This window comes from Giraffa tippelskirchi, chromosome 2, assembly GCF_054371585.1.
Source record: "Giraffa tippelskirchi isolate mGirTip1 chromosome 2, T2T-mGirTip1v1.2.pri, whole genome shotgun sequence".
Taxonomy (NCBI): Eukaryota; Metazoa; Chordata; class Mammalia; order Artiodactyla; family Giraffidae; genus Giraffa; species Giraffa tippelskirchi.
Genome location: NC_137276.1, coordinates 108669207 through 108813385, shown reverse-complemented (window position 1 = coordinate 108813385; position 144179 = coordinate 108669207). Strand labels below are relative to the sequence as shown.

The 144179-nt window shown below is 49.9% G+C and overlaps 1 protein-coding gene and 1 long non-coding RNA gene across 10 annotated transcripts; one reads left to right on the top strand and one right to left on the bottom strand.

The window, feature by feature from the left end:
* Positions 1-23138: 23138 nt before the first annotated feature.
* AGPAT3 (1-acylglycerol-3-phosphate O-acyltransferase 3) lies at positions 23139-109000 on the bottom strand. 9 transcript variants are annotated; one of them, XM_081570037.1, is made up of 12 exons: positions 108856-109000; positions 85249-85319; positions 70978-71178; positions 51355-51706; positions 43168-43394; positions 39061-39230; positions 38292-38453; positions 37364-37517; positions 36782-36884; positions 34143-34218; positions 28978-29176; positions 23139-28384 (listed from the first exon to the last, which is right to left on the bottom strand). In XM_081570037.1, the coding sequence occupies exons 5-12, from the start codon at positions 43343-43345 to the stop codon at positions 28296-28298; spliced, it is 1131 nt and encodes a 376-aa protein (XP_081426163.1). In that variant the 5' UTR covers positions 43346-43394; positions 51355-51706; positions 70978-71178; positions 85249-85319; positions 108856-109000; the 3' UTR covers positions 23139-28295. The 9 variants fall into 9 exon arrangements, with proteins under 9 accessions (XP_081426163.1, XP_081426167.1, XP_081426165.1 ...); XM_081570041.1 differs by lacking the exons at positions 51355-51706; positions 70978-71178; positions 85249-85319; positions 108856-109000 and adding exons at positions 44375-44572; positions 46080-46195; positions 54417-54494; positions 55061-55138; XM_081570039.1 differs by lacking the exons at positions 51355-51706; positions 70978-71178; positions 85249-85319; positions 108856-109000 and adding exons at positions 44375-44572; positions 46111-46195; positions 54417-54494; positions 55061-55138.
* Positions 51691-53897, top strand: LOC145538278 (uncharacterized). The gene is made up of 2 exons (XR_014076753.1): positions 51691-52022; positions 52169-53897. It is a non-coding gene; the product is annotated as an uncharacterized LOC145538278 (long non-coding RNA).
* Positions 109001-144179: the final 35179 nt, after the last annotated feature.

Genomic DNA, 144179 nt, shown 5'->3' with positions numbered 1-144179 from the left:
ACCAGGCAACACTCTAGCTCACGGGCAGTAAGTGAGCTATTTTTCCCCTAAGCAGACCTATCAGAGGTTTTATTTTTCACGTGGGTATTTAAAAAATGCTTGAATTTAGCACACATTCTGGTTTAGTGATCCCTTTTAATACTGGTGAAAATGATGCTATTCCTATTAATTGATGTCCACTGAATGTTTTTGTTTTTTCCCTGGATCCTTTTCTCCTGAGATAGCATTTGCTTTTTCAAAGGTTGCTGGAACTGGAGCCCAAACAGTCTTTCCTGGTAGCCCATTATGCCACCTCCAGGCTGCAGAGAGCCTGTTCAATTATGTATTGGGATATTGCAGATGCTTCGTCTAAAGGGAGGCCTCACAGAATTTGCTCTGCCCCACCACTCAGGCCCTCATCACAGAGGGCTGCACCAAAACTGAAGGCCAGGCAGCAGGTGCTCACAGCAGGTTTATTCCTAGTAGCTGAAAACTGGAAACCACCCAGGTGTCCTTTGATGGGACTAGTGTAACAATGTGTGGTCCATTGGCACCATTGAATAATATGCAGCAAAAAGACTAAAATGTTGATATACACAACCACTTGGATGGATCTTGACAGAATTATGCTGAATGAAAGAACTCCAGTCCCCAAAGGTTATATATCATATAATTCCATTTCTGGAACACTTTTGAAATGACAAAATTATAGACATGGAGAACAGTTTAGTGACTGCTGAGGGTTAAGGAGGGGGGTGGGATAAGGAGGGAGTGGATGTGGCTACAGAAGAGCAGCAGGAGGGACCCTGTGGGCATGCAGTGTCCTGAGTCTGGACAGCACTGGTGTCAGCACCCTGCTGTGATGTTGTGCTAGAGTTTTACAAGACACTGCCACTGGCGGAAACTTGGTAAATTTTACCCAGTCCAAGCTTGCACTACATACCGCATGACAAGCCAATACATCGAGAGGCCAGAAGAAAGCCAGCAGACTGAGGACAAGGTGGACTAGTGTCCCAAAGAACCATCTTGCTCAGCTTTGTCTTTTTTTTTTTTTTTTTTAATATTATATATTTGACTGTGCCAGGTCTTAGTTGGGGCACTCAGGATCTTTGATTGTAGTTTCTGCATGTAGGATCTAGTTTGCTGACCAGGGATTGAACCCGGGGCCCCCTGCATTGGGAGCATGGAGTCCTAGCCACTGGACCACCAGGGAAGTCCCATTGCCCAGGTTTAGATGCTAGTTTCTTCCACAGAGCAAAATGGGGAGGTGGGAAGAAAAGATTTAAAAAGAAAAAAAAAAAAAGCCCTAACGTGTTGCGACTATTTCCTCCTTCCAGCCAGACTCCCAGAGGGGATGTGTTCATTTCTTCTTTCCTGCAGCCTTTTACAGGTGGTCCTGGTCAGGGTGTTTCCTGTGAGCTGAAAAAAAGGTGTTTCGGTTTAATCTCGGGCATGGGATGCAGGGCTCCTGGAGTTGGGCTGTTATGTGTTCTTTAAGCTATAGGCAGCATCCCTTTAGTGACTAACTTGTAGCAAAAGCGATAGAACACACAGGTTAAAGTAAAAGAAAGAGATCCAGAACAGAGTCAGATTGGGTTTTCCCTATTTTCCCTATTATATAAAGGGTGTGTGGGACTTCTCTACAACAGCGTATGAATCTACATGATCTCAAAGTGGAATTTTAATAAACTCGCCTGACTCTGAAGCCACAACACACAAAGAACCCAGCCAGTGAACAGTGCCATTTCGTGGCACTCTGGCTCTTCTCACTGCACTTCCTTCCCTCACCTGGTGCGCAGGAGCATTGTTGCATGTAGCGCTCCACAGAGCGAGGCAGGGTGGTCCTGACCTCAGGGCAAGTGTTCCCTTATACTTAATCCAGCCTTCTGTAAAAGGTAGCCTCAGGGAGCACATGGTCCACAGAGGGAAATAGAAGTAGAAAAGCTATGACAAACCTAGACAGCATAATAAAATGCAGAGACATCACTCTGTCAACAAAGGTCCATATAGTCAAAGCTATGGTTTTCCCAGTAGTCATGTACAGATGTGAGAGTTGGACCATAAAGAAGGCTGAGTGTCAAAGAATTGATGCTTTTGAATTGTGGTGTTGGAGAAGACTCTTGAGAGTCCCTTGGACTGCAAGGAGATCAAACCAGTCCATCCTAAAGGAAATCAACCCTGAATATTCATTGGAAGGACTGATGCTGAAGCTGAAGCTCCAAAAGCTTTGACCACCTGATGGGAAGAGCCAACTCATTGGAAAAAACCCCTGATGCTGGGAAAGATTGAAGGCAGAAGGAGGGGATGACGGAGGATGAGATGGTTGGATGGCATCATCAATTCAATGGACATGAGTTTGAGCAAGCTCCGGGAGATGGTGAAGGACAGGGGAGCCTGGTGTGCTGCAATCCATGGATTGCAAAGAGTCGGACACAACTTAGCCACTGAACTGAATAGTTTTGTGGAGAAATAATCTCCCTCGTGAGTTATAGAGGAAATGCCATATAAACTTTTTTTTTACTAAATTAATAATAATAAAAAAACCCTGGGCAGTGGGAAATGAGAGAGGTGAGGATGTGGGGAAGCACGCAGCTCAGCACACCTGCATGGCGGTTTCTCTGCTTCAGTGGATTCTCTGAGATGCCAACTGTTTAAAAAGCAGTTACACCCTTTCATCCTCTGATGCAACAATTCCACTTCTAGATCTCTTTAAGGAAACAGACGCTCCCAGAACTTTATAGATAAAATGCATGTTGCAGCATCGATGGCCAAAAATTGAAAACAGCAAAAACATCAATGGCTGTTACATAATTTATATAACAATTATGCTATGTTTATTGATGAACTATTACGTCACCATCAAAATAGTGTTTAGAAAGGGTTTGTGATAGTCTGGAAAGTCTTAAAATGTTCATTGTTAAAGTGGATTCCCAGATCATAAAACTTTCCCCCTTGCCATAACGGCGATTGCTACTTGTACTGTTTTTCTCCTCCTTGTTGGAGTGGTACCTTTGATGAAGTATGCTGAAGTCAGAAGAATTCGTCACCCCCTAACTGGAAGAATCGTGGAGGTACAGAACTGAGCTAGTTGAGATGAGGCTTGAGCAACAGGAAAACCAACAGTCAGACCTGCCTGTCATCTAACCTGAAACCTGGCTATCTTTAGGCCTTTGAATCTTTTCAAAGTCTCTTGAGCATTTTATTTTATTTATTATTATTGTTTTTGGCCATATCACATGGTATGCAGGATATTACTTCCCTGACCAGGGATTGAATCCAATCCCCGTGAAGTGGAAGCACAGAGTCTTAACCACTGGACCACCAGGGAAGTCTCCCCTGAGTGTTTAAAAATGAATCAATGTGAAGGAGTGATATGATCACAACTATGTAAAAGTTAAAAAAAAAAAAAAAAACTATTTTAAAAGAGAGTGACTCTGGAGAAGGAAATGGCAACCCACTCCAGTATTCTTGCCCATGGACAGAGGAGCCTGGCAGGCTACAGTCCAGGGGGTCACAGAGTCAGACACGACTTAGTGACTAAACAACAGGGCCTTCAAAGCATGAAGGAATCTTCATCTTTTATTTCTCAGAACCAAAATCACAGGATATAGAGACCATTTTTTATGGTAAAGGTACAAGGAAGGTACCTGCTGCTTGGGTTGAAAAGTGTGAAAGAGAAGGTGATGGGGCCTCTCATTTCTCTTGAGGTGAGTCCTCATGCTGGGCCTGGGTTGTCTCCACCCTCACAGCCTCCCCAGCACCACCATTCAGTGATGTAAGGGACCCCACAGTACTGCACTCTGTAACTGTCAGTTAGTGCCACACCTAAAAGAGCCACTATCCTACATGCCACAACTAAGACCAGGTGCAGCCAAGTAAAAGAAATAAAGAAGTATTTTAAAAATTGTCAGTTATGGCAATGAAAATACTTCACTCCCAAACAAGCATTCATCAATAATAAGAAGAACTGATAATATAATACAATGGAGGAATAACCTGTTTGAACCAATATTTATCATATATGTTATTTGGCTTTTATGAGACAATAAACTATTGGAAGAAAAAAAAAGAGATTGGAAGGAAATGCATCAGAATGCCAGGGGTGACTGTCTTGGACTAGCGGTGACTGCCTCCCCCTTGGTCTCAATAATGTTCACTGTTACTGTCTCAGTGCAGTACTTTCTGCATTTGTTTGTACAGAAACAGTATCCTCTCCCCGGGCTTTATTCTGCATACTGTGACTTAAATAATTGGCAATAATGAAATCAAACCTGGCGCTGTGGTTGGCATTTCCGGACATTCTGTTCAGCGCTCCTATTTTTAGCTCTGCTGCCTTTTTCCTTGGCTTTCTGACAGCCTGGATTCTCACTCTCCCCTTTCAAGCTGAAGTTATCCCCCGAGAGGCCTTTCCATGCCCAGACCGCCTGTCCCTCACCTGGGGTCCTGCCAGATGAGTTGGGGGTGGGGCAGGGCAGAAGCGACCACCCTGCAGGTGGCCCTCATAAGTCCTCCATCCACCTGCTCGGGCTAACCCAGGAGACCGCCTTCTCTGGGGGCAGAAGCTAGGGCAGGCCTAGGGCCTCTGGTGTCAGCACCTGGCACATCTAATATCCGGTTGAGGGACAGAAGAGAGTGATGGGAGGGAAGGGCGTGTTATGGGCTGAGGCGCCCAGAATGCCGACCTCCAAAGGCCCCAGAGCTCCGTGGGCACAAATGGGAAGGCGGAGTGGTCAGCTAACCCCGATCTTATGTGTCTCTTCCCCCCAGCTGTCCGGTCACAGTGGCCTGTGTGGTGACCCAGACTCCAGCAGACACACAGGGTACCCCAGACCCCATGCCGGCAGCTCGCTCTGACCAGCTGCTGCTGAGCGGCCGGGCACTGGCAGGGTCCCACTTCCAGGACCCGCTGGGGGCTCCGGAGCAGACAAGTAGGATGTGGTGGGGAATGGATACCACTGGGCCTTCCCTCAGTGAGTGGTGGGTTCACACCCCAGAGTGTGGGATGCACAGAGGGCCCGCAGAGACAACCAGTTCAGTGACAGTCACTGTCGCACTCCTCGTCCTCCCCCACCTCACCCTCCCTCACATCCTTCCTCCTCTTTTTGGGACCGACAAAAAATCCCATGTGCACTCAAGTCTTGGACACACCTGTCCTAAGACGCAGCCTGATCATTATCACAAAGGAGGTGTGTTGCCCTCAAGTCTAAAATAGACACACCCATGGCCTGGCCTCTGATAGTCAGTGACTCGCTGATTACATAAATGCTATATGTTTAGTATGCTGACCAGGAACTTGGCTAGCTCAGAAAATCACATATAATAAATGCTTTCTTTTTGAACTTTACTTTCTGGGGGAAAGGGGGGGGGGTCACACCAAACGGCAAGTCGGATCTTAGCTCCTCTACCAGACCCCCTGCAGTGGAAGCGAGAATTCCTAACCACTGGACTGTCAGGGAAGTCCTCGAATGCTTGGTTTTGAACAGCAAGAGTACTTACTAAATAGGAAACCCATTTTCTCCCTGAATCTTTTAATGAATGTTTGAGGACCACGACCCTGAAGGAGGCCTGGTTGCCCCGAGGCCTCAGCCGCTGGCCAGGCCAGGAGCCCCAGACCAAAACTGACAGAGGGCAACAGCTGGGCCCACCTAGCGCGGGTGGTGCGCTCGCCAGTGTCTGTCTGCCCTGCTTTGGCCACAGCTGGCACAGAGGTCCCAGGTGAGTAAGGGGCTCACCACTGTCTCTGGTCTGGCCCCCAGGGCTGCTTCTCCAGGCCCAGCGGCCCCCTCTGGCCCCAGGCTCCTCCTCGCCCCTACCCTTCCTTTGCAGAGAGTTCTGTAGACTCGGGCAGCCTGACAAGATGGCAAGGAGGGGGTAAAGATATGCCATCCTCCCAGAAAGCTCAGACAGAGCATGTTTTCTTTGAGGCCACTGTGTGGAGGAAAGGAATGGACGTTGTTTAAGACACATCCTCGCGCCAGGAGACACAGAGAGAAAGCTGGCCCTTCGGTAAGAGGGGCCTTTACTCTCCTCTGCGTCCACAGCAGAACCAGCACTAAAGAAACTGCACTCACAGCCCAACAAGATGACCAGAAAGTGGAGCTGAGGGAGACGTTGCCAGTGCCGTCTCAGGGACGGCACCACCTCTCCACGTGGCCCTGGAACATTCTTAGACATTGACAACACGTTGAGCCACAGAGAGTTTCAATAATTTCCAAACTATAGGAAAAGATGAGATTTTCTGATCACAATGCAATAATACCAGAAATTGATTGGCCTCCCAGGTGGCACTAGTGGTAAAGAACCTGCCCACCAATGCAGGAGACATTAAGAGACATGAGTCTGATCCCTGGGTTGGGAAGATCCCCTGGAGGAGGAAACAGCTACCCACTCCAGTATTCTTGCCTGGGAAATCCCACGGACAGAGGAGCCTGGCGGGCTACAGTCCATGGGGTCACAAAGAGTCGGATACACCTGAAGCAACTTAGCACACACGAACCAGAAATTGATAACCAAATAAGGAAACAGAAACCAAATAAGGAAACAGCAACTGCTGCACACCAGCCTTTCTCCAGCAGCTGTCACTAACTGCTGTAACTTCCTGGAGGGTCCTGGGCCGACGGGCCCCTCTCTCTCCAAATTCCTCGTCAGCCAGTTTGCTCAGGACTCACTTCCACAAGTGGAGGTTCAGCCTTGGGCCACCGGGCTCTTAAAGCTCCCTCGGGACAGCCGTCCTGAGAACACAGGTGCTGGGAGGCCATGCACGTTGGGAAGACGGCCAACTGACACCCCAGGGCCTGTCATGGCCTCTGCCATGGGTGCTGCCAGGCCAGGTGTGCTCAAGCCGAGCCACCCTGCATTCTGGGCTGGCTGCACAGACAACATACTGGCACTGACCTCGTCAAGCTGCAGAGCAGGTCAGCACGGACCTGGCTCTATTTCGGCATGGGTAGACAACTGATTCTGGTTTAGGGCACTGTTAGCAGGGTCCTGATCACTTGCAGCTAATGCCATGAGTCGCCGACCCTGGAGTGGGATGACTAAGTACTCAGACAAAGTGCCACCCACTGGGCTTGAGTGCAAAACCTGGCTCACTGGTGCCCCGAGGTGACATAAGGGCACTCCGGGCCATGCTGGTCACTGCAAAGCCCTGCAAGAGAGGCTGGACTCAGATCAGAGGGGCCGCTCTGAAGGCAGAGACAGCATTTCCTGGGAGGAGCCTCCTTCCTGGCCAGGGAGCTGCGGCCCAAATCCATAATCTGGTGCCTTGCTGGGTTGCCAGAACCAGATCCTGCAGCCTGAGCAAGGCTGGGACACGCTGGGAGCCGTGGGGGACGGGGGACGGGAAACCCACCCATGGGGGTTATTGATGCTCTGGTGGCTTTGCGTGGGAAATGGGCCACACAACAGCCTCGGCCCTCACAGCCTGAGGTCCATCCTGGTGCCGTGAACACGCGCAGTCTCCGAACCCGCTGGGCAGACAACCATGAGACAAGAGAAGCTGGTGACAAAGCTCAGGGCAGCAGTATTTGCCCCAGGAGGAGTGAGTGGGGGACAAAGGGAAGGTGGGCAGGAGGTGAAGCTGATGCTGGTTCCAGGGCCCCTGGAACCCTGCTGAAGAGACTCAGGATCAATCTTCCCAATGCTACCCAGGACTTAGCCGGAGCTGAGGTCATGTATTTTTAAGTAGTCATTAGTCTAGGCCACTCTCTAAGTGGGTTGTGTGGCCACAGAGGCTCCAGCTGGGTGGCAGAAAGGCCCTGGGGTGGCTGCAGGAGGTGGTGACCCCTCCACCCACGAACGCCTACAGGCAGGGTCCCGGCATGCCCACCAAGATCTGGCCACTGTGCTCATCCTTGCTCTGGCTGTGCCCCAGATGACCCCTCAATCTTCGCTGGAAAGTCTGAGAGGAGCACTGGGGCGGTTGAGTCCCCTAGATGAATTCAACCTCTGTCCCTGAACTAACGAGTTTCGCTTCCTGTACATTTGTTAATTCTTTTTTTTCTCTTTCTTTTTTATGTTTTAAATTATGAAAGTATGATAACACATTTACAGGAGACTTGGAAAATACAGAACAAAGTTACATATAGCTCCACTATATGTTACTCAGTTCAGTTCAGTCGCTCAGTCGTGTCTGACTCTTTGCGACCCCATGAATCGCAGCACGCCAGGCCTCTCTGTCCATCACCAACTCCTGGAGTCTACTCAAGCCCATGTCCATCGAGTCGGTGATGCCATCCAACCATCTCATCCTCTGTTGTCCACTTCTCCTCCTGCCCCCAATCCTACCCAGCATTAGGGTCTTCTCCAATGAGTCAACCCTTCGCATGAGGTGCCCAAAGTATTGGAGTTTCAGCTTCAACATCAGACCTTCCAATGAACACCCAGGATTGATCTCTTTTAGGATGGATTGATTGGATCTCCTTGCAGTCCAAGGGACTCTCAAGAGTCTTCTCCAACACCACAGTACAAAAGCATCAATTCTTCGGCGCTCAGCTTTCTTCACCGTCCAACTCTCACATCTATACATGACCACTGGAAAAACCATAGCCTTGACTAGACGGACTTTTGTTGGCAAAGTAATGTCTCTGCTTCTAAATATGCTATCTAGGTTGGCCATAACCTTCCTTCCAAGGAGTAAGCGTCTTTTAATTTCATGGCTGCAATCACCATCAGCAGTGATTTTGGAGCCCAAAAAAATAACGTCTGACACTGTTTCCACTGTTTCCCCATCTATTTCCCATGAACTGATGGGACCAGATGCCATGATCTTAGTTTTCTGAACGTTGAGCTTTAAGCCGACTTTTTCACCCTCCTCTTTCACCTTCATCAAGAGGCTCTTTAGTTCTTCTTCACTTTCTGCCATAAGGGTGGTGTCATCCGCATATCTGAGGTTATTGATATTTCTACCGGCAATCTTGATTCCAGCTTGTGTTTCTTCCAGCCCAGCGTTTCTCATGATGTACTCTGCATATAAGTTAAATGAGCAGGGTGACAATATACAGCGTTGACGTACTCCTTTTCCTATTTGGAACCAGTCTGTTGTTCCATGTCCAGTTCTAACTGTTGCTTCCTGACCTGCATACAGGTTTCTCAAGAGACAGGTCAGATGGTCTGGTATTCCCATCTCTTTCAGAATTTTCCACACTTTATTGTGATCCACACAGGCAAAGGCTTTGGCATAGTCAATAAAGCAGAAATAGATGTTTTCCTGGAACTCTCTTGCTTTTTCAATGATCCACTGGATGTTGGCAATTTGATCTCTGGTTCCTCTGCCTTTTCTAAAACCAGCTTGAACATCTGGAAGGTCACGGTTCACGTATTGCTGAAGCCTGGCTTGGAGAATTTTGAGCATTACTTTACTAGCATGTGAGATGAGTGCAATTGTGCGGTAGTTTGAGCATTCTTTGGCATTGCCTTTCTTTGGGATTGGAACGAAGACTGACCTCTTCCAGTCCTGTGGCCACTGCTGAGTTTTCCAAATTTGCTGGCATATCGAGTGCAGCACTTTCACAGCATCACCTTTGAGGATTTGAAATAGCTCAACTGGAATTCCATCACCTCCACTAGCTTTGTTCGTAGTGATGCTTTCTAAGGCCCACTTGACTTCACATTCCAGGATGTCTGGCTCTAGGTGAGGGATCACACCATCGTGATTATCTGGGTCGTGAAGATCTTTTTTGTACAGTTCTTCTGTGTATTCTTGCCACCTCTTCTTAATATCTTCTGCTTCTGTTAGGTCCATACCATTTCTGTCCTTTATCGAGCCCATCTTTGCATGAAATGTTCCTTTGGTATCTCTAATTTTCTTGAAGAGATCTCTAGTCTTTCCCAATCTGTTGTTTTCCTCTATTTCTTTGCACTGATCGCTGAGGAAGGCTTTCTTATCTCTCCTTGCTATTCTTTGGAACTCTGCATTCAGATGGGAATATCTTTCCTTTTCTCCTTTGCTTTTCGCTTCTCTTCTCTTCCAAGCTATCTGTAAGGCCTCCTCAGACAGCCATTTTGCTTTTTTGCATTTCTTTTCCATGGGGATTTTCTTGATCCCTGTCTCCTGTACAATGTCACGAACCTCTGTCCATAGTTCATCAGGCACTCTGTCTATCAGGTCTAGACCCTTAAATCTATTTGTCACTTCCACGGTATACTCACTTGTTACTACACTTGTTCATTCTTAATTCTGCATCTTTGAAGTAAATGAAACCACCTATTGCTTACTCTTGGGGTCCTCAATTCCCCTTGACTGAACCTAGTATTTATTAGTTATGAGATAGGTCCCTGGTTTAAATGACCGCAGTTCCAGTGCCCTGACCTGTGCCCTGAGCAAGGGTCTCAGTTTCTGTCCCTGGACCCACAGTCACCGGTAATCGGCCTGTCCTAAATTGGACCCAGGATCTGACCATAAGCAGGTGACTAACTCTGGGAAACAAAAGGGCTTGTGTCCGAGGCCGTGAGACTTTCAGGACAGTCTCAGGATCACTGGGATGGTCAGCCACACAAAGGAGGCAGAGCCACAGGCATTCTGGCCATGGACCTGGCCACGTGACAAGTTTGGGGCGGGGATGGGACCCTGAGACCCAGGAGGGAAAATCTTACTAGACCAGCCTGCAAACCTTGAACTAACTCCCCCCAGCTCTGGGCCAGTAGAGCAGCCTCCCTCTCGCTTACAAGGGGAGCATCCCCCTTTCCCTGGAGACCTACAGGGGCCCCACCTGAGTCAGGTGTCACAGGTGACACCAGTCCGTCATTCCAGAAGAGTCAGGAGAGCCAGGCCTGAGCCTAACCTGAGCAAAGGAACGTGGGCTCTGTTCACTTTAGTGCAGGGTCTGGCTCCTAAGAGGGCTTCCCAGGTGGTGCTAGTGGTAAAGAACCTGCCTGCCAATGCAGGAGATGTAAGAGATGCAGGTCGGTTCCCTGGGTGGGGAAGATCCCCTGGAGGAGTGCATAATAACCCACTCCAGTATTCTTGCCTGGAGAATCCCATAGACAGAGGAGCCTGGGGACTAAGTTCATGGGGTAGGGTTGCATAGAATCAGACATGACTGAAGCGACTTAGCATGACAGGCTCCTAGGAAGCACAGTCTTTGGGGGGCTGGATGGTGGGGGGCGGATGGTGGGGGGCAGATGCTGGTGCAGAGTGTAAGGCCGGGCAAGGAAGAGGGTGTGAGCCTGGGTGCTGAGCCCTAGAACTTGGGATCCCTAATGTGCTGGGCGGGTGTCTGGGTCACCCTGACCAGCTGTGAAGGGGCCGGCCGGGGGACGTGGCCACGGTGACTCCCTGTAGCCCATGGCACTGCCTGGCCAGGGTGTGGAGGAAGGGTGGGAGGTTCAGGGGATGGAGACTTGGAGCAGATGCACCTGTGTGGTCGGAGAGTCCTCCATCTGACCAGTGTCCTAGGAAGGCCAGAAGACCCCGCTCTCCACTGAGCGGAGGGTGGGCACCAGCGTGGGCACCGCCACTGCACAGGTGCTCCGGCGGCCACACTCCGCGGCCAGTGTCGTGGTCCAGAATGCAGATGCCAAACTAGGCTCCCCGGGGGTAGCAGGAAGGGCCCCCCTGGGGTATAGTGTGATGCCAGTCCTTCTGCCTCAGGGAACTAGACACTGTTCCAGTTTCTGGGTCCTGGCAGGTCCTTAGGCGTCAGCACTGACGTTGGGTGTGACTGGAACTGCCCCTCCCAAGCTAGGGGCTCTCAAACCACTGTCATAAGGTTGGGCAGGTGCAACAGCCTCTGTCCTGGGATGGAAATGGGACGTTTGGATTCAAGCCCAGGCACGAGGAAGTTATCCAGACTGCGGTCCAGACCTTCCTGTCACCTCTGTCACCCTGACACCTCCCCCTCAGTCTCACCTTGGCCACTTGGGGGTGTCCCCTAAGTCCTAAGACGCTACTAGGGGGCAGCCTAGATCCAATTCGTGAGTGGCTCAGGCTGATATGATAGTGCAAAGGAACATACACACGGCTGCACCCCAGCCCACACAGGTGGCCCCGAGGACCAGTGAGCAGAGATTACAGAGGTCATGGTGCCCTGCCTTTGGATGGAGGGAGAGGTGGCTTGAGGGCATGCCACGAGAGGACTTCCAGCAGCAAATGGCATGGGAGCACCAGATTGGAACCAGAACTGGAAGATCTGGGGGAAAGGCCTTGGTACGCTGCCTTAGGGAACATGGATGGGTCAAGGGGGGTGGCCCAAAGTTTGTGCATCTTTGTGTCCCACCTACATCCACAGAGAACATCCACGCAGAGGACGACATGTGGCCAGATGGCCCATGGGCAGGTGTCAGCATCTCAGTCACTGGCCACTTGCAAGGCGACTCCCATGCCAGCTCTCCAAGGGTGGTGTGGCCGAATGTCCAAGCTGCCCGCAGAAGGGTATACTGCTGAATCCGTGACAAAGGTTCCTTTCTCAAGGAGCTCAACCAGCCAGCTGGGGGCAGACTGGTGAGAGGAGACCCACATCCTCACTGGAGGGGGCAGCGAGTCATCACCACCAGAGGTGATGTCAGCTCCAGCCAGGAGCTTGCTCCCTGGACCTCAGGACCTGAGTCCACACTGCTCTCCAAGGGTCATTGCAGTGCCCGTCCATGCTCAGGAGATCTCACACATCACAGCCACAGATCGGGGACTCACGCCGTAGCAGAAGAGCTGTGGCCACAGAGACCACCACTCTGTGTTCCCCACGCTGCTGGGAGCCTAGCCTCAGAAAACCCCTGTGTGGGGCCTAGGCTCAGTGTCCTTGGGGGTGGGGTGTTAGCTCCAGGACACTGTCTGTGTATTTAGCCAACAGCAGAACGTACAGTAATGTCCCCTCATAATCAGACTCCCCATGGGAGGGGTGGAGTTGGCTCCTCTCCCCATTAATTCCAGAAAACACCTGGAAAATATGTGCTTCTCATGCCTGCAAACTTAGATCCTGTTGGACTAGTGGCTCTGGTTTGGGGGAGATGTAGGGGATGCTCCACGGGGGATACACTAAGTTCTGCACAGAAATAAAGCTATGGACACCTCCGGTCACTTCACGCCTCTTGTGCCAATGGCCTGTAATCCAAGAAAGGAGGTACCTCTCTGGAGAGCTGCTTGGCCCTGACTATGCTGGGTGAGGAGGAGTATTTCCAGGACTGAAGACTCTTTGGGGCTTAGCCAGGTTTTGTGCATCCAGAATGTTTCAAGTATTGAAAGAGGATCAAAAGCATGGGGCAGGAACATGATACTATGTGAAAAAGAGGAGGGATGTGCTTTTTTAAAAACATAGTGATAAAATGTAAAATTTAAGATTAAGACTCAGTGGACGGGGACACTTTCCTGGTGGTCCAGTGGTTAAGAATTGGTCTGCCAATGCAGGGGGCACCAGTTCAATCCCTGGTCCAGGAAGATCCCACATGCCATGGAGCAAAAAGCTCATGTGCCATAGCTACTGAAGCCCACGCACTCTAGAGCTTGTGCTCAGCAACAAGAGAAGCCACTGCAATGAGAAGCCTTTGCTCACCACAACCAGAGAAAACCTGCATGCAGCAACGAAGACCCAGTGCAACCAAAAATGAATAAATAAATAATTTTTTAAAAAGACTTAATGGACAATTTAGAGGGCAGATTAGATGTGGCTGCTCAAAGAATGTGCCAACTGGCAGATGGACAGAATTGCCCATAATGCTGTGCAGAGAGACATAGAGGTGGGGCATAGGAAAGAGGGTCTGAGACCTGGGGATGGAAAGGCAGGTACAGCACACACCTGGCTGGAGTTATGGAGGGAACACAAGAAGGAAAGGACAAAGACAAAATGTGAAGCACAATGATGGCTGAGAAATTTCTAGAACTGATGAAAGACTGTATTCTCAGAGGCAGGGGGCAAATCAGACCTCAAGCCAGATAAAAATAAATTCATGCTCTGACATTCTAGTGCGGCTGCAGACAGTGAAGACAAAGAGGAGGAAGGATTTCTGAACAGGCAGAGAGAAAGGATGAATTTGCAACCAGGGATGAGATCCTGTCCACAGACCTCTGAGTTAGAGGAGTGAAAATTGTATGAAAATACTGAGAGAAAGCAATGATGGCTTGTAACTAGTCTCACAGCCAAACTTCATTTCAAAACCAGGACAAGACAAAGACATTTGCAGAAAAGCTAAAGTTGTTTACCACCAACAGACCCACTCAAGGAAGTTCCCAAAGGTTTGTTCTGAGAACAATGAGCCTAGCATGGGGGTTCTAAGATGGAAGAGGGCATCAAGCCCAGAAGTTCAGACATGGGGAATCCAAGTGAATGGGAACTTTCTGTGAAAATAGCAATAGTGACATTGGGGGTAAAAATGAGAAAGAATTGCAGGTGCTGGGAAATATTTCGGGGTGATCAGGACTGGGGGGCACAGATGTGAACACTGCCCTAGGCACATGCACTGTAGGAAGGAAAGTGAAAAATGTCCATGATCTCAGGGGTCATTACTTTAAGAAAGGATGTTAATGGAAGCAACTTAAATGTCCATTGACAGATGAATAGATAAAGAAGATGTGGTACATATAAACAATGGAATATTATTCAGCCGTTAAAAAGAATGAAACAGTGTCATTTGTAGCAACATGAGTGAACCTAGAGATTATCATACCAAGTAAGTCAGAAGGAGAAAGACAAATATCATATGACATCACTAATGTGCATGCTAAGTCGCTTCAGCCATGCCCAGCTCTTTGTGACCTCATGGAGTGTAGCCCATAGGCTGCTCTGTCCACGGGATTCTCCAGGCAAAAATACTGGAGCAGGTTGCTGCTTCTTCCTCCAGGGGATCTTCCTGATTCAGGGATCAAACCTATGTCTCCTATGTCTTCTGCACTGGCAGGTGGATTCTTTACCACTAGTACCACCTGGGAATATAGGTGAAATCTAAAATACGACACAAGTGAGGGACTTCCCTGATGGTCAAGTGGTTAAGAATCTGCCTTGCAATGCAGGGGACAGGGATTCAATTCCTGGTTGGGGAACCCCACATGCTGAAGAGCAGCTAAATCTGTGTGACAGAACCAAGGAGCCCCCTACAAAATGTCTGGCATGATGCAACCCAGATTCCTCGTGCCACATTTAAGACCCGAAGCAGCCAAATCAATACAGTCAATAAATATTTAAAATAAAATAAAACACAGCACAAATGGACTTATCTTCTAAACAGAAACAGACTCACACATACTGAAAAGAGACCTGTGGTGGCCAAGGGGTGGGAAGTAGGGGAGGGATGGACTGGAGTTTGAGGTTAGTAGATGATACTGTTATACAGAGAACAGATAAACAACAAGGTCCTACAGTTATAGCACAGGGAACTATTAGGTTGGTACAAAAGTAACTGCAGCTTCAAATTGTGAATTTTAAATCATTGTAACTCGGCTCAAACACATCTTTACTAATTAAAATAGGAACTATTCTCAGTTCGTGTACGGCTGACGCCTAGCTTGAAGGATTTTGAGCATCACCTTGCTAGCATGTGAAATGAGTGCAATTCTATGATAGTTTGAGCAGATAGAAGTAAGTAAGGATATAGATGTTTGGAAAAATCAAAGTAGGGTTAGGGTTAGGATTAGCATGATTTAACATACACACAGAAGGATATAAGCCCAGAATGGGTGGCTGATACTTACGAGCAGATGTGTATAATTTATAAGGAAAAAAATCATAAAACTTTATTGCAAGACATGAAAAAGAATTCTATGAGAGGAGGAATGGGACGTTCACACACAGGAAGAATCAATATTGGAAATGGCCAGTTCAGTTCAGTTGCTCAGTCATGTCTGACTCTTTGAAACCCCAAGAACTGCAGCACACCAGGCTTCCTGTCCCTCACCAACTCCTGGAGCTTGCTCAAACTCATATCCATCTAGTTGGTGATGCCATCCAACCACCTCACCCTCTGTTGTCCCCTTCTCCTCTGGCCTTCAATCTTTCCCAGCTTCAGGGTCTTTTCTGATGAGTCAGCTCTCCGCATCAGGTGGCCAAAGTATTGGAGCTTCAGCATCAGTCCTTATCTGTTTAGGTTATTGATATTTCTCCCTGCAATCTTGATTCCAGCTTGTGCTTCATCCAGCCTGGCATTTTGCATGATGTACTCTGCATATAAGTTAAATAAGCAGGTGACAATATACAGCCTTGGTGTACTCCTTTCCCAATTTGGAATCCATCCATTGTTGCATGTCTGGTTCTAAATGTTGCTTCTTGACCTACATGCACGTTTCTCAGGAGGCAGGTAAGGTGGTCTGGTATTCCCATGTCTTGAAGAATTTTCCAGTTTGTGGTGATCTACACAGTCAAAGGCTTTAGCGTAGTCAATGAAGCAGTAGTAGATGTTTTCCTGGAACTCTCTTGCTTTTTCAATGATCCACTGGATGTTGGCAATTTGATCTCTGGTTCCTCTGCCTTTTCTAAATCCAGCTTGAACATCTGGAAGTTCACGGTTCACGTATTACTGGAGTCTGGCTTGGAGAATTTTGAGCATTACTTTGCTAGCATGTGAGATGAGTGCAATTGTGCGGTAGTTTGAACCTTCTTTGGCATTGCCTTTCTTAGGGATTGAAATGAAAACTGACCTTTTCCAGTCCTGTGGCCACTGCTGAGTTTTACAAATTTGCTGGCATATTGATGCAGCACTTTCACAGCATCATCTTTTAGGATTTTAAATAGCTCAGCTGGAATTACATCACCTCCACTAGCTTTGTTCATAGTGATGCTTCCTAAGGGCCACTTAACTTCGCATTCCTGGATGTCTGGCTGTAGGTGAGTGGTCATACCATGATGGTTATTTGGGTCATGAAGATCTTTTTTGTATAGTTCTTCTGTGTATTCTTGCCACCTCTTCTTAATATCTTCTGCTTCTGTTAGGTCCATTCCATTTCTGTCCTTTATTGTGCCTATCTTTGCATGAAATGTTCCCTTGGTATCTCTAATTTTATTGGAGAGATCTCTAGTCTTTCCCATTCTATTGTTTTCCTCTGTTTCTTTCCATTCATCACTTATTTAGGAAGGCTTTCTTATCTCTCCTTGCTATTTTCTGGAACTCTTCATTCAGATGGGTATATCTTTCCTTTTCTCCTTTGCCTTTAGCTTCTCTTCTTTTCTCAGCTATTTGTAAGGCCTTCTCAGACAGCCATTTTGCCTTTTGCATTTCTTTTTCTTGGGGATGGTTTTGATCATCACCTCCTATACAATGTTATGAACTTCCATCTAATGGAGACAGGAATGGCAAATCACTTCAGTGTTCTTGCCTTGAGAACCCCATGAACAGAATGAAAAGGCAAAAAGATATGACTCTTCTGGTTAGTGGTAGCTTATTAGTTCCATGTTCCTTACTAGCACTTCCTGTCATAAAATAACTCACACAAGTGGTTACTATGGTGCCTGGCCAGGTTGGGCAGTTTCAGACAATTTGTTTCCCCTAACAATCCCAATCCTTCCATCTCTTCATATCTAGAAAAGCACTAAATCCCTTCTTGGTGACATTGGCTCCTTGTGACTAGCAGAGAACCTTTCGTAAAGTAAGTGCTTGATTGCACTGAACTCTCCCTTCCCCAAAATCTTATATACTGACCTTCCCCTCTACCTCTTTATATCGACCTTCTCCGCTACATCTTTGGAGCAGTCTCAGAGCTCTCTGAGGTACTGTCTCCCAGGCTGCAGTCCTCATTTTGCCCCAAGTAAAACTCCACTCTCAACTCTCACATTGTACATTTTCTGGTTGACAGTTGGCTTTGTTGGTGGTGCTCTGCTTTCACTTCAGCTCTTTTTCCTTCAGACAGTTCATCTTGGGGCTTCCTTTCCAAACACCCCCATCCCTCCCTCACCACCCACCCACCCGCTTTGCCTCCAGGCCTCAGAGAGAAGGGCCAAGGGGGGACTGACAATTCTGATCTAGTACTGCCTGAAGACTTCCAGTGTCACCATGGGACTCCCCTTGGAAATTCCCCGCCCCCACCATTTGGCCTTGACCTTCCCAAGTGCCTTCCAGCAGCTTCTGTGCAGGTTGGCTTTCCTTTGCTCTCTAGGTCTCATGACCCCTGCTGCAGGAAGTCCAGGCCCCTCCAGGCCACACTAGGGAAGAGCCAGCATAATGGCCAGGGGATGGGGATGGGGAGGTTGGCCCTTGTCCCTCAGCTCCTTCTGCAGGATGCTGAGAACCGTCCAGACCTTTCACTGAGACTGATCTGATTCTGGCAGCTGCTGACAGCTCGGGGCCCTGCCCTGAGATAAAGTTGAAAGTTGAAAGTGTTGGGCGCTCAGTCATGTCTGACTCTTGGTGACCCCATTGACTGTAGCCTGCCAGGCTCCACCGTCCATGGGATTTTCCAGGCAGGAATACTGGAGTGGGTTGCCAGTTCCTCCTCCACGGGATCTTCCTGGACCAAGGGTGGAAGCTGGATCTCCTGCATTACAGGCAGACTCTTAAGTCTGAGCCTCCAGGGAAGCATGAACAAGGAGCTAAGGAAGTAATAAAATCAAGAAACAGGATGCTGGTCCCAGATAGGCGAAGTATAAATGAAACACATGATTTCAATAAGCCCAGATGCTTGCAAAGATGGTCTCAATAAAGGACAGAAATGGTATGGAACTAACAGAAGCAGAAGATATTAAGAAGAGGTGGCAAGAATACACAGAAAAACTGTACAAAAAAAGATCTTCATGACCCAGATAATCACGATGGTATGACCACTCACCTAGAGTCAGACATCCTGGAATGCGAAGTCAAGTGGCCCTTAGGAAGCATCACTACAAACAAAGCTAGTAGAGGTGATGGAATTCCAGTTGAGCTATTTCAAGTCCTAAAAGATGATGCTGTGAGAGTGCTGCAGCAAATCAATATGCCAGCAAATTTGTAAAACTCAGCAGTGGCCACAGGACTGAAAAAGGTCAGTTTTCATTCCAATCGCAAAGAAAGGCAATGCCAAAGAATGCTCAAACTACCACACAATTGCACTCATCTCACACGCTAGTAAAGTAATGTTCAAAATTCTCCAAGCCAGGCTTTAACAGTATGTGAACTGTGAACTTCCAGATGTTCAAGCTGGATTGAGAAAAGGCAGAACCAGAGATCAAATTGCCAACATCCGTTGGATTATTGAAAAAGCAAGAGAGCTCCAGAAAAACATCTATTTCTGCTTTATTGGCTATGCCAAAACCTTTGACTGTGTGGATCACCATGAACTATGGAAAATTCTTCAAGACATGGGAATACCAGACCACCTGACCTGCCTCTTGAGAAATCTGTATGCAGGTCAGGAAGCAACAGTTAGAACTGGACATGGAACAACAGACTGGTTCCAAACCAGGAAAGGAGTTCATCAAGGCTGTATATTGTCACTTGCTTATTTAACTTATATACAAGCATGAGAAATGCCAGGCTGGATGAAACACAAGCTGGAATTAAGACTGCATGGAGAAATATCGATAACCTCAGATATGCAGATGATACCACCCTTATGGCAGAAAGTGAAGAAGAACTAAAGAGCCTCTTGATGAATGTGAAAGAGGAGAGTGAAAAAGTTGGCATAAAGCTCAACATTCAGAAAACTAAGATCATGGCATCCGGTCCCATCACTTCATGGCAAATAGATGGGGAAACAGTGGAAACAGTGACAGACTTTATTTTTGGGGGCTCCAAAATCACTGCAGATATTGACTGTGCCATGAAATTAAAAGACACTTGCTCCTTGTAAGAAAAGTTATGACCAATCCAGGCAACATATTAAAAAGCAGAGACATTACTTTGCCAACAAAGGTCCATCTAGTCAAAGCTATGATTTTTCCAGTATTCATGTATGGATGTCAGAGTTGGGTTATAAAGAAAGCTGAGCGCCAAAGAATTGATGCTTTTGAACTGTGGTGTTGGAAAAGACTCTTGAGAGTCCCTTGGAGTGCAAGAAGATCCAACCAGTCTATCCTAAAGGAAATCAGTCATGGATATTCATTGGAAGGACTGTTGTTGAAGCTGAAACTGCAATACTTTGGCCACCCGATGCGAAGAACTGACTCATTGGAAAAGACCCTGATGCTGGGAAAGATTGAAGGCAGGAGGAGAAGGGGAAGACAGAGGATGAAATGGTTGGATGGCATCACCAATTCAATGCACGAGTTTGAGCAAGCTCTGGGAGTTGGTGATGGACAGGGAGGCCTGGCATGCTGCAGTCCATGGGGTCGCAAAGAGTCAGACACGACTGAGCTACTGAACTGAACTGAGCTGAGATGCTTGCATTTTCCAATACATAGAAAAGCACTACTAAATTCCTTAACTTGACATATCTGGTTTTCCTTAATTAAAATAGTCTCTTATGTTTAGATTGCCTGCCTCCCTTTGTTGTAAGCTTCTGTATAATCTGACTCTTTCCTCCTCCTCCTTGGAGCAGTTTCTTGGGACTACTTGAGACCTGTCTCTCAGGCTTGAAGCCCTAAACATTCCTCATAAATAAAACATAACTCTAAAAGTTTTTAGGCTGTGACTTTTTTAGTCGATACCTCTGGGCCCCTTGTTCCAATGTACACACCACCTTCTGTCCTCAGGGGGCCTTGGCACATCCAGTTAGCTTACCCTGGTGGCCTGGCCCACGGCCTGCACTCCTGCTCTGTGCCCTTTCTTCAGGGCACCCAGCCTTCCAGAGCCCCTGCCTTGGTAGGGGGATTAGGGCTCAAGCCTCCCTGGCTCTCCTCCCTCCTACAGCAGGAAAATCTGCCTTTGACTGGTGCTGCTTGTGCTGCTGCTAAGTTGCTTCAGTCATGTCCAACTCTGTGTGACCCCATAGATGGCAGCCCACCAGGCTCCGCCGTCCCCGAGATTCTCCAGGCAAGAACACTGGAGTGGGTTGCCATTACCTTCTCCAATGCATGAAAGGGAAAAGTGAAAGTGAAGTGGCTCAGTCATGCCTGACCCTTAGTGACCCTGTGGACTGCAGCCTACCAGGCTCCTCCGTCCATGGGATTTTCCAGGCAAGAGTACTGGAGTGGGGTGCCATTGCCTTCTCCGTTCGACTGGTGACCAGCCCTTATTTACCCTTCCTAACTGGGTGAGCCAGCCTCTGTCTCTCCCTCTGGGAGGGAGCTGACAACACGGGCCTCAGCAGGTGTGCCCAGTGCAAGGTCAGCTCTCTTGCTTCCTGGGGCACTGGTGGGCATGGGGAGGGGTGGCCAGCTGAGCTCAGCAGGACTGGGGGACCTGGAAACCATTTGTTGGCTGAGACCCCAGGTCCACCTTCCAGTTCCCCACCTCCCCTAACTCTGGAGACCTGGCTGTCCTAGCCGAGAGGCATCCGCTCTTCTGGCTGCTGTCATGTGTTGAGGGACAGCATCCTTCGATTTTCAGACTGCTCTCCAGTGCCCGCCTGGGTATTCTGGGTGCTCATTCTGGGATGTGGGACAAGCAGGAGGAAGGCCCAGTGATGCCTTGTGGGTCACGTACATCTAACAGTGGGAGGAGTCTTCTGGGCAGTCTCCTGAGGAGATTCCACACACTGACCTGTTAAAACATGGTTGTGACAACAGACCCAGTGGTCAGGACTCTGAGCTCTCAGAGCTGAGGGCCTAGGTTCAATCCAAGCTCGGGGAACTAAGATCCCACAAGCCGCCAAGCAGTGCAGAAAAAAAAAAATCAAAGTGGGAACAATGTTCAGAATAGTAAAATGAGTTTCCCTCACTGGGGACAGGACATGGGAATAACACAAGGGGCAGCTCAGCTCCCATGGCCACGCTAGGCTCTGCAGCCCGTCTGCCACGTGGCCTGGCAGGAAGGTGCACATGTGTGCCTGCACCTCCCACCCACAGCAACCCTGCGGTCATCAGATCCTGGGGTATGTGCAGGAAACTGAGCTGCCAGGAAGAAACAGTTCTCACCAGTGCATCGCTCACAGCTGTCCTGACTCAGCACGGTGAGCACTCACCCTGGTGCCAAGGACACCACAGATGTGCTGGGCTGTCCCCAGGACACAGGCCAGCGAGGCTGAGGAGGGGTGTCTGGACTACTGGAGGGTGGTTGCCTCTCCAACCCCGACCCCAGGAACAGCTCCACGCAGGGAACACTCCCCCAAACCTTGAGCCTCACCAAGGCGCACAGCACCCACCTCCCTCTGCACCAAGTCTCTCACTGGAGAGGGACGAAGGCAGGTTGGTCTCCACCCTCTGTTCTGGTTGGAAGCCACAGAAAAGGGGTTGAGCAGGAGGAGGGGCCAACAGCTCCTACCTGCCTGGTTGGCTTTGGGCACTGAAGGGTCACCCTGAGACAGTTGCACAGCTCTGCGTGGCATCCAGAAGGCAGGGGCCTGAGGTGGCAGCTCCTGTCCTGCCTTTCATAGGGTTGACGGCACATCCATGGCCGTGGGTTGGCGCAGTGGGTCAGGTTTTCTTACACAGTCCTAGGGAGGAGGGACTGACCGTTTAATCACAGATGTCACTGAAGTCCTTTACCAGTAAGTGGTAACATTTTAGCACAGTCTGAGGGGGCTATGATCCAGAGCCTTCCTAGTCCTCAGTGGTGACCCAGAGCCCGGGGGAGGAAGAGAGCCCTCAGGTCTGGTGTGCTTCACCTTCCCAGACAGCGTTCCCCTGCCCAGGGCTCTCAGACCCACAGCACCCAGAGTCCCTCTAAGTCTCCAAGCCCTGGCAGGAGGTCTGGCTCCTATGAATGGAACACCCTGCCAGTCAGTGAAACTGGAGCCCAGAGACCGCCTGCCCTTGCTCTCTTCCTCCGAGCTACCACAGGACACTTCCAACTCCCCACTGAGATTTCAGCCTCTAGGGAGCACTTTCAAACCCACTCCTGTGCAACTGCCTGGACCAGGCTGTACTCAGGCTCCATGCAGGGAGGAGCCACAGGGCAGGGGAGCCCCCAGGGCAGGCTTGGGGTTTCATCCCATTTCCTAACGGGGCTGCTCTCCCCTTGCTGTCTGGGGTATGTGTGTACCTGTGTGTGTGTGAGCTCACCAGTACACATGTGTATGGGGGGCCTGTAGGCATGCGCTGGTCCATACATGCTCTGAGTTCAGGATATGCTTGCAAAGCCAAGTCATGGGTAGACGTGTGGGGGTCAGGAGAGCCTATCAGAGCCTGGCTTTCCCAGGTCTCGGGATGGATGCCCCACTGCTAGCACCAGCCCCAGAGCAGAGAGGCATGTCTTCAGGGGCCTTGCCCAGAGCATAAGTGACACCATGAGTCTTTTAGCTCGATTTATTTTCACAAGACAGACAAATCAGACCCTGGAATAGCTCTTGGTTCTGACAAGAGTTTTTTTCTTTATAAAGAAGGGTTCCTGGGTTATCTCCACAGAGTGAATTCGCTTTTACAAAAAATAGTTTTTGATATATACATGCCTACTTTGGAAACCCTTTTGTTTTTCAGATGGCTTTTCAGACTGGATTTTAGGCAGAGGGGTCAGTGAGCATGCTTTAGGCACCAGCTGATCTTTCTGCCTTGCTTTCACCTGACCATCACTCTGCTTGAGTTCCCTTCCGAAAGCAACTTTCACGAGATGAGGAGGCTCAGAGAGTGTCATCACAGGACGACTCGAGAAACAGTCCAAGCCTCAGGGTGCCTGCAGGCGGGGAATCCAAGGGCCAGGAAGTGCCCAGGGAAAACCCTCCGCAGGCCAGCGGCACAGGGACAGGAGGAGGCAGGCAGTCACTGTCGCATAGTGCAGATATTTTATCCCTTTCTTTCACAGCAGCAATTGTAATAAACAAGCATGACACCCATAGCATTCTATCTAGAAAATACCGCCACTCAGGCAGGCTCAAGCACACCCGAGTACAAAGCGACCTTTGCAGAACACAGCACGTGCAGCCAGCTCTCACGGGATACAGGCGTTTAGACTCGAAGTTAGCTCCCCGCCACCCCTGACAGGCTCCCATAGACCAAAAATACCGCTCTCCTCCACTACACAAAGCTGTAGCAAAATTGTAAAAACGAAGTGTACAAAAGGAAGCATCCATATAATACATTTGCACCCTGTATACAATTTATCACCCTTTGAAGCTGGCCAACAGTCAGGTACGGCAGAGGATCAATAATGGAAAAAGAACACCGACATCTGTCCCACACATTTCGGTCGATGGTTTGGAGAGATTCTCATTTACAGTTACAGTACTTGCTGACGATCGTTATGATTCAGAAGCCAGTTGAATTTCCTGGTGTGTAGGCAAGTAACATTTGATTGTCACCATGTACAATTCTGAGACAATAAATACAAGTGGATCAGATGCATTTCTTCATGGTATCAAGTAACTCCAGTTTAATACAATTTAGTGCATTTCAGTATCTCATTCACAGTTCAAGTTCTGTCCAAAATACTTTTGCAAACAAAAAGTTAAGAAACTGTAAAGTTTATAGGAAAAGAAAACTCCAAGTGAACTTGTCATCACAAAGCTTCAAATTTTAAAGCAATTCAATTGTCTTTGAAAGGAGGGTGTGGCTGCCGCCAGCCTGACTGGAATCAACTGCCCTGAGTTCCTGGGTTCCCCCGAGGGCTCTTATTTCTTTCCCGGGCATTTGTGGGAATGCCTCCATTGCACTGAGTCAGCTAGTGGCCAGTGCTGGGGGTGAACTCAATTCATGCATGTCCACCCCTGCACAAGCAGAATGCAGTGTGACATCACCTACCCAAAAAAGGTCCCAGCGTATTTGTGTCCTGGCCCTGACATGCAAGGTTGTGGAACCCACAGGAAAGTCTGCCTGCCTGCAGCACCACTCACGGACCAGGACAAGTCTGGGGGTATCAGGGGTGTGGCTGGCCCCAACACCACTGGGGAGAGGCTTGCCTTTGCCTGGGAGCTAACTTGCTAGAGAGGGGCAGGCACGTGGAGGGGGGACATGCCGTCTTCAGAGGGAAGCAGGTGGGCACGCTGGGCTGACAGTTTTAACCCCTAAACCTGGTTACACTGCCAGGGGTTGGAAACCACATGGTGCCACTGTTGCATGCCATGTTGCATGCCAGGGTTGCATGCAGCTGTGGTGAGAAATTCACAGCACACGTTACACAAGGGTCAGTCAGCTCAGCTGAAAATCAGTCAGGCTCTGAAGATTCTATATGGCTTGTCTCTAGGTGTTTCAGGTAGAGACAAAGCAACGTGCAGAGAGGGACTTGTTCTTCACTTCAAATCTGACACGAACGGGGGTCACATGGGTGTAGACAGCTTGGAGACAGCTCCTGACCTGCACGTAACCGCATGCACCACTCTTCTGCAGGTGGACGTTGGTGCTTAGCAACTGAGTTAGAGTGAGAAAGAGCTCGTGCCATGGAGCACACAGGGGTGGGTGGTGACGGGGCAAACAAGGTGGAGATTCCAAACTGTCCCAGCAGGCGGGCATGCCTGTGTCACCTTTACAAGCAAGTACTACTCATGTCACTGATTCAAGTCATTACTGTCATTACTGAGCAGTTCATACAGAGACCATCTCTTCAATCTGACTCTGCTTCTCAGGGTGGGGGCTGTGGCTCAGACAGGGCTGTGCATCCAGCACGCTGTCACCAAGAAGCCGATGACCAGGGTCATTTCTTTGGGGTTTAAAATCCTGTCAGTGGTCTCCCCTGAGCAGGTAAGCCTTTCCCCAGCGTCTGCTCACCTGTTCCAGGGCTGTCACAGGACCCTGAGGGGGCACCTGTCATGAGGCCACAGTGGTGCAGTGGTGCAGGCACCCTAGAAGCCCCTGGAACTCCCCAGAGGGACTGCTGGACACACGAGGAGGGCCCAGGACCCAGACTCTACGTGCTAGGCGGCGCCAGGACACGTGTGTCAGCGACAGAAGAGACAGCACTGGGGCCTGAGCTGAGAAATACACCATCCAGCGGCCTGGACTCAGGACTCAGCCTTCATCGGGCACCCAAGGCCTGGAGCTGTCGCCTTTTGTATCTCTGGTGGGAGTGGGGCTGGCTCTGGAAGCTGCTGCAGCAACAAAGCTACACCCCCAGAGGCTTAGCAGAGCCCTTCCCTGCAGAGAGGCTCAGCAAACCCCTCCCTTGGCAGAGCGGTCAGCCAGCACCATGGATTCCTGGTCCCGCCCGCCCTGACCTGGGGCCTAGTGTGTTGAACCTAGAGTGCACCCTCCCTGGTGGTGACCAGGAGGACCGTCCCAACATTCAGCCTGATTTTGGACAATGACAACATCAGTAACAAAGGGGGTAAAGGAAAAGAAATAAGAAAAGTACTGTTTTGAGATTAATTTAAAAAAAACTAAAAGAGCCTCCCCCTTTTCCCTCTGAAGTGGATGAAAAGCAAGATCCACCCCTCCAAAAAAGAAAAAAAAAAAAAAGCAAACATTCATGGTGTAATTTTTATTGCTCTCAAAGGGTTTGGTATTCAAATGCACAAGCTAATCTTCGTTAAATCAGAAGGAAGTCACTGAGATTTAAAACCTATATGTGGTCTCAATCTCCATTCACCCAGGAGTCTTCTCAGCTGGTTACTGACTCAGTATAGAATTTACATATTGTGTATCAATTTCCAGGGGAGGGAACTTAGCTGGGAAGCAAGAACTATTAATTAAATGGTAAAAGATCTAAATTTTCACTTCCAGGTAATGTATCCTCACAGTAGTGCCCTTCAACTTCTTCCTTTAAGCTCTTCAGGGATGAGTGGATTAGCAAATGACACACACATACACACAGGTGAGCAGCATGTTGTGTGAAGAAAAACAAGATCTAAGGGAGCCGCTCACTCAAGTGGAAGTGGCCCTACTGCGTGCCAGGCTCCACGCCTGAAGGGAAGCAGAAGGCAACCCTTGTGGCAGAGGGCAGCTGGCTTCCACACTGTCCCAGTGCCCAGCCTTGAGAGGACGTGTGTGCCTTCACAGTCACTGAGTGAGCACAGAACTGCGGGTCACGTCCTTGCAACCTTGGTGCCATCACCAAGGTCACCAAAGCAGAATTCAGTAGTGTCACTATAAAAGCAATCTGCTGTTTCCACAGGTCTCCCCAGAATTCAGACTTAGGGCCAATGCATAATTATTTTTTACAATTTGGTTTATAATTTTGCCCATTCCTCTTTCTTTCATTTTTTTCCCTCTAGAAAATTCAACCTGCCTCTATTCTGAATGCTGGTTACAGGACAGGAGAGATAATACCCATTATTTTTTCTTTCCCTTGCTAAAAAAGAGGAGGGGAGTGTGACTTTAAAAAAGCAAGTTGAAAGTTTAAGAAGAAAGTCGGATGCAGGCGGGTGGCCGAATGACGTGGTGGAGCTGGAGGGGCGGCCCAGGCCCACCCTGCCAGGCAGCCCCAAGGCTTCCAGCCAGCCCAGGCCAAGAGGCCCGAGCGTGCACAAAACACCTCCCTGTGGCTGCAGGCTGGAGGGGATGCTGTCCGGACACCAGGGACTCCCCTGCTTCCCCCAGAGACCAGCATCCTCTAGGACGCACGCACCTGCTCAGAAGAGAGGTGGTGGAGTGGGGAAGGCTCCCCACCTCTGGTTTCCATCAAGCCAACTGTGAAAACAAAACCTCTAAAAGCTCCGTGTTAACAGTCTCCAATCACCCTTAGAAGACAGGGTGATGGTGACACCGCCTTTTCAAAGCATCTGCCAGCCCTGCGGCCGAGGTCTCCTCAGCGCATAGCGCCCCTGGCACACTAGCCCTGCTGGGGGTGGGGGGCCGGCTCCCTGCAGCCCTGCCCCCAGCGGGATGAAGGGCCGCTGTCCACTGGGAGCGAGGAGGACAGAGGAGCTAAGCTCCGGGCATGGGCAGAATTCGACATCTCACCGAGTTTTCTTCAACTCCACTCTCTTTAAAACGGTTTCAAGGTGTCAGCAGGCAGGCTTAGGTAGGCGGTCCGGGGAGGGGGCGTGTCCCGCCGCAGCCCCGCCCAGTGTGCTTTTCACCAGGCCACGCCCCCACCCCGGAGGCCGGTGCGGGCTGGTAGCAGCCGGTAGTTGCTCTGGGGCTTGGGGACCCATGACACACTTCTCAGCGGGACCAGGGTGGAGAGTCCGCAGGGGGTGCAGGGGAAGAGGCGAGGGCCAGGGGAAATTCACAAGAAAATTGATAAAAACCAAAAACGGGATCTAAGCGTGAGACGAGAACGAGAACGTTTCCAAAGCCTCCCTCGGGCCGAGGGAGCCCCCATATCCCGGGGCGGGAGCGGCCGCCCCCCAGAGCAGGAGCCCAGCCTGGCTCTCCTGCGCTGGGCGAGGCTGGTGTCTCCGTCCGCAGGTCTGCTGACCGCTTTACTCTTGGCTCAAGTTTTATTGGTCAATATTAGTCACCAGTTAATAAGAAAAATAGTTTCTAAGTGTCTTTTTTCCCCGCTCTAGGTATGTTGTTCTGTTTTAATTGAGTTAATCGGATACCACCGTCAGGTTATGTGTGTTCAATCACAGCCATTAATTATTCCTTTTTCTTAAATTCTTGGTTTCCATAGCTGGAGCCTTTTTCTATTTCAGTCACTCCTATTAGTCGGCGGACTCCAAATGAAGCTTTAAAACAGGAAAAAGACTAGGTTAGCTGATCGCCTTGTCATCAAGCTGGAAAAGTCGTTATGGGGGGGCCTGCCTTTGACCTCAGACTTTCCTGGGGGCGAGGGGCGGGTCCTCTGCCCTCACTGCGTCAGCCTGTGGGGGTGGGTAGCGGGGAGCAGCAGTAGGTGTGGGCCCACTGAGGGCTGCAGTTCTCAGCCGGGGCTGAGGGGCTGCAGTGCCCGACATTTAGTGCCTGCGCGTCTGCTAGGGTGCGAGCAATGGCAGTGTCCTGGGAAACCTCGGCCCAGCATGCCAGCCCACGCCCCCAAACACCCAAGTGCAAACCCAGTGGCCAGGACCCTCCCCATGCAGCTCTCGGCCTGAGAGGCCAGGCAGGCAGCCGGCCGGCTGGCCAGCTTTCTGGAGAGATGGCCCTGGAATCTGGTGGAAGTCGTCACGGCCCCATGGCTCAGTGGTCAGAGCTGCTCTCTGAGGCTGGCAAGGCTCAGGCTGGATCCCGGCTGCCGGGTGACCGTCTCCAGGCCTAGGCATGGCCACCAGCACACGGAAGGCTCCCACCCTCGAGCTGCATCATCATTCCCCTTCATTACCTGCCCCGACAAACCCCAGGAACGTCAGGATCAGGAGGGGAGATCCACTGGCAAAGACGCCCAAGACAAAACTGAAGAGAGGAGACAGGAGGAGCGTGGCCCAGAAGAGGAAGTTGAGGAGTGTCCACGGCCGGCGGGTGGGTTTGAACTGCTGCCCTGGAAACACACCCTTCTGGTTATATATCTCCTGCAGCGCATCCTGAAAGAGTCAACCGGAACAGTGGCCTTCATGTGCTGTTGTCATAACCCCAAAGCAAGAAATGACTCGACCTATACATAAGTAGATGGACCACATGACACGGGCCACGGGATGAAGCTGACATGACCTTCATCTGTGGTGGCTTATATCAAAAGCTTGAAAAACATAAACCCTCCGATCAGGCAAGTGTCCTAGAAAAATGATCAGCCAGCGCCTGGCACACAATAGGCTCTTCCAGCCCCAGGACGGCAGCGTCTGCCGGGCCCCGCACCGTCTCTGGTGGCACCTCCAGAGCGTCTGCCGGGCCCCGCACCATCTCTGGCGGCATCTCCAGAGCATCTGCTGGGTCCCGCACCATCTCTGGTGGCACCTCCAGAGCGAGGGTGGCAGCCACCGCTGCTGAGAGTCTGCAGCCTGCCGGCTGGGTCACCCACAAAGAGCTACTTAACCTCTCCTTCCTCCATGTCCTGGCGGCTAATGATGGCAGGACAGAGGAGCAGGTGAGGACACGAAAGCATCCTCAACAGGGAAACAGGGCGCACACTGAACACTGAGCGCCAGCTACCTGACTGAGCAGCTGAGGTGCCGAGACAGACTTCTCTGCAGCTATGACTCGTCATGTGCCAGCAAGGAGATAAACTCAAGATAGTTTGAGTTTTCTGAAGAACCTAAGTGCCATACAATTCCATATAAATAAAAATATATTTGATGAGACATGTGTCTGGGACCAAGTCTGGAAAGATGAACACCCACATGATCTTAATTACCTTAGGGGCTTAGGTCTCACCTCTTCTCACCTTTTTCTGTTTTATTTTATGCATTTAGCTTCTTCAGCTGTGTTTGGCATTACATTAAAAACAGGGCAGGGGTCTTAACAAATACTCAGTGTCACAGTCTCTTCCAATGTGTGGGCAGACACCAGCTGCCCCTACCAACCCAGGGGGCGTGGAGGTGGGGGTGCCAGAGGCCTGAGAGCTCAGGAGCAGCTGTGACCCTTACATCTATGAGTATACTGCAGGGTGCCCACATGCACCCCCCACCCCAAGGGCCCTTCCCGTGGAGTTCCAGAACATTTTCAAGCCCGTTTGTTCAGCCCGCTCCACTCTGCCCACCTGACCCTAAGCAGACGATGCAGATGGTGGTAGTCTGTGTCCCGACCTGTCAGCCATTCCTCACACACCCAAAGGCCAGTGTGGTCTCATTCCCCAGGAGGGTTTACGCCTGCACCCTGTGCATGGCCACCTCTATGACAATGTCTAGGACCGCTCCTGCGCTGTGTGCTTTTCTGTGAGTAGCATCACACCAGACGCCTACCGCAGTCTGCTTTTCATACACCTACTTTCTCAAGATTCAGTTAGACTACCCATGGCTGATTGATGTCAATGTATGGCAAAATCCACTACAATATTGTAAAGTAATTAGCCCCCAACTAAAATAAATAAATTTATTAAAAAAAAAAAGATTCAGTTAGACTGAGAATATGCATGCAGTTCATTCATTTTAACTGAGTCCCAGCAAATGAATAAACATACATAATGTATCTATTTTCTAATAAAGCACTTTTAGGTTATTTCTCACTTCCTGCTAAATAAGCAAATACTGTTGCTGGGAGATGTCACTTTTGTAAGAGGTTCTGACATTTAACAATTAACCCTGATCCAGAGACACGCTCTCCTTTGCACCCTCGTGCACACGTCTTTCTGCCCATCCACCACGGGATGCATACACACCGTATTCCTTCTTTCTTTTAATTGGTCAGCCTTGCCCGAGGTTTTCCATTTTATTAATATGTTTAAAGAAAATCTTTTGGTACACTGGATTCCTCTTTTGTAGCTTTGTTTTCTGCTTAAATAGTTTATGCTGTTATTATTTTCTTTGTTCTCTTTATTCTATTTCATGTATGTTTCTGTATGTTTGTGTGCATGTGTATACATATGTATGTACATACATTCTTTTTATCTATCCCATCCCTGACTTGTGTTTCTTGAACCTGACGAAACCCGTGTTCTTCAACTCGAAGTTTTATGGTTATCCCTGACAACTGCTCTTCACCATTCTTCCCATCCTATCCTCTGGATGTTCTAATTGTTACATTTTGGACATCTGTTTAGCCTCTGGATCTTTTAACTTTCCTTTTACATTTTCACTTCCTCTGTGCTACATGCTGAGTAATTTCCTCAAAACCTTTGTTGTTGTTGCTAAGTTGTGTTCAACTCTTTGGGACCTCACAGACTGCAGCATACAAAGTTTCTCTGTCCTTCACTATCTCCTGGAGTTTACTCTCATGTCCATTGAGTCAGTAGTACTATCTAGCATCTCATCCTCTGCCACCCTCTTCTCCTTGTCTTCAGTCTTTCCCAGCATCAGGGTCTTTTCCAATGAGTTGGCTCTTCGCATCAGGTGGCCAAAGTATTGGAACTTCAGCTTCAGCATCAGTCCTTCCAGTGAATATTCAGGACTGATTTCCTTTAGGATGGACTGGTTTGATCTCCTTGCAGTCCAAGGGACTCTTCAAGGGTCTTTTGCAGCACCACAACTCGAAAGTATCAATTCTTCAGTGCTCAGCCTTCTTTATGGTCTGACTTTCACATCCTTACATGACTACTGGAAAAACCGTAGCTTTTACTATATGGGCTTTGTCGGCCAAGTGATGTCTCTGCTTTGTCTAGGTTTATCATAGCCTTCTTTTCAAGGAGCAAGCATCTTTTAATTTCATGGCTGCAGTCACCATCTGCAGTGATTTGGAGCCCAAGAAAATAAAATCTGTCACTGCTTCCACTTTTCCCCCTTCTGTATGCTATGAACTGATAGGACAAAATGCCATGATCTTAATTTTCTGAATGTTGGATTTCAAGCCAGCTTTTTCACTCTCCTCTTTCACTTTCATCAAGAGGCTCTTTAGTCCCTTTTCACTTTCTGCCATGAGGGTGGTGTTATCTACATATGTGAGTTGTTGATATTTCTCCCAGCAGTCTTGATTCCAGCTTCTCTCTTCAGCTGTATCAAATCTTCTATCTAATCTGTTAACTAAGATTTTACTGTCAATTACTAGATTTCTCATACGTGTATATCTTACTTGGTTTTTCCTCAAATCTGTTCCATTTTTAATAGGTCTTATTCTTTTGTTTTCAATCCCTTCTTCTTTTAAAAAAATATTTGTTAATTTTTGTTTGTGGCTGTGCTGGGTCTTTGTTGTTGCACATGGTCTTTCTCTAGCTGTGGAGAGTGGGGGCTCCTCTCTGGTTGTGGTATGCTGGCTTCTCATTGCGGTGGCTTCTCTTGTTGCCGAGCATGGGCTCGAGGGTGCACAGGCTTTGGTAGTTGTGGCACACGAGCTAAGCAGTGGCACATGGGCTCACTGGCCCCAAGACATGTGGAATCTTCTCGGACCAGGGATTGAATTCATGACCCCTGCATTGGCAGGCAGATTCTTACCCACTGGATCACCAGGGAAGTCCTCAATCCCTTCTTTTTTGCTTAGTCATTTCAAGCAAACTGATTTGAGTCTCTGCCTAGTAGTAGTTCCATAGCTGAAGTTTCAGGAGGGCTTAATTTTCTGTTTGTCATGCTCGCCCATGGTGGGTCTTGGTTATGAGCGCGTCTCCTGCAGAAGTCTCGGCAGCTGAGTCTGGAGTCGTGCTCTTCTAGCTTTACATGTGCTTCTCTCAGGGACTTTAGAGAGATTCACCTGGAACCACTTTTTTTATGCTGATATTTTGATTTTGTTCTTGAACTATGTTGTTAGTATAACTTCAATCCCCCATCTGTTTAAGGACAGTGCTGTGATTATGAATCACCAGGGAGATGTTTCAAGACTCAGAGGGGAAAGGTAACCTTCAAAGTCACTCCCTGTGCTGGCAGGTACATTTTCCAGTTTAGCCTACATGAGGATGAAAGTCCAACAGGGTCCAAGCTTTGTTAGGGTCTTCAGTTCTAACTTCCAGCCTCGAGTGAGGTCACATCCATGTCTTTTGTTTCCATGTAGGCATCAAAACTCAAGACCACAGGGTGGGCAGACCAACAGACTCCACGAGCTTCCATTCACAGCCTTCCCAGCTGACTCCCAGTCCCACCTCCTCTTTTGCTCCTGAGAGAGGTCCCTTACTTTTTTTAAGCACTTGTCAGTGCATTTAAAAGGATATGCATTTTATTTTTTTTAATTTTAAAAGTCTGCTTAAATTCCTCTTAAGATTTATATGCTATACATCACTTGGTTGCTGCTGCATGTATGCTCAGTCATGTCTGACTCTTTGCAACACCATGAACCCACCAGGCTCCTCTGTCTATGGGATTCTCCAGGCAAGAATACTTGAGTGGGCTGCATTTCCTACTCCAGGGGATCGTCCCAACTCAGGGATCGAACCTATGTCTCTTGCATTGGCAGGTGGACTCTTTACCCTTGTGCTACGTGGGAAGCTCCTGTTACTTGGTTAAAACCTTTATAAAAGGGTATGTATTTTATACTAGAAGAACTTTCTGATTATCTGAGCCTCTCTGTTGCTGAAGATGAGAACCTAGTGCCCTGTATGTTTGTGGGTATAAAACAAACTGAAGAGTCAGGGGTGAGATATGTCAGGGGAATGGAGGAGGGACTGGGTGGGGTCACTAAGAAGACTGTTATGTCATCTACAGTGTGTCTCTTACATATTAAATCATATAATGTGTGTTGCATACCTACAATTTCTTTTACACAAAAAATGAAACAAATGTGATAATATATTATCGGCAATGGTTATACAAGCATTGTGATATCCAGTATGCTTTTCTCTAGTTTGTTAATTTCTTGAAAGTTAGGAAAAATGAAAGACGCAGAAAACGATTGGAAAGAATAATTTGAGAGTGGCACAGCACGCCTGTCTCTAGAGGCAGGCAGCGCGCTACCTGCCTGCTCTGTTAGCTGCCCCTTGGGAACCTCTGTGAGACCCCAGGGGTAGGGGCGGAGGTGGGGGGAGCTGGGCACTTTTACCTTCTCCTGGTACAGTTTATGAAGCCACTGAGCTGCTTCCTTCTCATCCAGTGGAATCTCTTCCAGAGGAAATCTCCTGTTTCATTAAGAAGATTGAAAGCAAAGTGAATTACCAGATGACATCAAACTGAAACAGGGAAAAATAATTTCTTATGCATCAGAGTTACTTGTCAGTCCTGCCTTTTCTATTCAAATCTGTCTCTCAATTTCTAAGAACACACAAACATCAAAGTAACTTTTCCTCGAGCAGTGTCCCATGCCTCGGAGGACTGCAGGGTATCACGGAGGGCCCCGGCAGGCGCTTCAAATGTCCAGGAGCACTGAAGCATTGCACGGGGACACTTCAGGAGTGTCCCCATGGACAGGAGCAGTTAGCCCCACTGGGAAGGCTGACCGTTTATTAGCCTCAGCAGCAGGTTTGGTCTTTCAGTTCGTCTTTGGATGTGATCATTGCTGAGAGTGTCTTTCATGAGGCAAAGAAAACTTCATCTTTCACAAATGAAATCTACTTGCCTGAAAAGCTGAAGAGATTTTGAAAATTTAATCTCACCTAACAAACTGCTGACTTCAATTGGAACAGTGGCTTATGTATAAACCGTTATCACCAGCTAAATTACCAGCCCCAGGATGGGAGGTGTCTACCTGGTAAGACCAGGACCTCTTTCCAGGGCACTGCAATACCTCAGGATCGCCAGCAGGAGCCGCCGAGCGCACGCAGGAGCAAGAGTAACTTAACCAGCGGACCACGGTCACTGCCAGGCCTGACTGCCTATCTTGCAAGGCCCAGGGTGAGAGAAGAGACAGGAGAAATTTTCACAGCCAGAGGCAAATCTCCTATGTTGAAGGAATATCAACCTTTTTTTTTCTCTAAAAGTTGAGAACTTTGGGTTTTGTGGGTTATACCTATCCATTTTACCATATTCAAAATGAAAACAGGAGTTTTACAAGCACCCACAATCAGACATCTGACCACACATCACACAGCCTCCGGGAGACTCCGCTGTGCACTCAGAGGACAGAAGACTGCTAAACCCCTAGTAAACAAAATGGCTTAGCTCTGTGGACCCGGAAGGTGTGGGGCACCTGCAGGAAGCCCCAGACCACACCAAGAGAGGTACCTCCTGAAGGACTCATCACAGGTACCATCTCGGGAAGGAAAGGAAGTCAGGAGAGGTTTGTCTACAGAGATGACTGCCCACAGTGTCAAACTCAAGTGATTGTTCTCCCCTAATTGCACAGATACCACATACGGGTTCTGCTGTATGAAGCATGAAATATATAAGAATTTTAAATGATAAGATAAATACAAATATGAATACTACCTCTTAGAGTCGACTCAAGCCACTTTGAGGATGATGGCCCCAACTGCCAGCATGGACACAGGAGAGCCTCAAGCCACCATCCCCATGGCCCTGGCTCTGCCTAATCACAGGCCCCTGGGGTATCTTCTTCAGTAGGGGATGGGAAAATGAAGCAAAACTCCACTGGCTTGTGTGAACCTTGACTTGTTTAATTACGTATGTTCTGGACTCACTGGAATAGTGCTTTTGCCTAAAACACCCAAACGGTACATAATACAAAGCAGTAAGTTGAAACTTTCTGAAATTCTAAGAATATATCTATTAAGATACGGAATACAGCCCCTCATTTTCTGCAACAAAGGAGAAAAACAGCAGATTACAGCACCAGTCCTCTCCCACTGGAGCTGAATGTCCAGGCGGAGGGCGGTGCAGCCTAGGGGCAGGCGTGAGCACCAGCCTGGAGCTGGACCAGGTAGGTCCCCCCTCCACCAACTGCTTTGCCACCTGCCGGCTCTGACCATGGGGATCTGGGACGCCTGGAGCCCCTTACTACCCAGGGGCTAGACCAAGATCTGCCTCGAGGGCTCCCTGAGGATGACTGGGACCTGCCAGGGCACCAGAAAAATCACCAGCCCCTGGTGGCCACTACTGTGTCAACCTCCCACCAGACTTTTTGGGTGGTTTATCTTCTCTTCCTGAGGCAGAGAAATGTGGAGGTCAGAGCATGGCTGTGAGACAGGAATGACCTTGCCACACAACTCTCCTCCCCGACCTTGATCTTCTGTTACAGACCTGGATCCCACCATCCCATCCTGTGTTACCAGCTTGATGTGCCTTGGTATGCGCTGCCTCTAAGCCAAGGGGGTTGAGGCTGGCTAGGATAGAACCTGCCGACTCAGCCCGCGGTCGCCAGGAGAGGGAGATGGAGGGCGTGGCCCTGACCCCACCATCACGCCAGGGTGGTCTAGATGGCTGTACACCATGAAAAGGGGACCACGTGGGCATGCTGCTCAGGTTTGGGCAGCTTGTCCTTCTCCTATGAAAAGCCTACTCGCTGCCCAAGTTTTAGCTCTCTAAAGCTTCTTCCCAAAAGCCTCTGCTCCCTCCAATAGGAGGGGTCACGCCTCCCTTGGAGCTTCTGGAACCTTGTGCCTGCACCTCGTGCAGCCTTCTTTGCTCTGTACGGTCCCCACCGTGTGTGCGGCTCCTGGAGGGTGGAATGCCCCAGCACCTCCACGTGGGGGCGTCCGGGAAGCGGGGGAGCTGCGCAGAAGGTGCACGCGGGCTCTATCCCGGCCCCGCCCCGCGCCAGCCCCGCCCCCGTGGGCAGTAGCTCACCTGACACACATGTCCGCCTCGTACTTCTTCCCATAGAGGATCCCCAGTAAAGACGGGTTCTTGTTTCCTCGGAAATTCAGCGTGACGTCGTACACAGCTGCGACTACAGGGAGGGCGCAGAGGGTGACAGGTGACATCCGGCAGCTTGGCCCACAGCGGCTCTTCACCTGGATGCCCATTGTGAGGGTTCCCATCTCTTATTGGGGCGTTTAGTTGAGTCACTTGTGTTTAAAGCTACTGTCTGGCTGTTTCCTATCTATCCTGTGCTTTGTCCCTTTCTTTGATTTTGCCGTCCTTTTGGATTAATTGCATATATATTTTTTCCTTTATAAGATTTTCAGTTATATACTTTTTAAAAATGATCACTTTAGTTGTTTTCCATTAACTAGTATTTTATCACCTCAAAAAATGACACAAGAATTTTACAACATGTAAATCCACGAACTCAGATCTCCTTTTAATGCCACTGGCGTTCTGTATTTTACACAGAACTCACTGATTTGGTTTCTGGCAAATCACTGATTTCATCTCTCACTTTCCTGCGAGCCTGGGGTGGTGGTGGTCTGGGTGGGCAGCTCTTACCTGTCCCGCGGAGGCACTGGACCGCGGTGGTGAAGCCCTTGGTCCGAGGCAGCAGGTGGTACTTGAGGACGGGCAGCCCCTTTGAGGCGGCCACCTCCATGCTGACACGGTGCTTCTTCTCCGTGAAGCGTGTGCCCTCACAGTACAGGAGGAACTAGGACGCGGTGGGGGACAAAGGCCAGTTAGAGATGCTGCGGTCACGTTCCGTACATGACTTCTCACAGATGGTGGCAGCACTGCACCTATTCCCAGGGAGTGAAAAGACACTTCCTGGAGAGAAGTGAGACTCAGTGTCCTTGGGCGCCAGCCTCTGGATGGCTTGTGGAAAACAAAATCTTCCATCCCTCTGCCTCAAAGTGAGTTAAAACACCAAATACATAAACAGCCAGTTCACAAAGAATTGCCATCAGACTCCAGAAAGAAGAATCAGAAAGAACTGATTTCAAACCGATTGATACCGATCATTTCAGATGGCTGTCCGTCAAACTCCAACCGAGGAGTTCAGAAAGGACCCCCAGGCCCCGCTCTGCCCTTGAAGGGTGGCTGCTTTAAGTACAGTGCAAACCTTCTAGGAATTGAAGTCCACGTTGATCCACAGAACTGCGGTTCATGAGGGCTTGTCCTGACACCTGACTCTACAGAAGAGCCTGGGTGCCTGGGCAGACTCTCCGCTAACATTCCAGGGATGCTCCCAACTCAGCCCAGTAGGATCTCCTCTGGGTGCGGGGCCCACCTGGGGCATGTGGAAGCAGGTGGTCTAAGAGAGGTTCCCAAGCCTGTAGGTGCATGGGGTGGGGCCGTGGCCCTGCTCAATCAGCGTCCCTGGAGCTCAGAGGCTCTTGTTGGCTTTACAACTAATAACCTGGACTGCGTTCCTGATGCCCAAGGTAACACAGCCTGTGTGGCCTCGCCCCACCGCCTCACTCACCCACATGTATTCGGGATAGTCGGCCAAGCACTTCAGGCCTTTGATGACGGTGTCCCGGTCTTCTTCCCACTTCCGTTTGCAGAACACAATCTCCAGGAAGTACCACGTCCAGCCGATGAGGGGCACGTAGAGCAGCTCCCTTTTCGCCAGGACTTTGGAACTCTGAAGGGAGGGGGAGCAGGTTGCGCATCATGGCCACGAAGTTCCCACGGGCAGCGCCCTGCAGGTGGCCCTCAGAAATGGTTGTCGTCGGGAGACCCTGACTCTGAGCATGATGCCACTGGGATGGGCAGGGCTCTAGAGGGCGGGTGCCACCAGATGAGAATCCATGGGCAGATCTGGCCAATGCTGGCAGGCGGGCGCAGGGGCAGGAGGGGAGCCTAGAGGGTGTACTGGGCCTTCAGGGCTGCTCCAGCTGCCAGGCTGGGGGCTTGCTGAGGATGATGCCAGGGCCACCACCCACTGGGCTTCCCTGCAGGGGACCCTTCAGCCTTTCTCATCTGAGGCAGCTGAGCCAACGGGGGAGGACTGCACAGGAAAGGCAGTAACACCTGATCTCAGGAGGGAGCCCTGGGGCAGCCTGCAGTCCCAGAACCCATGTGGTTGGCCATGCTCACACGCCTAGCTCAGAGGGACCAGGGGCTAAACACAGAGCAAACAAAAACTCAGAGCCCTGGAGACTCCAGACCCCCCAGGGAGCCATGCCAGCCCCTCCTTGGGACCCCATGTCGCTCACCCCACACCCTCCTGGGACCCCTGCATTGCTCACCCCCAGCACGCCGAAGCGCTCGCACATGGTCCACCCACAGAGGAAGTCAATTTCAAAGTTGTGGTTGAGGATGATGACTGCATGCTCCTTCCCAAAGCTGTCCATCATGGCCTGGTCGGTGAACAGGGTGCACTCCGTGCACGACCACCACTCCAGCAGCATGACCAGCTCTGCGGACACATGCGGGGACGTCAGCCAGGTGCGGACTGCCACACTCCGGCCAGCCCTCCCTCCCTGCTCCCTGCCATGGACGGGGCTTGTACAGTATCCACCAGATTGGGATTTTCTGCTGGAAATGAGTTTTGATGGTTTGTGTGTAATAAATTAAGTTTTCTAAACTTATAATTACCTCTCTAAGCAAAAGTCAGGGGAGAAGTCAAATGGAAGCAGAAAAAATGGGGGATTTCCCTGGTGGTCTAGTGGTTAAAAATCCACCTTGCAATGCAGAGGACACCGCCCTGGCATACAGCAACTAGAGGAAGCCTGTGTGCCACAGTGAGGACCCAGTGCAGCCAAAAAAAAAAAAGAAATGGAAGAAGAAACCCATTTTGGGTGGATTTTTTTTTGTAATCAACATATCTAAAGGACTTAATTGAAAATATTTTTTCTTAAAAATCAGATCTTCACTTTTCTTAAAAATCAAATAACCCATTGGATGAGATGGTGAACAAGACATTCACTTATTGAGAGAATACAGCATAATTATATTATTATTATTTCATTACAAGGTATTGAATACCAACTGTATTCCAGGCACTCTACCTGTAAATGACATCAGATTCTAGCAGACAACTTGAGTTATTGTTATTATTATTCCCAAAGCTCAGAGAAAAAGTGGTGGAGTTCTAATCTCAGCCCCCCAAAACTAAGTCCAGGGCTCTGTGGAAAGTTTCAGAGGAAGCTCCAAAATATAGAAATAAGTGAATAAAACTGGGGTCCCCCTCTGGGGGGTCTTCGATTGACAGGTGTTAAACATTGTTACTCTTATCCACACTACTCTTTACAAAGAGTTGAGGTGGACACCTGTATCATCACATATGACTATGCTCTTCACACGTGCTCTGGACCCATGCCCTCCAGTTTCATCCATATCGTCACAAACAGCAGGATTTCCTTCCTCTTAAGTAGTACTCCATTGTCCATATGGATGGCATTTTGCTTGTCCGTTGGTCTACTGATGGCATGGACGCCATCCCCACATCCTGGCCACTGTGAACAGAGCCACGGTGAGTGCACACCCTCACCTGGCAGCACGCAGGACCCAGGCCTTTCTGGCCCAGCACAAGAGGTCTGGCCCAGGCGGGGCCCACGAGGAGGAACCAGCTTTTAGACAGACAGACACAGGCAGCCCTCTGCAGACGTTCCAAGCCCCCTGGAGAGTGGGTCTAGCAGAGTCGCCTGTGGAAAGGCGGCATGTTGAGGATGCTCTGTCCCACCAATGGCCAGCATGGCCTGAGGATGGCTTGGCCCATTTCGAGATACCTCGTCTCCCTGTGGATGGCAGATGATTACATATGCAGACAGGACTGAGGGCATGATTCTGCTCATGGTCACTTTGGAGAATTTTTTATTTTCGGCTGCACTGTGGGGCTTGCAAAATCTTATTTCCTCGACCAGGGATTGAACCTGGGGCACGGTAGTTAACGTGCTGAGTCCTTACCATTGAATTTTCCCTTCAGGAAAATTCTCAGCCACCATCTCCTCCAACAGTGCTTCTCCTTATTCACTCCTCAGGGACAGGAGTCCAATACCCGTCTCACAGACCTGCATGCTCTCCTTACCTCCTTTAGCTCCTGTTCCATATTCTTCATCTTGTCACTCTACTGCAGTCGGGGTGAGCTCTTCATATTATTGTCCAGTTTGCCCACTCGCTCACTAGCTGTGTCTAATCTGATATAAGATTCACTAAGTTTTTACTTGAAAAAATTATTATAATTACAATTTTTATGCATAGAAGTGCTCTTTGGTTCTTCTTCAAATCTGGGGCTTTTGGATAGTCTTTTGTCTAAATCTTCTGTTGTATATTTATTGACTTCTGAGTTCATATATGACTTGTTTCAATCTATGTGATTCTACTGAACTAGAGACTAATTCAGGCCAAGAGCACATTTCTGTTTGCCTCTGTTGAGCCCATGGGCACTGCCAGTCTGCTCATTTCAGCAAACTTTCAAGATCCTGGTTGAGACCCAGCCCGTCTCTTCGAGCTGCCGAGGCGGGGCCCTGGGAAGCAGTGCCGATACCCCATCTTAGTGCCCTCTTCTGCGGAGAGGCGGGGGTGTGGCTGAGGGATTCCCTTGATTTACGGCCTTAAAAAGCCAGCTTTACTCAGAGTCTGGCTGTGCGGAAGTGCTTTAACTTGAGAACGCTACTGCCAGTGGAGGCTGTGATTTTCACAAGTCAGCATTTGCCCTTCAGGCATGCACTCATCTGCCCTGGTGATGCTTGTGAATAACTCACCTGCGTGCTCTGCGTGGTAGTATTTCTAATTCTCCTTCTCACGCACAGGAAGGTGGCCTTTTATTTAGGAAAAAAGCAGCTGGGAACTGAAACCTTTGCATGTTTATGGCTGGAAGCATGGGCGGTGCTGTTGTCCCCTGTTGGGGGCACACACATCTGGGCTTGGACACCTCACTGCCTGCTCAGCTGCCCTCCTGCGTTGGGGAGGGGGAGGTCTCAGGGACAGGTGCACAGACTCGCCGCTTCCCATAGGACATAGAGTGTATACTACCTTCTCTTCATTGTAAAAGAAAGGTGTTCTTATGCTGAGTAAATTGCACACAGTATAGAAAAAGCAGCAAGAGTCCCTCTCACCCCGACTCCCGGCACAGCCACATTTTCTGTTCTGCCTCCCACATTTTCTAAGGAGGGACAGCAACATGCCAGTGCAGACACATCACATGTGTCTTTAAAAGTAAATCATGGTAGCACCGCTTATACTTTGTTTTTTAGCTTCTGTTTTCACCTAAAACGGAGAAGGCAATGGCACCCCACTCCAGTACTCTTGCCTGGAAAATCCCATGGACGGAGGAGCCTGGTAGGCTATAATCCATGGGGTCGCTAAGAGTCGGGCACGACTGAGCGACTTTACTTTCACTTTTCCCATTCATGCACTGGAGAAGGAAACGGCAACCCACTCCAGTATTCTTGCCTGGAGAACCCCAGGGATGGCGGAGCCTGGTGGGCTGCCGTCTATGGGGTCGCACAGAGTCGGACACGACTGAAGCGACTTAGCAGTTTCACCTAAAAATGTATCTTGAACTTGGTTCTCTATACTGGGAAAGAGAGCGCCCCCTGCTGGTCATAGTGGCCGTGTGGGCCGCCATCCAGTGGACACACCACAGTTAGCGGGCATTTTGGCTGCTCGTTTTTATATTAGTTAATATAAAACTGGCAAAATGAATATATCTGTGCATATATGTACTTTTATAGATATCTTTCTAGGTTAAATTCTTATTTGGTGGAATAATTAGGGTCAAAAAATAGAACTGTTTAAGTTGCTGATTGTTACGGGTCCAAAGAAGAGCCTGGTAACCCCCATCTGCAGTGTGTCATCACCAAGCTTCCTAGTCTCTGGCAGGTGAGGGTGACTCTACACACACAAATGCACGCACATCACAAGTGCACACAGGTAACACCTGTGCATGCCTAAACATTTAATTAAGAGACAACTAGGTCCTTTTCCTTCAGAGAGAGATGCTGAAGTATTTATATGTGATAATAGGCCACTCGAGGGGAGTGCTCCAGTGCTGGGATCTGGAGGCCCACGACCGGCCACGTGCCAGCAGGTGTTAGGCCTAGTCATGGTGCACTGACAGTATGACTGCTTGTTCTCAGGTATCCACAGTACCACGTGAGACCACATGGACCCACCATCTCTGTGGGCCCAGAGGCTCGGGTATTGGGACATTGCATGGTTCAGCCCAGTGAAGAGCTCAGGCTGAGCACCCCATACATTCCTCGTGGCCAGGAGAGGCCCCCTAGTTCCCGGCTGTGGAGCCTACAGGCCCCTGTGCTGGTTTGTTTGGGGTTGTCCAGCAGAAAGGTGGCTGTCCTTACTGTCGCCAGACCTCTCCCCCGCCACACCATGCCCGTGCAGGCAGTACTCACGGCTCCAGAGTGAGTAGGCGAGGCGGCAGTTCAGCCGGCGGTACAGCTGCTTGTTCACGGGCCAGAGGACCAGCGTGCAGAGCTGGATGGAGTTGATGACCAGCCCGCTCACCACGAAGACGAAGCCAATGAGGAGGTGCACAACGAACTGGGTCTTCAGGAAGGCGAGCAGGCCCATGGCCACAGCTCAGTAGCGAGTGCAAGGTCCTTCACTGAGAATGGCTGTCCTGCAAAGACAGGGCAGCGGTAAGGAAGGCGCAGGGACCCCAGGGTGAGGGGCGGCAAGTGGAGAAGGGGTCCACAGTGGTCCTGCCAGAGCCCAGATCCATGGCTCCCACAGCACCCTCAGGCCCTTCCCTCCCGAGAGTGATGGATGGACGTGTGGGGTGGAGGGGGGATACATGGTTCACATAGGCATCACGCACACCACATACACACACACACCAAGTACACACACACCATGTACACACACACATCACGTACACACACCATGTACACACCCACACCATGTACACACACATATCACATACACACACACACAGACACACCACACACACCATGCACATACCACATATACACACACCATGAACACACACATACCATGTACATATACACACACATCATGCACACACACACCCCATGTACACACACAAACACCACGTACACACACACCATCTACACACCCCCACACCACACATACCATGTATACACGCATACCACACACACCATACACACACACACTACACACACACACCACACCACATACACATACCACACACATACCAAATACATACACACCATGTACACACACACCACACACACACACCACACATTACCAAATATGTACACACCATGTACACACACATACCACGTACACACACACACACCACGTACACACCATGTATACACACACACCACGTACACAAACACCATGCACAAAAATACCATGTATACACCACATACACACACCGCACACACACCACACACATACCAAATACACACACACCATGTACACACACACCACACACATACCATGCACACAGCACATACACACACACCTCACACACATGGCATGCACATACCATATACACACACACACCATGCACACACCCTCATATATACAAGAAAGAAAGAAAAGACTAGAAAAATGCATACAAATATCAACAATGATTGGCTTCCCAGGTGGCACTAGTGGTAAAGAACCCACCTGCCAACACAGGAGATGTAAGAGACACAGGTTTGATCCCTGAGTCAGGAACCCCTGGAGGAGTTGGAAACCCACTCCAGTTATTCTTGCCTGGAGAATTCCACAGACAGAGAAGCCTGGAAGGCTACAGTCCATGAGGTCACAAAGAGCTGGACACGGCTGAGACGACTGAGCACAGCACAGCACAGCATGTTATCTCTAGGTAAAGGCATGACGGGTAATTTTTCCTTTCTTGTTTTAGCATCTTATTTAAAGAATCAAAACTACACATGAAATCACTATAAAACATTCAACTAATGCCTTTTAACTCACAATCTGTTGTGGACTTTTTTAGCTGAAAAGCTTTCGTTTTGGTCTAAGGTGGAAGGGGTGACCCCCAGGGACCCAGTCAGCTTCTCCCCCTTCCCTTCAACACCAGTTTGGTTTCTTGATTTCAAACGTGAAACCAGAAGCTCACATTTCATGGCTGTACTTGTTCTGTGAGCTGCCCTGAAATCCCCATGGACAGAAACAACAGAGCTGAGCACACGACAGCCTGCCTGCCGCTGGCCACCGCTCCAGGCCCTCCAGAGAGGTGCCTACACTCTGCGGTGGGGGTGAAGCAGGCTCAGGAGGCCTCCAGGGTGGGCTATGCCAGGCTCTCCAGGGCACAACGGGCCCCACTGCTGTGTGGAAGACCAGGCCACATGACTCTAGAATGTGCCCTCCGTCTGCCCTTGGGTCCCAAGTGGCTGCATGGGGGTGGGGGTGGGGGGTGAAGTCTGCGGCCATGTGGCAGGATGCTAGGAGGACAAGGAAGGAGCCGAGGCCTGACGCCCCCTCCTCTATCAATGCCCTGCTTCCCAGTCAACGCTCCCCTACTCCCACCAGCACTTCTTGGCATTCAGGCACTGGATCAATCTTCCTTTTCTGAAGGTTCACATAAAGAGGCTCACATGGTGTCCATCTGTGGGCCCAGCCTGGCTGCCATCCAGCCTCTGATGGGAGCACCATCTCCAGTTTGTCCACTCACCTGTGCACCTGCTGACGGCAGCAGGGGTGCGATCTCTGGTCCCACACTTTCCCTACAAGCCTCTGTGTGGACATAGCCCTCCACTCGGGAATCCATTTAACACCTACCAGTCCCAGTCCAGCCCCTGAATCTCTGGTCAAGGACGTCCACCCGCAGAGGCCCTCTGAGCCACACCTTTCCCTTGGACTGGCTGCTGCAACTGCACACCCCCATCTGGAACGCCCACCCCCGCCTGGACTCCTGGTTGCAGTTGACCGTCCCCCCTGCTGCTGGCCACTGGCCTAGATTGTCAGTCTGTCCCCAGTGCCTGGATGTGGGCCAGACCCTGTTCTAAGGAGCATCAGCAGATGCAGTTCAGGCCCCCCACCTACCCACCCCCCATGAGAGCACACAGTGGCCACCATCTGTTTAGTCATCCCTGCCTCTCGCCTACCACCTCTGGGCCACCTGGGCCTGGATGCTTTAATAACACATCAGTCACACATGCTAACTTGGGGGGCCTTCGATGACAGTGGGCTTACCAGCCCCGCCCCCTGCAGAAGACACCCTGCTGCCCATTCAGCTCACACCCTCCCCAGCTCCCCCCAAGGCCTACAGACTGGCAAGGGGGAAAGCATCAATTCAGGACCCCCAAGAGCACTGGCTTGTGCCTACCCCTTGAAAATATTTTCAAAACTATATATATCACAAGACTTCCCTGGTGATCCAGTGGTTAAGACTTCACCTTGCAATGAAGGGGGTGCGGGTTCAATCTCCGATCAAGGAGTTAAGATCCCACTTGACTCATGGTCGAAAAACCAAAACATAAGCTAGAAACAATGTTGTAACAAATTCAATAAAGACTTTAAAAATGCTCCACATCAAAAATATTAAATAAAAAGGAACATATATCACCAGACAAATTATAAGTCAATTTCTACATTTTTAAACCCAAGTTTAAATATGCAAGCGGTATAAATTCTGGTATATTGTGAAGTTTCACTTTTTACATATACAGATCTGGACTTCCCTGGTGGTCCAGTGGTTAAGAATCCTCCCGCCAATGCAGGGGACTCAGGCTCGATCCTTGGTCCAGGAAGATCCCACATGGCATGGGGCAACTAAGCCCATAGGCCACAACTACTGAATCCTGTGGGCCTAGAGCCTGTGCTCCACAAGAGAAGCCACCACAAAGAAGCCTGTGCACCACAACTAGTGCGGAGGCCCTGCTCGCCACAACTAGAAAAAGCCTACACATAGCAACAAAGACCCAGCTCAGCCAATGCATAAATAAATAAATACATTTAAAGGACAGCCTAAATATATAGATCTTCCTTAACTTACAACAGGATTACATTTCAATAAACCCACCATAAGTTGAAAATATCATTAAGTTGAAATATGTTTACACCTAACTTCCCAAACATCACAGCTGAGCCCCACCCACCTTAACTGTGCTTGGAATACTCACATTAGCCTACAGTGGGCAAAATCACCTGACACAAAGCCGATTTTATAACAAAGTGTTGAATATTTCTTGTAATTTACGAATACTGTACTAAAAGTAAAAAACAGGACGGCTGTCTGGGTCCAGCATGAGCTGTTCACCCTTGTGATGGTGCGGCTGACAGGGCTGTGGCCGCCACTGTCCAGCGTCAGAGAGAGGAATTGACCGCACGCCACCAGCCTAGGGGAAGGTTACAATTCACAATTTGAAGTATGGTTTTCACCGAATGTGTATTGGAAAGTCCAAAAATCATGATCTGAATCACTATAAGTCAGGGACTTTTTTCTTTAACTGTAGATAGTGGGATCCAAATGACACCGTGACTTGATAGCCACCACCACCATCCATTTTCAAAATACAGGAAATGCTTTTCTTTAAAAGTCAGGAAATGCATTCCATTTTCTCCTTGATTTTGTATTTCTACTCTACCTCCTCTACAGCTTATTAGAATGTAATTTATTATGATTGAAAGTCCTTTACTGATCACATTAACCTAATATTATATAACAAAAATACATATGAATATTTAAATTTAATTTTTTCATTTCATGTTTATGGGCTAAATTTAAAATTTTCTTCTGGAATATCTGATGAAAATGCACTCTGAAACTGTTCAGTCTATGTCTCCTCAGAACCTGGGCATTTGACTGACCATAAAATACCACGATCGTATCTGAGAAATTTCACCCCGACATAAGCATATTGTCGAATATCCCACCTGTAGCCCAGTTTCACCCACTGTCCCCAAACCACCTGTACCTCTTCTTTCCATCCAGGCCCTGGTTGAGGGGTGGCATGGCGTTTGACCACACGCCCCTGTCCTCTGACCTAACACGCTTGCCCACCCACTTGAGAGCCCAGGCCAGCTGTCCTGATGTCTACAGGACATCCCTCCACAGGATGTCTGGCTGTTCCTTCATGACTGATTCAGGTTCAGAGTGTTGTTGGGGGCTTCAGGCTGCACCCACTGGGGCACTGCACCTTGTCCTGTCCCAGGTGGTTGCCACCACCTGGTAAAGGTAGGGCCACTAGCAGTCTGCAGGTAGAAGTTCAGCTTGCCGGGCTGAGCCCACCGTCTGATGGGAGATTCTGAGTTAACATCCATCTCCAACTGCCTCTGATCTCACAGTTTCAGTCAATGCCTCTTCCCACCTAGCTCTCATGTCATGGGCCAAGTTTGTTCTGATCCAGAACTGCCCCCCTGTAATGGATGCTGCAGAGACCATGCCTGCCTATGTGATGTGCTTAGCCTAATGACACAAACGAGATGCTTCGAAACCACAGCAATGCACAGCTCTTTCACTGAGGCTGGTACGTGCTTTTAGAAAACACACGGTATGTCCTGGAATAAAAGAATGCATGTAAGGTAGAAATCATGAGGCATAATAGGTATCCATTCATCCCCTAATGCCCCCAGAAAGAAAGAAAGTAAAGTTGCTCAGTTGTGTCCAACTCTTTTTGAACCCATGGACTGTAGCCTACCAGCCTCCTCCATCCATGGGATATTCCAGGCAAGAGTACTGGAGTGGGTTGGCATTTCCTTCCCCAGGGGATCTTCCCGACCAAGGTAACCACTATTATTCCATAAAGTTTTAAGATAAACTATAATGGGAGGTGGGAGGGAGGTTCAAGAGAGAGGGGACATATGTATACCTATGGCCGAGTCACGTTGATGTATGGCAGAGACCAACACAACATTGTAAAGCAATTATCCTCCAATTAAAAATAAAATATATCAGCACTGTTTCATTAACTCTCAGATGCTGTTGCTGAGCTGGAGAGGAAACCTGAGCCTAAGTCCTTCACTGGATAAGAGTTTAGGTTGCTCCAGAAGCCTGGCACCTGCACAGCCCAGTCCTGAGGGGTTTGTGGTCCCGGACCCCACTTTCTCAGGGAAGGGGAGGGGCTGCATTCACGCCCCCCAATGGGGAGACACAGGGTGGTATTGCCCCTCACTCGGGAGAAGAGGCACAGAGCAGAGGTGGCCGAGTGGGGAGGGGGAGGGACCAGGTGCTCGGCAGGCTGCGCTCACATGGTTCCAGGGCAGGTGAATCCCAGACAGACACTGACCCCGGCCGCCCAGGAGCCACCGGAGCTCTGATATAGCAGGAAGGGCTGGGGGCCGAACCAGACTCTCCTCCAAGCCCCTGCCCCGCCCCAGGCCCCTGGCTCACAAGCAGGTCCCTCGTGGTTCTGACACCACCCCTCCAGGGTTGTGCTGCTATTTCTGAGCCTGGGGTTCCCGTGGCCACATTGCTCGGGGCTCAGGGTGGTGAGGGCGAGAGCCAGAGCCACGAGCCCCTGGACCAGCTCACCACCATGCCCAGAAGGGCCCGGCCCGCCAACCACTGCCAGTCCTGACCTTGGCGCTCTGTTACGAGTGAACTGCATCCCCTCACAAGGGTGTGTTGGGGTCCTAACCGCCCCCAAGCATCCCGACGAGTGGCTGTGTTTGGAAATATGGTCTCAACAAAGGCAGTCAAGTTAAGTGAGGTCACTAGGGCAGGTCCTAATCCAATCTGACTGGCATCCTTATAAGATGGATGACCACGAGAGGACACAGGGGTGGCAGCCTCCACACGCAGCTTCTCCCTTCATAGTCTCCAACACCCTGGCCTTGGCCTTCCAGCCTCCAGGATGGGAGAGCTGATGACTGCTGTTTCAGCCCCCCGCCTGTGGTGTATGTCACAGCCCCCCAGAAGAGGAACACACCCATGACAAACATTCAGGCCTCATTCTCAGATCGTGCAATGCCCATGCCCTGCTGCCCAGGAGGCCCAGCCTCACCCTGCTCACATCCCCTGCAACAGCCTCAGGCACTGCACCATCAGATGCTCACCAGGCTGGTATTGGTCCCTTTGTCTCTCTTCCTCACAAACTAGCCAGTCAGATAGCGCGGCCTTCAGATTTCCCTCCCAGGTACCCCACCACCACCACCATCTTTCCAACAAACCCTCCCCATAGAAACTGAAGTTGAAGTCCAGGGCCTGCTCTCTCCCACACCACCCAGAGAGCTGCTCTGCTCCATACAGGGATGTGAATGGCTCTCTGCATGTTGATGACCACTTTCTACTCACACACAGGGCCCACGCCAGCCCTCCAGCCTCTGCCAACGCAGTCTACTCTGACAGTTGGAAGAGCAGTGCCTGACTGGAAACTGCGCCCCCAGCCTCAAACATCTGGTGCCACCCCACGGGCAGGTGTCAGGCTCTGTGTGGGGGCAGGAACTGGCCAGCGCTGGGGGCACCACTTCGGCTGCCCTGCTGCCCCGTTCCTGATAACCACTCTGGACCAACTATCCCTCAGAGCTGGGGTCAAAGGCTGGCAGCCTCATCCTGCCCTGCTGGGGCAGTCTCTCCTGAGCAGGGCTGACCCTGAGCACAGTGGTTAGTGACGGGAAAAGACATTAAACACACCAAAAGTGCCTCATTTTTGTGGTTCTAGATAGGAAGTCTGGATTATAGGATTAAAAAGAGCTGTTTAGTTATATGCAATCCAAATTCAAAGCCCAGGATGAAGGGGAACCAAGGCTGTTACCTTCCCTTCTTCCTTCTCTTCCTTTGTCCCATCCATTCACTTACCATCTACCCACTCACTCACCCATCTATCCGTCATCCATCCATTCACTCATCCCTTCATCCATCCATCCACGCATCCATCCACCCACCCAGTCATCCACCCATCTACCCAATCCATCCATTTATCCACCCACCCATCCACCTATCCATTGTATCCACCATCCATCCACCCACCCATCTACCAATCCATCCACCTACCCACTCATCCACCCACCCATCCATCCATCCATCATCCATCCACCCACCCATCCATCCATCCATCCACCCTGTCATCCACCCATCCATCCATCCATCAATCCATCCACCTACCCAGCCATCCACCTACCCACTCATTCATCCATCATCCATCCACCCATCCACCCACCCACTCATCCATCTACCCATCTAGCCATCCATCCATCCACCCACCCACCCTGCCATCCACCCATCCATCCATCTACCAAGCCATCCACCCACCCACTCATCCATCCATTCACCTATCCATCAGTCCCACATTTGAGTGCCTATATGCACAGCAAGCAGAGCAGACCTGGTCTGCTATGAGGCTGCAGGACAGAAGGGCCATGCTGGCTGACTGCATGGGGGTTGGGTTATGCTGGGGGCAAGCCCTACATTTTTGTTTTGCATGTGGATAGTTCTGTTGTTTCCAGTCAGGAAATACTGGAGGAAAAAGTCTTTGAACGAGACTGACTATTTGAAACAGAGGACAGTAGAGAGATATCATCTTAGATATTTTTAAATTATCTTAAGATAATTTAGGTGGCAAATTTGCCAACTAATTTTATCTTAATTTGGCAAATAATCTCAATTATTTACTGTTCTGAACACAACCAAAACCAAGAATAAACCCCATTGCTTTCTTTGCAGCTGGCCAGGGTACCAGGGAGGTAGAACCCTCACTTACAACAGACGCCTCAGCTCCTGGATGAGCTCCTCCTCACTCTTGCTTTAAACACAGCTCGGACACACGGGACTGAGTGGTCTCCTGGCCCACAGCCAAGCCGAAGTGCCAGATGAGAAAAGGAGGGGCAGGGGGTGCTGGGGGCAGGCATCCTGCTGACGGTAGCACGAGGGCAGAGGCAAGCCCACAACCTGAGACGTCACACCTCGGAGGGCGTCCGGTGCTGGGTCAGCTCGCAGACCCAGCAGACCCATGATGACATCATGGATGAGAACATAATGCAGCAATTGTTGTCCACTGTGACCTTGCCCTGGTGCTGGGGGCTGTGTCATGGGCACTGTGGTACTGAAGGCAGCTGGGGATCAGAAAAGGCATTTTCAGAAGTCCAACAAAAATTTTAGATTAATCCTAGTTTTGAGATTTAATGGGGCTGGTTTCAGTTCTTGGGTAAATTCACTTACAGGGAGCACCTTATGTTTCAATAAGGCTGAGAAATTCGATGTATTTCTTTGCTAATAATCATCTGTTGCTGGTCCGACCCTCATCAGGATATGAAATCACCAAGACACCTAAGAACTGAAAAGGAGTGAAACCAGCAGTGTCTGCAGGTGGAAGGCGTGTGCTGTGTAGACTCAAGAGAATCCACCGTAACCAAAGTGCTGCTGGAAACAGTAAGTGGTTATGGTAACGCTGAAAGGAATAAAACCAATATAATGCCAGAAGTCAATGTTCCACTGATAACAGTGTTCAATAACCTGCTATAACTGAGGTAATTAAGAGGCCCAGTATAGATGTTTGTTTATTTCTGACTTAACAGATTCAGGCCACTGGTCCCAGATGGTCATTTAGGACAATGGAGCAACCTAGGAAGCCATGCACTGAAGATGCAGTCCGGCAGTTCCAACCGTGTGGTCATCCAGGGCCCAGGGAGCCTGGCAGCTCCAACCCTGTGATCATCCAGGGCCCAGGGAGCCTGGCAGCTCCTCCCCCCAAGGTCATCTGGGGCCCAGGCAGCCTGATCTGGGACCCAGGCAGCCTAGCAGCTCCACCCTCTGTGGTCATCTGGGGCCCAGGCAGCCTGGCAGCTCCACCCTCTGTGGTCATCCAGGGCCCAGACAGCCTGGCAGCTCCACCCCAGTGGTCATCTAGGGCTCAGGTAGCCTGGCAGCTCCACCCACTGTGGTCATCTGGGGCCCAGGCTGTTGGGAGCTCTGACATCTTCAATGCATGTCTCTCTGGGCTGCTCTGTGGTTCCTCTCTAGCAGAAAGGAATAAAATTGGAATTCCAGTACCAGGGATTCTCTCTAAAGCAAGACGGATGGCAACAAGTGCTCGGTGACATGAAAGACACAGAGCCCTGCTGTATATCCAGGCTGCCAGAGAGCATGGCCCAGTGGGCACACCTCCAGGTGAACACACAAAAACAGAAGACACAGTGGAGAAGACCCTGGGTACATTTGTGATAAAAAAAGATGAAAAAAAAAAAGATGAAAATACCTACTCAAAAACTTTAGAAGAAATAAGCAGAGCTCATACAGGTAAACCTTAGGACCAGAAGGAGATGAAAGCAAAACTAAGCAAATGAGAAGATGCCATGCAGTAGGGGCAACAGTGCTCCCTGTGCTCACACCCCAGTAAACCAGCACTGCTCCCCCACCAAGATGTGGGGGTCTGCTCCCGGCCCCTGGAGCCTGGGCTGGCTGCAAGGCTCACCCCTAAATAGAATGGGGTGACATCTATGGCTCCTGAGCCTGGGCCTTCAGAGGCCTTGCAGCTTCCCTTGCACCCTCCAGGTACCAGGGGAAGAGACTTCATCTAGCCAGCTGGAAGGTGGGCCCACAGGCCCACGGCCCCAGGCAGGCTGCCAGCTGACTGCAGCCACACATGAGACTCCAGGTGAGACCAGCAGAAAACCACCCTGCTGAGCACAGCCCGAAGTGCTGGCCCACAGAATTGTGAGATAAGGAAATGGTGGTTGTTTTCAATCATGACCTCTTGAGGTAGTTTGTTAGATAATAACACATAAATAATACACAAGCCGTGCTTTCTAAGTTAATTTATAGATGTAATCGAACCCCAAATAAATACCAAGAGGCCCTCTGTCCCTCACCCCTGGAACTGGAAATGCTGACTCTATGGTCCACATGGGAAAACAAACAGGAAAGAAAACCAAACAACCATGAAAAAGAACCTGGAACAGCCGCAAGATACCATCACATATGACAAAGCCTCTGCTCTTAAGGGTGTGTTCCTGGCCTGTGACCATACATGCAGGCCAATGACACAGACCAATGGGTGGACAGTCGGCTGACAAGGAGGGGGCCTCCTGGAGTCCCTAGGCAGCTGGACCAGGTGACCCTGCAGTTGCCAGGGTGAGACCAGACAGTCGAGTGTCCTGAGTGTTGCTACTGACTAAGCAGATGACACAGGACATGTCTCACATGACATCTCACACGGCAGACTTTCCTTTGCACTTGCCTTTAGGCAAACTTGAATTTCTACTGCGTGTACAATAAAGAGGATACAAAGTTAACCTAAAACCATCACTGGGCTCATGAGACTCTTGGTATTCTGTATCTCTCAACCAAAGGGGTAAGAAAAGTACCATGAAAGGATGTATTGAATGGCTTCTTCAGGCCTCCGTAACAATCTTCCCCCACCGGAGAGAGCTCTGCTGTGGCAGCAGCACCCATCCTTGGGCCCAGGAGGGGACCCCCAGCCCCAGATCTAAGCCATAAAGGTAACCTCACCCCCAGTTCGAGCGACTGCTCCAAGGATGGGCATGAGGCCGTCTCAGGAGCATGAAGGGATCCACGTGAGGAGGGAGGACCCAAGCTGTGGGCAGTGGCATTGGTGAGCAGCTGAGACTCCGCCAGCAGTCACCATTCCAAGAGGCAGAGGGAACACGAGTCACAAGCATTTCAGTGGGCATTCCTGTTACCTGTGACCCAAACCCCTCTGGGCACACCCTCACCACGTCCCTTCCTGCTGTGCACGCAGGTCTGGCATACAACACACGGTGCTCCAGCAAGGCTGACTAAGGGACACCTGTGTTTCTTACGTACATGTGTGACATGCGGCAGTATGACTCCTGAAGCTTGCACCACTCGCATGTCATTACAAGCCGCCTCAGGAAAAGCCTCCTGAAAGAACAATGTTATGGGACAGCTGATGAAGCCCTTCACCTGACAGTCTCATCGGAGACTCTCAACACCCTGCCACACTCTGGATGGGTGGGTGCTGCTGGCTGGGGAGGGGCTGTGCAGGCTGGAGGGCGAGGGCTTGGGATGGAGGACAAGGGAACTGTCATGTTTGCAGCCCCTGTGGGAGATGTCTGGGGCATCACTGCAGCTGGTGAAGGCTGGACAGACAACTCTGGCTGCCCAGGATGGAGGCAGGTGCCCTGTACAGCCAGCATCCCTCCTGACCACAGGCTGGAGAAGCCACATGGAATAAAGGGCCCCTGTGCCCCTGGGCCACTGCTGAAGGAGGCCAGAAGCTCCTGCCAGGCCCTAGAAGAAGGGCCTGCAAACTGCACCTCAAGGACAAGGGTGGGGGAAGTGCTATCATGTCCCTAGTGGGGGCTTCCACTGTGGAAACAGTGCCCCCAGGCAGGAAGCAGCGTGGCTGGCTGAGGAGAGGGGCTGGGACAGATGCCCAGGGACAGAGGCCTGAGAGGGACCTCCAGGCCTCCCTACACCCCACCTACCCAACTCTTTGAGCTCCAGAATCGATCGTCTTTCCTAGGGTGTCCTGATGGTCTTACTGGTCTGGGCAGTGGTGACTCTTGGGGCAGGAGGTGGGAGGGCGGTGAAGAGCTCCCAGCTTGATGACTGCACAATAGGCCCGTGACAAACCCCTGGGCCTGAGGACACTGCAGGCGCCCCACTCGCCACGGCAGCTGCCCACCTGCACGCACACACACACACAACAGGGGAAACCACCTTGGATGCCACTTTGTGACAAGGATCTGCCCTTTATAGTAATGACATTTTACTCTTAGAGAAACAGGTGTTTGCTTTATAATTATTGTGACCCCATGTACTATACAGTCCACAGAATTCTCCAGGCCAGAATACTGGAGTGGGTAGCCTTTCCCTTCTCCAGGGTATCTTCCCAACCCAGGGATCGAACCCAGGTCTCCCGCATTGCAGGCAGATTCTTTACCAGCTGAGCCACAAAGGAAGCCCATTATTCAATGAATTCGTTGTCAATTCACTTTTCTACATGGACAATATATTTCACAATTTAAAAAGTTACATGGAGTCTTGGTGACCCCTTAGGAATGCAGAGAGCTTGTCACTCCCACCCTGCCACAAGATAATGTCAGACAAACTTCAAGTTCATGACTTTTCTTGACCCCATCAGAGATGTGAGGTTATAGGACAACCCAGTTAACAAAAAATGTGGAGCGAGGTGGGTGCCTGCCAGGGGCAGGACTGAGACCCCGCCCCCAGGGCAGACATGGGAGGAGTTGGTCAGCAAAGGCTGCTCAGCTGAGGAGTGTAAGGTCTCCCCTCCTGCAGACTTTTCCTCCATGACCCCCAGCGAACCCCAGGCCACAACCCTGGGAAAGCTTCTCCTACACACTCTAGAGTCTGCACGTCATTAACAAGAGATTTTTTAGTAAGCAGAACACAAATCCCAAAGGATGAACAAGGCCATTTACAAAGATTAAAAAATCCTGTCATGTTTCCCACTAAAGACACATCATGACTCCAACAAGGGGTAAACTCAATGGGTTTCAAATGTCCATCTGGGCCTCTGTCCAGGGCGGTGGAAGAGCCCACTGCTGGGTTCCCAGGCAGCGCAGATCCAGAGTGGTTTGGAAAAGGCCAGACTCACCCCAAGTCAGAGGAGGAGGGCCGCCTGTCGCTCAGCAGCTGCCTCTTACTTGAGTTTCCTGCCTGAACACCAACTCAGAGCATCTCAGATACACACATGTTTTGAAGGACATAATCACACCCATGAAACGTTAGGCAGAAAGTGAAACAGAGACGGCCACGAACACTGCGTACCTACTTCCTGTGGGGGGCTGGCGCCCTGAGGTGCCTCCTGGTCTGGTGCAGAGCCAAGGTGACACCCTAGGACATTAGGACCCTGGGGGGCAAGCCATACGCTGCTCCTTTCTTTCCTACCAGTAGCCCGACTGGAAAATGGTAAGAGAGGTGTGGGTGGGGGTGGACACGCTGCCTTCAGGCCGTAGCACATTTCCCACCCCCAGGGCGGCTCCATCCCACTGCATCACTGGGGTTGGGGTTTCAAGGACAGCAGCCCCACTGGGAAGATCCAGTGACAAGTGGCTGCCCAGAGGAGGGCTGGGGGCACTGGATGCTGGGGAGACCTCTCCTGTGTGTGCGTGTTGGGAGGGCAGGTGCTGAGAACTGATGGCCCTCCCCTCCTTGCTGCACCCCTACAATGAGCTTCTAACCTTGAAGTCAGCTTTTCCAGTAAAATGTGAACTGCTTATGGAATTCGATGAGATTTTAAGGGGGGGGGCCCACCTCTGCTGGCTTTGTCTTCCTTGTTTTCCTCAAATCCACCTAGGTTTAAACCACACCCCTTTGGTCTCCAGTTTACCCCTAAGGATGCCTCTTTGTAGCCTGCAAGATTAACAGCAGTGTCCAAGGATGGGTCCATGGCACTGGTGCCCATGACAGGCACATCCTTTGGGGGAAGGAGACTCCAAGACCTTGGACGAGATGCCATCAGAGGCTTGCTGGGCGCTCCAGAAAGAGCAGGGCTGTGTCTGCGGAAAAGGCTTTGCTTTCTGTTCTTTTGGGGGAACCAAGCTTTTTCTGTGATCCCTTTCAGATCATCCTGCTTAGGGAGGACAGGTCAGGGGCTGAGGGAGACTCTGCCTCCAGGGCAGACCTTGTTCCACAACGTCCTTCCCTAAACATCGGGGCAAACCAGAGGCAGCAGCCTGACTGCCCCATCCCCACTCAGCACCCAGCATTCAATGGAAATAACACAAGAACTGACAACAAATCCAGTAGGTGAAGGTACCAGCCACATCTCCTACTGACAGCTCCATTATGTGAGCAACATCTGCTTCCAAAGATGCGTGATATAACATCTGCTTATATTTAAAAGGCATGCTAGACAAGTATTTCCTGGATTGACTGTTAATATAGCCGTGGAAAGAGTGCCTAGGGAGTCTAGTGGGCATTATAGATCTGTCCAGGAGTGACAGAGTTAACACTGACACCTGAACAAGAGGGCACGTGATGACCTCTCTAGCTCTTTCTAGCACTGGACTTTTCTCCTTTTTCAGTAGATGCTTATGAAGCACCTGCTGTGGACAGTCACTGTTTCTGTATCCTAAGAGATGACGTCACAGACTACCTACGCTCAGGACACGATGCTCTACTTGACATAAAGACATATCAAAATAGAAAAATGAACTGAGTGGAAGAAAAGAAAATTAACAAAGGATTAATTTAATCTATTAAGTGATCTCTATCACTGTGGCAATGATTTTGCAACATTTAAAATGTTAAATTGCTTACGAATTTTTAGCCTCTTCTGGTCAGCACAGAAAATCCAAGCCCTCTACATTTGGCACTGCCGATGGCAAGTCCTGATGGGGTTGGAACGCTCCCCATCTCTCATGAATGGCCCCACGCTCTGTCCTGTTCCCTTTGGGAAAAGGACCAGGAATGATTATCCTTTCTGAGTTGCTTTCTTCTTTCCTGCATGACTCTCTCACTCCTAGTCTACGGATTTTTCTAAATTGTAATATATAGACCAATGATGGGTCTATTTAAACCAAGAAATAATGCATTCATACTACAGACACTTTATTTTCATATTAAACATGCTGAAATGGTCACCTCACTGCCAGTAGCATTCTCTTCCTGAGTGCTTTCAGGTTGAAACCTTTATTTAGGTCAATAGCAATGGAACACAGGTTTTTCCTCTAGGATTTGAAGCTTAAGCACAATCCAAAATGTGGTCACTTTACAAATTTCACAGAATTTGAACCCTGGGACCAAGAACAGCAAAATTTAATTCCATGATTCTCCTCCTATTGTCCCCTAGACCATTTACTCCCCCCACCCCCGGCACACACACAGAAAAGGCTGAAAAAAGTCACACTATTTGTAAGAACTTGTTAACTCAAGGTATTTTTAACCTCCTTATTGCTTTCCTTAATCTCTGCCTACACTTTTGTAAACACCCCCTTTACTAATCCTGGCTTCACACATTTGTTTTCTAGTGGGATGCTGACTCATACAAAGAATGAAGACAAAGATTATGGTAACCTCATGATAGGCAAGGTTTCAGAAAACCTAACTTCCACTCATCCTTTGTGAAAAGATTACTTGAGGATGTAGTCCAGCAAAACAAGAAGGAATCTAATGAAAATTCCTTTTTTTAAGAAAAAGAAAAAACAGACCAGTTATGCAACAAAAAGAATTGCCAGGATAACACCTTTATAGATGGCCTGTAAAGAAATTGGTCAAAATTAACATAGGAAATATTTCAAGAAGAAAATAGAATTTGTTCAACAAAGAATATAATTAAGGAGCTGGAAGTTTTCGGTATTGAAGAAGGAATGTTTCTTTTCTCAAAAAAAAAAAAAAAAGCAATTAAGATTTTCAAGTAATAAAAAATGCTGTGCAAGGCAACTGTGACCCAAATGTAAATCAAATTAACAGGGGGCACGATTTCCCACAATCACTTCACAAGGTACCTAAAACTTCCTTCTCCAAGAAGCAAAGATTTAATGGCTTAGATTTCTAGTTTCTCCTTTGTGGCACTTGCAGAAACAAAAACTTTTTAAAAATTTTACTGTGAATTCTATTTCTGGACCTTTAATATTTATAATCAACCTATAAAAGAAACATGGAGAATTTAATTGCAATTATACAACAGAATATGAACATCTTAAGCCCAAATTTTTTACATAATGGAGGTTAAGAGATTTCTAAGTTGATCCAACAAAAAGTGGTAAGTTGAGTATATTAAAGTTTTAAGGGAACCGTAAAATAACTAAAAATAACAGTATAACTAACAAAACTTAGTGACAGCAATGGACAGAAGACAGGAGGCGTGTAAGCTGACTAAATCCCTCATCACTCGCAGCGAGGACTGGACAGATCCTGCTGCTGAGAGTGGGGCGTGATCTGTCTTACACACTGAAAACCAGAAGTCTCAAACAGTGCCTGGGACATGGTGGGTACTCAGTGGAAATCTGTCAGAGAACTGAAAGAAATTTAAGTGAAGAAACAGAGGCCCATGCAAACTGTGGAACGAGCCTCAGGACTCAGTCTCGGGGCTCCTCTGAGGAGCAGCAGAGCTGCTGGGAGGCAGCTGGAGAACCACCTGCCCTTTCAGTCATTTCTGCTGCTTGATTTCTTTTAAACCAGTGCACGTTGCTATTCTTATCATCATAAAAAGTAAAGAACTCTCAGTGCACAAATTAACATTGACTACTGGGGTCGAAAAGAGTCGGATACGACTGAATGACTGAACAATAATGAAATGATAACATCTTTAAAGATGAAAAACAGATCCTCTTGGTACTTTGTCAGGCAGAAAGGACATGAAGAAAGTTTCAATCCCATCAGTGTCTCAGTGTCCACCTTCAGCGCCTAGGACCCCACATGCCTGCTGAGGTTTTTTCTACCAAAAAGGAGGAGCCTGTGCTGGTGGCCAGTGTGCTGGGCCCGGGGCTCCTGACACTGGACCCTTGCCCCTTGTCTCCCCTGTCTGTGGCCTCGGCACATGACATGGTCATTTTGAATGTCAGTTTCTGGTCTGAAGATGAGAATAAGGCAACCTTTAGCCCAGTAGCATATGGTGGCTCTGAGGGTTGAGAAGGGTCCCTCTCATGCTTATAAATAGCTGAGATCTGAAGATCCTTTGTAAGCCAAGTTTTAAAGGGTATTCAGGTTCCCAGGTGAGCAAACAAAGGTGCTATTTTCCCTACAAACACCAGATATTTGAATCATTTTGAGCATTTGTAAAACCGCATACTTCAACTGCTAATCCCAAGAAATGGCTTGTACAACAGGGTCTCACTGTCACATTACTTTGGGAAAGTCTGTGTGGCCCACTCCCTCTGGAAGGTAGCTGATATGCACTCTGAGGAGCTGGGCAAGGAAGAAACAGTCTGGCCAGTTACTTCTCCTTTTGCCTTCAATCTTTCCCTGCATCAGGGTCTTTTCACTCTACATTATTGGGGTTTTAATTATTATTTACACATTTCATTTCAAAGAGTCTGGTTGAAATCTGATTATTTGACATGATTATAAATCAGCAACATGAAAAACAACTTCTGTTATAAGTTCAAACAAGGTTTTTGGTGCTAGGGTTTTTCCTCCCTGAAACACCCCAAAACCCCAGAGCGATAACCACACTTCAACTAAGATGGCAAGAAGGGAAACTTACCACCAAGCCAGGTTTGGGAGGCTTCCAACCATACCTCTCCAGACAGGACCAGCGGGATCGGGGGACTGAGCACAAAAAGTAAGATTTCCACCAGGGCAGCCACTGCGAGTCTGCACACGCTATACACAAGATGCTAACATGTCTTTCTCCTCTCAGGGTATTTCTCAGTGGCAGGAACTTTTTTCTTTAAAAATGAGGAAAATTCCTAAGCTGATGGATCAAATAGCTGTCGCAGTAAGGTCAAGGAACTCATGAAATATTTTCAATACGAGAGAAGGTCAACACAGTCTTCCTATCTTCCTCTGAAGACAACGAGGCTGCCCCCGCTTCTGCCCCCACCAGAGCCTCCCTGTTCCTGCCCTGTCCCCTGCGTGACCTGCTCCTGGGCAGTGAGACACAGTCTAAATGGATTCATCGGGCCGACCCAGCATTTTCTTATACATTGTAGTGGGGTCCTGGGATCTTCCACCTGGGTCTGAAGCAAGGCTTCCTGAGAAAAGCAGGCTCCATCCTGGCCACAGAGCCCAGATGTGGCGACTGTCCCCCACCTCACTCCCAGGTCAGAGGTTTCACATGGCACTTCCCATGACCGCACTGTGCTGCCAGACCAGACTCCCCTCATAAAGGGGCCCCCTCGCAGGGTGGGGGCTCTTCCCCAGACCATGCTGGCCACATCCAGCACCCTTGTCAGTGATAAGGTCACACCCGGCTCGAGTCAGAGCCCATGGAGAGGAGGAGACGAAGCGAGGCCTGTCCTGGGCGCTGGGATGTGGCAGGGCCTGCTGTGACTGCACCACGCCAGGGGAAGGGCCTCCCGCTGGACTCCCTGTGCTGTACCCAGGAGGGGTCCAAGATGAGCACGGAGGCCGCCACCCTGTCTTTGGAGAGCGCACCCACCCATGAAGATGCAGCGCCCTCTCGCTGAGCGGGAACCCCCCCCCTCACCCTCTGACACGGAGCTGAGATGGGTCTGTCCGAACAGTGAGCTGTGGGCCCCAGTCGCCCTCCTGCAGGGGCCCTGAGCCAGTGCCCGCCTGGAGAAGGACACGGGGTCACTGGGGAGAAGAGCCAAGGAAAAGGCGGTGCTCACGTCCAGTGCTGACCAGAGAGGACAGGCCCGTAGACCCGGAGAATGAAAACCTTGACATCCCTCCCAGTTCTGAGCCTCAGGGACTCGCTGGGGGCTGCCGGACTCTCTGGTCAGATCACTGCTGCTTCAGGAATGTTCCTGGAACAGTGTCTCTGCCTGTTTATAGATCAAGCGACGGTTTGGTGGCCGGGAGAAGTGTCAGAGGAGGGCAGGTCAGAGGACAAACCAGACTGGAAGGTGTCCCACTCCTCCCCTGCCTGTGCAGCCTCTGACCAGGGCGGCCACCAACCCCCACCCCCAGCCCAGTGCCATGCCCAGCAGGCCTGCGGCCTTGGAACCCACATTGGCTGCCCCGTCCCTACCTGGACTCACCACTGACCACCACGGGGTGACAGACACCCCCACCCCCACCCCTGGGGCACCAGGACGGCCCACACGGAGGCTCCCTGGGTAGTGGTACTGCACACCTGTGCTGTGGTTCTTCACCCTCACGTGTCCCAGAGTGTGTGATAAAGTAAGTGGCCGCTGCTCCTACGGCGGCCACTCCAGACCAGCGACTGCTGCTACTCACCCTCAAAGGGCCAGAAACCCATTTAATAAGGGACACAAGTCTAATGAGGAATTAGGGCTAATTCCTCCCCGCACTAATGTGTTTATCTTTTGGTTCCGCGTAATCCTCACCTGTAAACAGCACCAGCCCTGTCTGCAGAAGTTCTGAGTGCAAACATCGCCACGCATGAATTCACACTAAGTTTGGGAGGGGAGGGCGGTGGCCTGGAGGGCTGGGGTCACGCCTACCTGGCCGCAGGCCCAGCCCCTTGTCCTCCTCAGAAACAGAAGCAGCACTAATCGGATCTACAGGAAAGAGACCTTCCAGACCAGGAAACCCAATTCCAAACCAGACTAAGGATGTCCTAAGGAAACCAACCCAGGATGGAATCTTCAGAGGGGCAACTTCTCTCCATGGGGTGTTACCCCGTTCTCAGGTCTAGCACATAAAGTTAGCTCTGGATCCGGGGTCTGGGCTTCCACACGGCCGCCCTGACAGCTCCCACCATTAGGCAAGTGCTGTCCTGTGTGGGTCACTCCCCCCCGGAGGTGCCATTACCATCAGCCCCGTGTACTATGAGGTTGTCACCTGCAGGGACGGGACATCAATGTATCCTGTCTCTACAGATGGAAATGGGGCTCGGAGCTCCCAGGCCCCCAGCCTTGTGAGGGGCCAGACTGGAAGGGGGCACCCAGAACCTCCCTGTGTTCACCGCAAGAACAGGTGGGCACACCCGTTGCAGCTGTGCCCAGGGTGCGGGTGATCCGCCATAAACCAGCTCAACATTTATGGCTGCAACAAGTGGCGTCCCTTTGATGGAAACCATGGTTTTCCCAATTAATTTACAGACCACATGTGCATAGCTCCCACCTCAGGGAGACACTCTGCCGACTTGCTTCCCTTTGTTTGCCGCGAGGGACCGCTTGTCAGCATGGAGAACAGAGGGTGCAGAGCCACAGCGAAAGCAGAAGCAAGTGTGGTCCCCCATCCCCCACCCTGACAGCCCAGCCTGGGCACCAGCCACGCTCACCAGTAGAAGTAGTAGACCAGAGCCACGGCCAGCAGGGTGGTGCAGACACCCCAGAACAGGCAGGCCGAGTAGCTGGCCAGCATCTTCGGGTCCTTCTTGAGAGTTGGCGAGAGGAGCCTGGCGGCCAGGGTAGGTCAGCCTCCTACCCAAGGATAACCGGAGGGATCAAGGCCAGGCCCACTCTGCCGGGGTCTGTCGGGCGGCGGCCACCGGGACCATCTGCCCAGCAAAGAGGGCACACGGCTTCTGGGTCCTGCCGTCCACAACAGCCTGCAGGTCTCAGCAGCCAACTCAGAGACAAACTGGAGACACTCGGAAAACTCAGGCCTCTCCTTGGCCACCACGGGGGCTTTGCGGGCACCCACTAATCCAGTAAGCGGCTTGCAACCTGGAGCCACGGTAAGCAGGTGGTGTCACGGGGCTCAGCCAGGAGACAGGTCAGCGGGCCCCATCCAGCCCCCCACCTAGACTGTGGATGGAGGGCACACGCAGGAACCTCAGTGGCACGACAGCCCCAGCCCCACTCGGCCTGGGGCGGGTTGTGCGGTGAGCTAGCCGGTCAGGCTTGGCCCTTAGGCGGACGTCCTCTATGTGGGGCTGAGTCCTAAAGTCCAGGCAGGGCCCAGAGACCACACGCGCCGCCCAGTGTCAAGCCCGGGTGCTGGGTGGGCACGGCTGCTCCAGCACCACTGTGGGCGTGGGTCCCTGTAAAGAACCATGGGGGAGGAGGCCCCTTTTATCCTTGGGAAGGGTGCACAATGAACCTGACCTGTGAACAAGCAAATGTGGGGGCCTGTCTTCTGATGCTGACACCTCCCCAGCCTGAGACATCTGAACCTGCTGCGAGCAGCCAAGATGAGATGGGGTGACCCAGGGACAGAGCTGGCCCTGCAACACAGGGCCTGCACAGACACAGGCGCATGAGGCGCGGAAGAGGGGTTTCCAGAGGGCTCTTCATGCTGTGTTGGGATGGAAGGACAGTCATCACTTTCCACATCTTTGAGGCACTCAGCATAAAAGACCATCTCCTGAACCGGCCGTTGTCTCAGCCGCTCTGGCTGCCTGCCTGGCCCCCTCGCAGCCCTGTGTCCTGCTTGGTAAACACACAGCTGCAGAAGCTTGATTGGTCCGAGCTCTACCGTGAGGCTTCAGGGTGTGGATGGCCCCATGTGAAGTGAGGCGGCTGTCCTGGGCCTCTGGACGGGCTACTATATGGCTCCTTCTAGACGCAACATTCTGCCAGTTCAGCCTCGGGCTCCCGGCCCAAGGAACTTCAGGGGAGAAAGCAGTCATTACTCGTCCGCTGAGCACACGGGCGGGGCTGCAAGCTCTGCCCAGCACCGTCCCCACTGGCTAAGGCTTTCCAGCCCTTAATCCCCACCAAGGCAGAGGAACTGGTGATCTGGGAGGCTGGCTCCTCGGGAGACACTCGGAGCCCCAGGAGAGGACACGGCCTCTGCCTTCCAGATGAGGAATGACCCAGCCCCTCCCCCAGAGCTGTGCACTAACCTATGGCCACAGAGCAAGGGCCCCCGGTGCATTTGCTTGTGTGATTGTGACCCATCACTGAGCTGAGGTCTCCCTCAGACCTCCAGGAAGGGCGCAGGCAGCCCTGCCTTGACCCTTGACCAGCAGCACCTGGATTTGACCTTTGCCCTAAAGCCTGTTCTCATTTAAAAAGCTATTTTTGAGGACCTTCTGAGCCTCAATTGGTTCTGCCCTGCTCCAGAAAGGCTCCCTAGGCCTCTCCACACGCAGCCAGAACTAACCACGCATCTGAAGCACAAATCAGGCCATGGCCCCCCAAATCACCACTGCCAGCATCCCAAGGGTCATCTTCGATTCCAGACCTTGGAGACACTCCCAAGTCCTGTCCTGTCCCCAGCCTCCTGCTGCGGTCACAGGGCTGGAGCCAAGCTCGGAGGGTGGGTGGGCAGCTGGTGGAGGGGGGGTGTCCCTGAACACCAGGCGTCTGGCAGCGGCCCCTGAGGATGGCCACAGGGTCCGCGAGGCAAGGAGGTGAGACAGAGCCCTCGCGAGAGTTAGGCCCCTTCCCTGGCATCCACAAGCCCATAAGCTCCCACCCCGGAAACTAGGAGCCAAGAGTCAAGTGGAAAGTGGACACATGGAGACATGCGGTGGCAGGGGGGTCATGCTAAGTGCTGGGCCCTGTACAGGCATTACTTACTGAAGGACCAGCATGTTGCTGCCAACTCCACAGAACACTGTCCCAGGGCTCCACGTTACAGGCAGAGCCAGGACTGGACATCAGCTTTGCTAACGCGGCCTCTGAGCTGGTCGCTGCCCTCAGCTGCTGGCTGTACTCCAGATGCCCAGGGAGGAGCTGAGTTTGTCCTGTCCAGCAGTCCCCAGGGGCCAGGTGTCCTGGAGCTGGTCCACACAGCTCCACGCCTCAGAAGCTTATGAAATCTCAGCCCACCACCCTGGTTCCCAAAGACACTGTCAACCCTGGTGCCCTGGGCTCAGGACAGTGGGCAGCAACAGGCGTTGGTCTCGGAGGAAAGACGCTCCAGGTTCTCTGCCCTGCCTCCAGTTCTCGGATGGCAGGACACCTCTGCCCCAGGAGGGCCTCTCGCTCACCGAGTGGCTGCATTTATCGGGTTAATGGGTTGAGGAGAGGCCACCTGCCCACTGGGGAGGCCTGGCTGTTTATAAACAGCAGCCTGTTTATCCAGTGAGCTCAGCACCAGAGCTGGGGGAGCACCCTCAACAAGGGACATGTTGCCAGAAGTGCTCACCCACGACTCCCCAGCCCCGAAGGCCTCTCTGGGCTCCCCTCCTCACAGGGTACCCTAACCCGCACCTCATTCCCCTCCCAGAGCAACCTCCCCGCTGACTGCTTAGACACGGAGCTCCTGGTGTTTTCCTGCAGCACGAAACTGGAAAGGGCGTGAGTATCTGGGGCCTTCTCCATGGGTCCTGCAGGAAGCAGGGAGGGGTGGCGTCTGCAGCCCCAGCATCCCCAGAGAGGATACTCTGACCAGCTCCAGTCTGCATGCCCAGAGGGCCCAGGGCCACATTCTGCTGAGAACCGGCCTCAGACACACACGGTGCACCTGCGGCAGGCTGCCTCCCACCCGCACACCTGGAGGTTTTGTGTTTCACTCTTCAACCTGATCGGCCCTCCCACAGCTTTAAATACGTAAATAAATACGTAAATAACAAAAATAACCCCCACACGTGAAAAGCTCCTGGGTAAACAAGCCGGCAGTGTCGGAGGCCCCCGGAAGGAGGCCAGTGCTCTCGGGGACCAGCTGACACAACATCCTTCCAAACCATGCAGGGCCCTTGGAGAACACGAGTTACTATGCAAACCAAACACGAGTAAACAGCCTGGGGCATGAGCCCAGGAAAACCCATGGCCAAGTCTCCAGGGCCTCAGAGGAGCCCGGAACCTCTACCTCCAGCTTCCTGGGACCTCCACCAGCGCCGTCCGTACAGCGGCAGTGACCCGGTGGTGTCTGTACAGGCTGACTGGGTGAACACGGGCAGAGGGGCAACCGTGATAGGTGGCCCAGGATAACATGGGATCCACCTGCAAAGCCTTCCAAAGACTCGGGACCAGGCTCTCTGACAGCCCCTGGCCACCTCGGGCATTCAGACAATGAGAACACACTTATTTTCAGGGGGACTATTTGTCAGGCCTTCAAGAGGCACTTAAGAGTCCAGTGCTTGGAAGCACCTGTAAAACTACCTGCTGGTCCTTGAAGCAAGATGACAGCACAGGAAGAAAGGAAACCAGCACGTGGACAATTTCAGTTCATTAGGAGATAACTTGAAGCAGCCCAGTTTTCTGCATGGAATTGAAACACACGTGCACACCCCTCTTAGTGAATCTCTTGGTTTCTAGGAACTAGCACTACCCGCTGGACACTCACCCAGAAAGAAAGCTCCTAGGATGAAGGCAATTTTTAAACAAAATATAGTTTCAATCATGAAATCTGTTTGAACAATTATCGTGAGTTTTAAAAACTCATATGAATCAGCTTGCTTTGTTCCTAACCATTTCAACTAAAACCTGCTGTTAACATTTCTAACCTTCAGCTAAGTGACTGCCACATGTACACCGCAGCCATTCCCAGGCGGGCATGCACACAACCCTCACTCTGGTCTTCATGATCTCCTGATGCAAGAAAACAGATACGGAGGCTGTGAAAGCCATGTCTCCGTGAGCGTCAAGGCTCTTCCTGTGACACTTACAGATGTCGGAGCGCAGGAACAAGCCAGGCGTCTACACCAAGGATGTGCCCAAGTGACCGAATAGTCTGCATCCATTCGAACGACAAGGAGACAGAGACAGGGCAGCAGCTGGGCAGGGCTTGCTCACCCCTGAGTGTGCTGAGTGAGAGCAGAGCAAGCACGCGACAGCGTCCCACAGACGCACTGTTCCTCGTGCAGGATGCCCACCCCAGGGCAGGGTAGCATCTCATAGGAAGAGGAGGAGGGTGCCAGGCTGGACCTGGACCTCCCACCTCCCTGGGCAGCACCAGGGTCTGGAAACCCAGTGGGGAGGGAACCAGGAAGTGGGTTCTCATCAGACACTGAACCTGCCGACACCTTGATCTTGGACTTCCAGCCTCTAGAACTGTGAGCAATGAAGGCCTGCTTGTGTCCGCCCTCAGTCTAGGGGAGTCTGTGACAGCAGCCTGAGTGGCCTGAGCATGGTAGCAGGAGACTCTCGGGTCAGTACAAACCTCTCCTTTCCTTCAAAAGCAGTGGAGACCGCAGACAGCAGCACCTGGGTTCAAACCTGGTCCTGTCACCACTGCGCTGTGTGCCCTGAGGAATGCATGTGCCTCCCTGGGCCTCCGTGCCCTCATCTACACAGTGGGGATGGCAGTTCCTATGCCACCAGGTTTCGAGGGCGAAATGAGCGACTAGTGGAAAGCACTTAGACCGGGGAGGTGGCGGGGGTGGGGTGGGGGTGGGGAGCCCAGGGCCCAGTACTGCTGGCGTCAGCCTCACTGTGTTCAGTCTGGTAAAGTCAGCTGCAGGGTATTTCGTCGTACAAATGCGGTAACCACGTCACCCTTCTCCTACTGAGGACACTTGGGCCACCTCCGATGTTTCTCCTTTACAAGTGATGCCACATTGAGCCTCCTTACATGGATCTTGGAGCCCTTGTTGAATATTCCGGTTAGATAGAGTCCCCAGGAAAAAAAGGCTGGTCAAAGTGTAAACAGAGTTTATATTTTAAAAGGTACTGCCATCTTAGTCCTCAAAAAAGCCGCAGCAGTTTCCACTCAGACCAGCTGCGGACAGAGCTTGAATCACTTGACATGTGCCTTCTGGGAGAGGAGGGGGAGCTAATGGGACAAGAGAAACTGCCTTCGAACAAACTTCTGTGCACTCACAACCCGGTCTCTGCGAGATGTGGGCCCTCGGTGGGACTGGGTGTCCCCCGGGCTGCAGTCACACTGGCCGCAGAGCCCGGCCCGCATTCGCTCAGCTGCCAATGTGCCCAGGATGTCAGTGCACTCCTGTGACCCTCGGCCCTCTTCCCACCCCTGGGGGATGGAGATCCTGAGGCACTGCTGGGGCGCCTGCCTGTCTCTGGCCCAAATCCGCTATTTAAGCCCTGCAGACTGTCCCATGCTCGGTTTACTGCCCTTGTCCCGGAGCCCTGCAGGTGACAGAGTGACGGTGAGCTGGTCCTGCATCCCCCTTGCCGGCCTGACTCACCGGCTGATCAAGTATGGCAACAGTGGAGCCTCATCCTTCACCAGGGGCATGTGAACATCCCGCCACCCATTAGAGTCACAGCCAGACTGGCCCGGCTTCTCCTGGGAAAGGACAGACTTCCACAGTTCTGAGGGCGTGACCCCGTCTCCTGCACCCCACCACGTGTTAGCCTCCAGGCTGTGGATGAACCGTCCCCGCCGCCACCTAGGGGCACAGCAGGGAGAGGGACACCGATGAGCAGGCTTGTCCCTGCCTGCTTCCTGGGACGCCAGACTACTAGGAGCCTTCTCTCGGGGAACTTCCTGCCCATCTGTGATCAAAAGATGTCTTCTCTGATGGGCACACACACACTATCAATGGCCCACAAAGCTAACTACCCCCACCCCAGTTTCTGGGGCTCAAATAGGAGCCCTCTGGTTCCCACATGGGCGCCCCTGACTGTGAGGCCACCCTGGTGTCTGCTGATCTAATGGTCAGGCTCTGGGGCCCTGTGGGGTTGAACTTGCATTTTCTGACCACTGGGAGAACATGCCAGGCCCTCCGGCCGCTCCCATCCCACTGTCCTCTGACCACGAGTGGTCTGGTGTCAGCCTCTGCTTCCCGCCCTGACCTGCAGACTGCCCGTCCTCAGGCCTGCCCGGCCCGAGTGTCCCAGGGTGGCCCTGCCCTACAGTGGCAGGCTGCAGTCGTCCATGGCTGGTGGGCAAGCCTGGGGCTTAGAATCAGGAAGTCCGGCTTTGTAGGACACCTAAGTCACGTTCAACAGATCAGTGACAAGGCTGTCAATTTGACCTCCCCTGGTTCCACACCAGACGGGAAAACAGGCTGCCATTCGTAAGCCCCTAATGAACAACTGTTCTCACTTCACAGCGTCTTGTCTTGTCGCGATGGGAGCTACAGTCTCGTTCTGCCCTGAGCACCCAGGCACAGTGCATGTTTTCTAGACTTTGCAAGCTGGCTCACAGAACCAGCTCCATCAGGAGAAAGATCTGACTCCAAATGCACACTTCACGTGCTTAGTGTCAGACTTCTCAAGTGACCCTGACCTCGATGGGGAATCATGCTGTTTGTGTGTCCGGGAGTGTAGGCCTCCAGGGGCACCTCCACAGCCCAGGCCCTGGCCCTCCCCATGGCTGGCACCTAGAGAGGCTGGGTACCTGGAAGAGCTCACCACTCTTTGAAAAAATCAGGTCAGGAAGTCATGGGCGCTGAGGACAGGGGGAGTTCACATGGGTGGACGACAAGATGCCCGGCCCAACACTCACCTCTACCCGGTCCACCCAACCAGTTTCAGCTCCAGGGAAGCTCAGCCACCAGCGAAACCACACAGAATGCTTCTCTCAACTGTCTCTGTGCTTCTTTTGTAGCACAAAACCCACCACACCTAAGTACTTACTGGTGAAGGTTTATCCTCTCCACACCATAGCCCCTGGGCAGGGACCCACCCTCTGGTATCTGCCTGCTTTACACCCCTGATTCTGCCACGTGCATGAACGTACCCTCCCCCTTCAGAACCGCTTCCTCCAGCCCTCGCATGTTAACCTGACATAATTCCCAAGAAATGGCCATGGAGAAAGCAAAGGCAGAAGTGACAGCCAATCACCCCGCCAACCCCAACCCCACCCTCCCCTGCAGACTCGGAGTCTGTCCCAGGCAAATTGGGGAGGCAGCACCCCAGCAGGCTGGCCCAGGGTGATACCATGAGCCTGGGGGGGATCTTAAACTGCATTTAAAAAGTGAAAGATAAAATTCACTTTAGTGATGTATTTTATTTAACCCAGTGCAGTCAAAATGTCATATCATTTTAACAGGCAATCAATATTAAGAAGGCAATAATGAGACGTTCTGTATTACCTCTTCATCCAAGTCTTTGAAGTCTGTGTTTTTAGCTCTCATGGCTACTTAGTTTTCAAGGTCTGAGGCGTCGCACGTTGGATTACTCGTGTAATGTTTGCGGCAGATGAAAGCTTCTGATCACCTTGACTGGGAGACACTACAGACCCAGGCATCACTCAGCCATGACAGCCTGATGGAAGCAGGGTCAAGTGTGGTGCGCTGGAGGTGGGCACAGGATGGGTGAACACAAGACCTCCAGGTCCCTGGTCTTTTGAAGCTCAGGGTGAGGACAGACAAACCATGAAAAATTTCCACACGTTAAAGAGGAGCAAGTTCTCAAAACTGGAGGCCAGCAGAGGCGGGGAGGGCCCCTGGATAGACCACTAACCCAGCCCCCTCTTCTGCAGCCAGAGCTCAGGGAGAGGTGAGCCCACAGAGGGTGCAGACTCGGAGACCTGAGATGCGTGGCCCTGACCTCCCGTCCCCTCTCCCCAGGAGGACTTGGAGCCTCTTCCAGAGGGAAGGAGGGAGGCCCTGTGGGGAGCAGCTCCCAGCCACCCTTACCTGGGCTCTGGGTGCCAGCCTGCAGGACAATTCCCAAAGGCCCTGGAGTCCCAGGAGGTGGCTTTTATCCTGCCCTCAGCCCCATCCTGTTGGTGAGGCAGGAGCTCCTAGGACGATGGGGAAAAAGGATCCTGCCTCCTGCCTGTGCCTGGAGATGGGGGCTTTTCACCTATGACTCAGACTCTGTGTGAGCCAGGAAGGCAGAAGCAGCCAGGAGAGTGGCCTGGGGCCGGCTGCTGCAGGGCCCAGGGGAGAGTGCGCTGCTGCCCACGGCTGCTGGCCTGGCTCCAAGTGCGGAGACAGGCCAGAGACTGCGGCTGCCGCCTTCTTTGTCTTATTTTCAGAGACTGGAAGCTGGGACTTGACCAGCACCCACACTGAAAGAAGAAGTGCAAGTCCACGGTGAAGAGCCACCCACGTGGAGAGCAGTGAGGAGGGTGGACAAAGAATCCAAATTCAGGCCAAGGGTCAAGGACACACACAGTTCCTGGAAAATGACTACTCTGCCAAGTGGCAGAAGGAGCTGCTTCTGTATCAACTGGACAGACATCCTGTCCATGGGCCCAGGCCCAGCCAAGAAGGAGAGGGAACTGTGGGAACCCCGTGTCTGGCCAGGAAGAGGGAGGTGGAGGCCACTGAGGGGAACTTGGGGAGAGCCCTTTAAAAGGAAATGGCCCAGATATGCACTCTTCCTTCCTACCAGGAATGAAGATGAAATGGCAAGGTGGGGAGCAGCCTTCTTGAGACCAGCAGGTCACAATCAGGAGGACAGAAGCTGTGGACCGAGGAGTCAGAGTCCGGAGTCCCTGTGGCTCCATGGAGCTCCCACCCCTGCCTTGGACTGTCTTACTGTTAACAGGAGAGACACTGACCTGTGCTGACTTCTTAGAGTACCTGCGCAGGGGCTGAACCTGCTCCCAGCAGATGTGGAAGTCTGGGGCAAAGGTGATTAAAGGGTAGATCTTGAAACTGTTACAAATTAACCTGAGCGGTTTAGTACTCTCCAGGGTCATAAATGTGGCTCTGGCTTCTGCACTCCCGTTTCAATCCTGTCTACACTGGAACAAGGAGCTGTGGAGGCCGTGCCCAGCATGCACTGGGTTCTCAACCCTACCCTTCCGAGCACACACACTCATGTTCTCTTGGCCTCACTTGTCCTTTCGCAGCATAAATGCCCAATGACAGCTGGTCCTCTCGAGGACACTTGCATCGGGGGTCCTGATGTCCCCACAGCGTTGGGAGGAGAGCAGAGGCTTGTGATCAGAGCAGGGCCCAGCTGGGAGACAGCACCCTGGTCCCAATCATGCCAATCAGGCCTGGGATCCATGCACAGATGGAGGCTGGTCACCCAAGAAACTGCCTCCCCAACCCCTCACTGGAGCTCCAGGGCCATCCTTCACCCTGCAACCCCACTCCCAAGGACAGGAGCCCCCAGATGCAGTCTCTGGGCAACACTTTACAACTTCTACCACTTGCATAGATTTTTTATTCTAAAAAGTCAAATGCAAGAAAACAGTGTCTCAGATACCCTGTACCCACATTGCCAGGTAGCAGTGCGGGGTCTGAGACAGACCCCAAATCCAAAAGGGCAGCTCCAGGGAGACGAACTGTCAGCCTCGAACAGGCTACCACACACACAGATACATATGCACATGCAGACACGCATGCACACACAGACATGCACACCCAGCCTCTGGCTATCTACAGAAGGATGGCTAGTGCAGGCACCTCCAAGGTCCTGACCCCAGAGCCTGTGACCTCTGCACCAGGGTCACAAGTGGTGTTTGAAGACATGGTTGAGAGAAGAGGCCCCCAGCCCCTCCCTCCCACACAGGCTCCTGCCAGGCCAAACCCCCAATCCTGGTGAAACGCAACCGCCCTGGGCCACCCTCCCAGCACCAGGCATGTTCCCACACATTCCAGCTCAGAGCACAAGGCAGGATCAGCACAGTGCCCTCCCCACATCTCCTGCAGCACTCAGCTGGGGGTGGGGGCTGATGCACCGCACACCTGCCTCCCCCCCGCCCTCCTCCCCCCCACACGCGTGTGCACCACATGCACGCCCACAGATACACCCCACACGTGTGTGTACTACGCACACCCCACATGCACATGTGCACCACACGCATCCCACACATGTGTGTACCACACAAGTATGCATGCACATGGGTGAGCCACACACACATGTGCACCCCACACATGTGTGTGCACCACATGCATGTGCACCACACATGCACCCCACACATGCACACACTCATCCCCCTGCAAGCCAAGCTGCTCTCCGCCCAGTGCTGCCACCAGCCCACCCCTCTCCCAACCTTCACTCAAGCCCCCCGCCAGCCTAAGTCAGCTGAGGCCTCTCTGTCCAGTGAAGGCCATGACCATGCCGGGCATCTGCTGGAGGCCCCTCTGAACCGAGAACAAATCCCCCGCCCCCTGGCTGCTGGGCCTGCCGACCACACACCCCCCGCTCCCCACCAGCTGCACTACATCTACCCAGCTGTCCCTCTGTCCGTGTGACCCTCCTCCAGCCCACTCCTGCTGGGGCCCACTGTCCCCTGCTGCCCCCCTGGGAGGGGCAGTCTGTTCTCCCACAGCATCCACCCCACCTGCCACCCTGCCACACCCCCAGTCAGGCTCCTATCAGCAACTGTCACATGGCATTTCAGTGTTTGTCTGTTTATTACTGTCACCTCAGCCCCCGTCCCACCACTGCCCACTGGAATGCAGCCCTGGAAGCCAGGAAGGGCCCCTAGAAATTGACAAAGGACAGAGGGTCTGAAGGTGGGTCTTTAGCACGTTTCATGTTTCTCTGTGTCACCTCCCCCAGAGCCTCTGAGCCCCCAGGAGCCTCTGCCCTCACCAAACACTGAGGTCTGCAGGCCGCTAGCCCACCCCTGACCCCGAGCAGCACATGGAACGTGGCTGGCCCTTCACTGCAGTTAGCGACTGTTGAATAAGATCTCAGCTGAACCTGTTTCCAGGCTCGGAGCTTCACCCTCCGCACTGGGCGCCTGACCTCTGGCTGGGGCGGCCCGTCCTAGGGGGCCTAGGCAGGTCCATGGTCATGGAGGCCAGGTCCTCCCAAGCCGACAGACCCCAGTGGACACCTAGGGCCCATACCCACAGAGCAGCAGACCCTCCCAGCAGCCACGGGAGCCCAGGCCAGAGCCTGTTCCGCACCCACTGACAGGCAGGCTCTTTATAAGCAACCTGACTTCTAAGACAGACGACACGTGTCGCTGGTTACAGCATTTTTCTAGTGCGTATGACACGAAGTACCTACAGCAGAGAGAAAACATCCAGATGGTCTTCCCTGACCCCCAGCTCACTGGCACTAGCCACCAACGCTCCCTCCTTCCTCAGGCTTCAGCTCCTCACACCTAGATCCTGGGGGAAGGATTCTCGTTTCACCCCAAAGAAAGAAACCTACTTTCTCGCAATGACCCATCAAGTGTTGGTTAAACCTTCACAAGAGCGGCATCAAGACACAGAGGTATCCTCACACCTGCATCTTCTGCTGACCTCCCAAGATGTCCCCCCATGCCGCCCCGTGCTCCTGGGATGTACTCCACCACATCCACCCAGCACCGTGGCTGTGGGACATGCCCACCTCCCCCGACACCTACTGGCCCACCCTGAGCCTCCAGAGGTCGGGAAATGATAGGCAAGATCCCTGGAGACTCACTCAGAGAACCAGCCGCCTGGGGCCGGTCACTGATACACAGAAGCACAACCAACAACTGAAAACAAGCTGTCAAGGCTCCAAATAGTGGAGCTGCTCCAGGTCTTTCACTGCCCCGATAAACCCAAGCTCCTGGTGTCCCCAGCATCCCTGAGCCCCATCTTCACAGAGGAAGACACACACACACACACATAAGCTGCTCCAGGAAGGGCCCTGTGCTCACGGGTGCGGGAGGTGGGAGTGTGGTGGCTGTGGTTGGTGACTAGCATGGACTTAAGCACCCACTGGGCTGCTGCAATATGAGCTGTCAGCATCTGTGGCAGAGAAGAAAGGGGATAAAAAGGCCAGCTAGCAGTCCTGGGAGGGCAGGGGAGGCAAGTGAGGAGCAGGTGGGGAGCGACGCAGCTGGGGCCCATGCATCTGCTGCCCACTACAGTGTCACCCTCAGGGCTCCCTGTCCCTCACTTGCAGATGATGCCCAGAGCCTGTCTGGTCACAGCAGGGACTCTGAGAGAGCACAAGGGCAAACACCTGGCAAAGTACCGCACGTGCCCAGAGAGTAGGCCGTGAAAACACCGTGTGCCCAAATCCTGGTCCTCAGGTTTTCACATTATTTGAGATGTGAATACACTTTGTCTCTGTCTTAGGCATCCCAGAGTCAGAAGGGTGGGTACCACAGGGAGGAATGAGTGAACAGTTTCAACATGCAAAATTCAAGAGCAGGCGGAAAAGCAAAGGAGAAGGATGGTAACGAGATGATTACGAGCAGGAAGTCCAAGCTCATCAGTGAGCGCGACAAGCATACACAGCAGTCTACAAGTCCAGTTGCGTGCTAGACCACAGGAGATAAGCAAAGCTAAGACACAGTACCCCAGAAAGACAGAAACTGAAGGCAAAGGAAAGACACACAAACATCCACAGGAAGAACACTGGCCTAACAGAGTAAGATTGAGAAACAGACCTGGAGCCAAGAGGTCCTGGAGCCGTGAAGAGGGTTGGCATGTGGGGACAAGTGGCTCTGTGCCAAAACCTGTGCCTGCAACAGGACTGGAGGACACCCTTAGGCCACCAGAAGGCCCAGGGAGGAGCTCTGATGTGTGCAGGGGACACAGGAGTCCAAGCACAGGGGCTGACCTGACAAGATATGCTGTGCGCTCAGCAACCGGGCAGGGCAGGTGCGGGTGTGGAGGAGGGGTGATGGAAGCAGGGTGACCCCATCACTCCACAAGCAACAGCAGGTGCACCGAGGGGGGACCGGGTGTGCAGGGGGGTTGGGAGCAGGTGCCAGGGAAGGGAACAGAGCAGGGAGGGAGGGAGGCCACAGGGCATCTTACTGTCGCTCTTAGGAGAAAAACAATAGACATTATTTGAAAGGAAGGGACTCAGGATCTGACATAAATCTGCTCATACTAGGTAACCACTAAGGCCAAGCACACTTTCCTAACTGTCAGGTCAGCATCGGCAAACACAAAAGAAGATACCAGAAAGGCCAAGGACAGAAGCCACAAAGAGAACAGGTAAATGTGTGTGTGTATGGGCACCATTCTACTTGTATCACCTCCAATACACAGAATACTGACAGCATTGATCCGAACACAGGGATCAGGCCAGTACAAATGGATGAAGGTCAGTTACACAAAGGGAAGCATTTTCATACTGGCTTGTGAGTAGCGCTGAACCATACACATTACCATATGTAAAATAGGTAGCCAGTGGGAATTTGCTGCATGAAGCAGGGAACCCAAATCTGGTGCTCTGTGACAAATTAGAAGAGTGGGATGGGGAGAGGGGCTCAACAGAGAGGAGACATACGTATACCTATGGCTGACTCATGTTGATGTATGGCAGAAATTAACACAATATTGAAATTATTCTCCAATTAAAAATAAAATAAAAATTTTCAAAAATTCAGCTCTGCTAGGTATAAGAGAATAGCTCAACCAAAACAGTTCAGCAGGATTGATAACAATGAACAAATATACATGAGGAATGCTCAAAAAATAGGGTCCAAAATCTTGATATCAGAGAAGAAAGTGTCAGGCAAGTGAAATTAAATGACACAAAGCAGGACTATTTATAATGCTAGAAACAAAAATTCTCAAGGAAGATGTAAGTTTAGATCTACAGACCAAGCAATGCAGCTTCACGTTTCAGGAAGCAGAAATCACGGGGATACCACAGAAACAAATCAAAGCATCTCCTAGTAATAGGAGATGTCAGTACATTGCTCTGAATCCAGGAAAGAACAGTGGTCCAGAACTAAGAGAGACCTCAGACGATGCCACCTGTTGAAGTGCAGCTGGAGGACGAGCAGCCAGGCCTGCACCTGGCAAGACAGGACACACCTTCTCTCAGCTGCTCTCAGAAGCATTCACAAGCAGTGCCCATGAATTAAGCAATGAAGAAATTTTCAACAAATCCTAAACAGGAAGTAAGATGCAAACAATACTGCCTAGAAATGAATAACAAAATCAAGAAACAGAAAAGGCCTGCTCCCTTGCCCCAAAATGTCAGTGTTCTCCCCTGACATGTTACTCTTCAGGGAAAGTAGAGGCCCAAACTGCAAAATTCCTAGAAAGCACAATGAAAACAAAAGCAGTGCTGAGAGGAAAATTTATCACATTAAATACCTTAAGTCTTCAGAAATGAGAACAGGAAAATAAGAGCATTAAGCCTCCAATTCAGAAAGTTAGAAGAAAATTAAAAAGTAACTGAAAGAATTAATAAAAGTAAAAGCAAAAATGAGTTAGGAAAAAAGTATTCTAATTAATGACTAAAGCTTAAAAGCTGGTTTTGGAAAATCAATAACACAGGCAAGTTCCCTATAACAAGAAAAATAAACTAAGGAAAGGCAGAATAAAAATACACAAAGTATGAGAGAATAACCGTCAAAAAAAAAATACAGTTTTTTAAAAATCATGGAAATAATTGTACATCTCTATGCAAATAAACTTGAAAACTTGGGTGAAATAGAGAATTTTCTAAGAGAAATTTTTTTTTATAAAAACAGTGACCACAGAAAAGATAGAAAGTCTGAGCAGACCTAATTTTATAGAATTAAAAATTAATGAAAGACACCAAACCCAGATGACTCACAAGAGAATTCTACCAACTCTATAAGATCAGATTGTCTTAGCATAATTTAACCTTCTGCAGAACATAGAGAAGGAAGGAAATTTCCAAGTGCCTTTTTATGAAGGAAGTGTGGCCCTGAATTCACAGTGTGAGAATGAACACAGGAAAAAGGGAATTTGTCTAAACCAATGGTTAGTGATTTGGGAAGCCCAGGGGACCCTAAGACCCCGTCGTGGGATCAAACTCGTCTGTTTTCCAAGCACATACTTGGTAAAGCGGAGCTTTTATCACTAGCTCCACCAAACTGCACAGTAAAGCAAACTGAACGCAGAGGCAGGTAGTTCAGTCCAGTCGCTCAGTCCTGCCTGACTGCGACTCCATGGAGAGTAGCACACCAGGTCTCCCTGTCCTTCACCATCTGCAGATACATCAGGGGTCTCCTATTGGGACATATGTTTGAGAGATTTATTACACTGTAGGAATATAAATTTATAAATAGCTGAGGAAAGAAGAGAAGCCAAAGGCAAAGGAGAAAGAGAAAGATATACCTAACTGAACGCAGAGTTCCAGATAATAGCAAGGAGAGATAAAAAGGCCTTCTTCAATGAACAATGCCAAAAAGAAGAAAACAATAGAATGGGAAAGACTAGAGATCTCTTCAAGAAAACTGGAGGTAACAAGGGAACATTTCATGCAAGGATGGGCCTGATAAAGGACAGGAACAGTAAGGACCTAACAGAAGCAGAAAAGGTTAAGAAGAGGTGGCAAAAAATACACAGAAGAACTATACAAAAAAGGTTCTTAATGACCCAAATAATGACCACGATGGTGTAATCACTCACCTAGAGTCAGACATCCTGAAGTGCGAAGTCAAGTGGGCCTTAGGAAGCAACCCTACGAATAAAACTAGTGGAGGTGATGGAATTCCAGCTGAGCTATTTCAAATCCTAAAAGATGATGCTGTGAAAGTGTTGCACTCAATATGCCAGCAAATTTGGAAAACTCAGCAGTGGCTACAGGACTGGAAAAGGTCAGTTTTCATTCCAATCTTAAAGAAAGGCAATGCCAAAGAATGTTCAAATTACCATACAGTTGTGCTCATTTCACATGCTAGCAAAGTAATACTCAAAATTCTCCATGCCAGGCTTCAATAGTATGAGAAACAAGAACTTCCAGATGTTCAAGCTGGATTTAGAAAAGGCAGAGGAACCAGAGATCAAATTGCCAACATCCGTTGGATCATCAAAAAAGCAAGAGAATTCCAGAAAAACATCTACTTCTGCTTCATTGATTGTGCTAAAGCCTCTGTGTGAATCATAACAAACTGTAGAAAAATTTTAAAGGAAAGGGGCTTCCCTGGTGGCTCAGACTGTAAAGAGTCTGCCTGCAATGCGGGTAACTTGGGTTCGATCCCTGGGTCCAGAAGATCCCCTAGAGAAGGAAATGGCAACCCATTCCAGTATTCTTGCCTGGAAAATTCCACGGGAGGAGACTGGCAGGCTACAGTCCATGGGGTCATGAAGAGTCGTACACAACTGAGCAACTTCCCTTTACCTGTCTCCTGAGAAAACTGTATGCAGGTCAAGAAGCAACTCTTAGAACCAGATATGGTACAATGGACTGGTTCAAAATTTGGAAAGGAGTATGTCAAGGCTGTTTATTGTCACCCTGCTTATCTAACTTCTATGCAGAGTACATCATGTGAAATGCAGGCTGGATGAATCCCAAGCTAGAATCAAGATTGCTGGGGGAAATATCAACAACTTGACATGTGTAGATAATACCGCTCTAATGGCAGAAAGTGAAGAGGGACTAAAGAGCCTCTTGATGAAAGTGCAAGAGGAGAGTGAAAAAACTGGCTTAAAATCTAACATTCAAAAAACAAAGATCATGGCATCCAGTCCCATCACTTCATGGCAAAGAGAAGGGGAAAAAGTGGAAGCAGTGACAAGATTTTATTTTCTCGGGCTCCAAAATCACTGTGAACAATCACTGCAGCCATGAAATTAGAAGACCCTTGCTCCTTGGAAGGACAGCTATGACAAACCTAGACAGCATATTAGAAAACAGAGACATTGCTTAGCCAACAAAAGTCCATATAGTCAAAGTTATGGTCTTCCAGTAGTCAAGTATGGATGTGAGAGTTGGATCATAAAGAAGGCTGAGTGCTGAAGAATTGATGCATTCAATTGTGGTGCTGGAGAAAACTCTTGAGAGTTCCCTGTACTGCAAGGAGATCAAACCAGTTAATCCTAAAAGAAATCAACCCTGAATATTCATTAGAAGGATTGATGCAGAAGCTCCAATACTTTGGCCACCTGATGCAAAGTGCTGACTCATTGGAAAAGACCCTGATGCTGGGAAAGATTGAGGGCAGGAGGAGAAAAGGCCAACAAAGGATAAAATGGCTGGATGGCATCACCGACTCAATGGACATGAGTTTGAGCAAACTCCAGGAGATAATAGAGGACACAAGAGCCTGGCGTGCTGCAGTCCACAGGGTCACAAAGAGTCAGATACAATTTAGTGACTGAACAACACCACCAACAAGGAATGTTTAAAACAATCTCTCTCTCCTCATTATATTTTTTTCAGTTTTGGAAAATGTTGTTTTTCAGTGTCCAACTCTTTGTGATCCCATTGACTGCAGCATATCAGGTTTCTCTGTCCTTCACTATCTCCTGGAGTTTGCTCAAATATAGTTTTTATTCAAAATATTCTTTATGTTAACAGGTAATGGGTTTATTGCTGCTCTTTTAAGTGAATCATTAAATAAAATCTTTAAACGTTCTGTGCTACTGTGGCTCTGTTGACATTTGACCTCTGTCGTGGGGCTGCTGTGGGCCATTCTGGGCATCACAAGACATCTGCCTTCTGCCCGCTAGACACCCACAGAAACACCCAACACACCAGCTGTGTCAACCAAAAACCTCTCCTGACATCACCAAATGTACCCCTGTGTAGAGGAAGGATCACCCTCAGCTGAGAACAATGGAAGTTATACCTCACAAAAGCAAAAGCTTCATACAGTCCTCAATAATTTTTTAAGAGTGTAAAAAGACCAAAACTTTGAGAACCATTGCTCTTTACTTATGAAAATAAATACAAAACTTGCCTTAAAAATTAGCAAACAGAATCTAACAGCACATTAAAAAAACAATACAGCATGACCAAGTGGGGTCTGCTCCATGAATGCAAGGATGGTTTGATGGTTTGCTGTTGTTTTGTTGCTAAGTTGTGTCAGACCCTTTGCAACCCCATGGACTGTAGCCTACCAGGCTCCTCTATCCGTGGCCTGTTACTTAACAGGTCAATCAGATGTGTGAACACAGACTGGACACATGCAATAAATATATCTTAGCGAACTGATTTCATCACATAGTTAACGAAAACAAAACATCATGACCAAATTTGGTTTATGGCAGGACACAGGAATGATCTACCATAGAAATTCAATTGATCTAATAACTGTCAATAGAGACTAAAAAAGAAAAAAACATGATTATGTCATGAGATTGAGGAAAAGCAGCTGATGACACTCAGTGCCATCCATGACTGTTTAGGGACATCCACCACTGAGGCCCCTAATCCCCAGAGAGCTCACTGCAGCCTCTGTGATGAGACAAGGAAAGAAATAACAGAAATCAGGGTGAAAAAGAAGGAAACCAGCTTTTCTTCTTTTTAGACAATCACAACCTATAGGTGATATGATTGTCTACAAAATCCAAGAAGCTCTTAAGGCAAGTTATCGGTGATAGCGAGGGTATAGGTGGGCAGCTGGGCAGAGCCTCCCTCCTCCCAGGTCCCCTCCCAGCCAGTGGTTCCCTTGAGAAGCTCACCTTGCTGGGGGGCCAGGAGGACAGCAAAGTGGCGCTGAAGCCGAGAAGGGGCCACACATGCACGACGCGACAGGCACTCACAGGCCAGCCTCTTTCAAGCATCCACCTGCCTCGGCCCTGGGGTCCCTGTGCTTCCACGGACATGCTTCTGAATGTAAATTAACATGCAAGCCAGCAGGAGACCACTTCAGGCAGGCCAGAACCAAGTGTGAGAAGGCGGCTCCAGACTGGACGCCTGTCCCTGGGGCAGCCAGACCCCTTGGAGAAGAGTGAGCCATGTGGGTGCTCAGGCTCTGCGAGGGCTCCAGAGGACTCTCCAGCCTCAGCTCTGTTCACCAGGAGACAAGGGGCCATCAGGCAGATGGCGTCTCGGGGACACGGGGCCTCGTGGCTGAGCAGAGTCAGACCAAGGCCCCCGCCTGCTTGTGCCTCTACTGGGCTTGTTCTTTATGTGCTTGAAGGACATAGCTCTGTTACTGAACTCTGGTGACCAGGTGAACGTAACCACATATGCACATACCCTTACATGTGTCCCAATGACAGGAACACAGTGTGGAATGTTCCAGAAAACAGACACTCCAGGGTGGAAAGGGAATCCGGCCCAGGCCACTGTTCCTGTAGAGCCTACCCCCACCCCCATCCCCAACCTACAAACAGCACCAGCCAGGGGCTCTACATGGGCAGGGGGCAAAGTCTACCTTCCAGTAGGTGGGGGACCTGGGCCAGGCAGGGCCTCTCACACTGACGCAGTGTTTGAGAGGGTGAGCCTTGCTCTCTGCAAATTGTCCCCACTGTGCTCACCCGACCCCCTCCACCCAGCCCCTGAACAGGAGGATGAGTGTGCCAGTTACACTTTCTCAGAAGACATACATATCTCAAGTCTTGAAAGCACACTCTGGTTCTAAGAAACTGAAAACTAGAACCAGGTGCTGTGCTCTGGAATTACCAGCCAGACTCCTTACAAAGCTTGTGTGTGCATGTGTGTGCACGTCTGCACGCATACGTATGTCCAGTTATGCTCTTTAGAACATGCATAAAAGAGGAAGGTACGTCTTTTTAAAAGAGGTAGGTCTGTGTGTGCTAAAAGACCCCAAGCAGGTTAAAATCAAGTCCCACAGACAGATGTGATGACACATAAACATTTTCAGAAACTGCATGAATGTTCTCATGTGTATTTTGACAAGTTCTGGAAGGATAAACCACAAACCATTTACAGTGGCAGTTCCCTCCAGAAAAAAAAGGGTGGGATTTGGGATGGAGGAAAGAATGAAATTTTGATTACTTATTAGGTTTGGTTCTGTGTTTAATTTTTACAAGCATACATCACTTCCTTAATTAAAATGTAAATATTAACAAAAAATTACCTGCTGGCTTATAAAGCTCCAATCTTCTGTCTTTGCAACCATTACAAGGCCTAATCAATTAGGCTGAACCCAGACAAGACTGTGTTTAAGGGAAAAAGCTTGCCCTGCAGGACACAAGTCTCCTCCAGACACAACTTGGCCGGTCAAAGTCTGAGCCCTTTGCGAGTTCCCTCATGTCATCTTTAGAACAAAGAGGACCCATCCCCAAACATGGTTGAGTAGGGGGACCTCCCATTTTGTCTGCTCTCTCAGCCCCTCCCTCTGCACCCCATCGCCCCCACCCCCACCCCAGACTGAGTTCTAAGGTCCATGTGGGCCATGGGAGCTGGGAGGGAAAGGCATTGTTTTAGCATCAGTACCTAAGAAAGACTAAGGAAAACCTTCTAATCACCTTAAAGCTTGTAAGAAAAGCTAACGGAAAACTTGTATGAGCTAAAATTGCAGTAGGCTACGTAGGAGAGATGTTTTGTTTTACCATTCATCAGTGGCAGAGCCAGTGACCATCATTGTGCCTGGGGCCGTGTGGCGGGAGGGGTGCTTCTCAGGAGCACTCAGGCCCCAGGGCCTGAGGATCCACACAGCCAAGGTCTGAGCGTGCTCCTGGCTTCCTGCAGGGCTGGGGCAGGACGCCATGGCCAGCACCAGAGTCCACCAGGGCGCGGCAGCAGGAGTGGCAGGGACAGGACCACACACCCCTGCCCTCAGGGCAAAGGGATCGTTGTGAGCCTGTGTCCTCCTCAGAAAACACAGGTAAGACTTACTGTTCACAGATGGGAAGAGAATTGAATGATGAGGGGTTTTTTAAGTGCTCAGCTAGGAGCTGACTTGCAGAAAAACAGAGGTAAGAGTGACTGATGAGCTCCCTGCTCCTACCCGTGTCCACCCGCCTCCTCTCTCCACTCATCACGCCAGCACACGGTGGTCTGTAACTTCCATTTCTCTGATGACTAAGTCGCACATCTTTTCAGATGTTTATTATTATTAGACACTTGGGCATCTTTTGAGAGGTGCCGGTTCAAGTCATAAACAAATGATTTGCTTTAACTTTCAATACTGATGACTACTAGCTTATTCGGCGGGGTGGGGGTGGGGGGGGTTGCATATCTTTCCTGTCTCTAAAAACTGGTAAGTTGTATACAGGTAACTGAAAGTCATCTCTTTTTGTAAACGTTGAGTTAATCTTATTGGGTGCTTGGTTATCAGCCCGATCTGGGAATTGTCCAGTAGCTGAAGAGCACAGAGTCTCTGACTGGCTGCTCTTCTTCCCGCTCCTATTCCCAGCCCTCAGTGGCTACAGAACTTGAGGCCCTGTACCCAGAAAGAGGGAGACCAAACTGACTTCCATCTCTGACCTCCCCAGTTCTGTCCTTCTGGGAAAGGCCTGGCTGATGACTGGTGCCCTTGGACACTGTCCTCCAGAAACAAAGCAGTGCTGATGACACACGGCTGCCATGAACAGAGCAATGTGCTTCACTGATCAGAAGGCTCTTGGTGCCCCCCACAGCCCTGCTGAACTCCTTTAGGAAAATCAACCTGCAATGCGTTAAGGCCCAACTGTACCCACTCGGTCCCTTCAGCGTCACTGAAGCTGGGCCAGCGAGCCCGGCTCTCCAAGTGAGGAACTTCTGTGTCTGCCAATGGAGCCAGGTCCAGAGGACTGGGGTGCGACCCTGTCCAGCTGGGACTGCTCCAGGGGACAGAAACAAATGCACGCACACACACACGTAGCTAAAGCATCAGGCACCTCCCTCTCTGGACTCACCGAGGCCCAGGGTCAGCAGGGTCAGCAGGGTCAGCGGGAGAATCGTCCTCGGAGGTTTCTAACTTCAAGGCCTGAAAGTGAAAGACACGACACAGTGTAGTTAGGCAGGACTGGAAAAGTAGCCAGCCAACAAACTACATGCCGTTACCTTGAAATCAAAAAAGTGTGCACGTTGGGGAGGTGGACGGTTATGAATGAACCTGATTTCCTGATGAACTGAACAGTCTGCTAACTGAGGCAGACACCAGGGACACAGCCTTGGGGGGCCTTTCCGAGTGCTGCTACCGCCCTCTGCCTTCTAAGGAGGCCTGACAGATGGCCCATAAATGAACATACCCAGAGAGAGGCAGAGGGCACACCCCAGGAAGGGCTGCAAAGCAATTTCAACCTCCCTGGGGGGCTGGCAGGAGCAGCTGAAGGTGGGCTGCCTCCTGCCTCAGAAGAGGAGCAGAACAGCCTTCAGGTCTCAGCCTCTGGGCAATGAGGCTCCAGCTCCCAGGACAATGACCGTGCTGACCTCAGCAGCTCTCACCTTCCTCCAAATCCACTAACCCTGCGGACAGGCTGTCTCCAGGTCAGCCCAGCCCTCCTCCAGTATGGCTTAGCTTGTGATCAAGGAAGCCAAAACCAGGCCTACTGGCTAAGCTTAGTCCTTGTTTTTGCATGTTTGTTTTAAACTAAGGCGATGGCACCCCACTCCAGTACTCTTGCCTGGAAAATCCCATGGATGGAGGAGCCTGGTAGTCTGCAGTCCATGGGGTTGCTAAGAGTCGGACATGACTGAGCGACTTCACTTTCACTTTTCCCGTTCATGCACTGGAGAAGGAAATGGCAACCCACTCCAGTATTCTTGCCTGGAGAACCCCAGGAATGGCGGAGCCTGGTGGGCTGCCGTCTATGGGGTCGCACAGAGTTGGACACGACTGAAGCGACTTAGCAGCAGCAGCAGCACAGGTAAGAGTTACCATTTAAATTATTTTGCCGTGTCCAGCTCAGTGGCGTTAAGAGCATTCACACCGTTGAGCTGCCGTCACCACTGTCCATTCACAGACCTTGTCCATCTTCCCACACTGAACCTCTGCCCCATCACTCACTCACTCCCCTCCCCCTCCCCAGCCCCTGGTCCCGCCATCCTGCCTTCTGTCCCTGGGACTTGACTCCTCTAGGGACCTCACATAAGTGGATCACTCAGTGTTTGTCCTTTTGTGTCTGACTTATGTCATGGAGCATCCTGTCCTCAAGGTTCATTCATGTTGTAGCATGTGTCAGAATTTTGTTTTATGCTAAGTTGCTTCAGTTATGTCTGACTCTTTGTGGCCCCAAGGACAGTAGCCTGCCAGGCTCCTCTGTCCATCGGATTCTCCAGGCAAGAATACTAGAGTGGCATAGTTTTCTTCTGCTTGGGATTTATTGATCTTCTTGAAAATCAGTTTTCTTCAAATTTGCAAAATTTTAGCCATTTTTCTCCCAAATATTTTCCATCACACATCCTTTTCAATTTCCTATTTATTATCCCTCTTTATGGTTACACTGATGATGTTGCTTTTTTTCTGCCTCTTTCCTGTGTTTCATTTTAGAAAGTTTCTGGTGCTATGTCTTCAAGAATATTGATCTTGTGTCTGCAGCGTGTGACCCACTATGAACCCATCCAGTGCGGGGCTTTCCTCTCTAGGAGAGTTGGGTCTTTTTTTATACCATTCATTTTCTCCTCATCTTGTGCATAGTTTCTCTGTGTCATTGAACACATGGGCCATATTTATAACAGACATTTTTAACATTCTTCTATCCTAATTCTACCATCTGGATAGTGTGGATCCACCTGGATCTGTTTCTAATTGATTTTTCTCAACTTCTAGGTTACATTTTCCCACCTGTTTACATGACGAATAATTTCTGCCTGGTTCCTGGACACTGTGAACGTGGCGTGTTGGGGGGTGAGTTTGTTGTCGTCCCTCAAATATTGTCAGGCCTCATTAGTGGATGTTGTTAACTTACTCAAGAGTTGTTCAACTATCTCCAGGCTTCCTTCAAGCTTTGTGTCTATGGGTCCTGAGCAGGCTCACATCTGGGGAGGAGACTATCGCCTTTGAGGACCCTGCTCAACACCCTCTGAACTGTGAGGTCTTTCCACCCGGCTGCTGAGTATGCGACTTCACTCACAGCCCATGTGAACTGAGGAAACTGTGATGCCCATGCCATTCCAGGTCCCCTGACCTTGGGGGAATCCCCCACACATGCGAGGGTCAACATGGTCTAAGCGCAGGGTGGGCGTTCTGTGCTCAGCTCCCTAGAGTTCCTGATCCATGCACTCCTATCCTCTCCAGCATTTCTCCCACAGATTCCAGCTTCCCTGGAGCCCTGGTCGCCAGGCTCTGCCTCCACTGCCCTCCCTGTGCTCAGCTGGCAGCTGCAGGGGATGAGCTGAAGGGGGCACCCCTCCTGTGGGGTCACTGTCCAGCACTCCTGCCATGCCGTGTTTGACGTCGCAACCTCACATGCTTCTGTTTGGTTTTTCCTGCTCTTCAAGGCAGGATGTGAGATCTGGTCCGGGTTACCCTATCATGGCTAGAAGTGGATGTTGGGATCCCGTGTTTTCATTCCATTTCTCACTCATCCAAGTGGGTACCACTGCACTTAGCTGAGAGGCGCTGATCATATCGGAGGCAGAGGCTGCAGCTGTATAGAACAGTGACACTCATGACGTCTGGAGAGATGATCAGCGATTCTCCTGCACACAGGCAGATGGAGGGGTGGTCCAGGTGGGGTGACAACACAGGCCGGAGGGTGCGGTCAGAACCAGCGGCAGGTGGCAGGACCTCCTCACTCACTGTCCCTTCTCAAGAGCATCACTGGCACTCAGGTACTGGCCGTACAGCCTCGTCAGGGCTCTTTCTACCTTCTAGCACAAGCCCCTAGTCAAATGAGTTATTTGCATAGTCTTTTCACTTTCTTGATGTCATCCTTTGAAGCACAAAGACTTTTAATTTTGATGTTAAAAGCCAGAGAAAAAAATCAGATTACCTGCAAAGAAGAGATAGCCTGACAATGGTTTGTTAGCAAACAAAGGATGTCAGAGGCCAGCACACAATGTCGTACTGAAAGGACCCAACAGCCAACCTGGATTCTACAACCGGGAAGCCCATCTCCAGAGCATCAAGGAAACCAAATAAAAGTGGGGAAAGCTTGCCACCTCAGAACCCAATGAAAGGAATTTCTAATGCATGTACACTTAAGCAGGAAGAAGTGAGCTCAGATGGAATGTCAGAGATGCAAAAAGAATAAAGAGCAAAGAAAGAGGCAGGTACGTCTACAAATCTAAATAAGACTAATACTGAGGATACAGCAGCAAAGGCTAGTGGATTAAAAAAAGTTAAGTATACAATAACACTCGGAAGGGGTAGTGGGGTGATCTCAGGTCCTTGGGTTCCCCCCAAGAGTAAAGTACAAGTTAGTTTTAGACATTTGATAAGTAAGAATGTTGTAATTTCTGGAAAACCATCAAAGGCGCAGAAAGAGTCTATAAATTCCTAGTGGTAGAGGTAAAAAAAAAGGAAAGAAAGGATCAATAACCAACTCTAAAAAGAAAGGAGAAGGAGAAGGAAAGAAAAAAGAAACATAGCACAGATAAAATAGTAAAATATAAGATGGTAGATTTAAACTCAAATCTATCTGTAATTACCTTTACAAAGGCTCTGGTTAAAAAATTTTTAATTGTCAGAATTTTTAAAAAAGAATATCAAACTTCAATTTAAAATACCATGTTAAATAAAACCACTTTAATTATATTGGGTCGGCCAGAAAGTTCATTTGGGTTTTTCTGTAACATCTTAAAACCCAAATGAACTTTCTGGCTGACCCAACATATATATGTTTACAAGGTACATCTAAGACTTAAAAATAAAAAAGAGTTAAAAATAAAAGAACAGAAGGAGTACACAAGGCAAATACTACCCAGAGGTTCAGCTACACAAATCTCAGACAAAGCCGACTTACAGGCAAGACACACTAGTGGAGACAGAAGATTACTTCATGTGACAGACACATCATGCATGAAGAAGATACCACAATTTTAAACTGTGTCACTAATAACACAGCCCCAAACATATAAAACAAAAACTGATAGAAATGCAAGAATTAGTAGGCAAATCCACAGTGATAACTGAAGATTCTAACAGACCCTCTCTTTGTATTTGATAAAACAGATAAAATAAATGACTGAAGATACAAGAGTTGGCAAACATTTTCTGGAAAGGGCCAAAGAGTAAATATTTTAGATTTTTCAGGGCAAATGGTCTCTATTGAAGCTACTCAACCAAGTCATAGTGCAAAACAGCCACAGCAATACATAAAGCAATGGGTGTGGATATGATCCCGCAAGAATTTATCTCTAGGGATTGCCCTGTAAGTCCAGTAGTTGAGACTCTGTGCTTCCACTGCAGAGGCCGCAGGTTTGACTCCTGGTAATTAGGGAACCATGATCCCACATGCCATATGGCATGACCAAAAATAAAAGTTAAAAGAAAAAAAAAGAATTTATTTCTAGAAATAGGTGGCAAGCCAGATTAAGCCTATGGGCTATACTTTTGCCAAGTCCTAATATAGAAGGTTTAAACAACATGATTAATGAACCTACCAAAACTAATCTCACCAACCTCAGAATAAAGATGCACAGAGCATTTCTAAAATGTGACCATAATGCTAGCCATAAAACAGGTCTTAACAAATTTCAAAAGACAGGCATCAATCAGAGTATATTCTTTGACCAAAATTTACTGATACGAAAGAAAAAGGCAACAAAAAAGACACTGGGAAAAATTCTCATACACTTAGACAGTCCATCAACGGAAGAAGGGATAAAGAAGATGTGGTGCCGATACACGATGGGATCTTAGCCACAAAACGAAAAGAACTGTACAACCTGCAGAGACGTGGATGGACCTAGAGACTGTCAGAGTGAAGGAAGTCAGAAAGAGAAAAACACTGTATCATATCACTTTTGGAATTTAGAAAAATGATACTGATGAACTTTTTTGCAAAGCAGAAATAGAGATGCAGATGTAGAGAATGGTTACATATGGATGTATGGATACCAAGGGAAAGAGGGGGTGGGATGAACTGGGAGATTGGCATTGACATTACGTATAAAACAGATAACTAATGAGAACCTACCGTTAAGCACAAGGAACTCTACTCAGTGCTCTGTGGTAGCCTAAATGGGACGGAAACCCAAAAAAGAGGAGATATATGTATATGTATAACTGGTTCACTTTGCTGTATGGCAGAAACGAATACAACACTGTAAAGCAACTGTACTCCAACAAAAATTAATTTTAAAAAAGTTATTAACAATCAAAAAATCAATTAAGATGCTATACTAGAAAAATCTGTTGAATGAAATAGTAGCAAAAACATGTCATTTCACAACTTTAGGCTGCAGCTAAAAGTTCTTAAAGGAATCAAAGGTTATACTTTAGTGTGGGGGAGAAATTTTCAGAAGGCTGAAAACAAATGACATAAAACATGTTAGAGAAACAAAGTAAATTAAGAGGAAGGAAGGAAATAACTTAGAAAGTAGAAATTAATGAAATAAAAAAACACGCAGAAACCCACAAAAGTGGGTCTTTGAAAGATGACCCTTTCAAAGATCCTTTTATGGGTCTTGGTAAAATTGGCTGTGTTTTGGCAAGAGAATCAGGACACAGTGAGAGATGGTGTGGACAGCGTCGGGGGAGGGGCAGGCACAAGCAGACGCCACTGGGCGAGAAGGGATCAGGAGCAGCTTCGGAGCAACAGATGTGCAAACACAGCTGAGGGGACAGATTCCCAGGAGCAACAACTGACACCAAACACTGAAGGAGCTACAGAAAACGCAAAGCGCGCTGCAATCTTTAAACCCCTGAAGCATTAGTCACAAGCCACCCTGGGAGCCCTGCACACCAGGGCCCCCACCTGGGGGGACCGCCACACTCGCAGAGGCCTGTCACCCCCGGGCTGGCCTGGTTGGAGCCTTCTCAAATTGGCTTGTGTGAGAGACTGGCCACCACAAGTGGAGAAGACATTTAACTGAAAGAGTTTATTCAAGAACCAAGTGTGAACTCAGAGAGGTAACCTGAGCACAGTGGAGACTGAGAGCGGGCTGCGCGTGAACGTGGTGTCCGGACACTGGAAGCTCCTGCTTGGGTCTGAGCCCCACCCCATGAGGGCCCCTCTGCAGGGGTGCCGGGGAACACTGTCCAGACCCCAGTCCCGCTTCCACACCCAGAACTGGGTCAGGACAAATCCTTGATCTTAAGACCAGAGCTCCCATCCCAACAAGATCTCTGGGGCTGAAGGTTATGTTTGTGAAGGAAACACACAGCATGATTGTTAGCCAATTGTTAAGGGGCACAGGAGAGGCAGGGGAGGAACAAGAGTCAAAAAGTACAGCAAGCAGCCGCTGCCAATCCAGGCCAGGCCAGCACTCAAGGTCAGCCCTGGATGCCCCAGCGCTCAGCCCGGCCACAGGTGTGTATGTCACACACACACACACACACACACACACACACACACACACACACAGCAATAAGTGAAACCACTGAGACAGGGAGATGATCTCTTCTGAGCCCACTAGAGTCCCTGAGAACAAAGCGAGACAGGCCCAGCTCACCCAAAACCAGAAACTGAACCCATGGCATAGATAGCTCAATTGGTAAAGAATCCGCCTGCAATGCAGGAGACCCTGGTTTGATTCTGGGTTGGGAAGATCTGCCGGAGAAGGGATAGGCTACCCACTCCAGTAGTCTTGGGCTTCCCTTATGGCTCAGAGACTGAACTCATGGCATAAACAGTTGGGGGTCCCTGCAAAGCCCCTGCTTGGTCTTCTCCCCAAGACTCACAAACACAGCTTCGCGCCCTGAGGCGCAGCCTCGGAGCTGCACAAGGGCAGATGGGCGAGGTGCCCTGCCCGCTCTGGGTGCACAGCCGGCAGGTGTCTCCCTGGGGCAGGCCGCCAGCACCTCTGATGACCTCGGGGGTGCTTTATAGGGAAACAAAGCTCCTTGCAACATGCTGAGCCATGCAAAGATCCAGCACCAGGGTGAGGGGGTTGTCAAGCTGGCACGGAAGCCAGCACTCCTGAGATAACAGACCACCACCCGGGCTGGCCACAGGCTGGTGGGCAGTGACCTCTCCCATGTTCCAGAAAAGGGCCAAACCCAGCAGGATGTGGCTTCTGTAGAAACAAAACCCACCAGCCTCTTGCTCAGCACCTGAGGGGCAGAGGGGAGAAGCGTCGGGTGAGAGGTGGTTGGGACCCGTTAGCCACCCAAGGACGCATGCGCCGGTTTGGGGATGAGTCGGCATGGAGCTCAGCTGTGTCCATCTCTGTACTCCCTGCACGGCTCATGGCCCTGGGTCTCTTGTCCACGTGCTGTCATCCCCAGCAGCCCCGTCGGGACACACCATCAACCCTTCTTGAGGCATCGCTGCTCTGACACACACTTGGTGCCTCACATGTGACACCACTTTACAAACTGTCTTCACATGTGATATTTTCTAACCCTCATGAGCCCCTGGGGGAGCAATGAGGAGCAGAGGGCCACTTTTGAGAAGTGTGAAGTCACCGGCTGAGGCCACTTAAGCCTGTGGCCCATCCCACATTTCCATGGAGAAAACCAGTGTATCTGCCACCAATTTGCATTGTGTGTGTGCGCGTTTGTATGTGTTAGCTGCTCAGTCATGTCCAACTCTTTGCGACCCCATGAACTGTTCCCTCCAGGCTCCTCTGCCCATGGGATTCTCCAGGCAAGAATACTGGAGTGAGGTTGCTATTCCCTTCTCCAGGGGATCTTCCTGACCCAGGGACTGAACCTGGGTCTCCTGCAGTACAGGCAGATTCTTTACTGTCTGAACCACCAGGGAAGCCCCGGCTTGCACTGTGGACGTTAACAAACAGGGGACAGTGTGGGTTATGATGCTACCGAGGTTCATGGCAGAGCAGGGACAAAGCCTCTGCTTGCTGGATTTCAAAACCAGAAATAAAGTGGAAACAAAAGACTATCAGGCACCCAGAATGGTGTTATTCTCTCCATCATTACTGGTGGGTATGGAGACAGGTGTGGTCTCTTCACGGTAAGTCTGCCATGTGGGTCTGCAGTGTCGGGACGGGCAGGATGTGCTCAGCGAGCCACCCAGGGGAACGTGGTGCCCACAGAACTCACCAAAGGGAATAGAAAAAGCTCCAGGGCTGGCTGCTGACCTCACTGTCCACACCACGGAGTCAAGTGCAGCCCTGTGGTCTCTACCCAGGGACGGGGCAGTTAGATGGTAAAGGTCAGCAATGGGACGTGAAGTGAGGAAAGCAGCCCATAAAGAGTCTGCATGATGTGGTGTGTGTGCTTGTGTATGTGCGTGTGTGTGTGTGCACACATGTGAGCATCTGAGTGCATGAGTGTGCATCCCAGCTGGGACTCAGGCTGGGGAAGGTGTCCTGGCAAACTGATAGCTGGAGGATGAGCAAGAATCCACCAGGCAAAGGTCCAGGGCGCAGCCTCAGGGGAGAAGCCGAGACCAGGTGTGGGGGGGCGGGGAACAGTGAGGACCAGGCAGAGGAGATGGCATCCTCTGAGCGTCACCACCATCAGGAGGGACTGGAGCGGGCAAGGACAGGAACAGAACTGGGGTCACTGAGACAGAACCTCAACAGCCACAGGGAAGGAATCTGATGGGAGCAGGACTGGAGGTGGTCTTGGGTGGGGCAGGGGGTGATGAGAAACATGGAGGAGGGGGTTGTGGGTGGGGCCGGGCCTGGCCTGGACACATCACCCCTGGAGGCATGTTCACAGGTATGGGAGGGACGCACAGGAGAGGACTGCTGAGGTCGGGGTGCCTGGTCCGGGGACGCACAGGCTGCAGGGGACCCTGCGGGCCCAGGGTTTAGGAAGCAGAGCTGAGAGGCCAGTGAGCTGGGGTCATGGCCTCACAGGTAATTAAAATACAAAGGGGTCTGGAGGCCCACAGTGGACATGAACTCAGGCAGACCCCGCCCCACCAAGACAACAACATTCCAAGTCCCTGACGGTCTTTCCATTCACATTTAATTTCTATTAATAGCTTTGAAATCTGACATGTAAGATGTACTAACCCCCTTTAAAAAATCATGCTTTTTTACCTTTACTGGTATATACCATGCACTGCAGACGTATGGCAGTTTTCAGCTACCAAAAATGTTGTCTGGATGGTCTGCCTGTTCTAAAAATACAGACACCACCTCCGTCACATGGACAACAGAAAAGTCAACGGGAAGTTAATTTCATTGAGGACAAAATCAGAGTCATGTTTTGCAACTGTGTCCCAAACTGAATAAAGTGCTTAATGGAGATGTGCAGGGAGGGAGGGCCTCCAACTTTCCGCATCCTGGACACTGCTCTTGTCCCTGATGAGGCAGTCCTAGGCCAGGACAAAACTCCCCCCAGGTTAGCTGAGTCACTCAGGGCTACTCACACCACAGCATTCCTTAACTTCCACAGTTGCTTTATTCACCAGGATTTGTGTAGGGTCACCTTGGCAATCTCTTCAAGCTCTGAGTTTTGTTTGGGGGATCAAGTTCCTTCTTTGTCAATGACACCTTCAGAAGTCCCCTCTTATGAGTCCAGGAAATAAACCTATAATGGTTTATTTTCAGATGAGCCCCACTCCCGGGCTCCTGGGAGAAGCAGAGCCCCTCGAGGGAGACAAAGTGTCCTGAACACAAGATCACAGCCCAGGGTACAAACCACATGAGAACTGGGCTTCAGGGGGTGAGAGACAGCATAGCAAAAGCTCAAGAAATTTAGACTTCGGTATTATTTTGGGTGTTTTTTATTATGTTGGCATTATTCTTTGCAGTATATAAAATAAGTAGGGCTTCCCAGGTGGCACTAGTAAAAAAGAATCTGCCTGCAATGCAGGAGACCTGGGTTTGATCCCTGGGTTGGGAAGATTCCCTGAAGGAGGAAATGGCAACCCATTTCAGTATTCTTGCCTGGGAAAACCCATGGACAGAGAAGTCTGGTGGGCCAGCAAACAGTTGGATGAAACTGAGCACACATATAAAAAAGTATGCTTAGAGATAAAAGAAGAACTTGGAATAAGTGCAAAGAAAAGAACACCAAGCAAGAGAAGAGGCAGGTTTGGAAACAACTACCGAGGACATGTAAGAATGAGAATTAGGGACTTCCCCGGGGGGCCAGTGGTTAAGACACTGTGCTCCCAATGCAGGGGGCCCAGATTCGGTCCCTGGTCGGGGAACTAGATCCCAGTTGCTGCAACTAAAGGTCCCACATGCCGCAACTAAGACCCAGTGCAACTAAATAAATCAATGAATAAAAATAAAATACTTTTTTAAAAAGGAATGAAAAATAGAATCACTGAAATGAAGAGTTTAATGTGCAGGTTAAGTAGCAGATTAGACAGAGATGAAGATGCAGCTGGAAAACTAGAGGGGAAAGTGGAGGAATTCACCCAGAACAAGGTAATTACAAAAAAGACTAAAAGACAAACATGAGCAAGAGTATGAGACTTGGAAAATGGTGTGAGAAAGTCAAGCATAAGGTAAATTGAAGCAAAAGTCAACAGAAGAATGGCTGAAATTTTTCCAGAATTCCCGAGAGACACAAAACTTTATCCTCAGGAAGCAAATTGACTCCAAAGCAGGATAAATAAGAAGAAACCCACTCTAGAGATGCCACAGAGAACACTGGATGTAAAAGGGACCACCAACACAGTGGAGAGGGAACATCACTCACGCAGGAAGGGCAGAGGGACCACCAGCTGACCTCTGGAGACAGTAGGAGGTGACATGGTATCATCCACCTCTGTGCCCTCTGCCCACAGCCTTCTGAGCTGAAATCAATAATAAATGTATAACCTAAAATCCCCATGCACTTAGAAAATAAAAGTACCTTCCATATCATTCATCGGTCACAGAAGAGTAATAACAGATATTTAAATGCTCAAAAGAGGAGAAGAGGGTGGCAGAGGAGGCCTTGCATTCTGCAGTCCACGGGGTCACAAAGAGTCAGACATGACTTAGCAACTGAACAACAAAAATGCTCAAGAACTGAACAATGATACTAAAGTGAAGTTGCTCAGTCATGTCTGACTCTCTGCGACCCCATGGACTGTAGCCAACTAGGTTCCTCTGTCCATGAAATTTTCCAGGCAAGGATACTGGAGTGGGTTGCCATTTCTTTCTCCAGGGGATCTTCCAGACCCAGGGATCAAACCCGGGTCTCCTGCACTGCAGGCAGATGCTTTACTATCTGAGCCACCAGGGAAGCCAAACAATGATACTGCTATGCTCCAAAATATACCAGACACAGGACTACAGAACAAGGAAGAAACGTTTAACTTTAAATTCTTATGATAGAAATAAAGTTTGAAAATTAAGAAGCTATGCTTACAAAAATAACAAAGAAGTTAAGCTTTCAGCTCAATTACATGTAAAGAGATCACCAGGAAAAAAAAAAAGAAAGAGTAGAAAGAAATGATGACAATGGAAGGATAAATTAATGACAGGAGAACCAAAAATGTGATGGACATGAGAGTTGGCTGAGAGTCAGCTCTTTGTGAGCAGCAAGGAAACAGATAAACCTCTGCTGAGATAAATTGAGAAAAAAGAAAAACAAAACCAATTCTAGGAATGAAATGTGGAGCTTAATGTCATATACCATGGAGATTAAAAAATTAAGAAAATATTAAGACCTTTCTACCAAGAAATTGACAATGTTATTGACGTGGACCCTGGGGTAGAGAGGTCTAAGATGACTCCAAGGTTCACACCCTTGAGTGTCGGCTGGACCTGGATTCCTGGACCACAGAAACGGTGAGATAGAGAGTGTTGTTGAGAGCCAGGAAGTGTTGGGGTCACTTGTTACATAGCAACAATGCAGGTCACTCCTTAGAAAAACAACACCAAATCTTATTTTAAAAAGACTAGAAAAGCTGAACAGATCAACAGCTAGTAAAGGAAACAATCAAAATGTAAAAATCTGTCTACACAAAAGCCAGGCCCCGGCCAAGAAACTGCATAACAAACACATTACCACAATCTCACATGAGCTCTTTGTCACAGGAGAAAGGGAGGTAACACTGTCCACTTGGATGCTGCTGCTTCTAAGTCACTTCAGTTGTGTCCGACGCTATGTGACCCCACAGATGGCAGCCCACCAGGCTCCCCCATCCCTGGGATTCTCTAGGCAAGAACATTGGAGTGGGTTGCCATTTCCTTCTCCAATGCATGAAAGTGAAAAGTGAAAGTGAAGTCGCTCAGTCGTGTCTGACTCCCAGCAACCCCATGGACTGCAGCCTACCAGGCTCCTCCATCCATGAGATTTTCCAGGCAAGAGTACCGGAGTGGGTTGCCATTGCCTTCTCCGGTTCACAGCAGCACTGTTCACAATAGCCAGGACATGGAAGCAACCTAAACATTCATCAACAGAGGAATAAATAAAGAAGATGTGGTACATATATACAGTGGAATAGTACTCAGCCATAAAAAGAATGAAATAAGGCCATTTGCAGCCACACGGATGGACCTAGAGACTGTCATACTTAGTGAAGTAAGTCAGAGAGAGACAAATACCATATAATATCTCCGGCATGTGGAATCTTAAAAAATGGCACAAATGAACTTATTTACAAAACAGAAATAGAGTTACACATGTAGAAAACATATGGTTACCAGGGGGTATTGGAAGACTGGAATTTACATATACAAACTGTTATATATATTAATAAAACAGATAACTGATAACACCTACTATATAGCACAGGGAACTCTACTCAATACTCTGCAATGGCCTATATGGGAAAACAATCTAAAAAAGTGTGGAACTATGTATATGTATAACTGATTCACTTTGCTGTACACCTGAAACTAACACAACATTGTAAATCAGTTCAGTTCAGTTCAGTCGCTCAGTCGTGTCCAACTCTCTGCGACCCCATGAATTGCAGCACGCCAGGCCTCTCTGTCCATCACCAACTCCCGGAGTCTACCCAAACCCATGTTCATCGAGTCGGTGATGCCATCCAACCATCTCATCCTCTATCGTCCCCTTCTCCTCCCGCCCCCAATCCTACCCAGCATTAGGGTCTTTTCCAATGAGTCAACCCCTCGCATGAGGTGGCCAAAGTATTGGAGCTTCAGCTTCAACATCAGACCTTCCAATGAACACCCAGGATTGATCTCTTTTAGGATGGATTGATTGGATCTCCTTGCAGTCCAAGAAACTCTCAAGAGTCTTCTCCAACACCACAGTTCAAAAGCATCAATTCTGCGGCGCTCAGCTTTCTTCACCGTCCAACTCTCACATCCATACATGACCACTGGAAAAACCATAGTCTTGACTAGACGGACTTTTGTTGGCAAAGTAATGTCTCTGCTTTTAAACATGCTATCTAGGTTGGCCATAACCTTCCTTCCAAGTAGTAAGCGTCTTTTAATTTCATGGCTGCAGTCACCATCAGCAGTGATTCTGGAGCCCAAAAAAGTAAAGTCTGACACTGTTTCCACTGTTTCCCCATCTATTTCCCATGGAGTGATGGGACCAGATGCCATGATCTTAGTTTTCTGAACGTTGAGCTTTAAGCCAACTTTTTCACTCTCCTCCTTCACCTTCATCAAGAGGCTCTTTAGTTCTTCTTCACTTTCTGCCATAAGGGTGGTGTCATCCGCATATCTGAGGTTATTGATATTTCTCCCGGCAATCTTGATTCCAGCTTGTGTTTCTTCCAGCCCAGCGTTTCTCATGATGTACTCTGCATATAAGTTAAATAAGCAGGGTGACAATATACAGCCTTGACGTACTCCTTTTCCTATTTGGAACCAGTCTGTTGTTCCATGTCCAGTTCTAACTGTTGCTTCCTGACCTGCATACAGGTTTCTCAAGAGACAGGTCAGATGGTCTGGTATTCCCATCTCTTTCAGAATTTTCCACACTTCATTGTGATCCACACAGGCAAAGGCTTTGGCATAGTCAATAAAACAGAAATAGATGTTTTTCTGGAACTCTCTTGCTTTTTTGATGATCCAGCGGATATTGGCAATTTGATCTCTGGTTCCTCTGCCTTTTCTAAAACCAGCTTGAACATCTGGAAGGTCACGGTTCACGTATTGCTGAAGCCTGGCTTGGAGAATTTTGAGCATTACTTTACTAGCATGTGAGATGAGTGCAATTGTGCGGTAGTTTGAGCATTCTTTGGCATTGCCTTTCTTTGGGATTGGAACGAAGACTGACCTCTTCCAGTCCTGTGGCCACTGCTGAGTTTTCCAAATTTGCTGGCATATCGAGTGCAGCACTTTCACAGCATCACCTTTGAGGATTTGAAATAGCTCAACTGGAATTCCATCACCTCCACTAGCTTTGTTCGTAGTGATGCTTTCTAAGGCCCACTTGACTTCACATTCCAGGATGTCTGGCTCTAGGTGAGTGATCACACCATCGTGATTATCTGGGTCGTGAAGATCTTTTTTGTACAGTTCTTCTGTGTATTCTTGCCACCTCTTCTTAATATCTTCTGCTTCTGTTAGGTCCATACCATTTCTGTCCTTTATCGAAATGGAGTAAATCAACTACACTCCAAAAGAAATTTTAACAAGAAAACAGGGGGGGAAAGTACATATGGCTCCTATTATTCAGAAAAAAGTCAAATATCTGTATAAACAAGTCAACTCTTTAAACTGGAAAGGGGAGTCCACAGAAAAATAACCATTCTCTCTTTTATTTTTTGTAACTTGTTTTAAATGGGTAAGGTAATCTGAGGAGATACAGTAATACATTGTAACTCCTCCCAGCTACACTATCCCACCCCTTGTAAGAGGTAACCACTTACCCCTTGACTCTCTTCCCAGTATGTCCTCATTCCAGCACTACAAGAAATCTGGGAAGGGGTTCTTACCCACCCCCCCTCATTCCATATGAGTTGCCCTAAACCCCACCCTCTCCCCAGCAGTGTCCCTGGGACACAGAGAGTATGCACTGCTGCTGTGGCCATCCTGCCCACGTGGGACCACATACCAAGTGTGCCTACATGTGGAAGCCGCTCTGCAGACATGGCCGTACTTCTCTAACACCCTCCAGCTCACACTCACACCAGTGCACCTTGGCTCACATCTGCACCCACACCTGGCCCTGGCACTGTCTTTACATTTTGGCCACCCCGGTGGAGCAGCCCTGCATCTCGCCAAGCTGTTATTTTTGCATCGCCCTGATAACCAGTGAAGGTGAGCCTTGAATCTCTTCACCTTTTTATTTCCTTCCATCTGTTAGCTCCTTTGTTCCCAGGAGGGGCAACAGGAAGATTCGGAACTAAGCAGCCTCCATGTTTGTACCAACACTAAATGGGAAAACTGAGCAGATTCCCTGAAAACTAGGAATAAAAACCAAAATGTCCCATCACACTTGCATCCAGTATAGTCCTGACGGCCCTGGTCCAGGCAGCAAAACAGGATGGGACAGTGCTAAAGGTGTAAGGAAGAAACGAACACTTTCTCTCCATGCAGAAAATCCCCCAACTCTGCAAATAATTTATAAGAAAAAGAGATTGGCAAGGTGCCTGGATAGCAATCAATATCCAAAATCAACTCCATTTCTGCTCAACACCAACAAGAGTTAGAATTTTTTTAAGTAAAAAAATAAATAAAATGTGAAAACACCACTTATAAAAGTAACAAAAATAAGGACATCTGGGAGTAAATTTACCCACAAAGTATAAGATAGTGTGCAGAATAGTATGTAGCGAGCCCTAGTAAAAGCCATGTAAAAAGACTGACATGAATGGAGACACACCACCTCTACGGCAGGAAGACTTCATATCATAGAGATGAAATCTGCCCCCCAGCTGATCTACAGAATTGGTGCAGTTTTGATCTAAATCCTTGACAAAGTTTTTCAGGAAACTTGACACACTGCTTATAACACATGCACAGGAAAACAAAGAGCAGGATCAGCCAGGTGCTCTAGAGACCCCAGGTGGCAGGGGTGGTGGATGCCCAGAGGGCAAAAGGGTCAGGTTGAGGGGCCACCCATGCAGACACATCAACCAGAGGGGCAGAGAACCCAGTGGAGGGAACTGGACACATGACTGCAGTGGCCCCACAGGTCAGCAGGGAAGGAGGACCAACCAGCGGAGGCTGGTATCAGGACAACTGAACTCTGCATGGGGACAGAGCCCCTTCCTTCACCACCCAGAAGCCACTCCTGAGGGACAGAGGGCTTCAGTGTGGAAACCAAACATTCCAACTTCTATAAGAAAACACAGGAGAACACACAAGTGACCCCAGGGCTTCTCAACTGCATTTGAAAAGCCAAAAAGGTGGATAAACTCTACATTACATTAAGAATTTCTATTTATCAAAACAAAGTAAAAAGACAAGACCCACCTAAGCAAGACGCCTGAAGCACACATTAGGACAAAAGATTATTATCCTCAATACACAAGGAAATACTTCATACAGAACCATATGCAAGGAATACATAAGGAAAACCTATCACCCAATAGGAAAACTGGTGAAGGAATTCAAAGAGGAGGAAACGCATCTATCAGTAAGTGCAGGGAGATGCTCAACTCCATCTACCAGGAAACAAATCAAGGCCACCACTAGTCACATTCTGTATTCAAACTATTTGCAAAACTTTTAAAAAATACTTCTTTGGCACATGGGATCTTCAGTCAGGGCATGCAGGATCTAGTTCCCTGACCAGGGATGGAAACGGGTTCCCCGCATTGGGAGCGCCAAGTCTTAGCCACTGGACCACCAGGGAAGTCCCTCCACTTGCAAAACTTAATGACAACACTGGGTGCTGAAGAGCAGGTGGGTCCGCTGAACGCCCTGTGGGTGGTTGTGCGGTCAGAGTCTCTCCTATCTCTCTGCAAACAGCCCAGTGTAGGCATCACTGCCCGGACTTCCCCGCCCAGCGGTCCCCTTCAGAGAACGCTAGAGGGCTGCATGGCTCCACACGTGTAACCAAGATGTGTGGACCCAGAACATTCTGTCAAAGTATAGAGCAAGATTATACTTGGGGGATTATAGCTCAGTTGGTAAAGAATCCGCCCGCAAAGCAGGAGACCCCAGTTCGATTCCTGGGTCGGGAAGATCTGCTGGAGAAGGGATAGGCTACCCACTCCAGTATTCTTGGGCTGCCCTTGTGGCTCAGCTGGTAAAGAATCTGCCTGCAACGTGGGAGACCTGGGTTCAATTCCTAGGTTGGAAAGATCCCCTGGAGAAGGGAAAGGCTACCCACTCCAGTATTCTGGCCTGGAGAATTCCATGGACTGTAAAATCCATGGGGTTGCAAAGAGTCGGACACAACTGAGTGACTTTCACTTTCAACATTTTCATAGAGCAAGATGAGGAGCACCTTTACATGGACCTTGGGAGGGCCTCCTACAGGCACCTGGAGACACACAGAGCTCCTTTGTTCCCTGACTGACACCTCTCTGGGTACCAGCTTCTCCTTCCCTCCACCCATTCTCACGGAACCCCACCCTGTTTCCAGCAGCCATGCTTGAGATAGGAAAGACAATTCTTTTGGTTTTCATCTGGACATGAAATCCTGGGGTTTTGTTATTCATCTTCTTGTTTGTTTGCTTCTCTTGCATACATTTTGTCCTCATTTAATTGGCTCACTGACTTTATTTTGAAAATTACACAAATATTTTAGACAAGAGGTTGTAAAAATAGTGGCCCACAGTCTAAATTCAGGCAGGAACATTTTCCATTTGCCTGCACAGCTTGTTAAAAATAAATAATTGCGTATAAAGATCTAGGTTTCTGGCTGGTTTCAGCAGCCAAAGAGCTAGTGACTTGGGTCCTATAGCTGCATGGCATGTCTGCTGGGGATCCATGGCTGAGGGTCAGAGGCTAGGGGTCATTGGCTGGAGGTCAAGGGGGTCAGTGGCTGGGGGTCAGGCAAGACACATCTGAGAGAAGAAGTGTCATTATTCATGTTTGCGTGGCCACCCTGGCCTAGCACTTGTCCGATCTGTGTTTAGAATTTTCACATATAGCTTTGTTTACGAAAATAGAAACATTTATACCTGATAACAGGCTTCCCCGGTGGCTCAGATGGTAAGAATCTGCCTGCAATGCAGGAGACTTGGGTTCGATCCCTGGGTTGGGAAGATGCCCTGGAGGAGGGCATGGCAACCCACTCCAGTATTCTCACCTGGAGATTCTCCATGGACAGAGGAGCCTGGCAGGCTACAGTCCGCGGGGTTGCAAAGAGTCGGACACGACTGAGCAATTAAACACAGCACATACCCAATAACTCGTTAAAATTTAAACAAGAGAAATGCCAGGTACAGAGCACTTGGGGCTTCAGGAAAACACCTTGCTGCCTTAGAGCTTGGAACCGAACCGCAGGCCACTGATGCACTTTCTACCAAATGTCCTAGAACTTGAGTAACAGTAGTAAGTGCACAATTTAGGAAACTGAACACAGCTACCCCGTGCTCACACATGTGTGCTCTGACCTTTGTCATCTATCTGCAAGCGTCTGCTTCCTCTCATCGCTGGACACTCCCTTTTTGCACCAGTTCACCACAGCAGTCATGTATGGATGTGAGAGCTGGGCCATAAAGAAGGCTGAGCGCCAAAGAATTGATGCTTTTGAACTGTGGTGCTACAGAAGACTCTTGAGAGTCCCTTGGACTGCAAGGAGATCAAACCAGATCAACATAAAAGAGATCAATTCTGAATATTCATTAGAAGGACTGATGCTGAAGCTGAAGGCTCCAATACTTTGGCCACCTGATTCAAAGAGCCAACTCATTGGAAAAGATCCTGATGCTGGGAAAGATCGAAGGCATGAGGAGAAAGGGACGACAGAGGATGATATGGTTGAATGGCATTACTGACTCAACAGACATGAGTTTGAGCAAACTCCTAGAGATAGTGTAGGACAGGGGGGCCTGGTATGCTACAGTTCATGGGATCATAAAGAGTTGGACACAATTTAGCTGCTGAACAACAACAACAACACTACTTATAGTAAAGGAGCCAAAATAAAAGCTCAAGGGAACCTACCAGACTGTAGGGCTTTTCCTAAAACTAAACCAAATCTTTGCCCGGGCCAAGGGATCATTTTTACTGTCCTTTTACTTCTGTGGAGTCCAAGTCACTAAACTTTGTCTCTGAGGCTGTGACGGCGCTTTGACACACAGATGGCCCTCAAGAGAACCTGCTGCTGGGTGTACTGAGGAGGGGTGCCTGCCATTCCTGGCTGCATGATGCAGGGTGGGGCTGAGAACCCTAGGCTGACCTTCTCAGAGCTGCATCTGAGGCCCGTCCTCCCAGTCCTCTGCCCTGTCCCCCATCCCACCCCACACAGGCCAGGCGCAGGATCACCCCTCCTCCCCTCCTAACAGCTTCCACAGCAGCCCCCCACAAACCTCCTGCACTTTCCATCTTGGCATCCTCCTCTCACAGAACCCGGACAGGTGAAGTCTCCATCCAACAATCTGATTTGTCTTAGTTTGGCGAAAATCGCTGCTAGTGAATTGTATTTTGCAAGGTATACCAATCGATTACTTTCTCTCTGAACCTAAGGATTAGATTATGTGTATCTTCCTAAGAAAAGGTGCACTCATTCATTCATTCACTCAACCAATCACTTCAGTTAGCCTGGGATGATAGTCTAATTAGAAACCAAAGCATGAAAAGCATTAACACAATCATCGACACATTCTCCACATTGAGGGTCGATACCCATGGGCTCACAGGCCACTCCCCCACCCTGGGGGTGCACCCATGGGGCTCACAGGCTTCAGGAGAGCAGAACAGGTAAAGGTGTTTCTGCTGCAGCTTTTACTGCCGCTCCCAGTAGAACTCACTACTAACCTTCTTGTTGCTGATTTCATTCTCCACCCACTTTAGAAAGGAAATGAGGAGCCACATCAATGATGCATGGCCTCCCTGGGCCACCTGGGGACAGGCCTCTCGCGGGCTGGCAGGCAGCTCCTACCATGAGCGCCCAGCTTCCATTTTTAGTCCTGTGTGATCCAAGTTCTCCTGCCTGGAAGAAGACTTCTGCCTGTCACTATCAAAGGACACATTTCTTTCAATTTGCTAACACCAGCATCTACAATGTATCCTATCCATGACCTTCTAGCTGAGCTTGGGAAAAGATGCGGCCAATTAAAGCACAGCGTCCAGGGCCAAAGGCCACAGCCCTGCAGCGGGAACTTGGGCCAACTTTCCCCGGCACTTTCCCCGGGCATCTGCTCCTCCACCTCCAAAGAGAAACGCAGGCACTGCCACAAGATTATCTGTGTCTCAGTTTCTGGCACTTTGCTCGAGGCAGATAATCGGGGCATGGTGAATTCTTCTAAATAACTAAATAAGAGTCTGTACGAGGCTGAACCAGTACCGTGTTTGCCTAAAATCCAGCATTTTGAAATGAGCAATTTAGGGCTTCTTAGGTGGCTGAGAGGTGAAGAATCCACCAGCAATGCAAGAGACGTGGGTTCAGTCCCTGGGTCAGAAAGATCCCCTGGAGAAGGAAATGTCACCCCACTCCAGTATTCCTGCCTGGAAAATCCCATAGACAGAAGAGCCTAGCGGGCTACAGTCCATGGGGTCACAAAGAGTCAGCATGACTGAGCGACTAAACAACAACGGCAACAATTTAGGATTACTTTTAAGATTATTAGGAAGTAGTTTCAGAAACAACAGTTTCAGAAACAACATCAGTCCAAGTCATTCCACTTTACTACATGAAGCAACTTATTTAAAACCTCAAGCATTCAGTGGTTAACCAAAAGTAAAATCTATGAAACTTCCAAGCAATTGTTTTACGAAATTCAGTCCAACCTTCCTGTAACTGTACGTTTCTCAATGAGAAGACTGAGTAAAGATTCCACATCATACAGTACAAATCATTAAGAAAGGAATAGATAAATGCAGCCAATTGCATCCAATGCTTTGTTCTATAAATTTGTTCTATGAATTTGTTTGTTCTATTAATCAGCCACAACTTGTAACAGTGAAATATTAGAGTTTTTGATGAGGCCCAAGAGAGGAGAGAAAAAGACAGGAGCAGAAGCCACTGCTTTTGCCCCAGGTGGACTCTGACGGAGTCAGGGCCTCACTGCTGACAGCAGGGGTTGGAGTACTAACCTCCACTGAAGTTGATCTCTGAGTCTGCTTCGCTCAGTCAGGCCGAAGGCCGGTGGAAGGTGTGTGGTTTGGAGTCGAATGTGATTGGACATTTCAACAACACCCTCCCCACCCCAGAAAACCCAGTAAATTCAGCTCCTCTCAAACACAGTTTCTGGTTTTCATTTTCCCTGTTTACAGGGATTTCAACATTACCCTCCCATCTCTGATTTGACTAGAGATACAAGTGTTCACAGATGTTTAGCAGGCTGAGAAGACAGGCGTCCAAGGATCTCAGTTTAGATTCTGGTCATGCCGATCTGTGACCCACTCTTCAGGAGGTAATGAAACCTCTGGCTTTTCCAAGACCACTCTTCTCCAAGGCTGAAGTGCAAATCAGAGGTGTCATGTGTAAAGGCCTGACCTTGCATATCAGGAGCCACGCTAGCAAAAGTGGGAAGCAGAAGTAAAACAGGACAGACCAGGGCCTTCCCTGCTGGTCTGGTGGTTAAAAGTCTGCCTTGCAACACAGGGGACTCTGCTTCGATGGTTGGTTGGGGCGCTAAAATCCTACATGCTGTGGAGCAACGTAGTCCATGTGTCGCAACTAAGATCTGATGCAGTCGGATCTTATATAAATGAATAAATAGTTTTTAAAAATCACTTTGGTGGATACACTTTTTCTAACTTACAAAATAAACTACGTTCAGTTTGCTTCCATGGCCCTGGCACCCAGACTTGTGACAGACACACGGAAAGTCAGCTGGCCCGCCCAGGCAGCACAGAGTCCTTGCCGGAGGTGGCTCCTAGAACCCACACCCTGGCAACTCAAGGGTCCCCTGGGCCTCTTCCTTCACCTCCTGCCACTTTACTTGCTCCCGCACTTTCTCCAGGCCACACTGCTCAGCCTCAAACCTCTGGACAGAGCTACCTGGGCAAGGCCCAACACAGGAGCAGACAGCACGCTCTGGGCAACACAGCCAGGCTGCGTGCACATGGAACATGGAGGCACCTGTCCCCTCCAAGGCCACGAGGGCCACAGGCCCTGTTGCATGCTGAATCTCAGTCACACTTGTGTGCATTGTGGATGTCAGCCACATAGTGTGTATGAACCTCAATCACACGGCCTCTTTTTTTATACAATGTAATCAAGAAGGTTCCCTCAGGGCTGAGAAAAGGATACAGAAGTGAGTTGTAACAGGCCAACTCTGTAACTTTGAGGGAGAGGAGGAGTGGAGTCAGGATGGTCTAGAAAAGGGGAAATGACCCAATTAGAGAAAGTTCAGGGTCTCCCTGAGACCCCCAGGAAGCTTTTCAACAGCAGAGGAAGTTGATTACCAGCCTGGGGATGACTACAACCAGCCTGCAGAGCCCTCACTTAGAGCCCCAGGGGTCCTCTGGCCTCTCCCACAGTACACAGCCACCACACACCACTTGGGATCTGGGGTCTCCGGGTGATTCCACCCTTAATATGGGTGTCAGTTCTCATTCTAGTCAGTCACAAGGCCAACAGCCCACCATCATTTTTCCTTCTCATAAGATCGGATTTCCTACTGAAAGGAACCTAACTGCTCCAGTATTCTCTGAGAGGAGGTTTTATATTGTGCCTTAAAAAAGTCTGGGGAGCCATTTATAAAATCATTTTCCCTATTTCACCCAACTTCTTTCAAAGTTGAAAGAAAGGAAGAAAGAAAAGAGAAGGAGAGACAAGAGAGGACCTGCACATTATTTGCAGGCAGCTTCATCTGCTAGTCATCCTCCCTTCCTGAGACCCTGGGAGGGCAGCATCAGGCATCCCTGGGCCCTCTGGCCCGCCCTGGGGGTGGAGGTGGTTTTCTTCCCAAATGGCTCTTGGATCATCGACCGGCCCCATCACCTGACTGGAACTGTGGAAATTCACAGTTGGCCTTTGGTCCAAACGCCAAAGTCAAATCTGAACTCTCAGCCGCACCACTGCCGCGCAGTCCCACCTGCAGCCCTCCCTCCGGGCCGAGCAAAAAGTGAAACTAACCCGTGGCCGCAGCGTGCAGGGTCAGGGGCGCGCGCTGGGTCCCCGTTGCCAGCTCCCCGGAACCCGGCGGGGGCGTGTGGCGTCCACCGGGAGCAGAGGGGCCCAAGGAAGTCCTCGGGGCGAGGGGCAGGGGTGTCGTTGCCTCGCCCAGCCCAGCCTTCCGCCCCTCCTAGGGCGCCCCGGCCCCGGCCGCATGCCGCCCACCCCGGCCCAGAGCGCCCGGCTGCAGCGCCCCAGGCCGGCCGGCGAGGACGGTGACAGGCTTGGGCCTGGCCGGCCGAGGCCCGGGAGGCTGGGAGGCAACCCACGGCCCGCGTCCCCAGTCCCGGTCCTCCAGTCCTCCCACAGGCCCAGCGCCCGTAGGAGCGCAGCCGGCCTGCTGCGCCGCGGGGCCCGGGTGGGGGCGACCTGGGGAGGCAAGGGGAGCCGATCTCGGGCGGCGGGGAGGGGGCCGACCTCGGGGGGCCGCGCCACTCACCTGCAGCCGCCGCCACCTGCTCCTCGCGCGCGTGGCCCCGGCGTCGCCTCCGCTCCGGGCCGCTCGGTCGCTGCGCTCCGGCCCTGGGCTCGCCCGGCCCTGCGTCGGGCCTCAGCGAGTGCGGCGCCCGCCGCCCCCGGCCCCCATCCCGCCCCGCCCGGCCCGCCGCCCTCCGCCCTCGGCCGCGCCGCCCCGCCACTTCCTGTGCGCGGCGATCCCACAGTTCCGCCGGCGCGCGGGGCGGCGGGGACACGCGGGGAGGGGACATGGGACCTGCGGAGGGGACACAGGGCGGGACCGGCCAGGGGGACGCCGGAGTACTAGGGACAGCGGGGAGGGAATACGAGGGGGGGAGGGGAGCGGGGACACGCGGGGGGCACACGGGGGGTAAGCCGAGGGGACAGGAGGTACCAGGGGACAGCGGGGGGGACACGGGACACAGAGGGAGACAGGGGGACATGGGGTTGGCGGCCTGGCCGGGCGCCGGCTGTGAAGGGACGGCCGGGGTCCAGTAACGGACGCGGCTGGAGGACCTGGCGGTCTTGGGGCGGCGGAGCACGTGGGTGCGGAACCAGCGAGGTGGGCGGAGGGCGGGATTGGGGTGGAGGGAGGGGACCCGTGGGGGTCACACAGGGCATGCGTGCGGGCGGAGTGGGCCTGGGGTCGAGGGACTGCCCGGTGGGGGCAGGGCACGCGGGGTGGGGGAGACAGTACCACGGACAGTGCTGACCGCGTGGACGCCCCCCTCCCCCCAAGGGCCCGGCGGGGACACGGTGGGTGTTGCCAAGAAAGAAATCCCCCCTCCCCCCTCTCCCCGGTCCACGGTTACCGCCGTGGGGGTGTCACGGGGGCTGCGGTGGGGAACGTCTTGGGAGCCACCGTTCCCACTGGTTTCAGACCCAAGTGGAGCCCCTTTGACTCATTTACAGTTGGCTCCCGGCTGGCAACGTTGTATCCTTGTATCCGCTTTTGACAATGGAGGAAGCTTCCCTGAATGGGGGTGGGGTTTGCCAGGGGGGTCTCAGACCTTGCTAGCCCAACCCTGCCCCTGTGGTCACTGACACTGCCCTCTCCTGGGAGGAGAGCCTCCAGAGCAGTTGGACAGGGCTGCCTGCGTCCCCTCAGGCACCTGGCCCAAGGGAGCGGCCAGGCCGCACAGAGGTAGAGGGTCATTACCGCCGTGTCCTCCCGGCTCCATACCTCCCTGTGGCCTGCCCTCTGCTTGAGTCCCCACGTCCAAGGTGGACCTCCTGAGCTTGGAGGAGCTTCATTTGAAAACTGCTTACAATACCAGATGCTGTTGCTGTCTGCTGTGCCTTATTTTAAGCCTCCTCAAATTATTTCAGAAAACACCAACTAAAATAAAATAAACAGACCTGCACCTGTTCTACTCACAGTCCCTTATCCTTGAAAAAGAAGATATGTTTGCAATGGTCATGCAAATTTAATACCTGTGAAGCCTGGGTCCTTGAAATGCCACCTGGACACTACAGTTGAAGCCCCACAGACACCTGCAGATGTGTGTCCAGGAGGTTGTGACACAGCATATATCTACAAAAAAAAATAATAATAAACCTGAAACAACCAACAAGACACCTCATTTAAAAAAAAAACTGAAATGTTCATTTAGCAATATTTTTCTTTTAAAACATTAAAATTGTAGCAGTGATTCTATACGTGCTGATAGTACATAATCTCTGAGATTTAGACAAGATACAGAGCATTGAGTATCTGACCATCCCTTTTCTGTATCAAAAACAATGGACGAATATACACAACCAGAAAACTTCTGGAAGGATAAACAGACTGTCATTGGCTGTGCTGCAGTGAACTAGGTAGTAAAGTTTAAATATATCACACCCTCACACTTTACAATTACTTTTTAAAAACTGAATAAAATGTACCTCATCATTTGGACATTTGTGCATATGTGTGCTAAGTTGCTTCAATCGCGTGCAACCCTATGGACCATAGCCTGCCAGGCTCTGCTGTTCATGGAATTCTCCAGGCAAGAATACTGGAGTGGGTTGCCATGCCCTCCTTCAGGGGATCTTCCCAACCCAGGGATCAAAGCCTCATCTCTTATGTCTCCTGCATTGGCAGATGGGTTCTTTACCACTATGGCCACCTGGGAAGCCCTTAGACATTTAATGCCCCCTTAATAGTTACTCTGAGATTTTAGATCAACTCAAAACACCATATTTGTCTCAACAGCATAAATTGTCAGCAATCTAATCTATATTCAGTGGGAATCTATGGTCACTCAGACCTCAGCCGAGCAGAAATTTGCCTCTGAAAAAGCTCAGCTGAACACATGAACAGAGTAAACATACAAAAGGAACTTGAAAGTGAGCGGAGCAGACCTGAGCTCCTGCTCATGTTACCGGAGATGTGGTCACCACTAGGGTTTACTGAGAGCCGTTATTTCAGCTCCTTATCACAAGGCCACGAGGTAGAGACTGTTATCATCCCATTTTACAATCACAAAACTGAGGCCCAGCAAAGCTGCACAGCTTTTCCACAGGTGCACAGCCGGCAGCAGAGCCAGCAGCCTGGCTCCAGGCCCCAACCCGCCCACAGGGACAGAGCTTCTCAAGAGTGCAGTAAGGATGCTATCTTGCTGGGAAAGAAACTCGGGTCCCAGGCCTACTGAATTAAAATGAGGAAAGGATAAGTCTCACCTAGAATATTATTTGGCACAGGTAAGTAGGGGGGGTGGATTTTTGCCATGAATGAGCCAAAAGAAAGTGGGGGCTAAGTACTGAAAATAGGTATGAGCCAGGCTCTGGGAGAAGGACTGTCCTGGTCATTATCTCCTCTAATTCTCAGAATGAACTTGCTGGCATACCATGTCACAGAAAAGGAAACTAGAGCCTGAGAGGTGATCCCAAATCAAACAGCAGACAGCTGCTCACCCCAGGCCCAGAAGGGCTCTTTCAGCTCTGAGACAGTCTCATAGGGACCCTTCCTGTCAAGCCCAGCTCAGGAGCCGGGAGCAAAAGTGAGGGGCCAGGTGGGTCTTGGGATGGGCCATACCACTTGACAGGTGTCTCCTAAAGTAGCTGGACAAACTGCCAGGGAACTGAGAGCCAAGGTCTGGACTCTTAGTATTCTTTTTCTGTAAAACCAGGAGATCCACACCAGGACTTCCATGATCCCAAGAGTGTGCCAGGAGAGCCACAAGCCCTGGAGCTAATTCAAGCACTTTTGAAAGTCTGTAAGGCAAAGGACTTCCCTGGTGGTTCAGTGGCTAAGACTCTGAGCTCTCAACAGGGGGCCTGGGTTCAATTCCTGGTCAGGGAACTAGATCCCACATGCCACAGCTGAGATCCAGTGCAGCTGAATAAATAAAGAAAATTAAACATAAATATTAAGAAAGTGTTTGCGCTTCCCTGGTGGCTCAGTGGCAAAGAATCTGCCTGCCAGTGCAGGAGACACAGGTTCGATCCCTGGTGTAGGAAGATCCTACTTGCCACGGAGCAACTAAGCCCATGTGCCACAACCACTGAACTTGTGCTCTAGAGGCTGTGTGCCCCAACTATTGAGCCCATGTGCCATAATTATTGAAACCTGCGTGCCCTACAGTCCATACTCTGCAACGAGAAACCACCACAGTGAGTAACCTGAGCACTGCAACTATGAGCAGCCCCTGCTCGCTGCAACTAGAGAAACGTCTGTGAAGCAACAAAGACCCAGCACAGTCAAAAATAAATAAATAAAAAAATTTTAAAATAAAGAGTGTTGACAAGAGGGGAACACAATGCAGAGGAGCTCCAGGGAGAAATCTGGCCTGATCAGCCCACAAGTCAAAGTCAAGGTCACAAGAGTGGTGAAGCCAGCGCCCAGCCCAGGACAGACCTCAGGCAAACCTACAGCATACGGACGGGGAAGCTGGCTGCAGTGGTGAAGCCCCAGGGTTGAATCTGGCTCCACCTTGTACTAGCCGCTCAGCCAAGCGGGGCCGACTGGCTGCTGTGTGTGGTCATTCTGTCCGGGGGACTGAAGCTCTGTGACTTGAGCACAGGGCCCGCTGAGCTGCCTGCCATGGACTGTCATGGGCATCCTTGTAGCGAGTCCCACAGGAGAGTCAGGGCACCAGATGGAGGGCAGCTGGACCAGAGAGTCAGTGGGAGCAGCCGGGGTGCTGGGGCAGGCCTGCAGGTGGCCAGACACCCCAAACAGGCCATCCAAGCCTCAGTCAGCAGCTCTGAGGTCTGAGGCACCATCCCCTTTTCACAGGTATTACAACGGCCCCCAAGCCCCTTGCACCCTAACCCTACTCTGTGTTCTGCTTAGAGGCCCCACCCGATACGTAGACCTTGCCTGCACATTTTGCTTAGAAGTGCTTCTTACCTGGGGCACCCCCGGGGCCTGCACTCCAGCTCTGCAGACTGATTGGGGGATGGGGGAACCATCTGGTTGATACAGAACTAGGCCTGGACTTTACGTGAGCACCTGTCTATGGCCTGTCCAACCTGCCTTACACTTGCCTTAACCATTAAAGAAAACAACACGTTACCTGGAAGTAAGAATGTCCGCTTTGAAGATGGGGATAAAAGCTGATCCTCATTTGAAGATAAGGTTCCTGCTCAAATGCCAAGGCTGTGCTGGCTTGCTCTGTATATGCTAATGTGTCTCCTTTGAAACCTTGAAGGAGTATATTCCTGTCATGTCAAGGAGTATATCCTGGACCAGGGATGGAACCCATGTCTCCTGCACTGGCAAGCAGATCTTTTACCACTAAGCCATCCCTGTCATGTTTGATGTGTGTTCTCTGTTCTCACAAAATCTAATGCTGCTAAAGACCATGCTTTTTAATATATATATTTGTTTATTTTGGCACATAGGAACTCTTAGTTGCAACATATGGCATCTAGTTCCCTGACCAGGGATTGAACCCAGGACCCTTGCGTTGGGAGCACAGAGTCTTAGCCGCTGGACCACCAGGAAGTCCTGAAGCTATGCTTTCTTCCTCAGTAGAGATTACACTCCCAGGCTAGAATTCTTGATTTGAATAAAACTCTCTTCCATTCTTATTATAGACTGCTTATCTTTGCGTAGCTATCATTTATTTTTATTATTTTTTAATTTTATTGAACTATAGCTGATTTACAATATTATGTTTGTTTCAGGTGTACAGCAAAGTAATTCAGATACTCACACACACACACATATAAGAATATCTATATGCTTTTTAAGGTTCTTTCCCATTATCGCTTATTACAAGATATTGAGCAGAGTTCTCTATGCTATACAGAAAATCCTGATTGCTTATCCATTTTATATATTTAGTGTATTTGTGTTAATCCTATGATCCTAATTCATCCCTCCCCCTCTTTTCCCCTTCGGTAATAAGTTTGTTTTCCATGCCTGTGAGTCTGTTTCTATTCTGTATATAGATTAATTTGTGTTATTTTTAGATTTTACATAAAAGTGATGTCATATATTTGTCTTATTCTGTCTGACTTTGCTTAGTATGATAATTTCTAGGTCCATCCATGTTGCTGGAAATGACATTACTTCATTCTTTTTTATGGCTGAGTAATATTCCATTGCATATATATATACTACATCTTCTTTATCCTGTTGATATCCTTATCCTATTCATCTGTTGATGGACACTTAGGTTGCTTCTATGACTTGGCTATTGTAAATAGTGCTTTTATGAACATTGGGTTGCATGTATCTTTTCAAATTTTTGTTTTCTCTGGATATATGCCAGGAGTGGGATTGCAGGATCGAATGGTAGCTCTGTTTTTAGTTTTTTAAGGAACCTCTACACTGATCTCCATAGTGGCTGCACCAATTTACATTCCCACCAGCCATGCAGGAGGGTTGCATTTTCTCCACACCCTCTCCAGCGTTCGTTGTTTGTAGACATTTTGATGATGGCCATTCTGACCTGTGTGAGGTGGTACCTCACTGCAGTTTTGATTTGCATTTCTCTAATAATTAGTGATGTAGATGTGCCTGTTGGCCACACACATTATTGATTTTTTTTGAGACCAAGACAAAGGGGACGTCCTGTGCACACTCACGTCCTTCTGACCTGCAGCCACAGGCCTCCAGATCCACACAGAGCTGGGGGCTCCTTGTGAAGTGGGAGCTGCTGCCTTGAGCAGGCTTGTCCACATGGTGGATGGTCAGGGCCTCTCCAAGGAAGGTCAGTCTGCCCTTCACACCCACCCTTGCCCAGATACACACCCTCAATCAAAAATTCTCATTTTTTTCTTTGCATCAAATTGTTTTCCAATTTGTTCTCTGAGGTTTGGTTTTGTTTTTTAAAATTTCATGCTGTTTCTAAAAATTCACCTGTTCAGTTGGGTGTTTCTAACATACACAGGAAAACTAACTCATCTCACAGGCCCAGTATGCCACCTGATTCCTGAGAAATGGGGGAATGGGCCACTTGAGTAATGTTTTGAGTGGGTTCAAGGAAATGCTTCCAGAAAAAGACATCTACTGTCTTAGTATAACGGGAGGGGAACCTGGGTGAGTTTGGGGGTGTGGAATGCCTTCTGCATAGAGGTTTAGGCACAGAAGTAAGATCATGGCATGACTTGACTGGGAACAAAACAGTCTAAAAACCCAGAAATTCAAAATAACAAAAGAGTTGCTTCTGGAAATAAGAAGAGAGGCACGGATAGTGCCCTGGGCCCCAGGAAAGGAGCTGGTCTCTGCAGCACCCAGCACATTGAGGACAAGCTCAGAGTCGCTTTCTGGAAACACATGGGAGGAAGTGCCCTTTTGGCTGACTTGCTAACGTCATCAGTCACGACATCTCAGCAAAAAATAAGCACAGGGATTTCCCTGGGGTCCAGTGGCTAAGACCTCACCTTCCAATGCAGGGGGTGTGGGTTAGATCCTTGAGGAGAAAGTTAAGATCTATATACTTCAATGCCAAAACAACAAAACATAAAACAAAAGCAATATTGTAACAAATTCAATAAATAATTTGAAAATGGTCCACATCCCACCCCCCCAAAAAAAGAAACTTAAAAAATAAGCCCACTCTTTTCACCAGAATGGGTTATAGCCTGGGAACCGAGTAGTTGCAAAATCCATCAGTTTATGTTCTTTGGCTTCAGGGATGGGAGGCTTTAGGTGGCGGGGAGCGGAGCGGGGGGCACTGAGTCCTCAGGTGCCCTGCCCTGTAAAATGGAGTGGCCTCTGTCAGAACTGGTGGGGAGGGGCGTGGTGGTCCCGGGAAGACCTTGAGTCCACTGTCACAGGGATGGCTCAGCTGGGGGACAGGGCCCAGCTCCAGCCACCATCTGGGCCTGGTCTGCATGAACAGCTGCAGACCTGCCTCACGCTTGGGCAGCTGCGCAACAGGCCCTCTCCAGAGACCTCAGGATGGGAGTCCATAAGGATAAGCGCTCTGTTCACTTCACCTGGATTTGTTAGCTCTGCAGCGACACCACAGCCTCGGTGGCGCAAACGACAGAAATGTGTTGTCTCAGGATTCCGTAAATGAGAGGCTGGAGGTCAGGTGTGGGCAGGCTAGTTCCTCCCGAGGCCTGTCTCCTTGTCATGTGGACAGCCGTTTCCACCCCATGTCCCTACCTGGTCATCCCTCCACGCATGTCTGCGTCCTCCTCTCTTGTCCTCATGGGACCCCTGTTGTACTGGATAAGGCCTACCCTCATGACCTCTTTGTACCTGAATCACTCCTTCAGAGACCCCAGACTGTCACATTCAACATGTGTTGCATACATGCCTTTAATGTATGAATTTGGGGGTGACATAACCTCCTTAAACACTCCGCCCAAAATATGAATGTCCTCTCTCACTTTATTTTTATTTTTTGCAATAAACATGTATCACTTATATAATGCTGAAAGGCATTTAAAAGTAACCCACGTCTTACCCGATCAGAGAAGCTGGGAGGAGATAAGCTGGACCTGGAGCTGGTGTAGTGAAAGCAGAAGTGGCTCTCCAGAAGAAACAGAGATGCTTGCAGCCGGGTCAGGTCTTGCCTCTGCCCCATCATGGCCTTCCCATGGTCCACTGCAGCCAGACTCAGCTGGGGCCGCTATCCTCTGGGGAACAGAGTCTGGAGGGAGTTCGGAATCTGGAAGGAAAGAGAAGACAGGAACATGAGTAAAGATGGTTTGAATCCAAGGGCATTACTCTGCCACTCTCCAGGGATCACTCTCAACAGGAGGAGTCCCAGCCCCTCCAGCCCAGCTAGTCAGAGCCGGGGCTGAGGGGAATCAGAGCTGTGTCACGATAGTGAGGGTGATGCTGATGGCAGGCCTTGCCTGCAGCACTGTGCTACATACTCTCACTTCGTCCCCAACGTCACTATGAGGCAGGGACTATTGTCATTCTCTGTTTTCATGTGAGGAAAGTGAGGCACAGAGCGACTGAGTAACTTGCCTGAGGTCAAACTGCTGGTAGTGTCGAAACCAGGTCCCTTGGCTGGAGAGCTTGTTTCCTCAACCCCTGGTGGATAATTTGAATGAAAGGAGAAGGGACAGAACCTCCACCCCTTGACAGAAAAATGACCCCCAGTTAGAGCTGGCCGGCCACATACTGATCATGGAGACTTCGGGCAGAGAAGCAGAGGGGTCAGGAATAGAAGCCCAGCCGCTGAAGGGGTCGGCCTGGATGTCTCGAAGGCCCTCTCAGCCCCGCAGCTCCAGACAGAGCTGGTTCCTGGTTGGCAAACAAGATGCCTGCAGGGATGGGGTGTGGCTCTGTCACCTCTGTCTCTCCCGGGCTCAGGTCTCTGCTCCCTCTGCAGCTCTTCCTCCGGGCCAGGACCCCCGTTTCACAGCTGGGCATGTTTGACCTCTGGGGTAACGCAGGGTCGGAGTGGTCGTGAGGGTGAAAAACACTGGAAGCCTCCTGTGCTGTCACTGCCCAGAAACCCCAACAAACAGTGGCCCTACCCCCCAGAGCTGTCTGCAGAGGCAGACCCTCGGGAGCCCAGCAGCCCCCAGGTGTGGATGACTGTCACTGCTTCACTGTGAGCGCCAACCCAGCCAGGGCCTCATCGACACCAGCTGAGAGTCCAGCCATCTCTCAACAAGCCCTGCGGCCCTGTGTTCTACATCCTCTGTGTATGCGGGGGGTGGCCTTCAGGAAGATTAGGTCTGGAGTATAAGGCCCCGTGTGGCCCAGCTGCCTGCACTCACCAAATGCCTGTGTGTCTGCCGGCTCCCCCAGACCAGGGAACACAGAGCCTGCCCACGAGGTAGGACACCTGCCCCCAGGGCGGGTACCCTCATCCCACACTCTGACCCCTGCCTGAGCCCCCCGTGGGTCTCTGCCCCCTCCCCTTCCACCCACCTCGGTGCCTGACGGCTCTGCCCTACTCTGAGGCTGGTGTTCACAGAGTGCCTGTGAAGCCACTGCGCACAGCCAGGCTGGCTGGCGTACCCTGCCAGTGTCAGACCACCTGCCCTGCTAGGCCTACTCCCCAGGACACTGGACCAGGGTCCATGCCTCCAGCCACTGGCTGAAGCCCCTATATCCAAGCACCTGCCATCTACTGCCACTCCCCAGGGTCCCTGTTGCCCTGTCTCTATCAGACACAAGAGCCATGCTGAGCCACCTTTCCTCAAAAGTGACCCTCAGCTCCCTGGCCCACCCACCCCCTTGGGAACTGGTTGCACCGCCCCGCTTAGCACTGCCGTGGCCCCGCTGTGGCCCTTGGCACCAATAGGCCCTGTAAGCTTCAGCTCCTCCACGACCTCACGACCTTAAACCTGGGTTGCTCTTGAGATCTGCTTTGGCAGCAGGACTACAGCAAAGGCATGAAAGGCAACTGTCTCTAAACAATCCCACTGAACTAAACGTTTAAGAGGCTAAAATAAAATTGATGTTATGTGTGTTGTACCACAACTGAAAATGAATAAAATTTTTTAAAGAAGTGGCCCTAAGAGGGCCTGCACATGGGGCTGGCTATCTTGCTTCTCTTGGCATCTCTGTGGTCTCATCACATGAATGGCTGACCTGTGGGTGCCAAGACGCATGCAGCCAAGTCACTACCATCCCCCCAGGTGATCACCGGCCAACCACCAGTCACAAGGCCACCGACCATCAGCTGACTGCAGATGCTGGTGAAACTCAGCCAAAACTGGCAGGAGAACCGCCCAGCTGAGCCTAGACTAACTGCCAACCCACAGAATCATGGGCTAAATAAATGGTTAAGCAGTGAAATTTTGTGATGGTTTGTTACACGGCTGTAGCTAATCGATAACCAGCTTATCACCCTACTTCTACTAGCTCACACCAGAGAGGTCTCAGCACACTCTCCTTCCAGGAGATATAACTACTGCTTATGTTTCCTTGTTACTTTACAGCTGTGATGAGCTGATGTATTTCAAAGAGTTCTAAGCATCTGAGCGCCCAGGATGTTGATCTAAAAGGACATGAGAACCAGTGCTCTTCATTTATCTTAACTCCACCGGGAGGCTGCCTGAATCCTCACTTTGAGGACTGCAATTTTATGGAATATAATGTAAGAAACCCCCAACTGGGCTAGATTTTCAGAATTCACAGAACTAAATGACCATAACTCCCTTACAGCAGTGTACCAGTGAGAACAACATGGGGAATCGGGGTGCGGTTTCTAGTTCCTATAAAAGTAGCTGGGCCCCAGACTCCCTGCCAGCCCACACTGCCTCTGCCCCCACCGGCGGGAAACAGAATCCTGCCTGCACAGCCCCCGCTCAGTGAGATGGATGGAGCACTCCCTCAGCGGTCGTGTGCTGGCTACCCAGCACTGAGCCAGGAATGGTAAGAGGCAAACTCAACCTGCTTTCTTCCCCATAGAGGGTGCCATCCCATCCAGGGCACATGCACCATCCATCCATACAGGAAGTGTGGAGAAGGGGGCACAGAGGAGTGACAGAGCAGAGCAGGGAGAGGTGGACACTGTCCACAGGGCAGAGAAAGTCCTGTCTTCTTGGGAAGGTGGCCTGTAAGAGGGCCACGAAGGATGGCTGGAAATAAGCCAAGAGCAAAGGATGGCCAACGCAGGGCCTCTCCATCACCCTGGCCCTGGCTGTCTGGCCTCCCTTACACACATACCTTCCCGCCCACACACACACACACGCCGCTCTTGCAGTGGGGACCAGGGACAGCCAAGGAACCAGAGCCCCAGACCCCATCCAGGTGGGATCCTCGCACCACACTGATGCTCACACCGCCAGCAACAGCTGCTGTTCCCAGAGCTGCTGAGACTGTGCCGGGTGCTGGGAGCCAGGCCAGCCTTCCCCCGCCTGCATCACGTCCATCCTCACGAGACTATGAGGACCGTATCACTAATCCCATTTCCCAGGTGAGGAAAGTAAGACCAGCAGAGGCTGACAGGCAGGCTCCTGTCCTCCCAGCTAAAGAACCGGGTTTGATTCCAGGTTCAATGCATGAGACAAATGCTCAGGGCTGGGGCAATGGGATGACCCAGAGGGATGGGATGGGGAGGGAGGTGGGAGACGGGGTTCAGGTTGGGGAACACATGTAAACCCATGGCTGATTCATGTCAATGTATGGCAAAAACCACTACAATATTGTAAAGTAATTAGCCCCCAACTAAAATAAATAAACTTATTTAAAAAAAAAGATAAAGAAAGAACCGGGTTTGAAGCTTCACGTGGAGTCAACACTCAGATGAAGAAGGAAGTAGAGGAAGCATTGTCCCCCTGAGTCCAGCTCCTTTGACTGAGAGTTTGGAACTGAAACCTGTAGCCTCAATTTTGTTTTCTGATTTTTTTAATATTGGAGGATAATTGTTTTACAATATTGTGATGGTTTCTGCCATACATCAACCTGAATCAGCCACAGAGATACATGTGTCCCCCACATCCTGAACCCCCTCCCATCTTCCTGCATCCCACCCCTCTAGGTTGTCACAGGGCCATAAGTAAAAAAGACGCATGTACCCCAGTGCTCATTGCAGCACTTTTTGCAATAGCTAGGACATGGAAACAACCATGATGTCCACTGACAGATGAATAGATACAGAAATTGTAGTACATACATACAATGGAATATTACTCAGCTATAAAAAAGAGCACATTTGAGTGAGTCCTAATGATGTGACTGAACCTAGAGCTGATTATACAGAGTGAAGTAAGTCAGAAAGAGGAAGACAATATTGTATATTAACATATATGTGGAATCTACAAAGATGGTACTGATGAGCCTCATTTTTTAAATTATTATTTATAATTTTATTAAAATTATAAATTTAAAACATATGTTATATATCATACAATTTTCCCCATTTCAAATATGTAATTCAGTGGTTTTTTAATAAGTCTCCAGAGGCGGGCGACCTTCACAAGTGAGGTGTGTAACTGTCCCCTCACCCCAGGAGCGTCCTTCTTGCCCACTGATTAAAGAGCATGTTGGTCCCCCTTGGCCACCACTGCCTGGGCAACCTCTCACCCACTTTCCAGCTCCATAGATTTGCCTATTCCGGATGTTTCATAGAAACCGCAGCCTCTGTTTTGCATCTGAAATCTCAGGCTCAGCTCTAAGCTGGGGACATTTCCATCCCCTTCATTCCTGGGAAGGGGGGATGTCTGCAGGAGAGGACTTGCCCCCACCTACTGGGCCAACCCCATAGGAATGAAAGAGAACCAGGGCTGCCACCTGCTTCCTACATGGCTCACGTGGTCCTCTCTGGCTTCAGAAGCTCTGCCTGAGTCCCATGGCCATATCATGGCCTGAGCCAGCCTCCCCTGGCAGGCAGGGCTCCGTGTCTGGACCACACAGCACTCAACCCCTGGAGCCTGGGGTAGAGGAGGCCAGGCACTTCCCCTGAGAAGGACCCATGACAGAGCGTGGCTCCAGGAACCACCCACAGCCCGCAGGGCCACCCTATGCCTCCCACTACGTGGGCACTACAGTCAGAGCCAGGTTCAAACATAAAGCTTCTGCGCTTTGATCTGCTTGAACTTTATCCACAGATAAGCTCTCACTGGGCTTAAACGGTCCGCTTCTCCCCAAGACACAGCAAATGTGTTTTCTGCCACAGAAGACATGGGCAGATAGGACATGGCCCACGAGGACGGCCGGGCAGCCCAGCTGGAAGTGGGTCTGAGTTAAATGTACCCCTTGGGTCTGCTTCAGGTGACCCATCAGAGGACACTTCCCTCCAGAGTGTCGTCCCCCCTTTCCCTCTGTCCCCTCTTGCTGCTGCCTCTCCTGCCTGGTCCTGTAATGGTCATGGGGCCTCCTTTAGCTTCCATTTCAGCAAATTAGTGTCCACTGCTGCTGGGTTCATCTTCACAAGGTGAAGGCTGGTTTCCTCTACGCACCAAAGCCCTCAGTGGCCTCTGGCCTGTGGGATTAGGGGTGAGCATGGCCAGCCTGGCCCACATTGGGGACAAGAGGGAACATACAGACATACAGAGGGATGACCGTGCTAGGACACAGAGAGGGGCTGGCCATTCATGCAGCCAGGAGAGAGGCTTCAAGGGGACCAAGCCTGCAACCCCTGCAACCCCTGCATCTCCCACTTCCAGCCTCCAGACTATGAGAGAATAAGTGTTAACTGTTAGTCCCCAGCCTGTGGTCCTTGGCCAGGCAGCCTGCCTCCCCACCCTCCTTGCCCCCAGCCTGGCAGGCAGCCCACTGCCCCTCACTGTGGTCAGTGTGCAATACCCTCGGCCTGCCCCCTCACTTCTCTTCTGAGCACCCACAGTGGACTGAACCCTGTGCAGGGGCCAAGTGGGTAAAGCCAGAACCCCAGTACAGGGTAGGCAGAGGGACAGGCCCAGGCCTGCCCTCCTTGATCCTCGTTCTGTGACCTAAATGCTATGTGCTTAGTCACTTGGTTGTGTCTGACTCTGCGATACTTTGGACTGTAGCCCACCAGGCTCCTCTGTCCATGGGATTCTCCAGGCAACAATACTGGAGTGGGTTGCCATTTCCTTCTCCAGAGGATCTCCCTGACCCAGGTATCAAACCAGTGTCTCCTGGTTTACCCACTGATCCATGGGTCAACCCCAAATGTCCCCAGCAGCTGAGCTCAGCCCTTTCCTGTTCATGTTACAGCCCAGCGCCAATGGTCCAGGCTGAAGACTGGGGGTCTTGTCATCATTTGCTGGGGTACTGGGCTGATTACTTCTACTTTATACACACTTTTATGTCCTTGTTGCAGAGTACTGCAAATTAATAGATTAATAGGGTAAATAAAACTGCTGAGGGAATGTTTAAAATATTGGAGGACTATTTTAAAGCAATTTAGAAGTAATCTTCTCACAGAAATTTAAATGCTAATTGTAAATAATTATGATCTATTTACTAAGATAATCAACACTATTATACTGGTCTGAGCTTCTCTTGGCATTTGGAAAAAGAACAAGGCACTCTCCAGCCACCCGGCCCAGGGGTGAGCCAGCCTCAAACTCAGACAGGCTTCTTCCCTCCCCTCCCAGCTACATCTGCCCTCTGTCCTCTCCTCCCTCCTGGCTCCAGGGAAAATTAACTTGCATCACCTCTGAAATGTGCTCCCAAGAGCCTGAACAACCTGCTTCTGCCCTGTCTGGACCAGTTTCTTGGGTTTGCCTCCTGACTTGGTAACTTACAGTTGTGTGACCTTAGGCAGGTTTCTTAAACTCTCTGTGCCTTAGCGTTCTCATTTCAGATGGGGATAAAAAAAGTACCAGCCTTGTAGGAACGTTGTGAAGATTAGAAGACATCAAGCAATAGGGCCTTGCACAGTGCCTGGCACGGGGTAAGCGCTACACAAAATTAGCTGTGTGGACCAGGCTCTGGGTGGGGCTGATGACCGTATCTGCCCTTCCCACCTCCATTCACTATGGAAAGTCATGGGTCATTTTTAAAATATTTATTTATGTATTTATTTTCGGTTGCACTGGGTCTTCGTTGCTGCGTGGTCTTTTCTCTAGTTATGACAAGTAAGGGGTGAATCTTTAGTTGTGGTACTTGGGCTTCTCATTGCAGTGGCTTCTCTTGTTGTGGAGCACAGACTCTAGGCACATGAGCTTCAGTAGTTTCAGCACATGGACTCAGTAGTTGAGGCTTGCCGGCTCTAGAGCATGGGTTCAGAAGTTGTGGTGCACCGGCTTGGTTGCTCTGCAGCATGTGGGACTGTTCCAGATCAGGGATCAAAGCCATGTCCCCTGCATTGGCAGACAGATTCTTAACCCCTGAGCCATTGGGGAAGCCCCCAGAGATTATTTTTATGATTTGAATAATTTGTGCATTGATTATTCTGAAAAGGTGGACCCCGGGCCCCAGCCCCGACAGCTAGACCGGGGCACTAAGCAAGTCTCTGACGTCGTCCCAGCTCCACTGGAGTAGAGCCTCTGGGGTGGGGCCTCGCCATCTGTGTTCCAACAAGCCTTCCAGGGAATCCGGTGCAAGCCTAAGTTCTGAGAGCTGCTACTATTAAGGCTCTATATTCAAAAGTAAATAGAAATGAATTCAGTAACCTAGGTCACACAAAAAAACAGAAATGTCTGTCCTTTCTCTTCCTACACTAAACATGATGATTTCTACATTATCACAGACACCCACACTCAGCCTCACTCTGAGCCCGAGCCCCCAGCCCAGGGTACATATCCTGCGGTGGTCCTTTCCGAGTTCCCTAGACAGGGCCCAGACACAGCAGAAGGTTACTCTCACAGTCTGAATGCTGGAGTCCCAGGTCAAGGTATCAGCAGGGCTGGCTCCCTCTGAAGTTTCTGAGGAAGGACTTGTCCCAGGCTCTCTTAGCTTTTGGAGGTTGCTGACAATTCTTGGGGTTCCTTGGCTTGTCTGCGTGTGCACTCCTATCTCTGTCCAAATTCCCCTCTTTTATTAAGACGCAGTCATGTTGGATCAGAGTTACCTACCCCGGCATGACCTCACATTAACTCCATACATCTGCAATGACCCTATTTCCAAAGGTCACCTTGTGAGGTACTGGGAGTCAGAACTTTAGCATGTGAGTTGTCGGAGGACACAGTTCAGCCAATAACTCCCAGTAGAATCCACCCTTCAGAGTGGTATTGAGATGGAGACCACACACAGGTGTCTATTATCTTATGAGCAAGTTTCCAGGATTCTGATTTGCAGGAGGAATCAGAGACTGCTCGTTTAGACTTTCTGCCACTGGAGCTGAGTACGAGGAGCTGCCTGTTGAGAAAGGGCTCCACCCTGGGCCTGGGGCCCGAGCTGGGCTTGATGCCCCCTCGGCCCCGCGCAGGGACACCACCTGAGAGTGACCTGAGCTCTGTGCGCACCTGGTTCTCCTGTGAGCAGGGAACAGCTTGCCCACCCACTTGCTCTGCAGGCTGTTCCCCAAGTCAGCGCTGACCTGCCCGGCTTCTTGCCCTAAAGCTTCACATGGGTGTCGCCTGTGGAGGTGTTTGTCTCGTTTTATTACAGAATCCAACATGAAAATGGTGTTTGTTTTACAGAACTTACAACACAAACAAATGTAAAACACAAACTTACAAATGGCTTTTAACTAAATAAAATGATGGATCTCTGCTAGATACTTGCTCTCACAAACATCCTTGTCTTTAAAGTAATTAATGCTGCTTGTGAAACCAGAGAAGGACTCGATACAGAGAGACTGTGGTGCAAACTTTGTCTACAGCTGCACCACATTCAGGCTGAATAAAGCGAAGAGGCCAGGCGATCACCTCCGTGTGTGTGTGTGCATGTCTGTGTGTGTCTGTGTGTGCATGTGTGTGTCTGTGTGTGTATGTGTGCATGTGTATGTATGTGTGTGTGCACGCATATGTGTGCGTGTGTGCACCAGGGCATCTGTGGACATGAGCTGCTGGAAGGATGGTGTCTGGATGGAGTGAGTGTCCTAGGGTGACTGGCCCGATGACCCTACAAGGTCAGAGCGCCTCAGATATCCTGGGACCATGTTAGGGTCATGGTCCTCTGGTCCCACCTAAGCCCTGAGGGGAGTTGAGTTGTGTGTTGCACGTGTAGTCTGTGTCAGGAAGGAAGAGGCCAGGGTTCCAGGCTCACAGTGGGAGACAGTAAGTAAACCCTCTCCCCTGTCCAGGGCCAGGGTGCCCCCTCAACTAGGATGTGGCTCCTGGAAGAGGCCCCCTTGTCTCAGCTCCAAGTGGATGCTGCCTCCCCTCCCCCACTGGCAGTCCACTTGTGCCTTCAGACCTCCCATCTCTGCAGTCCCCAGCCAACTTGGGGTGACATGGGCCCAAAGTACACTCCCCTCAAGGCCAAGGAGAGTTTCCTGACAAAACACCTGTGACCCAGCTTGGTGCTGGGGGTCAGGACCCACCCCCACCCTCCCCCACTGTAGACAAAGGGCTTGTTCCCTCTGCTAGACTCAGCCATATAGCACCAGCCTGCAAGGCAGTGGAAGTAGGGGACCTGAGTCTGCAGGGCCCAGGCCCACTGAGGATGGAGAAGGTCGCCAACCAGGGGCCCAGTGGAGCCTTGCTGGCAAGGCAGGAAGGAGGCCTCTGCAGGCGGGTTCTTTTGGACATGAGTCCAAGTCTACACTGCCGGCTGCCTGTGTCCTTGGCTGTCTCTGGTTCAGCCTCTTCCGACTCTGGTGTCCTTGAGGTAACAGGACAGGCTTGCAGGATAAGCCCATCAGGTGCTTCAACATTCCCAGGAATGTTCAGGGCCCAGGGACAGCTCAGGAAATGCCGGAAAAGCCTTTCCCATGAGGCTGATTACCTGAGGTCTGAATCCCCTGGGGCGGCTGCAGCAAACACCAGTAGCTGGGGCTTAGGGTCATTCTGCCCAGTCCCGGGACCAAAGTCTGGAGCCACCGTGTCACAGGGCTGAAACCCACCAGGGGCCCTCCAAGTGCAGGGGCTCCAGGCATCCCGTGGCTCGTGGCCCCATCACCCCAGGCTCACCCGCAACGTCATGTGGCCTCCCCCTGGATCCACGTCTTCTCATGACCCTTTTAGGAGGTCCGTCTTGGGTCAGGGCCCACCCTGCCCCTCTCATCTTAACTAACACACCTGCAATGACCCAGTTTCCAAATAAGGCCACAGGCACAGGGACAGAGGTCAGGACCCACCTTCTCAGGCACAGAGTTCAACCTTCAGCACCTGACAAGTGGTAGGAGAAGCCCACGTGAGCCTCACCCCAGGCCTAGACTTCCAGGGCCTCCAGAGCACATCTGTGCTCATAGGTGACAACAAGCACAAACGGGACCCAGAGCTCCAGGGTGACAGCTTGCAAGGCCATTAGTCAGCAGTCCCTCTGGCCCAGATGTCTGGCCAAGCACCTGAAGCAATCCTCAGCCGGGGGTGGGGCTGGCTGTGGCCCAGCGATTCAGACCCTTCTCCATGTGTCCCAGCACAGGGATGCAGGGTAAAGACACACAGGCCGCCGGCTCCCAGGACGGGGTGTGCTGAGTGTCCCTGGAGAGAGTGGTTCTCACAGCCAGTCCCATTCTCTTCTTCTCATCCCCGCTGACCTCCCCCAGCACTGTCCCCCTGGGGTGAGAGGTTTCCCCTCACCGCTCTCGCCTGGTCCAGCCCCCTCACCTGTGTCCTACACTTTCGGAGGGCTCCTCAGCCATGGGGTCTCTGACTCTAGCCTCCAGGTCCCCTCCATGGCAAGTGTCAAGTCCCTGGGCACCGCCTGTCTGCTCACAGTCCCTGGAGTCTGGGCCTCCCGCGTCACCCTGAGACATGGGTGAGGTGAGCAGAGCCGGCCAGCAGGCGCTCACCTGGCAGCACCCGACTTGGGGCCCCAGGAGGGATCCCCGCAACTGGATGGGGACATGTGTTCACTCCTCGGGAACCACAGAGGCCCTCAAGTTCAGCTTAAAATTCACCGAGCACATCACCCTCCTCCCAATGTTATTTCCCTCGAACGTCTCTTTTAGGTTCAAGGAAAGGGACATTTGCATTTAGGGACAGTGCTGGCCCTCAGCGTATGATCCCACAGGAATGCACACAGCGCAACAGACAAAATAGAAATGCTGGCTGGGTGACATCACCCAAGACACGCATCCGTGCAGGGATGGGGCGGCAGGAAGTCAGAAGGGAGCTCGACTCTGGGCTGAATCTGTCGGTGAAACTTCAGATATCATTTGGTATTTGACAATTCAAGAGATCTCCAGGCACAGAGTTAAATAGAAAAAAAACAAATATCCAAATGATAGGTGTTATATGATGCCATTTATGGGTGAAAAAAGTCAGCCTGCAGAATACTATATGTACTCTATGTATCCATCTTTATATCAACTCTGAGAGAAAGACCTGGAAACATACACCCAAGCTCTCAAATAATGGAAAGGAGACACCAGGACTGGGGGGCGACAGAAGAACTAGAACTCTGCTTTGTAACTGTTGGGGTCTTTTCATCTTTGTCACTTTATCGTTGTTGCTGTTCAGTCGCTGAGTTGTGTCTGACTCTTTGCGACCCCATGGACTGCAGCATGCCAGGCTCTGCTATCCTTCACCATCTCCTGGAGTTTGCTCAAACTCATGTCCATTGAGTCGGTGATGCTGTCCAACCATCTCATCCTCTGCTGCCCCCTTTTCCTTTTGCCTTCAATCTTTCCCAGCATCAGTCTTGTCCAATGAGTCAGCTGTTCTCATCGTGGCCAAAATATTGGAGCCTTCAGCTTCAACATCAGTCCTTCCAACAAATATTCAGGGTTGATTTCCTTTAGGATTGACTGGTTTGATCTCCTTGCTGACCAAGGGACTCTCAAGAGTCTTCTCCAGCACCACAATTCAAACCATCAATTCTTCGGCGCTCAGCCTTCATTGTAACCTTATTACAAAGGGCACAAAGGAACAGCCAGATGAAAAGGCACACAGGACGAGATCTGAGCACCCTGAGCATGGAGTTCTGTGCCCATGGAGACAACCCAGTCTCTCCCTGATCTGCCATTGTTCATTTGTAAACTTTTACAAGGAGAACAAATTTCTGTACCACTTGGGTAATAAAAAAATTAGTTTTTTGAAAAAAAGTCACATCATTTCCAACAGTGAAAACGCTCCAACAACTGTAAAAACAAAAAGAAAAAGTGCTAGAAAAAGCATGTAAAGGAAGTGTTTCTAGTAAAGAAAGCCTAGGAGACCTGAGCTGAAGTAAATGGACATTTTCCTTGGCTGGGCCTTTCCTGGCAGCTAAGATAGAAAGAGAAACACCAACAGCTGCATGGATTCTGCTTCCTAACTTCATAAGGGACACACGTACATCTAATGAGAAAAAATTCTCTCCTGGAATTGAATCAGCAGGAATTTATCTTGAGGGTCCTTGGAGGAAAGATGGACGTGATGCCAGGGGGTCTCAGTCCCACCTGTACCACACGCTGCGGACCCCCCTCCACTGGTGCCTGTGACAACCTGCTCCCTGGGCTCCATATGCTCTAATCTGTGACAGCAGGAGGCTGGGGAGGGGGTACTGGGGTCCCTCCCACACCTCAGGGCCTGGCGCATGAGAGGACAGGACCATAGAGCCAGACACACCAAGCAGGGTGGATGTGAGCACATGCCCCTCACAGAAGCTCTGCGAGTAGATATTATTTAGTTATTACTCTCATACTCCCATCTGACAGCTGAGGAAATGAAGGCCAAAGCATGGACATAACTTGCCTAACCTCTTGAAGCTAGTGAGTGCCAACATGGGCATCCTTTGAACCCAGGCCTCTGATGCCAGGGCACTGTGCTCCTCCCAGAGTACACTTTCCACAAGTACACACACCCACACGCCTCTTTCCTGTGCACTTGGGGCACTTGTAAACACTCAGCCCCTGGGGTCAACCTCCTCCCACAGCCACCCCACCTTCGTCAGAGTGGAGATGCAGGAAGGCAGGTCTTCACAGCCTTGTCTAGACCAGGGCCAGTTCACGGGTTGGGGCGGGGGGATCCACACCAGCGACCAGCATCCCGCAGGTGAAGGAAGAAGACCTTCTGCATTCCAGGGAGAGCCCCAGGGGCAGCTGCAGGCAGAGTCCTCCGAGTCCACACCCACGGGGAAGGCTCTCAGGTACAAAGGCTGGGTGAGGTCCCTGGGGTGGCTTTTTCTTAGGGAGAAAGAAAGGCAGGGACCTCACGAGCTTTCGTGAAAAGCCATGCTGTCCTGGCATTGCGGGGCTGGGGCGGCAGTCCTGGGCGCGGCCGTAAGCAGGGGCGAGGGTGCTTAGTGCCCGGTTTGAGTGAGTGGCTCTTGCCAAGAGTTCTTACCGCTCTCGGCTCCAGGAACATAGAATTTTGTAAAATAACACAAGTCACCCCAAAATCAGCCCCTAAATATGGCCAATATAAAATATAATCTTGATACTGAGCCCTCAGACTTTCTAAGTGAAGTTTTGCATGTGCTATTGTGTCCTGGAACCTCCAGGATTTGTGTGTAGGTTTGACAATACCCTGTGGATTTTCCATGGTGATGCCATGGCCAGCAAGGAATATTCCTGTCTGAATACCCCATGATATGGACCAAGTCCTGTGAATGGAGACTCGCTGGTTTGCTGTGGTTCTGTCCATGCGACGGAACATTTTACAGGGAAAAATCAGCCGTTCTCTGGAAGGTAGAGCCAGGCTTCCCCTCTTGGGGAGAAGGCCTTCCTGGCCTTCAAGAGGACACAGGAGAGCCTGGGTCCAGGGGCAGCAGAGCCCGTCCAGGGACTGAACCAGACAGGGCAGGTTCATCGCTCCCGGCTCAGAGAGGCTGCGGCAGGGCAGGGTATGGGCCATACCCTGTGCCCCTTGGTTCCCCTCGGGGGTCACTGCTGTTAGGCTGGTCCAATGCCTGTGTGGTCCTGGAGAGGCTGCTGGCTAGGAGCACACAGGGCAGGTGGCACCTGGACCAAGGTCCAGATGTCTGCAGAGAGCTAACCCAAAACTGGCCGGTGCTGACACCAGAGCCGAGGGGCTCAGCTGTGGGGCAGACACCGAGAGACCATGTGGGATCTTGTCTGACCACATGTGTCATGATGATGTTGGAGACAGGACTGACCTCTGGGCTGACGAAGCCCCGGAATCTTGGGCGTGTCCATTGGAGTATTGGCGACAACACGAGTAAGGTCCACTTTCCTTCTGATGGGGACAGCCAGCAGCCACACCCATCCATGTCTCTCAGCACTCGCTTTGTGGCTCCCAACATCATCAAGGCTTCTAGAATTTTCAGGTCAAAGGATAAGGGCATTTAAATCTTGATTCTGGGGCCTCCCTGGTGGGCCAGTGGCTAAGACTTCATGCTCTCAGTGCAGGGGACATGGGTTCCATCCCTGGTCTAGGAACTAAGATCCCACATGCAGAAGCTGAAGATCCTGCGTGTCACAACTAAGACCTGGCACAATCAAAAACATAAATATTTTTAAAAATAAATACACAAAAATAAACCTGATTCCATGGCCCCACAGAAGCCCTGAGGTAACCTCCTCCCGCTCTGAATTATCGAGGCCCAATGACTGCCGCCCTGAGTCCAGTCATTTTTAGGAGCCGGTGCTGCACATCTCAGACCCTTGTCTAAGCTGGGGAAGTAGGGTCTCACAGACCCCATACCCAGTCCTCATGAAAAGCCCCCGACTGGCCAGAGCACTGAGACCAGCCATCTCTACCCTGCTCTCCTCTCCTGGGCAGAGCTGCAGGCTGGAGGTCTGTGCTCCCCCAGATTCATAGGCTAACCCCGAGGCCCAGGGTGGTGGTGTCACAGTGGAGCCTCTGGGGGCAACCAGGTCAGGAGGGTGGAGCCCTCAGGAAGGGGGTCAGGGCCCTTATAAAAGAGATCCCGAGAGGCCCCTGCCCCTTCCTCCAGTGAGAACATAGAAGTCTGTCACTCACCAGGCAGAGCCCTGATCTTGGACTTCTGGCCTCTGGGACTGTGAGAAATAAGCATCCACTGTTAGAGCTGCCCAGCTGAGTGCTCCGCTGTAGCAGCCAGGGCCAGCTGATGTGCTTGTCCATCTGTTTCATGCCCACGGTCCTCAATGTTAGCATGGTTCTTGGGGCCCCTGAGGATTACCTGGGTACCAATGCCCGGGTCCTACTTCAAACCAGCTGCATCTGAATGCACCAGGACTTCTGGTACTAGGAGCCAAGGAGCCCCAGCCTGGGGCCTCTGCCATTTCACATCCAGGGACCCCAGCTCTGCCCACCTGACATCCGGGGGTGTAAGGTGGGAGATGGCTTATCCACCCAGTGGGCCTGACCTAAGCTCGAGGGCCTTTGAATCTGGATGCAGAGGCCAGAGCAGAGGGGTAGAAATAGACAAGTGAGAGGGGTTTGAGGAGGGCCAGCTGCTCTGTGTCTGTCTTTGAAAGAGAGGACCTCTTGGCAGAGAACTCGACTGACAGCCCAAGAGGAGCTGAATTTCTCGTCAGCCGTGTGAGCTGGGAGAAGGCTGGGCTCTGCGTGAGAAGGCAGCCAGTGAGCCCCCTTCCTCCTGCCCAAAACTTCAGGGGCTGTGTGTCACTCACACCCAGGAAGGTTCAAGCAAGGGGGCTGTGTCCTCAGGGCCTGGGGACAGGGAAGAAGAGCTGGTGCCAGGCAGAAAAGCACCTGTGAACCTTAAATTAAATGATGGAGTGGAGGCATGGGTGTGAGAAATCATAAGTTCTACTTTCAGGACTTTCCTGGTGGTCCAGTGGTTAAGACTCTGTCCTTGCACTGCAAGGGATGCAGGTTCAATCCCTGGTCTGGGAACTAAGATCCCATGTGAGTCGAGGTGCAACTCCCTCCCCCCTAAAAGTATGGTAGGACAACAGGAATAAAATGATACTTTTTAAAAAAGAGTTCTATTTTCTCTGCCACTGTTTAGGCAAGAGTCAGTCTTTGTACCTCGGTTGTAATCCAAATGGGACTCAGATTGGTTCCACCCCAGGAAGCCAGTTCCAGGGGTTCCCAGAGTCAGTTCCATCCAAGAGACACCATGATCCTGCTGGAAGGGCTGGGGTACAAGTCCGCACTTTGACCTCTTCCTCAGACAGCCTGCATCTGAAGCCTGGCATCATCTCCTTGGCTAGTGTGACTGAGGGCAGGAGTTGGGGCTCCCAGACCTCCCCCATGTGCGGGGTGGGGACGATAATAAACCCTACAGCCCTGAAAGTCTACACCCTTCCCCACACCTGCTGCTTGGGTTTGTTTCCTCTTTATTATTGTGGCAAAACAACCTAACACAACTTTTACCATTCTACCTGCTCAGAGGTGTGTCCAGGCCAGCGGCATTAAGTCCATTTACATTGTCATGTGACCATCACCACTGTCCACCTCTTCCCCAATAGACACTCTGCCCCCATGAAACAATGATTCCCCATCCCACCCCCCAGCCCCTGGCACCCACCGTCCTGCTTCCTGTCTCTATGAACCCGACTCCTCCAGGGACCTCAGGTAAGTGGATCACACAGTATTTGTCCTTTAGTGTCTGGCCTATGTCACTGAGCATTTTGTCCTCAAGGTTCACCCTATCATAGCAGATGTCAGAACCTCCTTCCTTTTTACAATGGAGACTATTCCCTTGTGAAGGTGGACCACATCTCTCTGTCCATCTGTCCCTTGATGGACACTGGGCTGTGTCCCCTGCTTGGCTGTTGAAAGTAGGGCTGTTGAACACATGGGTATACAAATATCTGTTTGGGGCTCTACTCTCACTTCTCCTAGGTTCTGCCCAGAAGTGGAATTGCTGGATCATATGGTACTTCAATGTTTAATTTTTTGAGGAACTGCCATACTGTTTCCCAGAGGAGCTGTGATTCATTTCTTCTAACATGTTTTGAAAGATCTTTAAAAAGGAAATGAGACAGCAGGAAGTGAATTGTTTGCCCTGAAACACATAAGGGAAACCAGTCCCTCAGATCCTACAGGGCCAAGCCACAGTCCCTGGGCTCCGGCTGCGGCTGGTGTCCACACCTACCCCTCCTCTGCCCTGGAGGCCCCATGTCTGGGCAAGCAGGGGCTCTCTCCCTGCACACAGGAGGTTGAAATCATGCAAGCCCCTGTCCACACACAAGCAGGAGCCCCAGCCTCACCTGCAGCAAACCCCAGCCAGCGCCTTCCTGGCTCTGAGCTGTGTTCATACCAGCTAAGGAGCCTGCTCTGCTCTGCTCCGAAAACCTGGTCCTGCAAGGAATGAAATCTGAGGATGTGAGGAACGAAACTTCCCCCACCGCAGATGCAGCTGTGGCATCTTTAGTCTCCACCTCAGAACTGAATTCGGGGTGCGGGTCCATCCAGCCTCTGGGGGTGACTGCCCAGGGCTTTTGCAGCAGGTCTGCTGGGCCCCTCCAGATGGGGCCTCGGCACTGGAGCACCTGGGTTCTCATGTCCACAGGATGCTATGAGACTGGGCTGTGCAGAGCCATGCAGGGTGGTCTGAGCCATAGGTCTGGAATCCTCCACTTGCCTCTTTTACACCCGAGGTGGCTTCCTGCATCATGTGTCCTAACTCCAGCCCATAAGAAGTGACAAGGAGGGGGACAGATCAGACCAGCCATTATTTCCCCACCCCAGCCCTGAGCCCACAGTACCTGCCAGCCCTTGGCAGCAGCAGACGGACAGGAGGTCAGCTGGAGGTCTACTGAGACCCCGCCAGGGGCAGATAACAAGCTCCTCAGATGCACTGTGACATCCCATCTCTCCCTCAACTGCAGTCCTGACTGAGGGCCAGAGTCCAGGCCAGGCCCTTCCAAAGGCGCCTGGCTCAGGACAAACCATAAGGCACTGCACACTGCTCTCTGTCCTGGGAGATCCCACAGGGGAACTTCACTCCTGTGGTGGCTGGGGGTCTGTATGCTCTCCTGAGTTTCAAGTGACATTGGGATGATCCTGGTGGATAGAAGAGATTTGGTGATTTCTTTAACCCGGATCTTCCATTTTTATTCCATCTCATATAATAGGGCAGCTATTTGGAAGATCAGATGTCAGAAACATGGGGGTGCTTCTAAGCTGTTCCCCCAAATTCCTGTGCAGCTCAGAAAAGTTTAACTAGTTTGTTAATTCCATGTGATGCTTCTTCAAGGGAAGCTGGGAAGGTGCTATTTAAATCCAAGCTTTAATTTTTATCCTTATCTGAAAAGGCAGCTGTGAACAGTACCTGCTCCAGCAAGCTGCCATTAAATTTAATTGTCTCTTAGCTTGTGAGTTTTCCTGTAGTTAGGTTTGGTGCTGGTGCCTGGGATGTAAGTAAATGGGTAAGCCCACCAGGATGTCAGGGGAAGGCAGAAGACTCTAAATCAACACTTCCTTGGGGCCGGAACCTCAGATGTAGCTTCTCTTTGCCCTGTCCAGGCCTGACCCCAGGGCAGTCCTACTGCGGACTCCACTCCACGCTCCCCTTTGGTGGCCTAGAGCCATGACTTCAGCACCACGGCCAGCTCTGGACTCTCCGCTTTGGGGAGACACTTCCTGCTCCTCTCAGCTCAGATCTTTTGTTCTCTTCCCACATCTTCCAGACTTTCACAATTAGACAGGAGGTCAAATACCCCACAGTGTGAGGGGCTTTGGGACTAGGTTAGTTTAGGTGGGGCAGTGACTAGATCAGTCCCTCCTCCAGGTCCTCCACCATCCCTCTGGCACCTGGTCTTCAAGGAGCTTGGGTAGCTTCTCACTGGACATCACTCTGACCTGCCCTCTTTCTCCAAATCACTAACCCCACTTTCACTGTCCCTCCCCTAGTTTCTGAGACATTTATTCACTCTGCAGGTTTGCTAAGCAAGCTCTGTTCTCACCGCAGATGAGTATGGGGACCAGGGATGAACAAGACAATCCCAGTAGATGCTGGAGTCTGGGGGCAAGGCTAGCACCAATGGGGAAATCCCGAGCCTCAGGCTACCCATAGCTGTGACCAAATGGGCATGAGGGACAGAGAGGCAGCAGACACTCCCAGGAGGGAGGTCATCATTCAAGCACCACAGCAGCAAGGGGACTCAAGGTCAAACAGCTGGAATGCAGCAGGCAGGCCAGCAGCAGCAGGCCACAGAGCCCTAGCACCAGGCCCAGGGCCCAGGGTTGGCAGACAGGCTCCTGGACGGGACATCAGGAGCAGGCCAGGCAGCCAAAGCCGGCCTGTCTGAGCAAATCCATCTGCAATTCTACCTGGAGGTAATTATCTGCATCTCCAAAAAAAATTTATACACAAAGATGTTCATCAGAGAATTTAAACTGTAAACAGAATGCATCAAAAAGGAATCATTTTATCAATTTAATAAAATATATAGTCATTAGAATTATTAATATTAGTGTGCTTACCATAAAATCTCAAATGATAAAAGTAGGCTAAAATTTGTAAACATAATTGCTTATGTTGTTGTTATTCAGTCGCTCAGCTGTGCCCAACTCCTTGTGACCCCGTGGACTGCAGCACGCCAGGCTTCCCTGTCCTTCACCATCTGCTGGAGTTTGTTTTCAAATTCATGTTCATTGAGTCGGTGATGCCATCCAACCATCTAATCCTCTGTTGTCCCCTTCTCCTCCTGCCCTCAATCTTTCCCAGCATCAGGGTCTTTTCCAATGAGTCAGATCTACACATCAGGTAGCCAAAGTATTGGAGCTTTAGTTTCAGCATCAGTCCTTCTAATCAATATTCAGGGTTGATTTCCTTTAGGATTGACTGGTTTGATCTCCTTGCTGTCCAAGGGACTCTTAAGAGTCTTCTCTAGTACCACAGTAATTTCTTACAACAATGCAAAAAGAGTTCTACATATTTGGGGGAAAGACTGAAGGAGTATCAGCCAAAATACTCAGAATTATTGTCTTTACGTGGTCAGACTGATCTACTTTTTTTTTCTTTTAGTTTTCTGAATGTCTCCAACTTTATCCAATTAAAATTTTATTTTTTAATCTAAAAATATGTTTCTGTGGCAGTTACCCTGCTTCTGAGAGGCAGCTCCTAACACATGATGAAATTAGCTTCCATCCACAATTCCAGTGATGTGCATGGGTGGTTCTGGGTCCACAATGAAAGGATGATAATTATGCACCATTAAATAGGAAATGCAGTTATTAATATAGCCTCAGTGATTAATCCTCCATCCACCTCGCAGTTGTATTGGTAAAAATCAAACGGAAGGTAGACAGGAAGGTACCCAAGAAGAAATTAAAGCCCAGCTCGAATGCCAGGAGCTCACGCTCTGGAGCAAAGCCTGATGCCCACTTGCTAAATCCTAAACAGGACAAGGAGGCTGCAGTTTATACTTAACTAGACCAGATTTGCCTCTAATCCTGGAGAGCAGCTCTGCCACGGTGAGAAGTGACAGACGTAGAGCAGGTCTGTTGGAACCTCCTCTGGAGCCTGTGAATGTCCCCTGTAAGGACCTGAGGTGGGTCCTTCAGCATCCTTCAGCGAGGACAGAGGTCTGCAGTGGAGGAACCCCTGGTTTCGGGGAGCTCTGTGGCACCTGGGACCTGCAGTCCCCGTGTTCACCATCTTCTCACTCATCAGCTGTGCTCCCATGGAGTATGATTCCCGCAGCAGTGGGGACTGTGCTTCCAGCTCATTCCATCCCCCAGTGCCCGGCACAACAAACACATTGTGCTTGGACATTTGTGGTAACCGCTGCCTTTGTTTGAAGGCTATTCAGGATCTGTTTTAATGAGGTATTTTAAGACACACAGACACAGAAATGATGCCAGGAAGGAAGAGGTATATATACACAGCTCCCTGGAATCAGGAGACATGTCGGAGCAGGCAGGGCCCCATGGACAGGCACCAGGGTCATCAGGAGATAGAAGAAGTAAGAGGAGAATGTGGGCAAGAGCTAGTTATACGATGTTTTCCACAGGAAGGAGCTGGCGAGGCGGGGTCAGCAGGCTTGGGACTAGCTGGCCTGAGTCATTCCAGCAGGCTCTGGGCCCCGTGGCTGTTCCCAGGTATTGGGTACCCATCCTGAGTGACAAGGGACAGTGGCCCAGAGTGATGGTCCCGAAGAGGAGGGGGTGGGGTGTGAGCTCTCTGATTGGTTGATCTACATATGAAAGAAGCACTCAAAGGTGAGTGGTTCAGTGTCTCTAGGAATTAGTTAACCTGGGCAAGGCCATCCTTCCAGGGTCAGCAAGGCCCCACCGTGACAAAGCATCAGACACAAAATAAACAGATGGGGTTTATGCAGTCTCCATAGACGTGTATCTTATTGTCAGGGAGTCTGAGCTGTGGTTTGCTGTACATTTACTAGTTACATGCCTGTCTTGTGACTCCTGGGCCTTGGCATTGGCTCCAATCCTTAAGACGTTTTCCAAATACTCCTTCTTTTCTGTGGGAGTCTTTGGCGCTACCTGCCAAGCATCTCCATTTTCCCTCTGGGAGGGAACATGCGGTAGGACTGTACTTCTGGCTTCCTGTAAACAGGGAGAGGAAAGGGATTGTCGTAGGGTTCTTACAATACATGTAAAGTAGAATAAAAACATTGGAAGGTGGAATGTGTGAGTTAAAGATATACAGAGTGTACACATAGCAGCTTGGAGGATACAAGGGTAGGGGTCCAGGAAGAGTGAAACAAACTGAGGAGGGAAAGGGGACACCAGAGCATGGTCTGACTCTCGGCACCTCTGTGGCTTCCCCCAACACCAACCATAGCTCCATCCCACAAGCCATGGCAGAGCCAGAAGCCTCCTAATAAGCAGCTTTGGTTCATAACCACTTCTGAAAAAAACAAACTCTTTAGTGCTAGTGAATAAACTAGAGTCCAGACTCAAGCCTTACATATGACTGTAGGAAGGAAAAAACACCCCATGAAAAATTCATCTTGGATTAATTGATCTGAACACAAAATGAATGGCAGGTCCTTTGGGACACATTCCACATAAAAAGAAAGTGCTGAAAACACCACTTCTTTGCTCCAGCTTTTAGCCCATTCTGAATAAGACGGAAATCTACTGGCTTCCTTAATGAAATGATGGCCTGTCACTCCCAGGCTGGTGATGGGTTTCCATATTTGTCATCAATTAAAGAAAAACAAAACACCAAAACTAGCAGCTGCCTTTGCTTTGCTTGTTGTGGGCTAAGTTTTGAGACATCCTTCTCCCAAAGGACGCGGTGCACCTGGGGTGTAAGAGATGGACCTCCTGGAGATATGTTCCTTCCCAAGCAGCCTGGAGCACCAGGGTTTGATTTCATTAAAGGAGTCAGAAAAGGACCTTACAGACAGACCCTCACACAGTCACCAAACTGGCAGCATGATGACCCAGCTACACTCTCATGGGTTCCCAGCATGACCGTCATCCACCAGCGAGGAGACAGCATGGCTAGGAGGTGCCAGAAAGACCTACAACCTCTAAACACACAGCCATGGACCATCTCCTTCCCCAGGTCCCTTCCCCCAACTCCACAAGGCCAACCACTATTGATAGAGCTGAGAGCTAGCACCCAACAGTGGTTCTGGGCTATTGACAGGGAGAACTGCCATGCATCAAAATTAGAGAGAGAATATTTTAGCAGGAATAGCTGCTTTCAGAATGGCTGAGTAAGGACTTCCAAAAAACTGTTCCTCTATAAAAGCAGTGAGAACACTGGCCAAAAAAATCATGAAAATGAACTTTTTCAGAACTGTGGAAATTAACCAAAGGCTTGCAACAATCTGAGAAACATTTATTCAGAAAACAGCTGAATCTCAGAGAGAACAGTGAGCTTTGTGGCACTTTAGCTTGCCCTAGTCCCATTCCCGCATTCATCTCTGCAGTAGTTTGAAGACCAACACCTTCAAATTTAAGTAGCCATGAAAGGCAGAAGCCTAGCACCTCTTGGAGGGGACAGATTGTGTTTGGGGCTCACCAAAAGTCCATCTCCTGATGTGTCATTGGTTGCCCTATGTGGTAGACCCTGGAAACCCCACTGATTACTTGAAACAATTAGTGGCAATTGTTTAATATGGCAGCTGTCTGAGACAGTGTTTGCAGCTGAGGCAAACAAGAAGTCAACCAAATCATAAAAGGAAAAATCTGAGAATGAGATGTCCATAGGGCACTTTGAAAGGCTCTGGTAGAGTCCTGGGAATGTAGAAATTAAACATCACTAATAGATGGATATTTAGGAGATTCATAAGTAGGTGGAAATTAAAAAACTCACTCCTAAATCACCAATTGGTAAAAGGAGATACCATGAGATGAACTAGAAAATATTTTGAGATGAATGAAAATGAAAATACTAAAATTTATGAGATGTAGTGAAGTAGTGCTTAGAGGAAGTTTATAGCTTTAAATACCTACATTAGAAAGAAAATCTCAAATCAATAACCTAACCTTCCACCTTAAAAAGAGTAAACCAAAGCAAAAAGAAGGAAGAAAATAAGATTAGAGCAGAGATAAATGAAATAGTGTAGAATGGAAAAAATGTAGAGAAAACTAACAAAACCCAAAGTTGACTGTTTGAAAAGATCGACATTTTGATAAATTTTTAGCTAGAAAGAGAGAGAGAGAGAAGATTCAAATTAATAGAATAAGGAATTAAAGAGGAGACATTGCTACTGACCTTGTAGACCTAATAAAAGTGATTTATGAAATGCATGAACAATTGTATGCCACAAATTAGATAACTTAGAGGAAATGGACAATTACTAAAAAGGCACAAACTACCAAAACTGACTCAGGAAGAAATAGAAAATGTCAATATAAGTAAAGATAATGAATTAGTAATTTTTAAAAAGCTACCCACAAAGAGAAGCCAAGCCAAGATGGCTACACTGGGGACTTCCCTGGTGGTCCAGTGGCTAAGACTTGGCACTCTGAAGACAGGGGGCCCAAGTTCAATCCCTGGTCAGGAAACTAGATCCCACATGCCACAACTAAGACCCAGCCCAGACAAATAAATAAATAAAAATATTAAAGAAAAGAATACTATTAGGGTGTAATGTAATTTTTTCAGGCCACCCCTTGCAGCTTGCAGAATCTTAGTTCCTTGATAAGGAATTGGAAGCCCAGGAATTTAACACAGAGTCCTAACCACTGGGCCATCAGGGAATTAAATTAATGTGTAATTTAATCATATTTTTCTTGTAAGCTTTTTGTTTGGCCTTTATATTTACTTTTTAAAAAATTCTCTTATTGAAAAGGTGATGTAACAACATTAAAAAGAAAAATGATGCTATCTTAATGTAACACTATTCTCATTTTTGTATATGACCTCCCAGATTCTGCTTATATCAACACACATTTTAGAATTACCTGAGTGACATTATATTTAAAGTGATGAAAGGAAAGAACCTACAGCCAAGAATACTCTACCCAGCAAGGCTCTCATTCAGATTCCATGGAGCAATCAAAAGCTTTACCAACAAGCAAAGGCTGAGAGAACCCAGCACCAATGAGACCAGCTTTGCACCAAATGCCAAAGGAACTTCTTTAAGTGGAAAAGAAAAGGCTATAATAGAAACAAGAACATTATGAATGGAAAAGCTCACCAGTAAAGGCAAATACTCAGTAAAGCTAGGAAATCATCCACACAAGTGTGGTGTCAAAACCAGCAATCATGAGAAGGAGAGAATACAAAGGCAGGATGCTGAAAACGTATTTGAAATTAAAAGACCAGAAACTTAAAGAATCTTGTCTATATACAGGGTGCAGTATTGAAACTTCATGGTAACCACAAACTGAAAATCTACACTAGAAACACACACAAAAAAGAAAAACAAATCGAAACACAGCACTAAAGCTAGTCATCAGATCACAAGAAAATAGCATACCTGTATGAGAATTACTGATTTTTTGAGGTTGCAGGCCAATAAAGATTTTTTTCCTTTTCCAACAGTCTTCGTGATGCTGATTTTGAATAGTGTTTGCCACGGTCTCCACTGTGCTAAAGAACTTTCACGTATTAAATGACTATTTCTTAATAACTTTAGGTTATTTTAGATTTTGCCATTGTTAATATCCTGCAGAGAATTTTCTTGTGCCAAAGGATTTTACCTCAGTTAAACTCCCATGGAATTAATTTCCAGTCAAGGACGAGAACTTCTAAAAATAGTTTTGGTAATGTATTCTGTGTCTGTCATCTCACTTTTTTCTTTAATATTTTTGTATAGAAAGTTCAAACCTCAACAGAAAAGTTGAAAGAATTACACACTGTGCACCCACCATCTTGATTCCACAATGGACATTTCTCATAGTCGACCAGCTCCCTATTTATCTCATTTTTATGCATTTCAAAGTAAGCTACAAGTATCAGTGAATGTCTCCCCACAAAAGATTTCAGCATGCATTTTATTAACTAGAGTTTAAGCTCAATATTTATCTATGGTTATTCAGAAGTAAAACTTACAATAAAATGCATGGATTTGCTGATTTCTGGCAAATCCACACACCTGTGTCACCCAGCTCCTTATTAAGATGCAGAATGTAAATGTTATTCCAGAAGTTTCCTTCATGCTCCCCCTTCACCCCCACCCCCTCACCCCCCAGAAGGCATCTTTGTTCTTATTCTTCCCTACTGCAGCTTGATTTAGCCTTCTCAGAACTTCATATACCTGGGATAATACAGTAGGTATACTTTTGGTTAAGCTGTAGCAGTTTTTGGATTCATTAATGTTGCTGTGTGCATTAATAATTCTTTCCTTTTTATTGCTGAGTTGAATTCCATAATGTGGATATAACACAGTTTATCCATTTTCCTGTCCGTGGACCCCTGGGCTTTTCCCACTCTGGGGCTATTGTGAACAAAGCTGTGCTGTGGACTGAGTGTTACTCTACCCCTCAGAGTTCATATGGTGAAATTTACTCTCAAATGTGCTGGTGTGTGGAGATGGGACCCTTGGGAGGTGATGAGCTCCTTCCTCACGAGTGGCTTTAACAAGAGGTCAGCCCAGAGGAGGGCTCTCCCAGAACTGGACCTGACCTCAGCCTCCCCGCCTCCAGAGCTGAGAAAAGAAAAAGGTCTATGGTCATGACCCCACACAATCTCTTCCCCATCTTTGGTTCTTTCTTAAAGCAGCCTGAACTGGCAAGGAGAAGCTGCTATGAAGATCTTTCAAGGGTCTTTCTGTGAACATCTTTTCCTGGTTTTCTTGGTAAAAAACCCAAGAGAGTGCTTCCCTGGTGGTACAATGGATGGGAATCTGCCTCCCAATGCAGGGAACCCAGTTCAATCCCGCTCTGGGAATATTCCTCATGCCACAGAGCAGCTAAACCCATGCACTGCAGCTACTGAGCCTGCAGCGCAACTACTGCAACCAGTGCGCCTAGAGCCAGTGCTCCACAGCAAGAGGAGCCAGCACAGCAAGAAGCCTGCTCACAGCATTGGAGAGTAGCACCCCCCTACACACAATTAGAGACAGCCTGCACACAGCAAGGGAGACCTAGCACAGCGGAAAATAAAATTAAAAAATCTTAAAAAGAAATAAAAGCCTAAAAGAGCAATTGCTGGATTATCAGTTTTGTTCAGTTGCTCTGTCGTGTCCAACTCTTTGTGACCCCATAGACTGCAGCACGCCAGGCTTCTTTGTCTTTCACCAGCTCCCAGAGCTGGCTCAAACTCATGTCCATTGAGTTGGTGATGCCATCCAACCATCTCATTCTTTCTCATCCCCTTCTCCTCCCACCGTCAGTATCTGGGTCTTTTCTAATGAGTCAGCTCTTCACATCAGGTGACCAAAGTACTAGAGCTTCAGCTTCAACATAAGTCCTTCCAATGAATATTCAGGATTGATTTCCTTTAGGATTGACTGGTTGGATCCCCTTGCAGTCCAAGGGACTCTCAAGAGTCTTATCCAACACCACAGTTCAAAAGCATTAATTCTTTGGCACTCAGCTTTCTTTATGGTCCAACTCTCACATCTGTACGTAACTACTGGAAAAATCATAGCTTTGACTATATGGACTTTTGTTGGCAAAGTAATGTCTCTGTTGGGTTATAGGGCAATTGTATATTTAGTTTTATAAGAAACTCCCAGCTCTCTGACCAAAGAGTTGCAGTGTTTAGCCAGCTATCAGCAGTTGCTCTACATTGCTGCCTAAACTCCATCTTGTTAGTTTCAGCCATTCTTTTTTTTAATGGGTTTCTAAGTTTTTTTTAACACATACTTAACATGTGGCTTTTACTAATCTGAACATACTCCTGTCCTACATTCATTCTGAGCCAATTTATTGAATCATATTCACTTTGATATGTTTTTTTAAATTGGAGTATAATTGCTTGCTGTGTTAGTTTCTGCTGTACAACAAAGTGAATCAGTTATATGTATAATATATCCCCTCCCTCTTGCCCCCTATCCCACCCCTCTAGGTCATCACAGGACACGGAGCTGAGCTCCCTGTGCTCTACAGCAGCTTCCCCCAGCTGTCTATTTTACACATGGTAGTGTATATATGTTAATGCTACTCTCCCAATTCATTCCACCCCTTCCCCTCCTTGTGTCCACATGTCTGTTCTCTACATCTGCATCTCTATTCCTGCCATGAAAATGGGTTCATCTGTACTATTTTTCTAGATTCCACCTGTATGCATTAATAAACGATATTTGTTTTTCTCTT

Excerpts from the sequence above, each read along its gene's own strand:
- AGPAT3 (XM_081570034.1), bottom strand. The coding sequence starts at position 43,345 with ATGGGCCTGCTCGCCTTCCTGAAGACCCAGTTCGTTGTGCACCTCCTC. Across the intron at positions 38,454-39,060 it reads AGCGCTTCGGCGTGCTGGGG|AGTTCCAAAGTCCTGGCGAA; the intron begins GTGAGCAATGCA and ends CCCTCCCTTCAG. Across the intron at positions 29,177-34,142 it reads ATAAACTGTACCAGGAGAAG|GATGCGCTGCAGGAGATATA; the intron begins GTAAAAGTGCCC and ends TGACTCTTTCAG.